The 144,179-nt window shown below is 42.4% G+C and overlaps 1 protein-coding gene across 1 annotated transcript; it reads left to right on the forward strand.

Annotated features, from left to right (window-relative positions):
- Positions 1-23,041: 23,041 nt before the first annotated feature.
- On the forward strand, positions 23,042-77,123 carry TMEM47 (transmembrane protein 47). Its single transcript, XM_006139198.4, has 3 exons — positions 23,042-23,848; positions 53,159-53,299; positions 73,182-77,123. The coding sequence occupies exons 1-3, from the start codon at positions 23,623-23,625 to the stop codon at positions 73,358-73,360; spliced, it is 546 nt and encodes a 181-aa protein (XP_006139260.1). The 5' UTR covers positions 23,042-23,622; the 3' UTR covers positions 73,361-77,123.
- Positions 77,124-144,179: the final 67,056 nt, after the last annotated feature.

Below are 144,179 nucleotides of genomic sequence, written 5' to 3' on the forward strand. Positions count from 1 at the left end.
TGTAGACCTAGCTTCAGTGTGTCCTGTTGAAGCTGTTCCACTTTGAATAAATAATGAAATATTCACTGGTGCAGGGACTGGGACACAGCTGCCCTCCCTTTTCCATGAGTGGCCTAGACATCAGGTCACAGTGATTTTTCACACAATCACTCTCTCTCTGGCCCAGTGAATAATTAATACTTCATACAAAATAGAATAGCTTTAACAGGAGCACTTGAGAGACCCTGTCTATACAGCCTGGGAACTGGGGCACCTACCCAGCATATAAAAGAGCAAGGATCAAATCCTAACTTCAAATGGGGAATCAGAACCCAGTTGTCTTATATCATAGGTGAGTGCCAATGGACAGTAACTACATTCCAACCAAAATTGAGATGAAATGTTTTTGGTCAAGCAAAACTTTTCCTTTGACCCAAAAGGAAATTTCCCCCAATTCTCTGATTTGCCAAAAATTCCAAAAAGATTCAGTTCTGGGCTGATCTGAAATGAGATTTCCTCTCTCCTCTCCCACAATTGCCAGCATACAAAAAAAAAAAAAAAAAAAAAAAAAAAAACAGTTATTCACATGCACATCTTAAACAGGGACAATGAGATTCCAATAAAGTTCACTCATTTTCCATTATTCTCACATTTCAGTCTGCCTGAGCTATTTAGTTTACTTGCCTTTACATGTTCCAAATTAACATACCAAGTAGTATTTGTATTCAAACAAACAATGTTGCACAATATACTGTGATGGGGCGTCTGCCCTGCACTGGCCCTTTAAGGGTTAAAATTAGAAAGCCTAATTCGAACTACCTACTCCGTGCCACGTGTAGCTGCGGGCACGGAGTCCGAACTACCGGGGATTTAAAAATGGTGGCGCCTGGCAAGATGCAAATGAAGCCTGGGATATTTAAATCTTGAGCTTCATTTGCAACTTTGATTGACTACATTAACCACCCTAGTTCGAACTATGGTGGTAGTGTAGACATACCCTAAGAGTGGGTGTGACACTAGCCAAAAGGGGGTACTCCTGAGTTGAAAAGCTAGTCTTCAGAGTGTCCAGCAGGAGGTGCCCATAGCACCACTCACCACTATGTTACATGTATACATCTTATAATTTATTGATCCTGAACTGTATCAAGGCCAACAGAGCTATGGTAAATCCTGTTACCTGTGGCTATAATTATGAAAAAAAAATAACTCCCGACATGCACTGTTTAACAGGAGCCTACAGAAGATACCTGTTCTCATAAGAGAGCTGTCCCACTCAGGTATAACTGTTAATCTTTATCAGATGGAAAAAGAAACATACACTTGATGCTGAAACACAGCAGAGCTAATAGAAGGGGAAATGGTGGAAATAATTTTAATATAATCATATTGATAGTGTGTTATGGAAATAATATTAAGCTCCATAGCACTACGTGTGTGCTTAGCTTTACAAAAAAAATACAAATGAAGTGAGCATACATTCTAAATTAAGACAAGACCAAGAAGGAGAGAAACTCCTTCCATATGCACTGCACTCCATGACAAGTAGGCAAGTGATGGAGTGTGTCACAGGGCAGACTCACTACCACAGTGCCTCCTGCCAGTAACCCTGGGATTAGCTCGTTAGCCCACAGGGCACCTCCTTTTAGCTGGTGTCTCCCCGTGGCCTCACGCTACACTCTCCATTCTGGACCCATGTCACTTCCATACCACAGCATCCCCTTCAGGACACTGTCCTCCAGCAGTGTCACTCCAGGGTGTCTCAGTCCCCTTCATAGGAGGGGGGGTGTTTATCAGTCTCTGGAGTCCTCCCCTTCCAGGGAACCCCCAATTCCTCTGTACCTACCTTGCCTCAGTGATCCCCTGCCAATTTTCATCTAGCCCCTGCCACAGAGGTAAACTACAGTGCGCCATGGCCACTCTTCAAGGGGGTGTGGACTTGCTGCCTTTTACTATCCTGGCTGCCCCCCTACAGCCCTGGTACCCTCAGGCCTTGCAGCCCAGGCATGAGGTCAGGCCAGAGCTCCCCAGCTCTGCCTGCCTTTCCCCAGAACTACTTTCTCAGGAAGCCCCCAGCTTCCCTGGTAGGTAGGTCCCCCCTTCTTCTCCACCCCAGCAAGAATATCTTTCTCCCTCCTGGAACCCTTATTTATACAGCCCACAGCTGGGCAATATCAGCCTCAGCTGTTACCTCTCCCAGGGCTGGGTTTTAGCCTTAAAGGGCCACTGTGGGGTGGATGTCCCTATCACAGAGTGCTTTAAAAACATAGATCAACATAGCTCAAAAGACTACTGCTTTGTAATATCTGTCTTCCTGAGAGAATAGATTCCCTTTTTTTAAAGGATGAAGATCTTAGCCTTATGACCCAGCTAATCATATCCTAACATTGAAAAAAGGCATATCAGGAACTGATTTATTGAGTGTAATTATTCAATACACCTACAGATAATGAACATGAGCCTCCTAAAGAGTGCAGTTAAGAAGAAATGCTTGATTTACTGTGAGTTTTTAGACATTTCCTGTAGAGACCCAGAATCTACTGCTAGCACTCAGGAGCAGTGAAAATTTGTGGCCATCTGTGGAGAAAACTTTGGGTACAAAAACCAACAGAGTACGTATCCTTTTACTTGTGTAACAGTAGTAAGATGGACAACGGAACATCAGTGCCATACTTTTAGGGTGTAAACCTCTTAATTTGGTTCCTCTCTGTTACTTCTGACTTTAAAGATGTTTTGTGCATATAAAATTGGACCAGTGTATATAAAACTGGACCAGTGTAGAATTATATTGGATCGTTGCACATTTCCAGCCTTCGAATATTTTTTAATAATAATGGCAGTTGTTTCAAATGCCAGTTTAATCCATGTAGATTAATTTATGTGTACCTGCCCCTCTTTTTTCCTGTTTTTATGAGGATATCTGCCCTAGAAATATGGAACTCTCCTGACAACTCTTCTGGCGAGGGTTCATAGGGTATGTCTACACTGCACACTTATTTTGAAATAAGCTATTGTTGAATAGTTATTCCAAAATAGCTTGTTCTAAAATAGCACGTCTACACTGCAGAGAAGCCTCAAAATTAGTCCGAGGCAGGCTTCCCTAATGGAGACATGCTATCTTGATTTAGAGCTCCAGGAGGCACTGGGGAGGAATAACTTTGGCCCCGGTGAGGGGATCTTTCAAAACAGCAGCACTGGAGCATCTACACAAGCCTTATTTTGAAATAGCTATTTCGGAATAGGTGTTATTCCTCATAGAATAAGGTTTACAGATTGTGGAATAAGCTGTCCATTATTTCAAAATTATTTCCAAATAATGAAATGGCTGTGTAGACACTCATGTTGTTATTTCAGAATAATGCTAGTTATCTTGAAATAATGGTTCATTGTAGACAAACTCATTGTGATCTGTAGGCTATTGCAACATGAAGTTTTTTGTGTGGCATAGTCTACATCTTACCCCTTTTCCATCACATCCAGGTGAAGTTGGGTGTCTTGCTACATCTTCCACAGTGGTTGCTTGGTTGTTTGTCCTCCCATTTTTTAGTTCTGGATGATTTCTATGTTATGAGCTAATTCTTATGGCTCTTTTCATTTCTTGTTCTCATCTTTCCTGCATCAATGTTATCTGATATGCTGCTTCCTGCTGCTAGCATATAAATTGTAGTACTCTTCCTCTACGGTTTCTTGTGCTCTGACTTGTGTTATAGCTTTGACTAGTATCAGATCTGGGTTTATTGAAGATGCTCTGACAACTTATTATTATCCCTTCTGTGTACAACTATCCTATCTCTTATTAGTGCTTATTTTAAGGCCCCCTATTTGCAATGTTCAGCAAGTCTATGAACTGCTGTTATGAAAACTTCACTGTTTCCTCTCATTCCTGCCACCTCATATTAAGTTTGCCCCTTTTCTATAATGATGTTATGTCCACTTATAAATCAGATATCAAATACCTCATTCACTAGGGTACAATCTATCTTTTTCATGTCAGTGAGAAGTAACAAATATAGAATATCATTTGCAGCATTTATCTGTCTTTCTTCTGACATGTCTATTATGCCATATAGAATTTTTTCAAGTCTTTGAATCCAGTTAACCCAGCCATATGAGTTTTTACAATTGAATATTCTGGTGCAGTCTTTTGGAATATGAGGTCCATTGTTGCAATTTGTTTTGAAGGCAGTTTCTCTGTCCTTATGTTTGCTATGGAAATATGTCTTATCCTTATTTTTTTTACTTTGAAGACAGTTCTGGGGTTTCCTTTATTTCTCTATACAGCTTCTGTTCAGACTCCTTCTTCATTCTTTAGAACTGATATGTGGCTTTCCTTTCCTTTCAGTTCCCACAGTTAATCCTAGAACTGGAAGGGACCTCAAGAGATCATCAAGTTCAGTCCCCCACCCTCACAGCAGGACCAAGCACTGTCTAGATCATCCCTGATAGATGTCTAGCCAATCCTAGGCAATTTATTCCAGTGCTTAACCACCCTACAGGAAGTGTTTCCTAATGTCCAACCTAAACCTGCCCATTGCTTCTTGTCCTATCATCAGAGGCCAAGAAAAACAATTTTTCTTCCTCCTCTTTGTAACACCCTTTTAGATAGCATCTCTCTCTTCTCTTTCTGCTTGAGTTCTCCGTTTTACCTTCCCTGGCTTTCAAACTTTCCCAACTGGCATACTCACCTGACAGATAGGATAGTTCTTTTCTTCTCCATACTCTCTTTTTTGAGAGAGGGATTCAATCAGTCCTGGCACCATATAGCTGAAGAACCCTCACATAGGTACAGTGCATCTAGGAGAGAAACATTCTCTTGCTTCAGAAGATCCCCAAGTCTTTATAGAAAGTTCCCCTTTTTCCTAGTCTTTTCTTATGATTTGCACACCAAGAACTTTATAGTTTCAGGATTGGGTCAGTATCCATTTATCATAATGGCTACTCTGATGCATTCCTTATTTTATTTATATAGCAAACAGAGCCAGTACTGACTGAGCAATTATTTGGGGCCCAGAGCAGCTCAAGGGAGCAGGGATGTCCTGTTCATTGTTTATTATAAGAATGTACCTCTTTTAGTCTGGGGAAAATATTCTTGCTTAAGGCCCCAAATGGGCTAGTGCCATAAACTCAAATATCAAATGCAAATACAATATAATCTCAACCAAACACAAATGAATACAGCCAGTTAAAACACACAAATGAAGATGTTTATAGTGAAAACCACAGACATCTGGGACAGACGGGAGGATTATTTTGCTGTTTCTTAGCTATCTGTATGCAATCACCTCTGAACCTCATTGCCACTTCCAGTCCTTACAAGAATCCCATCCTACACTGGAAAGCATTGTTCTAGTCCTTTCTTTCTCAAAAGGTCTGAGTGAGTTTCTCTATCAACTATAAAAGGATAGGAATTAAATGAGGGTTTTTTTAATATCAGTGCAAAGTACTGTCACTAGCCTAGTTCCTTCTGTTTTCAGTAAAATTAATAATTACAGTTACAAAATTAAAAGCTTTTTTTCTAAATTAGAAATGATGTTGAAACAAACTAAGTACATTTTGAAACACATCAGCTTTTTCTTCAGCCAGAGTGTACATAGCAAATAAATTTAATATAACAAAGTTTAATTTTCATAGTTTTGGAGCTATGGACTTAGAGTGATTTCAGGTTAATACGAAGATGTTAATTTCTTATATCCATTTACCTTTGTTCAAATACAGCACCATGTGACGTTCATGTGCTAAACAGAAATATTGGCACTAAGCTAAAGTTTTCTTACAGCTCAATGCGGTTTTAAGATAATTATGGCACACCCAAGGATTTGATCCCAAGCCTCATAACATATAAAAGGGTTATTCATTTTTCATAAAGTGAAACTTTTTAAAAAGTTTACAAGGCTTCATAAATTAAAAACTTGGAATTGCTTTAGATATGAATATTAGATACCATGTCATTCTTAAGCATGTTAATTAAGAATTATGGAAAACTACTTTGAAATTTAGGTTTATTTTCATTAGTGATGATAAGGCTATATTCTGAAGTTCTATATTTGTGTACTCTATTGTTTGGTTCCCATAATGTTCTCTTGCAAATTGATATTTGCTCAACCAAAGTAACCTGCATTTATCTGATTCCTTAGTTCACCAACACTGTCAAACTTCAAGCATGTGACTAGTCCCACTAATTTTCCTGTGATTACTTTTGCTTAATTTAGGCATGTTCTTATAGATGTAAGCAGGATCTGAAGGAATGATTTTCTTACAGGTAACTGGAATAGAGGAGAGACCCTGGGTGTGTCTATGTAAATACAGTTTATTCCTGCTTTGTTTAGAATTGTTAGATATTCAGTAGATGGAGTAGTATTTTGCTCATTGTAATCAACTTAATTTGTGAACCAACACCAGCTGGCTGTGTCTACACTGGGCCACTTATTCCGGAAAATCAGCCGCTTTTCCGGAATAAGCTGCGAGCTGTCTACACTGGCCCTTGAATTTCCGGAAAAGCAATGATGCTCTACTGTACAAAATCAGCCGCTATTCCGGAAAAACTATTCTGCTCCCGCTCGGGCATAAGTCCTTATTCTGGAACACTGTTCCGGAAAAGGGCCAGTGTAGACAGCCCAGTAGTCTTTTCCGGAAAAGAGCCCCTATCGTCATTTTCGCGTCTACATTGGCCACAGATGCTTTTCCGGAAAAAAGGGCTTTTCTGGAAAAGCAGCCTGCCAATGTAGACGCTCCTTTTCCGGAAATACTTATAACGAAAACTATTCTGTTTTAAGCATTTCCGGAAATTCATGCCAGTGTAGACACAGCCGCTATGTTTGTATTAGATGCAGGAATAGCTCAAATATGGTTACCAATGTTTGTAATTTTGTGGAAATACAGAAAAGAAGGAAAGTGCAAATTGTTTCAAAGGGAAGGGCTCAGCATTAGAAGAATGAACCTTGCTAAGCAGGGGCTCAACTTTCAGAACTCAATGAGTGTATATCTACACTGCAACCCTACTGCGGGATACCGGAGTATCTCGAAATAGCTATCCCGCATCTTCACAGCAAGTTCATTATTTTAGGCTCGCTATTCCGATGTCCCTGTAAACCTCATTCTACAAAGAGTAAGGGGTGTTTTGGAATAGTGCTTTATTTTGAAATTTGATGCTGTGTAGACAGCGCCAAATGATGAAGTAAGCTATTTCAAAATAGCTTCAAAAGAAGAGACGCAATTTGCGTAGCTCAAATTACATATCTTATTTTGAGTTACAGTGCTGTGTAGACGCACCCTGAGAGAGAAGGAAGGTTATTCTGGTCAGGAGGCTTTATGTTCTCCATGGTTTGGATTGGACTGGTTTGTTTCTCTTCCCATTGTTCAAAGAACAGAGCTAAATAGGTATCAAGAGCTTCTTTCTTATACTACTTGAGTTGGAGTTTGTGTGTCTTCTGTCCCTCTTGCTAAGAGATTAAATTACTGGGAGCTGAAATCACTTAGGACAACCAACAGGTGGATGGCAGCAGATGTTGACTGACAACCAGTAGGGTTTCCATTAAGATGCAGAAGAGCAGTGGCAGCCCAATTAGTGGCCAGCAGGGTGGCAGCAGAGAGCAGTGAGTAGGCAGATGGTAAGTGACCAGCAGACTGAGTAAGATGCCTCTTTACCTCCCCTTCCACTCTGAATGGGAGATGAACTCAGCAGATGCACCTCTGAACTCTGGGTCTGCACTGACCAAAGGCAGCAACTGTGAGTGAAGTTCAGAGAAGGTTGGGCATGTGAAGGGGACATTCACATTGATGTATTTAAGAACCTGAGAGGAAAAGGACATTGTCCAACCTACTTGGAGTGGGACTTTTACTCATGCTTTATGTTTATGTACCCTATTTGTGGTGTTTTCCCAAATTAATACCAAGTTACTCCCCTCCCTTTTATTAAAAGTTTCTTTTCTATGCTCAGTCTCTATGCTTGTGAATGGGGAAGTATTGCCTCTTAGAGGTGCTTGGGGTGGAGTATGAATTTTCCACGTTACTGGGTGGAGGCTCGAGCTGGTTTTGTGTGTGATGGTTGAAGAGGAACTCCTACTGAACCTGGCCCTAGTTGCTACTGGAGCCACCTCGCAGAATGGTTATATAAATATCTTGCTGAACTGAAACAAAAAACAGGACTGTGTAGCATTTTAAACACTAACAAGATGGTTTAATAGGTGATGAGCTTTCGTGGGCCAGACCCACTTCCTCAGATCAAATAGTGGAAGAAAATTGTCACAACCATATATACCAAAGGATACAATTAAAAAAATGAACACATATGAAAAGGACAAATCAAATTTCAGAACAGAAGGGGGATGGAGGAGGTGGGGAAAGGGAGGGAGGTAAATGTCTGTGAGCTAATGATATTAGAAGTGATAATTGGGGAAGCTATCTTTGTAGTGGGTAAGATAATTAGCATCTTTATTCAAATTTGCATGTAAAGTGTCGAATTTAAGCATGAATGACAGTTCAGAGGATTCTCTTTGAAGTGCAGTCTTAAAAGGTCTTTGAAGCAGGATGCAGGTAATCAAGTCGTTGAGACAATGTCCTTTCTACCACTTGCTGAACTGAGGCATACATGTTCAACCGTTTTCTACTAGCTGTGGTAACTATACAAATGTTATCCCCAAACCCCAAAGGGTAGGGTTGCCATTCACAGGAGACACTGGACTTGATTCCCATTTCTATTAAGGCTTTATTGATAGCAGGTAGGGTATATATAGTTTCAAGCCACAGTTAAAGCAGGCTGTGTCCACACTGCAGTGTGTAGCTACCTAAGGCAGCAGAAAGCTCAGGTGGGAGAAGGCAGTGGGGAAAGGATCCGGTTACATGGAGACAGTAGGATGCTATACTGCTATAGTTGGGGGAAGTACTAGGGAATGCAGATTACCATGTTGGGTACATACCTAAAGTTCTGGCATGGCTGATCTCAGCTCACCTAAGCAGTGCCTCATCATCTACACTGATATTTATGCCCATGCTGAAGGGTGGGGTGTAGTGCCTGGACTCTAAATGCTTCTGTAAGTGTAGACACCTTAATGCCACTGTATGCTGTCACAGTGCTGTAAAGTCACCTGGGTGTAAATAAGAATGCAACCCTATGTTCTTTAAGAGTTTTTTATATCTGTGCAGAAATAAAACTTAACGATCTATTACTTTTTTAATTCTGAAGGGCCCCATATAAAATGGCTTCTACTTTCCCCACCACACGCTTGTACAGCAGACAGCTTTTAAACCAAGTAGTGTGGTTGTACTGAAGCAAAGAACAGGAGATCAATAACCAAGGTTAATTTCAAAAAGAACGTATTACCTTAGGCATCTGTTCTTAGCATGCCTCTGCATTCACTGCCTCTGGCCAAGACGTGAGAGGTAGTGCAAAACCAGCAATGCCGATGCCAACAGCTGGCCATGGTCCCAGTGCAATCCCATAAGAATATACAATTTTAAGGATTAAAAATACATTATTTCTGTAAGTGATAAAGGAAAGGCAGCAAACTCAATGCTTCCACGGCAGACCGGAAATTAAAAGAGAATATCCGATTATATTAAAAAACTACATTTGGAGTCAAAAGTAAAAAAATGCAATAATACTGCAGAAATCTTTTCACAGTCTCTTCAGTCTATGCTATAGGCCTGATCCTGTATTCCATGCATTCTCAGAGCTGTTTAAATCGGTAAGAAAGGAATACAGAATTGGTCTCTGTAGAGGGCGCGTCTATACAGCAAAGCTTAACTCAAAATAAGCTATGCAAATTGAACTACCGTATATACTCGAGTATAAGCCGAGTTTTTCAGCACAGAAAAATGCCCCCCTCGGCTTATACTCGAGTCAGCATCTTGAGAACTGAGTCGGGCGGGCTCAGCGCGTCTCTGCCTCTGGCCGGGTCTAGCCGGGTCTAGCCCCGGAAGTCGGGGCGAAAGCTGCTCCGGTGCCCCTGGTCTGCTGGAGACCGTCTCCAGCAGACCAGGGGCACCGGGCGGGTTCCCGCGCTTCTGAGGCTTTGCCAGAGCAAAGCCTCAGAGGCGCGGGACCCCCACGGCTGCGGCTTCAGTCCGGGAGCCTGTGGTCTGCTGGGGACGGTCCCCAGCAGACCACAGGCTCCCGGACTGAAGCCACAGCCGCGGGGGGGTCCCGCGCCTCTGAGGCTTTGCCAGAGCAAAGCCTCAGAGGCGCGGGGAACCGCCGCTGCTGCCGCTTCAATCTGGGTGCCTGTGGTCTGCTGGGGACCGTCCCCAGCAGACCACAGGCTCCCGGACTGAAGCCGCAGCCGCGGGGGGTCCCGCGCCTCTGAGGCTTTGCTCTGGCAAAGCCTCAGAAGTGCGGGAACCCGCCCGGTGCCCCTGGTCTGCTGGAGACGGTCTCCAGCAGACCAGGGGCACCGGAGCAGCTTTCGCCCCGACTTCCGGGGCTAGACCCGGTATCTATCTTCATTTTTTACATTTACCAGTAGCTGCCTCATTTCCTACCCTAGGCTTATACTCGAGTCAATACTTTTTCCCAGTTTTTTGGGGTAAAATTAGGTGCCTCGGCTTATATTCGGGTCGACTTATACTCGAGTATTTACGGTATGTCAATTGCGTAGCTTATTTTGAAATCACTTATTTTTAATTTAGGAGCTTCTACACAGCACTTATTTCAAAATAGAGCACTCTTCCTCCAACTTCCCTTATTCCTCGTTACAATGAGGGTTACAGGAGTCAGAGTAAGAAGTCCTCCAGCTTGACAGTATTTTGACATTATTTCGAAATAACTGCCTGCTGTGTAGACACGGACTAAGTTATTTCTAAATAACGTTAGTTATTTCGAAATAATGTGACTGTGTGGGCACACCCTCTCTGTGAACTTTAATTTCCATGCTTCTCATAGTGATTTCTCTTCAATCTATCATATATTCTATGTGACTCATAACTTTTCTTTCAGCCAATGACTGCCATAAACCATCTTTATCTAGTGTCACCTTTGAAAGTAGATTAGTTACACTGCCTTTGTCTTGTGATACATATGTGCACTGGAGCATAGCAATTTCCCTTTTTAAGTTGGTTTGTACTAAAATTAGTCATTTCATTTCAGATTCATTGCTAATTGTGTGGACTAGCTCTGTAAAAATCAGCTAATTGTTCACTTCAACAAATGTACAATGATGTAAAACAGGGGTTTCAAACTCCCAGCCTGGGACTCTCAGCAGGCCAGAGGGGAGGGCCCACAAGCCCTACCCCTTCCCACCATTGCCCCGCTCTTTGCACAGCACAGTGTCCCATCGCCGAGCACGAGGCTTTGGGGATCACTGGGGAGACGTGGTGCCATGCAGCAGCAGTTATCCCTCCCTTTCATTTCCCACAGCAGATCAAGTGTGTCCACCCAGTGTACTCTGCTTCTCCCACAGCTCCTGCCACCATTGGGAGTGCAAGGGTGAGGGTAGCTAGCTAGAGTTGCAAGATGTCTGGTTTTGAACCGAACGGTCCAGTATTTGAGTTTTCTGTTCAGGAAACAAATTGAGAAACTATAAATGAGAAACTATAAATGTCCGGTATTTTCTAAATAAGATATAATCTAGATTGTGATGTAATGTCAAGTGTGTCCGGTATTTTTGTTGAACCCTGGCAACCCTGTTGCTATCCCAGAGATTGGTAAGATGTGAGGTGAGGCATGGGCACTATCAGTTTCTACTGCTTTTCAGTACCTCCTGTTTGCCATTACTTGGACTGCATTCCATGCAGATTTGGGATGGCAATAACTAGCCCCCCCTCCCAAACAAATTAAGTGTGTTCCTGCAGCCTACCCGCAAAACTCAGTCTTTTTCAGATCTGGCTGGCTTCCCGAGAACCAGCAACAATCTTTCATGAAAAACACCCACACTCTAGAAGATGTTTCCTCAGTGAACAGCTAAGAGTGCCTATTGCCATGCTATATTACACTGAAACAGTCTTTTATCTGTATTCATAGACAGGGCAATCCCCTATCTCTTGTAATTTCTGGGGGTATTTTTCACATCCAAATGATTTGATGTTTTGCAGTTATCTCTGATGGTTTTCCACTGATAGTCTGGGATTGAACAAAGCTAGGCAACTGAGCCTTGCAGTATATCACTGGTGAACCAGAGCAAAATAACAAATCCCTCCTGCATGAAAGGGCTGTCACTGAGACATAGGCCCTGTGACTAACTTTTGCATCCAAGGCCATAAAACATAGCCATGGTGTTCCTTAAATATCTTGCAATGACTGAGTCTTGACAAATTACAAGCTTTCTGTAGATACCTCCCTTGTTACCTTTTACGGTAACTACAGTGAAAGATATGTTTTGTGTAGTGATTTTGCTTGGTCTCAGATGGAGAGTTGCTTGATCTCCGCCCTGGACCAGGAAGGCGCCCGCCTTCTCCAGCCCCTATCAGGCTCCTGGGAGCTGGCAGACTGCTCCTGGGGAAAGATAGAGGGCTGGCTGCCAGTGGCTTGCGGGCTCATGTTTTGGGGCCACTAGGTCAGGGGCCCCGGTGGCCACTGCTGGCTCTGGGCTGGCAGGCTTAGAGCTGGCACAAGCACTGTGGCCAGGGTCTAACCCTTTAATGGCTCTGGGGCTGGGGGAGACGAGAGTAAGTTTTCCTGGTTGTGCCCAGAGTGGCCACCAGGGCTCCCTGGGAAGGGCTGGAGGCCCCCTATTTCGAATTAAGTGTCTACACAGCACTTAATTCAAAATAGCTATTTCGAATTTGGCGTTACTCCTCGTAGAATGAAGTTTACCAAATTCAAATTAAGCGTTCCGCTATTTTGAATTAATTTCAAAATAGCGGCTTGCATGTATAGACGCTATTAAAGTTAATTCAAAATAATGGCTGTTATTTCAAATTAACTTTGCAGTGTAGACATACCCTAAGATTGGGTGCATGTCATTTAATCCCATTTTACAGATGAGAAGGCTAAGATACAGATGTGTGAGGGACTTGCCCAAAGCTATACAACGAGTTAGCTGGCAGAGCCAGTAAAAACACTCTCCGTCTACACTACAAGGCTTTTGCGCAAAAACGGCCCTTTTTGAGCAAAAACAGGCAGAGCGTCCACACCTCAACCGCGTTTTTGCACCAAAAAATCCACAGAACAGAGGGCTTTTGCTGGTAATGTTATTCCTCTCCCCACAAGAAATAACTCCTTTTTGCACTACAGCTCTTGTGCAAAAAGGCAGGTGTGGACGCTCCAAAGGGGGTTTTGTGCAAGGAAACCCTATGGGAAAAAGCACAGGTGCTCTGATGGCCATTCACAGAAAGGGATCACAGAATGGCCATGAGAGTTTTCTTGCGCAAGAGTGTCCATGCAGTGTGGACGCTCTCTTGAGCTTTTGCGATGCGTTTTGAGGTCTGGACATGTTTTTGTGCAAGGCTTCTGCGCAAAAACCTTGCAGTGTAGACTAAGCCATATTGGTTGTTCTCTCCCTTTCTGGTGTTGACCAACAATTCAATGTTACCTTAAAAAATCATGACCATCTCTACTTCTGAGTCCTCATATAGTACTTTCTTTAAGTTGTTATTTTTTTCTCATTTACTTTTATTAGATCAGTCCTAAGCTTGCAGACTTGAAGGCATGATTTTATATAAACAAAACAATAAACAACCATGCTGTTTTTAAAGATTGTGCCATCTCTAGTAGCAGGCGAACACCAGAAAATAACTGTATTATAGGCAAAAAAAAGAGCAACATCAATTCAGCCAATGAAAAATAATTTTTGTTTCTGCTTACGGGCACATGAGAAGTGCTGATATATGAGTGAAGAAATGTGCTCAGTCAGAAATACAAATGACAACAATTTAGGGGAGATTTAAGACATTGTGAAAAGAAATTCTAACAGGGATCAAAAAGCAGAACAAATGCTCTTTTTAAAATGTGCTGACTAGAAGGATACATGGTAATATACTTGAAGATAAGGGGTGTCTGGAGAAAACTGACTCTTCATAAGCACAGCCTCTGCAGAACAAAGACATCGTAATGTATAGCAGTGCTGCCTATCATCCCCATTATGGATTAACAATGGATATTTGCTTTGCAGTATGTGTCCTATGACATTCTAGGGTTCAATCCATACCAGTGAAGGGCTGGATAACCCCTACTCTGCAATTTTGTGTACCTCATATCATAACTCTTTGTTGCTGTAGCTCTCTGCTGGGCCACTCACAGTCTTCCAGCATGCAAGTCACTCTGAGGCTGTGTCTAGACTGGCAAGTTTTTCCGCAAAATCATCTGCTTTTGCGGAAAAGCTTGCCAGCTGTCTACACTGGCCACTTGAATTTCTTCAAAAACACTGACGATCTCATGTAAGATTGCCAGTGCTTTTGCGGAAATACTATGCTGCTCCTGTTCGGGCAAAAGTCTTTTTCCAAAAAACTTTTGCGCAAAAGGGCCAGTGTAGACAGCAGAGATTTGTTTTCCGCAAGAAAGCCCCGATCGCGAAAATGGCGATCGGGGCTTTTTTGCGGAAAAGCGCATCTAGATTGGCCACGGACGCTTTTCCTCAAAAAGTACTTTTGCGGAAAAGCGTCCTGCCAATCTAGACGCTCTTTTCCGAAAATGCTTTTAACGGAAAACTTTTCCGTTAAAAGCATTTCCAGAAAATCATGCCAGTGTAGACGTAGCCTAAGTATCTGGAACCTCCCAGCCACTCTTTAGTCACATTCTGGCTTCAATCAGCCTTAGTTACCACAGGTAGGGTGACACCAACACACACACAGTCCTGGATTCCTGGTCCCCTCCAAATGAGTATTCTGTGCTACTCTGTATATTACTCCCTTGGACTGATAACGATGGTTCATTGTTCTTGTAAGGGAACAATATACAACTTGCTGCATCTTTTCTATCAGCCTCATGTAGCATGAACACTCTAATTGACTTTTTTTCCCCTTCTCCCTCCTCCCCCCATTTATTTTGGAACTGGACCTTTAATAAATCCATTCATCTGAAGAATTGGGCTGATGATACCATGATACCATCTACATGTTTGCTAGTCTTTAAAGTGCTGCTAGATTGTTGGTTTTTAAAAGTTTTTCCATCTTATATGGAGTAATCCCCATAGCTCACAACACTGGATTAATTTTGATTGAAGAACAACAAAAAATGTATTTGATGACAAAAAATTTGATTTTGGGTATAGGCAAGGAGGCTTTGAAATGAGAAGTGGTTACAAGAAAATATACAGCTAAAACTCGAACTTAACTTTAAACTAAGTCTAATTTAAATCCCCTTACAATCTGGTTTTAGTACATTGCTGAATAAACTCTTAGGCAAGAAAAGAGAAAGAGATGGGTGCAGAGAGAAAGAAAATGAACTTGGGATGTTTTCATACCTCCTTTTTATAGTTCAGTTATTCTCTGAAATGCATTTCCCTGAGAGAGACTATAGATAAAGTTCTTTCCAGCTAAGAGCAAAGAAACATGGAGAATCCTGTAAGGGAGAGGTTTCAAGCTATTCCTTTTCTTCCCTCTAGCCGCTGAGATGCAGATTTTCTTTGTCTTCATCCCTCTTCCCCCTATTGTTTGAGGACTCTCTTTACCACTTAAATGCAAACTGAAGTAAACACACATTCCTTTGTTCAAGAGCCACTTGACCCAACTTGATACCAAGTTGCAGTGGGGGAGGCCTAGGTTGGATATTAGGAAAAACTATTTCACTAGGAGGGTGATGAATCACTGGAAGGGGTTACCTAGGGAGGTGGTGGAATCTCCATTCCTAGAGTTTTTTAAGTCCAGGCTTGACAAAGCCCTAGCTAGGATGATTTATTTGGGGTTGGTCCTGCTTTGGGCATGGGACTGGACTCAATGACCTCCTGAGGTCTCTTCCAGCCCTAGGATTTTAACTAATCTGGGCTATGTGAGTTTGAACTCATGCCTTTTAACATCATACAGGGGAGATACCATAACTTTACATACAGTGTTGCTACTTACATTTCAACATATCATTAACCAGTGAATTATTAGCTTTCAAATGAAACCTTACAAGGCATATTTTGTGCAAAGATTTAACAATAGTATGTACAGTGTGCATAGAAGGGTGCATTCTATCACAGACACCAATTTAACCATTTCCTTTCCTTGCTACAACTTCTACCTACTGCATTCATAGGATAGTTCAAACTCCATCTCTTCTTTTCACAAGATAGCCATACTTTGGCCTCATTGTAGTCTTCAAGTTACAGTTCATCTAATGCAGTGATAGATTTACCGTGGGTAAAAAAAAAATGTGCCACTCCTCTATTTCATAGCACACTTCCTGTTTGGATGCGTCTTGGCTTTAGGGTTACCAGATGATTTTAAAAAAATATTGGACACACTTGATCACAGATGGGGGAACGGGGCTGGCTGTGAGGAGGTTGGGGGAGCGGGGCTGGCCAGGGGAGATGGGTGGTGGGGGAGAGGGAGGAACGGCCAGCAGGAAGCAGGGCTGTCTGGGAGGGTATTGGAGGGAACAGGGCTGGCCAGGGTGGAACTGGCCAGCGGGAAGCAGGGCTGGCCAGGAGGGGGTCAAGGGAAGTGGGGCTGGCTGGGGAAGATCAGGGGAAGGAACTGGCCGGCAACAAGCAGGGCTGGCCGGGAGAGGATTGGGGGGAGTGGGGCTGGCCGGGGGGGCAGCAGGGGGAGAGCGGGTATGGGGGGAAACCAGCTGGCGGGGAGCGGGGCTGTCCGGGAGGGAATGGAGGGGGGGACCGGCCGATGGGGAACGGGGCTAGCCTGGGCGCATGCAGATCCCTGGGTTCTGCCCATCTTGCGCATGGTCTGGGCTGGGCGCACGGGCAAGTCCGGCCCCGAAGATTCCATCTTGTCCCAGCCCCGCCCCCACCCCCTTCCTCTCTATGCAGTGTGAGCATGTCTACCAGCCAGGAAGTACGCAACTACGTACTGATACTCATGATAATAATAAAACTTAATTAGAAAATACTGGACATTTATATGTCCGGTATTTCTCAATTTGTTTCCCGGACAGAAAGCTCAAATACCGGACTGTCTGGTTCAAAACCGGACACCTGGCAACCCTACTTGGCTTAAAAATCTAATGTGGTATAAAAAGGACTAACAAGCAACATCTATCACAAATAGTGCGTAATTGAAACAAAAAGGCTCTTCACACATGGCACCAGGTGCAGAGGAAAACTGAACATAACTATTACTTTCACTATTGCTGTCATCTTAGGATCCAATCCTGCAATCCTTGTGAATTTGTGCCGTTCTTATGCTAATAGCTTTTCTGGAGTTAACAGATCTATTTGCATGAGCAATACTTGTGGAAAAGTTGCAAGTCTGGACCCTTAGCAGGACTTCTCCTTACTCACAGTCATTATCTTACACACTGTTGATCAGAGGGAGTGGAGGGCACTTAGCACCTTACTGGAGTGCACCCTATGGTGGCAAGTGCTGCTCTCCTGAAGTAAAGATAAGTTTTGCTTATGACTTTGGTGGGAAAAGAATACATCTGTTTCATTAGTTTCTCTCTGCAATGTACGTACAGTTAAATCACATCAGCTCTTTGCTGACAGTGGAGGAATATAGACTCAGGATTCCTGGGCTCAATTACAGGTTCTGGTGGGAGTTTGATACAGTCTTCCTTCCTTTCTTCCACTCCCCTTCCCAACTCTACTTACTAGGTATGTAAGCAACTAGTCTACTATCTGATAAGCAAAAGCTCTTACTACATTTAAAAGGCAGAGCCGCAGCAGGGTTTGCTCCCGGGGCCAGGAGCACTTCTCTTGGGGACTTCAGGTGAATCACACAAGGGGTACAGGAAAGACAGTTTTCCAACTCTCCATTTCAGTGCACAAGAAGAGCAACTGCAGGAAAAGGAGAACTCCTGCAGCCCTGGGATGGAGCATGTTCAGTTGTTCATGCACAACAATACAATTCAGTCACAGAGAGGAGTTGTGAGGATATGGAGCAGTCACTGCATATGGAATCTTCAGAGAATTTAGCTATCCAACACCATCAAATTTCTATGTAACATGTACAAACAGACTTTTCAAAATCTTCCTGCTTAGCCATATTTTCATGGGGATAATAAAAAGCACATTCTTGGGAGACCCCCTCTTCAAAATTTCAAGTCCTGCACACACATGGAGGTGGAAGTGCTTTTCAAAGAACAGGTATAAGAATTGTTTTTTAACATGGATAAAACAAATCCCCCCCCCCCTCCAAACTCAGTCATTGAAAAGGCTGAATCAATTTAACATAAACTTTTCCTTTAAAAAAATAAGTCTGAGACAGACATCTAACATGGAAAACTAAGTAAAACTAAAGTTTGGTAAAGTTATAAGCTACTCAAAATGATAAGCACCAGGCAACCTTAACTAAAGAAAGTGCTCCCATCTCCACCCGTAATAGCAGCACAGAGTAATTGTGTATAAAAGTCTGATGACATGTACCCTTATTCTCATGAAATTGGGGGGGGGGGAGGGAGGAGAGAGGGACACTGTGCTGTGATTCTTCATCTCATCTTGGTTTGGAACAATTTGTCTAGCTTGGCCTCAAGTACACTCTCTATCAATTTTTAATCCTGTTCTCATTTTCTAATTATATTTCTCATATTCTCCTAATTAATAATTATTATAAGATGAATGTAATGCTGAGGTTCAAGGAATCTAATTGGCTAATGTATAAATGACTTTTACCTACTAATTGAAACTGTCCCAGTCATTAGAAAAATCCATACACCTATTTCACACTCCCTTTCAACTCCATCTTAAAATAGCAAAATGATTCACAACAGGGTATTTCCTTTCGATTAATGACTAGCTGAGAATAATGGATTTCAGATGTACTTTACAAGGACACAAATTTTATACTACATCAAACATTTAGAAATAAAAATTTTCACAATCTGCTAAAACCCCTTTTTAATTCTACTGTCATGATTTAGTTTTCATCTTTAGCATTTTGAAATTTTCCCCTGTGACATAAAAGAAATTCTAGAGATGCAGTCCATGGATGTCCTTGAAAATTAGAAATGTTTGCAAAATATAACAAGTATATGTATTGCAATGGCAGCTACAGATCCTCAGTCGAGGGCAAGACTCCAATGTGCTAAGCCTTGTTTACAACCACACCTAAAATGGAAAGACTGTTTATGCCCCCCAAAGTTTACAATCTAAGTAATATGTTTCTCCCTCTCTCATTCCCTCGCTCTCAGAACACCTATAGGAACACCTAATTCATAGCACATCGGGGCGTAAATCTAATTGGGTATGTCTACACTACCCATGTAATGTAATGAAGGCATACCGCACTTGCAAATGAAGCCCGGGATTTGAATTTCCCGGCCTTCATTTGCATATGCGGGGAGCCGCCATTTTTAAAACCCCGCTGGTTCGAACCCCGTGCAGCGCGGCTACACGGGGCTCGAACTAGGTAGTTCGGACTAGGATTCCTATTCCGAACTACCGGTACACCTCGTTCCGGTACACCTCATTCCGAACTACCTAGTTCGAGCCCCGTGTAGCCGCGCTGCACGGGGTTCGAACCAGCTGGGTTTTAAAAATGGCGGCTCCCCGCTTATGCAAATGAAGCCCGGGAAATTCAAATCCCGGGCTTCATTTGCAAGTGCGGTATGCCTACATTACCCCACTAGTTCGAACTAGCGGGGTAGTGTAGACATACCCATTCATACTAGTCTGCCATGAACTACGTGCAATGTGGACCCTACTGCTATGTCCACACTACAAGGTTTTGCAGCAGAGATTATGCTAATGACTGACTCATTAGCATGAGTTGCAGTGTCACTAGTATAATTTGTGCCGATGCTTTTTGCACTTCCGTTTTGCACAAAACCCCCCTTTTGCACAAGATCCTTATGCCTCTCCCGGAGGAATAAGGGTTTTTTTTGAACAAAATGGAAATGGCTACACTACTTCTTTTTACGCAAAAACCCCTTGTGCAAAAAGCATTGGCACAAAATATGCTAATGACATCATGACTCATGCTAATGAGTCTGTCATTAGCATACTCTCTGACGCAAAAACTTGTAGTGTAGACTAAAAGTTTAGTAATGGACTTTGATCTCGTCTGTTTCTGAGACATCTGAAGAGGCTCTTTACTGAAAAAAATAGGAATATGGAGAATTTTTAGGTTGTCATTTAGGATCTGATCTTTTATTAAGCCAATAGCAAAATTCCTACAGAGTACAAAAGAAGCAGGAGTCTTTAGGGAAAAAAAAACTATGAAGAAAGATGGATAACATACATGGAAAAAAATTATTATGGCTTAGGGAACAGTTACTTGTATTTAGAGAGCATGATTCCCTGAGATGCTTTCTCCCACTTACTCATTTCATAGTCTCAGCTCAAATATAAGAATACAGATAATCATTAGACATAAGAACAACCATACTGGGTCTGACCAAAAGTCCATCTAGCCCAGTATCCTGTCTGCTGACAGTTGCCAATGCCAGATGCCCCAAAGGGAATAAACAGTGATCCATCCCTTTATCAGGAGTGGCTCGAGGCCGGCTGCAGCAGCTGGCGCCCCATGCAGAACGTATGATCGGCACCCCTGCCTGCAGGGCCGTCAATAGTCTGACGTCATCATCGGGCACCCCGGGCGGCAGCGTCCAAGGTGGCGGCCAAGTCCGCCTATAGCCACAGGCCGCCCATGCCCTTATCATTCATTCCCAGATTCTGACTAACAGAGGCTAAGGACCCCATTCCTGCCCACTAATCACAATAGAATGTTTTAAAATATCTGGGACTTTGGTTGGTTTATTAGAAAATATGCTTTGCTGGACAGCAGAAATGTTTCCAGTCTGTTTCCATCTTTCTTCTGTGTGAGTTGCTTTGGAAAGTGAAGTGAATAGGACCAGTATCGATGTTTAGCAATGACCCTAAAACATATGTCCTCGGCATTCAGAGCAATGCAGTGCTGATTAAACAAAAAGGGAAACAAAAGCCCGGCACAGCACCTATCATTTAAAACTAAATTAGATTCAGTTAAGGAAAGGGAAATAGAAAACCCAAGCCTACATTTGCAAGGAAAGATTTAGTTTCTGTTTTTTGAAAGCCACACACACTCATCCTTTGGGGTTTAGAAGTGGCAGAGGGTTTCATCCTTAAAAGAATGAATTATAGTTGACACACTTCGCTGCTAATCCTGAACCAGAAGTGTTCTTTCATTTCTTTGTTAATGTAGTTTGCAAAATAATTGTTTGAAGTAGGCCTACCAGTTGGGACTGTTAGCCTTTCTTGCAAACATAGATTCAAAGGCATTCCTTCTTTGCATTTTGTTTTCCTTTCTGCTGGATTCCGAATCCTTTTCCTACCCATCCAAAAGTGATTCAAACTAGGATCCAAGAGTCATAAAATCTGAACCGGCCTGTGACAAACCCCAGCATTCTTTTACAAAAACAACAACAAAACCACCTACATGGTATCTTTTCAAGTGTGGTTTTGGTGGATTAGTTCTCACGGTAACTAATTTGTGATTAAACCAATGTAGAAGACAACCAACAGCATAATCCACTTTCACGCATCCCAGATGCTTGAGGTCATAGGTGTAAAATTGGAGTAGGGAACCTCAGTCCTCCGGGGCCGAATGTGGCTCCTGGCTTGCCTGGATCCAGCCCCCAGCTTGCCTGGATCCAGCCTCCGAGTGTCAGCCCAACCCCCTGCATTGGGGAGCCTGTGCTGGCATTCCAGCCCCCTGCTGCCCCACAGGGCTGGAGCACACAAAATCTACTATGCTGGGCCCTGCTGGACTCTGGTGTGAGAAGGAAATTGGGGTATGGATGTGAACGACTAGTCTACTATCCGATAAGCAAATGCGTATCAGATAGTCGAGACAACTAGTCACTCCCCTGTCCTTGGTGCCTCTATCAGAAAGAGGCAGTAGCAGGGGGAGGAAAGGAGAGGGTACTTCAAAGCAGCAGCACTGCAGCTTTGAAACACTGTGTGCAGCCTGGGGCCAGCTGGAATGTCCCCAGGCTGCATGCAGCGTTTCAAAGTGGTAGCACCATGTGGAGCCCGGGATCAGCTGAGGACTCCCCAGCTAACTCTGGGCTCTGTATGGCATTGCCACTTTGAAATGCCGTGAGGAGTCTGACGTGGGTTCCCCACGGTGTTTCAAAGTGGCCGCGCCACATGGAGCCTGGGGTCAGCAGGCGAGCCCCCCACTGATCCTGGGCTATGCGCAGCGCTGCTGCTTTGAAATGCCGTGAAAAACATGAGGCCAGCAGGGGATTGCCCCGCTGACCCCATGCTCCCAGCAGCACTTTCAGATTTGAAGTGTAGCAACAGTAAATTGCATCGACTATTCGATTACAGCCTGTCTCCGACTTACGAACTGGTTACGGACCAAGCAATTGGTCGTAACTCGGTTTGTTCATAAGTTGGACCCCATTGAGTTACACACGACCGCACTGTTCGTAAGCGCGGATTGCGTTCGTAACTCAGGGTCCGCTATTTACGGCATTTTGGTCGTAACTGTGAACGGTCGTAAGTCAACGGTTCGCAACTCAGGGACCGGCTGTAGTCAGTTACTCAAAATTGAACATCCCTAATGTGGGAGCGTTTTTCTCGTTCTTAGGTGCCAAGTCAGGGAGGATTTTTGCCTGCAGCCCCTATGGATTTTTTCTGTAGGTCTGTGTCCCGTGACCCAAAAAAGGTTCCTCACCCCTGTGGTAAAGCAAGGTCATCTTCCCTCCCATCCAAACTATAGTCCTGACAGTTCCCTGTAAAGGATGCCGCCTCCTGGATGGTGCTGTACTTCCTTACATGCTCAGCGTGGCTGCAATCCTTCCCCTGAGAAACCTACTGTATAATGATCCCTTAAGGCTTTTGTTTTGTGTCTGAACAGATTGCTAGAGAAATGAATCCGGCCAAATTAAAACGAGAGAAAGAAAACCCCTAGGTGGCGTAAATTGGAAAACAGGATTGATTTGGAAACTGCGCGAACTGATTTCCAAACTGCTCAAGAGGTTCAAACAGTCCCCGGGAGCAGAGATCTGCAGGGGCTGCCAGGCGCAAGGGGGAAGAAAGGCGGGGGGGGGGGGGGGGAGGGACTCAAAGGGGACGCAGAGCAGGAGCGAGGGCTGAGCGGGGAGGCCGCCCGGGTTGGAGAAGAGCTAAAAGTTCCTAAAAACTTTGTCCCGGGGGGAGGGAAGGAGACGACCGCTGCGAGCCCAGGGCAGGCAGGGGGGGCGTAGGCTGCGATCACAGCCTTGCTCAGCCGCCCCCTTCCCCAGCGCGGCTGTCTCAGGAGCCAGGCAAGAGGCTGGGGCCGCGCTCCCCACCACGGACCAGGGCGCGGCAGCGGCCGAGCAGCTGTTCCCTGCCTTTCCTTCCCCCGCTCCCCGGAGGAAGCCCTGGGCGTGACGTGCGTGGCTCGGAGGGGGGCCCCCGATGCAAGCTCCCCCCCCGCCCCCAGTCAGGGGGAGGGGAGAGGGGAGGAGTGAGCTGGGCAGAGCCGGAGCTGGGCTGTGCGCGCTGCCTCAGAGCCCGGGGACAGGCGGGAGCGGCGGCTGCACCTGGTGCGCTGCCTGCCACGAGGGAGGGCTCGGAGCCGCTGCCTCAGCCTCCAGCCCGGCGCCGCGCTCCGCCGCGGGGCTGAGGGGCAGCTGCAGTTCCCCGGCGCGCCCCCCTTCCTGCGCTTGCCGGGGTCGTCGGCGGCGGCGGCTCTTCCCCGGCCCCCATGGCTTCAGCCGGCAGCGGGATGGAGGAGGTGCGCGTGTCGGTGCTGACCCCGCTCAAGCTGGTGGGGCTGGTGTGCATCTTCCTGGCGCTGTGCCTGGACCTGGGAGCCGTGCTGAGCCCGGCCTGGGTCACGGCCGACCACCAGTATTACCTGTCCCTCTGGGAGTCCTGCCGCAAGCCCGGCAACTTGGACAGCTGGCTCTGCGAGTCCACCCTGCACAGCGGTGAGCTACATCCCCGCCCCCCGGCCTATCGCTTCTCCTGCCCTACCACCTCTCCGGTCCCCGTCCCTATTGGCTCTCCTCCCCCCAGCACCTCTCCTGCCCCCAGACCCTATTGTCTCCCCTGCTCCCATCACCTCTCCTGCCCTCTACCCCTATCACCCCCCCACCTGTGTCCTGCCGCTGCCCACAGCCATCCCTCCTCAGCAGCTCCCCCAGCCAGACCACCCCTAATCCGCCCATGTCCACCCTGACCCAGCGGTTCTCCCCCACGACACTCCGACCTAATCGCCCTATTATTCGGCTACCCATATCCACCCCTCCCCTATCTAGCACCCTGCACTTCAGCTGACCATAACATCCACCCATTGCCAGCTCTCCTACCCATTAGCTTCCAGCCATTCCACTCCCTTACTCCTGACTAGCCCTACATTCCACTCCTAGTCCTTCCACCCATCACACAGCCCTGTCCTCTAACCTTCTATCCTGCACTTTCTAGCCTGATCTGCCAGCATTGCCTCCAGATCCCATCCCCCTCCATCCCCAGACTGTATCCCAGTCTCCTTATCTGCTGCCTCTCCTCCTCAGGTCTGCATCCCAATCCCTGTCCTCTCCTCTATCTAGTAAAGCAGTCCAGTCTCCTTTGCCTCCTCCTTTAGTACTGCATTCCAGGTTCCACTCTGCTGTACCGCATCCCAGTCCTGCACCTCTGCTTCTATTTCTCTATCTCGCTAACTCCAAATGGATAGATAAGTGATATGGATAACATTCATCTGTGCAGAGCGTTCCACAATTCTGTGTACCAAAATGCCCTTTCTCTGTTTTGTGGTCAGGAAGGCAGGAGAGATTTAAGAATGTTTCTGAAAGTCAGCTAGGTGGCTGTGTTAGTCTTTTATTATGCCAAAAGGCCCTGAGTTTTGGTTGGCTATGTTTTCTGAGTAGTGGTTCACCAAGAATGAGCATTTCTTGGTGAATAAGGGTTATATCACTTCTCCTCTCCAAAATGATCAACCTGTAAAGTTGTGGGTTCTCAGGCCCAGTGATCTGCAGGTCATCCTACTCAATAAATAGTATTTCTTTTTTTTTCTTTGTCCTGAGCAGATACACTCTGAATTCTGCCATCCTTTTGCTCCTTTCTGCCTCCCCCTGCTTATGTATTTCCTTTCTTTCAAGTGCATGTCCTTTCTTCTCCTTTCAAGCTCATTTTGCCCTACTGTCCCTTCCCTCGTTTTGGTTTATTGTGTTTCTAAAGCTTTTTTGTCTCTTTTGTTCGTGAACTGGGGAAGAGGGGACACCTTTCCTATTTAAAAATGGCTTGGGATACTCAGCAACTGTCAATGAATGAAACAAATAAGCTGTTTGAAAAAATCTAATTTTGTAGGGGTTTTTTCTAGGCTTCATTGCAAAAACTTCTGGTGTCCCAATGGAAACATTAACAAATTAAAATAAAAACCCACACAGAAAAAAACGTGCTAATGCACCCATTTCGGTCAGTCTTTGCCCTCAGAATGTTGGTAACCCTGCAGGGAAAATATCATTAGCTATTTGCCTGGTTTTATATTGTATGTGTTTAGTACATTGTTTTATTATTTTCCTGGCTTCTGTGAAATCATTTTATACTTCTCAGACTCCATCTAAGCTCTGCTTGAAAACACTATTATAGGATTCCCCATGTTGATTGTTTTAAATTATCGTATTAATTGTCAGTGTGTAGGGGTAACATTTGATGGGCTTTAGTGTGATTTATTTTAGGCTTAATAATGCATAAATTACTCTTAAAATTGTCATCTTGGTTCAGTTTCCAGGGAATTTAAACAAACTTTGGAGAACAGCTTTCTTTTCCTTCTTCAGTATAAATGTAAATTTATGTAGGAATGTCAGCTTCAAAGTGTCTCCTTAGCAACGTGAATCCTTTGCCCCTTTTCTGTCTCCTGAAATAATATCCCCTTGATTGCATAAAGACTTTTCAGATGGTTTCACCTCCCCCTTTTCTTTCACTGTGTATTTGCCCCTTCCCCCCAAAAGAATGTGGAGAATTAAAAGAAGCTGGACAGTGCAGATTTGAGGATTGTTAATCTGTCCCTAATTGCGTTGTCAGTCATCTACCTTTTCTATTTTGATGGGAGGCAGGTGGGTGGAGAAAGGGGAATGGGCTAGGTAGGATTTCAAATGCAGTCTTGCTGGATGGTGTGTGTTAAAAATCAGAGCAGATCTGCTATCCTCCTCTGAGCCTTTCTCCACCCCTTACAGAAATTCTTGATTATTCAATTCTGTTCCAGTTCTTTGAAACAGATTTTCTTATTTTCCTTTAAGGAGAGCCAGGTTTCACAAGCTACTGGGGAAGAAGTGCATGATTGTTTTACTTGAGGTGACTAGAACAAGACCTTTACTTTCCTCATGTTTGGCACATGATCCAGCTCTCAAAGGGAACCTGAAATATGAGAAACTGTGCTGTTCTTTCTGCCACTCTTCTCTTTAGAGCCAGAAATAACTCATTAAAGTCCATGGAAAGGCTCCTGCTGAATTCAGTCATGTGTTCCTGCTTAATATTTGAAGTGCAATTTCTTACTCCATGAAGAATATAGTAAGCAGTATATTTTGGAAGCCTTTCTCATAACTAGTCTTATGGTTCCCAGTTGCTATCAAAAGAGAAACTTGGTTGTGTTTGTAGCAAGGAATTTACTGAGGGTGATTGCATGGGCTATAGCCAAAAATAATTCCTTTTGGCTGTTTTAATTTCTGCCAGTACTTCCAGTGCTTGGCATTTAGTATACCTTTTTTCTCAAAGATTCTTTTTTAAATTTTAACCAAGCACCTTGTGTCTTTCTTAGCATTATTATACTTAGAAGTATAGTGTGAGCACTTGTGAGTATTGTCATCTCAAAAATCATGAGATTAGTTTAAAAAGCATGAGATTTTTAAAATGTAAGTACATTTTGGGGTTTTTTTGTGTTTTTTTGTCTTATTTGCTCCTAGCTTTTGAGTTTTTAGGGTTCACTTGGATCACATTTTCAAACTTTGCTCTGCAAGTCTGAGGGCTAGAACCTTTAATTTAGTTTTCAAATGAAAGCTGAGATTCTTACATAATCACACATTTACAAAAGCTTGGTCTTTAAGGAAAAGTTACAAAGATCACAAGACTTGCAATAAAATTGCAAGAGTTGATTATACCAATTTAGTATTTAGGGAGCTGTGCTGCAATACACATTTTGTCTGGGGCAAAAACTTAACATGCCTGTGTGCAGATCTGACACAAATTTTAAAAAAAAGTCAAGCTGCTGATTTTTATATCTGTGGGACTGAAACTGAGGATTTACAGGATTTAGGTGATTGCTTTGACTTGGTTTTTAAACAAAATCCTGCAGATTATTATTATGATGTGTGTTAGGTCCTTCCTAAATGTTAATATATTCAAACAAAACAAATTCATGTTTAAAATAAAATGCAGGACAATATAGCACTTTAAAGACTAACAAGATGGTTTATTAGATGATGAGCTTTCGTGGGCCAGACCCACTTCCCACGAAAGCTCATCATCTAATAAACCATCTTGTTAGTCTTTAAAGTGCTATATTGTCCTGCATTTTGCTTCAACTACCCCAGACTAACACGGCTACATTTCTATCACTATGTTTAAAATAGGGATTACTGAACATACACACTTAATTTCTCATGAAATTTCTATATAATTAAATGAATTTAATATACCAAGGTATGGCATGTCTATAGCTTGTTCTGAGGGCCCATGCTCCAGGACCATATACTTGTTTGTTTATTTTTTTACAATATACCATAGACAATATAGTCTATCAAATTAAAAAATACATAAATATGAACTGGCAAACATCAGTTCTGAAGGAACCATTTATGTCAGGTAAACATTTTGTGTTGTGTGTATTAAATATAATACTATGTATTTCATAGACCAAAATGGCTCCTCGGGGAGCATGACAGCTTATTGTATCAATAATGCCGATACATTTTTTATTATATGAATGAATGTAGTTAACAAGCATGAAGCCTTTCTGGTTTATAAGAAAAATATATATTCTTTTTAGTAAACCTCTTAATACATGCATTTGCAATTTTTAATTCCCTGAAATGGTACGGCTAGACAACAAGTTTTTGTCGGAAAAAGGTACGCAAAAAATTTTTTGAATCTTTTGTCAGAAGAGGCTTTTCCGACATTTGGCCCATCTAAATTGGGCCAAATGTTGGAAAAAACCCTCTTTCGAAAGCCCCCTTTCTTCCTCGTAGAACAAGGAATACTGGGGTTTCCGAAAGAGCGCGTGTGCTCTTCCGCAAAAAAACGTGGAAGAGCAAACGCATTCCCTGGACGTGGCAGAGTTTTATCCCCAATCCCCCTCCCCCCACAGTTTAGCCGTACCCTAAGAGAATTATACTCTTTACACCCTTCCATGAAGGTTTAAAAGAAAAAACAAACCCACCAAGGGAATAAATACAAGAAGGTCTTTATAGATCTTTAAGAACATGTTGAACCTCTCAAGGTCAGCACTCTCTCGTCTGGCAACATCTGGTATGATTTTAATTGCTGAATGTCCACTTATCATGGGAGTGGCCAAGTTTCCTGTGGTCCCATAATGTGGGGTTTACAGCCACCAGTCCTGGCTCTTTCAGTGTTCCGTGCTGTTGTATAGCTCTAATTTACCCCAAGGCTGTGTCTAGACTGGCATGATTTTTTCCGTTAAAAGTATTTCCGCAAAAGCGTGTCTAGATTGGCAAGGATGCTTTTGCGCAAAAGCATCCGTGGCCAGTCTAGACGTGATTTTTCGCAAGAAAGCCCCAATCGCCATTTTAGCCATCGGGGCTTTTTTGCGCAAAACAATTCTTCCCTGTCTATACTGGCCCTCTTGAGCAAGTATTCTTGTGCAAGAGGGCTTTTTCCCGAGTGGGAGTGTGAAAGTATTTGCGCAAGAAGCACTGATTTTGTACATGACAAAGTCAGTGCTCTTGCGCAAATTCAAGCAGCCGGTGTAGACAGCTGGCAAGTTTTTGCACAAAATCTTGCCAGTCTAGACACACCCCAAATGTCTTCTAAGAGCCTAGTAAGCAGTGGAAGTGTTGGTAATCCTGCTAGACAATATTGACCTCCCGTGGTCCAGCAAATTCTCTGGTTTGATACTGGCAAGATCCTGAGGGTGCTGGACTAGAGAGGTTCAGCCTGTAGTCAAAAGACATTGAAGGTAAGACGATAATCTATCCTTAATTGGAACATAGCACATATTTAAAAAAAAAATAACTGTAGTTTTATGCTTCAAATCCTATCCTAGTGTAATAAACTGTTCATAAACAATAAAGTAGCACTGACTGTCCTTGTTTGGTGTCATGTTACTTTATGAGTTTAACCTAAATTATAAACTAGGACTAGGTCTACACTGCAGGCTTTTTGTGCAAGAACGGCCATTCTTGTGCAAAAACTTGTGGAGCATCTACCCTGCATGTAGGCATATTTCTGGCACAAGTAAATTTATAGTAAAGTGTCTGAAAAGAGGGCTTCTTGCGCAAGAGTTATTCCTCTCCCCACGAGGAATAAGCCCTCTTGCGCAAGAGCTCTTGCACAAGAAGGCAGTGTGGACACACTAAAATGGCCATCAGAGCTTTCTTGCGCAAGAGAGCATCCACACTGCCATGGACGTTCTTGTGCAAAAGCACATGTCATGCACAAAAGCACATGGCAGTGTGGTCACACTCTTGCGCAAGAATTTTTGTGCAAGAACTCTTGCGCAAAACAGTTCTTCATAGAATCATAGAATAATAGGACTGGAAGGGACCTCAAGAGGTCATCGAGTCCAGCCCCCCGCCCTCAAGGCAGGACCAAGCTCCACCTACACCATCCCTGACAGATGTCTATCTAACCTGTTCTTAAATATCTCCAGAGAGGGAGATGCCACCACCTCCCTTGGCAATTTATTCCAATATTTGACCACCCTGACAGTTAGGAATTTTTTCCTAATGTCCAATCTAAACCTCCCCTGCTGCACTTTAAGCCCATTACTCCTTGTCCTGTCCTCAGAAACCAAGAGGAACAAATTTCCTCCTTCCTCCTTGTGACACCCTTTTAGATATTTGAAAACCGCTATCATGTCCCCCCTTAATCTTCTTTTTTCCAAACTAAACAAGCCCAGTTCATGAAGCCTGGCTTCATAGGTCATGTTCTCTAGACCTTTAATCATTCTTGTCGCTCTTCTCTGTACCCTTTCCAATTTCTCCACATCTTTCTTGAAATGTGGCGCCCAGAACTGGACACAGTACTCCAACTGAGGCCTAACTAGTGCAGAGTAGAGCGGCAGAGTTTTGCTTACAACACACCTGTTGATACAACCTAGAATCATATTTGCTTTTTTTGCAACAGCATCACACTGTTGACTCATATTCAACTTGTGGTCCACTATGACCCCTAGATCCCTTTCTGCCATGCTCCTTCCTAGACAGTCGCTTCCCATCTTGTATGTATGGAACTGATTGTTCCTTCCTAAGTGGAGCACTTTGCATTTCTCTTTATTAAACCTCATCCTGTTTACCTCTGACCATTTCTCTAACTTGCTAAGGTCATTTTGAATTATGTCCCTATCCTCCAAAGAAGTCGCAACCCCACCCAGTTTGGTATCATCTGCAAACTTAATAAACGTACTCTCTATCCCAATATCTACATCATTGATGAAGATATTGAACAGTACGGGTCCCAAAACAGACCCTTGAGGAACTCCACTTGTTATCCCTTTCCAGCAGGATTTAGAACCGTTAACAACAACTCTCTGACTACAGTTATCCAGCCAATTATGCACCCACCTTATCGTGGCCCTATCTAAGTTATATTTGCCTAGTTTATCAATAAGAATATCATGCGAGACCGTATCAAATGCCTTACTAAAGTCTAGGTATATGACATCCACCGCTTCTCCCTTATCCACAAGGCTCGTTATCTTATCAAAGAAAGCTATCAGATTAGTTTGGCATGACTTGTTCTTCACAAACCCATGCTGGCTATTCCCTATCACTTTATTACCTTCCAAGTGTTTGCATAGGATTTCCTTAATTACCTGCTCCATTATCTTCCCTGGGACAGACGTTAAACTGACCGGTCTATAGTTTCCTGGGTTGTTCTTATTCCCCTTTTTATAGATGGGCACAATATTTGCCCTTTTCCAGTCTTCTGGAATCTCCCCTGTCTGCCATGATTTTTCAAAGATCATAGCTAAAGGCTCAGATACCTCCTCTATCAGCTCCTTGAGTATCCTGGGATGCATTTCATCAGGACCTGGTGACTTGCTGACATCTGACTTTCCTAAGTGACTTTTAACTTGTTCTTTGTGTATCTTATCTTCTAAACTTACCCTCTCTCTGCTTGTATTCACTACGTTAGGCACACCTCCAGACTTCTCGGTGAAGACCGAAACAAAGAAGTCATTGAGCATCTCCGCCATTTCCAAGTTTCCTGTTACTGCTTCTCCCTCCTCACTAAGCAGTGGGCCTACCCTGTCCTTGGTCTTCCTCTTGCTTTTAATGTATTTATAAATTAAAATTCTTGTGCAAGAAGCCTGCAGTGTACACATAGTCTAAATGAAAAATTCTCAATTATCGTGGTCAATAGTCTTGGATGACGTACTTGCTTATTTTGAATCTGAGCAGTTGTTCCAAAGCAAAGTTGCTAGCTCAAAAGTGACTTTGTTCTGGGAAGATCTGGATCTTTACTCTAAATGAGTATTTCATATTTATGGAAAGCTCAGCAAAATATGTAGGCATTGCACTACAGGCAGTCCCCGGGTTACGTACAAGATAGGGACTGTAGGTTTGTTCTTAAGTTGAATCTGTATGTAAGTCGGAACTGGCGTCCAGATTCAGCCGCTGCTGAAACTGACCAGCGGCTGACTACAGGAAGCTGGAGGCAGAGTTGCTCTGCCCCGGGCTTCCTGGAATCAGCCTCTGATCAGTTTCAACAGGCTGAATCTGGCCGTCAGTTCCGACTTACATACAGATTCAACTTAAGAACCCCAGGCGTCCCCAAGTCAGCTGCTGCTGAAACTGATCAGCGGCTGATTCCAGGAAGCCCGGGGCAGAGTAACTCTGCCTCGGGTTTCCTGAAGTCAGCGCTGGTCAGTTTCAGCAGCGGCTGACTTGGGGACGCCTGGGGCAGAGGAGCTGGGGTGCTGCCGGGTTGGTCCAGTAGCGCCCAGAGTGGCGCTGCGGGACCAACCTACAGCGCCCCAGCTGCTGTACCACAGGCGTCCGGAGAAAAGCCTGGACTGCTGGGGGGTGGGGGGGGTGCATACTAGCTGCGCCCCCCCCCCCCCCCAGCAGACCAGGGAGACGCAGGCGGGGGACCGAGACGCACCGTGGTCCCGCTGCCCGGGTCCTCCACGGCTTTGCTCTGCGTCTCCCTGGTTTGCTAGAAGCAAAGCCTCTGAGGACGCTGGCAGTGGGACAGCCGTGGCACATCTGGGCTGTTCGCTGCCTGCGTGCTCCCCGGCTTTGCTCCCCATCTCCCTGGTCTGGGGAGACGTGGAGCAAAGCCGCGGAGCACGCAGGCAGCGGACAGCCCAGACGTGCCGCGGCTGTCCCACTGCCGGCGTCCTCAGAGGCTTTGCTTCCTGTCTCCCTGGTCTGCTGGTCTCCAGCAGACCAGGGAGACGGGCAGCAAACCCCGTTCGTAACTGCGGATCCGACATAAGTCGAATCCGCGTAACTCGGGGACTGCCTGTACCCTTTTCTGACTTGCTGTAAAGTACCATAAGAAGAACTAATGTAATGTTATTAAGTCTGAGAAAAAGGTAGTTACACAGGAGTAGAAAATTAATACTCAGTCCTATGGATAACATGAAAAAGCTTGTACTTTACTGATGTATCCAAAACAAAGTTATATGTCAAACTAAAAAAAGTGTAAGTGCAGCATATTTCTCTTCTGCCTTGACAGAAAATGTATTTTTAGTTATTTTTCTTTGCAGATTCCCATAATTCTAGAGTAATGCTGACTCATATGGATACAAACATTTTCAGAATTCTTATCTGTCAGTAGTAGAGAACCATTGATCTTCCTACAGTAATTTGAGATACCAGGTAGGAACTAAGGGCCCGTTGTGTTATTTAATCGTCATCCCTCCTCTGCTTCAACAAACTCACCTATTTTAAATTGACAGTTTATGTGAACTCAGTAGAAAAGTAAAAAGCTTACATCAAACATGCCACCTATGAAATTCTATTAATAATAATTATCAGGGCTCAACAAATTATACAATCTACTCGCCTGTGGCGAGTAGATTGTAACCTGGAAGAGTCGGGTTCCGGCGATCTGTGCATGCGCAGATCGCTGGACACTGGCGAGCCCTGATAATTATCATTTATATAACATATGAAACATATTCAGAGAGTCACTAACTAATTAATCATTCCAATAGCCTCAAGGTGTAAATGTGTTCCTCGTTTTATTGGTAGGAAAACTGAGACAAAGTGACCTGTCCATGACCATGCTAATAGAACCAATATTAGAGTTCAAGTCCAGGATCTTTTCATGCCAAATTCTGTGCTCATTCTGCCAGGCATGCTCCCAGCATACTATGAAACATGCTGCTTCTGGCCTTTCAAAGTGACTAAGGCAAACAAGTTCAGAAGTAATTTAAGTGCTAAATGTACATGGAACCCAGCAATACACACAAGGTGTGTGTGTACATATGTGCAAATAATTAAGACACCCAACAGTTTTTTAAGAGAAGAAAGATATTTTCAATATTTCCTAACCATCTTCAAATTACTGTAGTTGCTTTTGTGTATTATCACTTTTAAAATTTAAGATGCTCTTAATGTCAGTGATAATAGATGAGTTAAATATTTGATGAGACTTATATTTAGAACCAAGTGGACTATAACCTTGGCCAAAGATGATCAAACAGGATTCAATCTAACAAACAGAAGGGGGGTAGGTGTAGACTGTATTGCTTCATATATATTTTTTCTTGCTCCAGATTAGTAATATAAAGGCCATCATTTTGATGGAAAATTCTCTTTGAGCAATTTTGAACTGCTAATAGATTTTTGCAAGGTACATTGGAATGAGTTTTGCAACTGTTAGGAAAAAAAATGTTCCTTAGCTTTAAGCACTCTGGTAATTCTGGTAAATAATGATAATTCTGTCAAATAATGACATTCATATTGCAGTGTGAATTCTATTCTCTCTCCCCTACCCCATTTCTAGTTGTTGAAATATTACAAGCCAAATTCAGTGGTGTATATGTAGGAGCTCAGAAAAGGATAGATTAGATTCTTTTAACCTTGAAAAGTATGCCTTGCGTCTTTGTCTCCTTCCATTTCTTGCCACTAGCTACATATAATTCTAACTTTCTAAGGTTTTTAGGTTTCTGTAATTATTGAAATGAATGCCCAGCAATTAGTTTTAACACAGTAAACATTCTATATGAGTCTCAGAACAAGGTCATGTATCCAGTGCAGAAAATTCTTAGGCATACATTACAGGGTGAATAAATTATAGATTACACAATTTCCTGTACTACCATGCTTGTCTTGTGGTAGATTTAAGAGTAGCGAGCTGAAGTGATGTCTAATTTGTAGCATCTTTTAAAAAAAGCTAAAAAATGGTGACTGGTCCTGTAGCACCTCAGAGACTAACAAAAAAATGTAGACGGTATCATGAGCTTTAGTGGGCACAACCCACTTCTTCAGATTAATGGAGTTAAGGGGTCCAGGATACAAATAAATAGCAGAAAAAGAGAGGAGCTGGGGAGGGAAAAGAGAAGGGTGAAAAATGGGGAAAAAATTGTCAATTAGCGCATCCATTCTAAATGAGGCTAATAAAGTGCGCTCTAAGTATTCTATGTACCTGGTGCTTAGCTTTTTATGTCATTAGGATGTGGAATGCAGTGGCCTGTCTACATCCATACCGTCTCACTCTTCAGTTCCCCTCCCCCTACACCAGCCCAGGTTCCTTCTCCCTCCCTCCCTCCCTCCCAGACAGGTCAGTGTGGCGGCTTCCCCGGGCGGCTTGGGGGTGGTCTGGCAACTGCGGTAAGTGCAGCCGCTGGGGAGGGGGTGAATCTCCACAGGGGCAGCTGGTCTCTGGGTGGTTGGGCTTTGCACTCCAGCTCCTCAAGAGCTTGGCGGTGTGGGAGCCCCCAAGAGCCTGCTACTGGCACACAACCCTGGTTGGGAGCCCCACTCCTAACGCCTGTCCCATGACTGCTGTCCCGAGCACCACACCCTTTACTCCCCTCCCCCGGGCTGTCCTGGTTGTGATGTGGGGGCTGTTGGCTACTATGCCATGTTTCTTGGCATTGAAAGCCCTGTGGGGTGGGTGTGAAGGAAGGGAAGCAGGGGCTTGGATTAAAATAGCAATCCAAGTGACGAAGGGAAGCAGCAAGGTCGGTCTCATGCTGGAAGAGGGGAGAGCAAGAAGAGAGGGAAGAGGCAGGCAGGACGCAGAGTGACTGCGATGTAGTGGGCAGGCAGTACACTCTGTTTGGGCATTCACTGGTTGCTGTGTTTGGGCTGTGGGTGAACCCTACTGGCCTGTATCTGTAAGCACAGCCCAGCATGCGGGGCCACCTGAGGAGCCTGAGGGCATGTAGACAGTGACCCAACCGGATTCTACCTGTTGAGGGAAGGGACTGAAGGAAGGAAGGAAGTGTTTGGGGGAAGGTTCAGTTTTTTCAGGTGAGGAAACCATGAAGGGAAGAGACTAAGCAGAGGGTTGGAAGTTTAGGGGCCTACGCACCCCATCCCAAGGGGTCTGAGACATCCTGGCCCTGACTCCTGTAGCCACATCACGTCTATGCTGTTCTGTATCCTGGAGAAGCAATAAACCCTCTCTATTCCACTGGCTGGCAGAGTTTGTTCTTGCTGCTACGGGGGTACAGGATCAGGGGGAACCCCAGCGCGCTGTCGCAGTGACATCATGACATCACTCTGTCATCCCGCAGGAAAGCATTTTTTTAATATATAGAGAGAAAAGTTTTACTTTCCTTGGGAGCAATACCTTGATGGCCAAATGATCAAGGGCATGATACAGCTCAAGTTGTTCATGCATCTGTAAACATATGCATCCTGTCGCCATTGTTTTTTCATGCAAATCTGTATTATTTACAGAGTACTAAATGTTAATATCTCTTGGATAGATAGGTTAAATGATCAGAGCTAGTTTGGATATATCCACACAGGCAGGAATCACACTCCATGATTTCATTGTAGACCAGCGCCGGGCAGTAATTAGCCTGCAGGCCGGATGCAGTTCACCACGGTTAGCCTCCGGCAGGCCTCCACTGCTGTATTTACCACAGGTACAGGTGCTCTCACCTCTCGTTGGCCGTGGATTGCTCTTCCCAGCCAAAGGGAGTTGTGGGAAGCAACATGGACCAGGACACCAATTCCTGCAGCTCCCATTAGCTGGGAACAGTGAACTGCAGCCACTAGAAGCTGTGAGTGGCTGTACCTGTGGACACACAGGTAAAGAAAGTGTCGGGCAGTCTGTCAGGGGCTAACTGTGGTAAACAGCATCTGGTTGGTCTAATCACATAAACAAAACAGCCTTGCCCAGCCCCTGCCCTGCTTGTTCTTCAAGGTCCCACCCACACTCACTTTATTCCCCTCTCCCTCCATCATTTGCTCTCCCCCATGATCTCTCACTTTCACTGGTTCCTGGACAATGGGAGCTGAAGGGGAGGGCAGAGCCTGTCCGTGAGAGCAGCATGCAGAGCCTCTAGACCCTTCCTCCTCTCTGCCTATGTGCTGGACCTGCTGGCTCCCTTCCAGGGAGCAGCATGGAGCCACAACAGGCAGGAAGCCTGCCTTTGTCTCATTGCACCACTAACTAGGAGCTGCCCAAGGTAAGCCTGCGCCGCAGCTCTAGCCCCTCTGGAACTCCCTGCTGCAACTTAAACCCTGGCCCCACACCAGAGGTCTCATTGTCTCATGCACCCCTGTCACGTTATTGGATTGTGAGGGGAGCAGCCGGGTCACTGCTGCACCCATGGGGGGTGTTCGCCCCAAAAGTGGGACAAAGGGGGCCATGTGAGGGGTCAAACAAAAGCTTACTTTCTTCTGATTCTGTATCTGCTCTTCATATATCTGTATAATGTCTGTGTGTGGAGTTAGGAATCTGCACTCTGTATGGAGACTGGAAGTCTCTGAATGTGCTTGAGTAATGGGCTAGGAATGTTTGCCTATGGACATGCTAATGAGCGAAGCTCCAGGGAACAATGGGCCTCTGAAGGCCAAAGATACACCTGGCCACTGGCCATGTGACTCCATCCAGCTTGGAAGAAGCCAAGAGGGGGCATAAGTAGCCATGTGGCTGACTCCATGTGGTCTTCAGATCTGCTTCTAACCCCAGATGCGGCCTCGCAGGGAATCATGAGCCGGGAAGAACTGTGGACCCATCCTGCTATAGGATGTGCAACAAGGACTTTTAAGCCAGCAGCTATAACATCTCTGCTAGAGCCTGCATCGAGAACTGAGAGATTTGATGCATGTAATGTATGATAATTTAACAACCTTACTCCCATGCTTTTCTTTCTTGTAGTAATAAACCTTTAGATTGTAGATTCTAAAGGATTGGCTCAGCATGATTTGTGGGTAAGGTCCAGAGTGTACATTGACCTGGGAACTGTGGCTGGTTTCTTGGAACTGGACAGAACTTGTTCGGGGAAGGTGAGATTGGGTTCTAAAACCCCTCACCTGTGTATGAGGCCCAGGGCCATCTGGGGCACGGAAATGGCTGGGGTATCGGAGGGGTTTTGCTCGTGAGGCTTCAGGCAGGCAGCTGAAGTGCTTTGTGGGACTGATTTGTGGCCTGTTTGGAAAGGTCTCCAGTCTGGGGGCTGTGAGGAGCCCCGAATTTGAGCAATTCGCCCTGAGCGGACACCCTCAGCTGTGCCCAGACCGGCCCGGTCCGTCACAACCCCAATCTCCTGTCTTAATTCACAGCCCTCTCCTGCATTCCATAACCTTCAGCCCTACCCCCTAACTCACTCCTGCACCCCAAACCCTTCATCCCTGGCTCCATGCCAGAGCCTGTAGCCCCAGGCCAGAGCTCTCACCCCCTCCCATCCCTGTGCCTCAGCTCACAGACTCCTCTTGCATTACAAATCCCTCAGTCCCATCCAGAGCCACCTCCTTGACCCTCTACCCCTGATTTCTGGCCCCACCCCAGAACCTATATTTTCAGTTAAAACCCTCATTCATCCCTTCCTTTACCCCAACCCGTTATCCCAGTCCAGTAAAAGTGAGAGAATTTAGAGGAAAGCAAGCTACCAAGGGAGGTGAAATTTAGTGAACGGGGGACAAGGCTTCATTGTGTCCTATTTCGTGTGATTAGAAATTTGGCAATCCTAGCAGGGAGTTCAGGGCTGGGGCAGGAGGTTGTACTGCAAGAAGGGTGAGGCGTGCAGGCTCTGGGACGGAGTTTGGGTCGGGGGGGAGAGGGGAGCTTAGGGGTGATGTAGGGTGATGCAGGAGAAGTTCAGGGTATGGGAGGGGTATGGCATACTGATTCTGGGAGGGGGTTATGTGTGGTCCTTGACCTGGTAGTACTTACCTTGGGCTTTGAGTTCTGGTTGGTAGTACAACAGGGCTGAAGCAGACCCCATGCTGCTCCCAGAAGTGCCATCACCATGTCTATATAGACCCTAGATGCGGGGGGCAGAGGGGAGAGCAGGTGGCTTAGTATACTGCCCCAGCCTGCAGTCACTGTCCCCTCAGCTTCAACTGACTGTAGCTCCTGGCCAATGGGAGCTGCAGAGTCCTTGCTCAGGGCAGGAGCAGTACGTGAAAATCCCATTTCCTCCCCCCCCCCCATAGGTATGTTCTGGCTGTTTCTGGGAGCAGTGTGGGGGCCTGGCAGGCAGTGATCTTGCCTTAACCCCCTTCCACTGTGAGACTTTTAGTAGCTGATCTCCCAGTTTGGTTTTAGGAATTTCAAGGAGATGGGGTTCAATTCTGGGAGACCCTTGAAGGACTGGGAGGGTTAGCAGATGTAGCTGTAGTCCATATGAGGTCCTCAGGGCCATACCTGTAATATATCTATTGTGTGAGTGCAGCCCAGATAACACATAAAGAGATGCATACACAGTCCACAATGGTAAATAGGTTAAGAACCACTATGAAAGAAGAAATCAGTTAAAATGGGCTGAAGCTGATGTAATTCCTACAGTCCAATCCCATGTCATTCCAGGTGGTGTTTAGGATTAAGCTGGAGCCAGTAGAGGTGCAATATCATCTGGGTTCCACTTTCTGGCCCAGCCTGTTTGGGACATCTCTCAGAATTAGGATGAAGAACATCGGGAATCACAGGAAATGATGAGATGACAGTAAGATCACTCCAGGAGCCTCCATCTGTTATTCCATATTTCTCCCGTAAAGTCAATTTGTTTAAGAAACTATCAAAGGAATGATGGATGGACTAGCCTATCTGCTCATTATTTTGTCCATCAATTAAATTTAGTCTCTGATATAACCATTTTGGTTCACTGATTTTTGAGTTTTCACTTTTTTCTCATTAAGATTTTAGTTCTTGCTTTCTCATTTACCATGATTTTAACAGAGTCTTGAATTATATCAATAGATCTTTTTGTTTGGATTAATTCAGTTTTTTTGTCTCCCTTCCACAACTGTTCCCATCAAAATTTATTATAGGTTAGTGTTGCATTTTATAAACTTTTACAGTTGAGCTCACAATGAACATAAAGTTGTAGGTCCAACTATCACAACAGCAGTTTAAAACAAGGGCCTCACCTGGCATTTTATGTGAGTAAAACAAGTAATATTTGGACCTTTGTGTATAAGATGGTAACTCTCCACCCCTTAGTTGTGAGTCCTAGGTATAAAAACATATTCTGGGATATAGTGTTCAATTAATTAATAATTACATTTTTTCTTTTCATATACCTTATTTGGTATTTGATATTTGATCAAATAGTTATTGCCTCCAAGTTTTCTTGTTGTAAAACAGCAGCAGAATTGTTTTGTTTTATAAAAATATTTCTTTATATTCCCATGAATGGCTGCTTTCAGTGCATTTGTTGACTTAGATAACTGTACTGAGTGCCAAAATTCAGTTTCATGTCACAAACAGAATGTTGATTTGACAAAATATTTGTATTGAACTCTAAGATAACTGTTTTTACAGCCACAATAGTGCTGGTTCGCAGATAGTGGCTTTAGGTAAAATATTCCCAAGTGAGTAAGAACCCGCTACAACATGCAAAGATCACGGGGGGGCAGCACCAGTTATTCATGATGATGGGAACAGTACGAGCACCTAAATAGCACAGAACAATATGGAGTGCAAGGGGCAACTATGGAGGTCTGTTGATACTGATTTCACAGAGGTATCTGCACACCTCTGCATTGTGTGCAAAGAATCTCTGGGACAATAGCCATAAGGCGAGAGGCTGCAGATCCATCATTATTTTGATCTTGGTGGCCCCAGTACTTTGCACTCATATCTGGGGCAAGTGACTGTATAGCACACAATGGCCTGGCTCTGGCTTGGTGGGATGATGGCAAGAGAATTTCACATCCTTAACAGCTCTGCACTCTGCCTGCAAAGAGTCCAAATAACTTTTCCTAAAAGTTCTTTGTACGTGCTGTGCTCCACCCATATAGAGCTCAAATATTTGATCTATATAGGGGCGGAATAATTTCACCACAAGAGCTTTGTGGTGATCGTGATATTTGTTTTATACCACTTAACTCCACTGACCTCAGTGGAGTTACTCCTAATTTACATGGGTATAAAATGAATGGAGATGCCTATTTCATAGAGCTGGAAGGGACCTTGAGAGGTCATTGAGTCCAGTCCCCTGCCTTCACAGCAGGACCAAGTACCATCCCTGACAGATTTTGCCCCAGATCCCTAAATGGCCTCCTCAAGGATTGAATTCACAACCCTGGGTTTAGCAGGCCAATGCGCAAACCACTGAGCTATCCCTCCCCCCAAAGGGATACTCACTTGGGCATGAGAAGAGAATCAAACCTAGCATCTTTGGGTGTGTCTAGACAATACCATAATGTCAGAATAAGCTATGCAATTTGCACTATGCAAATTGCATAGCTTATTCTGAGTCTAAATCAAAAGAGCTTAATATGAAATTTGGCTCTGTCTACACAGCACCAAATTTCAAACTAAAGTACTATTCTGAAAAATCCCTTAACCCTCTTGGAATGAGGGTTACCGGGATGCCGGGATAGTGCTCCCGCTATTTCCTGAAATATATTTCAGGAAATAGCGGTGCTTTTAAAGACGCAACGTTGCTATTTCGGGATACTTCCGGTATCTCAAAAGAGCAAAACAGTCTAGATGTACCTCCAAGTCTTTGAATATGCAAAAGAGGTGATGAGTTTTCTGGTCAGGTAACTTTTTACAATGTATACTCTACCTTACGCTTTAATGATGATTTATGTTTTTTATGGTTAATTAGTTTTTGAAGATTTATGAATGTATCAAAAGAAGAAGTGTAAAGCTATTTATAACTGCACAAATCACTTTTTGAAATTTTAAAGTAATTAGAAATGTTTCATCTTATTTGCTTTATTAGTTAATTACTATAATACGTAGTGGCCTATACTTAATTTCTTTTGAATCTTCAGTAGGTATGTCAATAATTTTTCTATATTTCACATGACATATTCTTCAGGTTCATCATTCTTTGACCTAAATTTTGTATTCTAAGTTCTGTATTAGAAACACTGAGAGTACATCCTGTTGTTTTAAACCTATAGTAGGGTGCTAAACAGAAAGAGGCTGGTATGTGTCCTACGTAGAAGCTCTACAAAGAAGCTGAAAAAACAGCGTTAGGGAAAATACTGTTTTCCTTATTCTAATAAAATTTCTTGTTCAGCATTAGAAGAAAGGAATTCTTCCTATGTTTCCTTACCACTGTCACACACATAATTTCTCTCATTTCATTCTTTAAAAGGAGAAGGCTCAATGGAGAACTTTTGTACAAATCAAAGGAACCATTCTTGTCTTTATCTTGTTTTCCAAAAGAATTAACTAAGTTTACTTACAGTATATGAAAGAGCTATCATATATTGATATTCAATATATTATGTATTTTCACAACCACTTTTACTTCCTAATCCTGTGGCGAGGAAAATATTTTTTCTTTTTCAGGAATGCATCAAAACATTAAAGCACTGATAGCATAAAGCATTTTCATGGCTTTTTCACATATGGAAAATTAATGGCCTATTTAATTAAAAGGAAATGCTTTTTTATTTTTGGAACTTTGAGACATTTTATTATTCTTTTATGATTTGTACTGATATTACTCTAATAATGAAGTATTATTTTGGCAAAGAAATAGAGAAGATAAAGCTATTTTTAATTACGAATGAAGATATAGCTGAGTGCTTATTCATTCCTCTTTATGGACTAACAGGGAGGAGAGTGATACTTTTCAAGGTTGAATTAACACTATGTTTATAAATAGCTAAGAAACTGACAGAATTTCTAAAGAGATATGAAACCGAAGCTATACTCAGATAGCAAAAGGCAAAGATTTATGAGTTGCAAATAAGTGACTAACTTAAAAGGGGCCAAGACTCTTTATTTTTATTTTATTTAACTAAGAAGAACATTTGTACACTAAAAACTCATTTTGTGTTTTATATGGCACATTCTGGATGCTGAAAATATTTATGAAATTCTTCTGATTAAAAAACACATAGACTTTGCAAATTTTATGATAACCCTAAAATAATAAAATTATTTATTATATTTGGTTTAAAAAACAAAACAAAACATCGGGATCGGCATAGTGCTGATTTTTTTTTAATGGCATATATAGTATGTCCCCTTTAAGGGCATGAATCAGCCTTTAGATTTTCATATACTTTAGTAACTGTGCACTGAAAAGATGTAATTATTGGGACTGCTCAGTATACCAAAGTAAATGACTGCACCACCACATGGAGGTAAGCAGTTCATAGAATCATAGAACTGGAAGAAACCTCAGGAGGTCATCAAGTCCAGCCCCCTGCCCAAGGCAGGACCAATCCCAACTAAATCAACCCAGCCAGGGCTTTGTCAAGCAGAGACTTAAAAACCTCTAGGGATGGAAATTCCACCACCTCCCTAGATAGCCCATTCTAGTGCTTCACCACCCTCCTAGTGAAATAGTTTTTCTTAATATCCAACCTAGACCTCTCCCACTGTAACTTGAGACCATTGTTCCTCGTTCTGACATCTATCACTACTGTGAACAGCCTCTCTCCATCCTCTTTGGAACCTCCCTTCAGGAAGTTGAAGGCTGCTATCAAATCCCCCTTCACTCTTCTCTTCTGCAGACTGAACAAACCTAAATCCCTCAGTCTTTCCTCATAGGTGATGCACTCCAGCCCCCTAATCATTTTGGTCACCCTCTGCTGGACCCTCTCCAATGTGTCCACATCCTTCCTATAGTGGGGGCCCCTGAACTGGACACAATACTACAGATGTGGCCTCACCAGAGCCTAATAAAAGGGAATTATCACTTCTCTAGATGTGCTGGCAATGCTCCTCCTAATGCGACCTAATATGCCATTGGCCTTCTTGGCTACAAAGGCACACTGTTGACTCATGTCCAGCTTCTCATCCATTGTAATCCCCGGGTCCTTTTCTGCAGTACTGCCACTTAGCCAATCGGTCCCCAGCCTGTAACAATGCTTGGGATTCTTCCATCCCAAGTGCAAGACTCTACACTTGTCCTTGTTGAATCTCATCAGATTTCTTTTGGCCCAATCCTCTAATCTATCTAGGTCACTCTGGACCCTATCCCTGCCCTCCAGCGTATCTACCTCTCCCCCTAGATTAGTGTCATCTGCAAACTTGCTGAGGGTGCAATCCATCCCCTCATCCAGATCATTAATAAAGATGTTGAACAAAACCAGTCCTAGAACAGATCCTTGGGGCACTCCTCTAGTAACCGACCATAAACCTGACATCAAGGCGTTGATCACTACCTGTTGGGCCAAACAGTCTTACCAGCTTTCTATCCATCTTACAGTCCATTTATCCAATCCATATTCCCTTACCTTGCTGGAAAGAATATTGTGGGAGACTGTATCAAAAGCTTTGCTAAAGTCAAGGTATATCACATCCACTGACTTTCCCATATCCACAGAGTCAGTTACCTCATCATAGAAGCTAATCAGTTGGTGCTTCAGTAGATAGCCTTATAGGTGCTGGCCGTGGCAGATTCCAATAAGTACTAGGATGTGCAGGAAAGGAAAAGCTTGCAGATATCTGAGGCACACAGCCTAGGGGCTAATCTACATTATTGTGCAAAATTCTTTCAAAATCTTAGTATCTAAGTTTATGTTCAAATTTAAGGTGACCATACTTTTAAATCCCAAATTATGTAATATGTCTACCCTTTAGTCATATTGAAAAGAGTTGAACAATTTTTTGTAGTCACCAAAAGAGTTGAACAATTTTTTGTAGTCACCAAAGTCTTGCTCTATAGCTATGTAGTATAGCATAACTTTCTATGTTGTGCTATACTATAACAATATAAGTGGATCATGTTTCAGAACCAATAAAATTAATATTGGTCAATAAGGCCCCAATTTTCAAAATTTCAGTGACATACTTCACTTTATACATGTGAGTAATAATACTGAATTTAAGAAACAACTCATACATATAAAGTAACTCCTGTGAATGTTTGCATGATTGGATCTTAAGTCTTTGAGGAAGCATATTTTTCACATCTCTAAAATAGATTTTGTAATACAATATAGGGTCACCACTCTTTATCATTTCAAATATATATCATTTCAAATATATAATGAAGTCTTAAAAGAAGCAATTTTATTCCGTTTTATTTTCTAGTGACAATGCATTCATATGACATCAACTCTTTATGTACCAGATATAGATAGAGGAAACAGAGAATAAATCTTACTTTTAACTACCATTCTTGCTTTGCTGCCATTTATTATACATTTCACTGCAATTCCATAGCTACAATTAATGTAAAAAAGTTTAAACTCTCCTTTTCCACGGCATCCATGCCACCATTGTTTTTCTGCATAAAAGAGGTTCAACAGTCTGCATGTTCCTTTTAAAAGTCATTATTGTTATGAATTTAGGATGAAATTTCTTTCTGTACAGAGAACTCTGAGGTCTGGTCTACACTGGAGCAGAAGGTCAACCTAAGATATGCAACACCAGCTATGTTAATTGCATAGCTGGAGTCGACTTATCTTAAAACGCCATACTCACGCAGCAGGAGGCCAACGGGAGCACAAGTTCCTGTTGGCTTCATTTACTCCTCGCAGAATGAGGAGTACCAGATGCTGATGGGGACTGCCCTCAGCATTCGATTTAGGGGGTCTACATTAGACCCACAGAATCGAATGCTAGAAGATCAATCTCCAGAGGGTTGGTATTCTCGCTAGTGTATACATGCCCTGAATGCCCATGCTCACTGAAGTCCCATTTCAGGCCCATACTCGGGAATTTCTGCGGTGGGATGCTTTTTTTTGTAAATGTGGACCACAATTTTTTTTAAATATAAAGGAGCTCAAAATTGTCATGCAGTGGGTGTGCACAGGAGAGATTAATGGAAAATTTGAGTGGAAGCAGTGATTAGTAAATTGATTATGTTATAACATTCTAACAATTTATACAGTAATAAAGATTTTATAGAAATTACCTTCTGGGATCATGGTGGGTAGCACAACCACCATGGTCCCCCACTCACTTGGCAGCCTCTGTCTGCTGCTGCTCTACCTGCTCGGTGAGGCCAGTGCCGCGTGAGTGCATGTGGGGCTTCCTGCCAATGGGGTTGGGATTGGGCCATTCCTTGTCGGTGGGGGGCACTATTGCACTGGCCCTGCTGCACTGCCACCAGCCCCGCCCTCCCATCTTCCCCCAAAACAGCACTTTCCCATCCCCTAACAGAGCCCCCTCACACTTACTTGGAGGACCATTGGGGGATGGGTTCACACCCTTCGCACCTCCCCTTGCATACTGGCCTGTAGAGCCCACTTCATCAGATGCATGATGCAGTGGTCTCCTGCCCATGAAAGCTTATGCCCTAATAAATGTATTTGTCTTTATGGTACAATAGGACTCCTCATTCTTGCAGATACAGATACAGACTAACAGGGCCACCCCTTTGAAATATATTCAGAGGAGCTCAGGTACATTGTTGTACCACTAAAAAAATTGTATTCCCTCTTTCTGCCTCACTGAGTTTTGCACCTTGGATTTCAGATGTTGTATACCAATGACCTTACACACTAGGTCTGATACTTCAGACCAGGGATGAGGAACCTCAGTCCTGGGGGCCAGATGCAGCCCATGGCTTGCCTGAATCTGCCCCCTGAAGCTCAGGACTCACCCCCAGCATTGAGTAGCCTGTGCTGACTCTCCGGTCCTCCCAACCCTCCTGCAGGGCTGGAGCACATAAAATCCGTCCACCCTAGGCTCTAGTGTATGAAGGTAATGCGAGAAGTGTCTTTCTCCTTCTCAGTTAAGGGCTTCTCACTTTGCTTCTCACTTGTATATGGCCCCCAACTGATTTTTCCGTGGGTCTGTGGCCCCCAGCTCCAAAAAGTTTCCCTACCCCCTGCTTCAGACAAAGCGGGGAATTTACTGCCTTACACCTAGCAGCTGATCTGAAGAACATCTCTGTGTGGCTCCAATGCTTGTCTTTCACACACAGAACTTGACCCAAGGAAAGATAATGCCTCACACCCACCTAGTCTCTCTAAACATAGAGCCCTATTTCTACCTGGGACAGCAACCTCTGCTACAAACTTTGCTCCTCGCTAGAGGTGAAAGTAAGTGGGTTCACCCTGGTGCACAGCTTCCTCAAGAGCTGGCTAAGCTGCACCAGAAGCCAGCAGGGAGCTATTTAAAGAGCTGGCAGGGACTCATTGCAATTGGACAATACCCGTAAGAAATTTTAAGCTACTTTCACTGCTGCTCCTCACCCACTGTTCTTACAAACTCATGCAACTGATGCAAAGATTTCAGTGGAGAGCGCTGAGAGGATGGAAAGACATCCCTGCCGCAGCAGTGGCACTGCTGTCCTCACACATTGCAGCAGCCCCACGCTGCACTCAGGGTTTCCAGGCACAGCTGCAGATTGGCAGCACACTTTACTCAAATTGGCTGGCCACGATGGGCCTGAGCCTGGGAGCTCTCACGCCGTTCTCACTTTGGGGCAAACTCCTGTGGAAGTCACCCAGGGCTGCAGGATTGGTTGTCCAGGGGGTGCCTGCAGAATAACGCAGCACTCCCGTGCAGAACAAGCTCTGGGATGACCGGGCGGGAGGGAGTGAGAAGCGGCCATATTGAACTGTCTGTGTGGTGGCAGGAGCCAGTCCGCATGCTCTAGCATTGAGCAACAATGCTGCATGCCCTTTCTGCACTCTCAGCTCTCCCCATCCACCCCTGGGTGCCACGCTCCACACCCAGCTGCAGTCCCCATGCATGGCCCATCTATGCCCAACTGCCCACCAGGCACAACTTGCTCCCTCGCCGCAGCGCTCACTCCCCTTATCTCGCTCCTAGAGGAGAGAGGGGGAAATCAGCCCCAGCCTTCCCCCAGCTGGCCAGGGGAGGGAGGCTGGGGCAATGGGCTGCAACTGCCTTCTCCCCATTGGCCACAGCACAGGCAAGAGAGACTGGAGCAACGCGCCACCCCAACCTTCCTCAGCCTGGCCAGAATCAGGACCATAGAGGACCGTGGTGGTGGTGCAGGGGGGAAGGGGAAGGTGGGGGTGCCTTCACACCCTTCGCAACCCCATGCATACGGGTCTGCATTTAAATTCTCCTTTGTCTCTAATTTCAATAAGCCTTCAAAACTTGAGGACTGAGATTTTTCTAAGGAGACTCTGATGCCGTCTCTCGTGTTTAGTCATCTATGCAAATCTCAATCTAAGATTATTTTGTGCACTGCATATAGTGTGACCATGTTTCATATTGTGTCATCAAGGTTTTTGGTTTTTTAAACGCCCTATTGAGTCCAATGAGGAGTTTTGTTTCAAAACTATGAGCATATGAACCAAAAAAAGGTAGCCCCTTTGGAAATTCCCAGTTTAGCCCAGTACATTTAAGTCTGGTATACTGCTTGTAGATAAAATAACTGTCCATCAACTAATATTTGGGAACAAATAAACAAAACTCAAGTTTTGTTGTTCTGAGCTGATTGTTAACAACATGTTCTGAGTCCCCATGTCCTGGAAGTCAATTTACTTGACTAATCCAGATATTTAAGTAGGAAAATGAGTGTGTATCAATATTGAATTGTCTGTTTACCATCCCAACAGAAATTAAACTTGGTAGTATCACTGTTTTTAACCTTTCAAAAATCCATAAAGTGGCTTAGATCCATAAAGTTAGCCCAAATTCACGTCTTTTGCTTGGACTGTTGTTACAACTTGATCATCCTTCCTGTAACTATTTACAATTCCTTTGCAGTAGCATTCTTAACTTTCTCATCACCTTGTAGCTTCAGTGTCATACTAATTTATATAAGGAAACATAGTGGCTTCTCTTCAACCTGAAAATCACATGGAATCTCTTATTATTTGTAAGCATGTAAAATTTACATTCCTTAGCTTCTCCATGCATTTCTAATTCAGTTTATACTTGCACTCTTGGGAAGGCTTTCCCTTCTGGATTAGATGAATTGTTTTTGTCTGTGTACCTGTGCAATTTCTAAGCGTAGTGTTTTCTCTGATATGAATCTATGCTGGTGTGTTGCCCCTCCATTGGATATTTGTGGGTGTTGCAATATTTATATATTCATTTTCCATGGTACTCTATTAGTGGGAAAGTGTCTTATGAATCTGCAATATAATAATCTAACCGAAATTATACTTATTTGAAATAGGGACATAAAGGGGTAACCAGTTAACCAGTTACCCAATAAGCATTGCCTTACTGGCATGCTTACTGGGTAACTGGTTAACTGGTACCTGGCTGGGTCTAGCCGGAGCAGCCCCCATCCTCGGCATAACGTGGTGGACCAGTTAATTAAAAATATAGTTTAACCAGTTAACATTTTACATGGTATTTTATATCCCTAATTTAAAATTTTCATCGTCATATCAGCATTAGCCAGTTAGTCCTTGTAACACTCCTGTGGGTAGATAAGAGAGTATTTCCATTTCATTAACAGTAACACAGAGAGAGTTAGAATAAGTGACTTCTTTAACTGTATATTGAGTCAGGGCAGGAGACTTGAAGAGTTCCTGGTTCCCAGGCCAATAGACAGTCCAATATCTTGAACCTCAGTCACTGAGGACCTGTCTATATTGTTGCACATTTCTGTAATGTAACTCCATCCTACCAAATTCATGGTCCATTTTAGTCAATTTCATGGTCATAGGATTAAAAAAAATATATTTTAGCTATTTCAATAAAAATTTCAATGTAATTGTAGAGGTCCTGTCCCTAAAAGGAGTTGTGTGCGTGTGCGCATTTGTGTGTGTATAGGAGGGAATTGTAGTACTGCCATCCTTACTTCTGCACAGCTGCTGTCTTTAGAGCTGGGCAGCTGGAGAGCAGTGGCTGCTGGCTGGGATCCCAGCTTGGAAGGCAGAGTTGCCACTGGCAGCAGCTCAGAAGCAAAAATAGCATGGGTATGTCGTTGTCACCCTTACTTTTGCACTTCCTCTGGCAGATGCTGCCTTCAGAGCTAAGTGCCTACCTGGCCGGCAGCGCTGTTCTCCAGTTGTCCATCTCTGAAGGCAGTGGAAAAATAAGGGTGGCAATACTGCAACGCCCCCTTCAACTCCCTTTTGAGTCAAGACCCCCAGTTTGAGAAATGCTGATCTCCTTCATGAAATCTATATACTATCAGGTAAAGCACATAAAAGATCAGATTTCACTGTCTTCAATGCATTTTTCATACACTTGAATTTGCTAGATTCCTATTTATATAATTACACTGGCACAAACCCATTAGTATAAAGATGGTCAACGCATACACAGATTACTGGTAATTTACTGGGTTGAATCATGCGGTGGTAGCTCATCTTTAGGATATTGCAGAATGTTTACTTTATGGAGTTTGAACTAGCTGTATACTATGTATATATTGCATTTAGAGGATATGTATTTACATGGGCATAGTGCATCAGTGTAGTTACAGTAGTGCAGTGGTCCCCAACCTTTTCAGGTTGTCGGGCGCCAGGGGGCGTGGCCGTTCGCCCGCCGGGCGCCAGGGGGCGGGGACACTTGCCCGCCCGGGGGCGGCCCCTCCCAGCGGCATGCCCGGGGCCCCCCCCATAGCCACGCGCCCGGGGCCGGCGCCCCCCCCGTAAGCGCCGCGGGGCTAAGGCCGGCGCCGGGGCCGGGGCCAGGGCACGCGCGGCGCCCCCGGGGGCGGGGCCAAGGCCGGGGCCGGCGTCGGGGCCAGGGCATGCGCGGCGCACCCGGGGGCGTGTGTCAGGGTCGGCACCGGCACGCGCGGCGCACCCGGGGCCGGGACCAGCCATGCGCCCGGGGCTGGCACCTGCCAGCCCAGATTGCTCCGCGGGCGCATGTAAAGAGCCCGGCGGGTGCCATGGCGCCTGCGGGCACCGGGTTGGAGACCACGGCAGTAGTGTATGTAGCTGGGATCTAAGGTGCAGATCCTTTTTGCTGATTTTATGTGCAGGGAAATCAAATTCACAGTATCACCTGAGCATATGTCTTCCTAATGATTGCTTTTCTAAGAAAACAAAGAATAAATAAAGATTAAAACATTTTTGGATATTTTTCAGTAATTAAAATGACAACATATATTCATAAACATTTAAGTAGCATAAAAATAAAACACATACACACACAAATATGCCTTTCAGAAGACAATATCACTTTCATTTAGAAATGAATTCACAGACTTCTTTCTCCATAGTTTCTTCTTCCTCTCTTTCATCCATCATCCATACTGCAAGCATCCATCTAATTAACTAATTGTTGGAACCCAAGTGTGCTTAATTTCTAACATACTTTGCTTGCCTTTTTAAAACAAGTTAAGAATTCTGAGAAATTTATTCCTGTTGACTTGCGCTTATTCTGGTAAAGTTTGATCTCTAAATCCATGTTGAGAATGGGATCCTACAGCAGTTCTCTATTAACACTGAACGAGTCATACACTTTGCTGTTCCATCCCAAGTGAATTATCAGTATTAGACATGCCAAGCAGTGAGAGATCCAAAGAATTCATAGCTCTTTCTGTCCCCAATAATCGAAGGTGGGGATTTCTGTTAGTGAATATTTCTCCTTCAGTTCTGAATGACTGAAGTTGTTTCTATGATCTTCTTGCTTGATCCAGTGTTGAAATGGAACTAGGGTTGAAATCTGCTTCTTTGCAGACGATCAGCACAAGGCTCCTCAAATCCAGATTAAACCATCAAATTAAGATTGGCTGGCCCTCTGCCGAAGGGTTGATTTTACAGTTACAGAAGTGCTTGATTCCAGAAAGCCAAGATGTTTGTGAATTGTCACTGGGCCAATTCCTGAACTTGTATCTAAGCAAAACTGCCATTAACTTCATTAGGAGTTTTGCCAAAGTAAGGACTTGAGTAAGGACTTCAGGATTTGGTCCATCCAGTTTATTATGCTAATTACTGTGGCCCATGGAAGTTTCTGGATTTTTATTTGTTTTTAGTTCAAAATTAATTCTTGCTTGTAATGTGTCCTGCCACTTTTCCTTGTAAGATGTGTGCTTTTGCAGCCATTCAGGAGAAATTCAAATGCTGTCCAGCAGATTTGCAGAAATCCAAATGCTGCCACAGATAGGCTTTGTGTTCTGTTGGTGGTGCACATTCACATACACATTGATGCGCATAAACATTTATTTTGCATGTGAACAGAAAAAATCCAGAGATGAATAGAAAAGATTAAAGGGAATATTGTATCCCTCCCTTACTCTGAGTTTTCTGATTCAGGTTATTGAATGTGTATTTTTTCTCCAAGAGAAAAAGTTGGGGCTATGGGACTTCCCATTTCATAGTCAGAAACTAGGTGATCATATCCCAGGGGTGGGCAATAATTTTTGAAGAGGAGGCACACCAAGATTTTGGAACATGGTCATGGGCTGCACTCTTCCATGATATTAATGGAGGAGGGGGGGGGGGGTCTGAGATGGAGGCTGAGTGCAGAAGGAAACTTGGGGTAAGGGGTTGGGGTGAAAGAGGGTGTGTGGGATCTGGGAGTTTGGGTGAAGGAGGCAGTTATGACATGGGGCACAGAACTGGGGTGCATGAGGAAGTGCAGAAGTTTGGGTTGTGACCTAGGGCAGGAGGGGGTTGTGACCTGGAGCAAGGGATTGGGGTGCAGGGGTTTGGGTTGTGACCTAGGACAGGAAGGGGTTGTAATCTAGTGCAGGGGTTTGGGTTGTGACCTAGGGAAGAGGATTGGGATATAGGACCTGGGAGAGGGTGTGGGTTCAGGAGTGGGGCAAAGGGTTTGGTTTATGTGTGGTGGCAGTTCGTTGTGGAAAGGGCAGAAGGGAATGGGATGCCAGAGGCAGGCTCTGACCAGGAGACTTACTGGGGTAACTCCCAGCCAGCAGCTCATCAGGTTTTTCAGGCAGAGTCCCTGCCTGCCCTGCCCATGCACAGGCTGCAGGGGCCATTTGCATCTGTGAATAAGAGCCTGAGGAGAGAGGTGCTTTGTGCACTGCTTGTTCTTGAAACAGGACGCTCCCATTGGCAAGAAACCAGCCAATGGGATTGTGCTTGGGCGGGGACAGTGCATGAAGCCTTTCCTCCGTCCTCCCCCACAGGTGAGAAATTCAAATGACTGGGCAGCCATTTTTCTCAGCAGTGTGTGTGGGGGGGGGGTGCCGGGGCGGGGCTTTCCGCTGTGTTTGCAGGCTGGATCTGGTGGCTTGGCGGGCCGGATGTGGTCCGCTGGCCCTGTTTTGCCCAGGCCTGCTCATGAGGGTCAGCCTTGGCCTGCTCAAGCAAGTTAAGGTATTAACCTTTATTCTATAGTAGGAGAAAGTTGTGATTTAGATTGGGTTAAGCTAACACATGTTAACAAACCCGGACATAAACTTGTCCTTTCTTCCTAAACTGGGCAAAAACAAGACTCAGCTCCTACAGTTGTTACTCAGACAAAACTCATAGTGAGATCAATTGAACTTCGAGGGATGATTGCACGATTTGGCTTTTAAATTGAATCTATCATGTGAATCATTTAAAAATCCCTGAAGGATTTGCACTCATGAAAAAAAAAAAGGTTGTTTATTTCTTCCGGTTTTGATATGCTTTGTCTTCTTCATAGTTCTCCTTTTCTTCTGTAGAGCAAGTGGTTATTGTTTTGCCGCAATTGTTTTTATTTCTTTTTCATTCTAGACTGGCAGATAGCGACTCTTGCTTTGCTTTTGGGTGGTGCTGCCATCATTCTGATAGCTTTCCTGGTTGGTTTGATCTCTATCTGTGTGGGATCTCGGAGACGATTCTACAGACCAGTTGCAGTCATGCTCTTTGCAGCAGGTAAATAAATTAAACACTTCCAGAACTCTGTTTAAAATTTTATGAGTACAGCTTTACTTTCATGCAGAAGTTATCATTGTAGTCATAATAGTTCAGAGACATTTGGTTTGTCTTATGCTAAGTAGTATTAAGCATTGTTGGAATATCAATTTTGTAATATGTTAATCATTTGTACACTTGCACTGTTGCAGCTTCTAAATCCAAGGCAAAGAAATAATTATTGTCTGAAGTACGTGCTGCATCAGGGACTGCAGGGGATAACTCTCCAAGTGCCAGCTTTTTGAGTAGGTTATTTTGTGTTGCTTCATGTTCCCCTTTATTCTTCTTGAAGCCATTTCTGATAAGTTTTAATGTTCTTTTTTACAATTTGAGATTGAAAAAATTCACAAGGGTAAACCCTTGAAGCCTAAGTATGAAAATAAATAGGAACAAATTATAAAAGTGTTTATTTCTGCTGCTGCTGCACCACCAGAGGAGGTAACTCTTAGGCTATGTCTACACTACAGAGCTTTTTTCAGAAAAACATCCATTTTTCTGAAAAACTTCACTTACATCCACACTGCAATCGTGTTCTTAAAAAAAAAATCTAAAGAACAGAGGGGGTTTCCTGACATTGATAAAACTCTTTCTATGAGGAAGAAGCGTTTTTCCAAAAGATCTCTTTCAGAAAAAGACGTGTGTGGACAGGGAAGAGGGAGTTCTTTTGATAGAAGAGGAAAGAGGAAAAAGCACAGGTACCCTGGCGGCCACTCCATCCTTAGTAATCACAACTTAAATTTGAGTTACCATCCATTCAGTGTGGACACTAACTTTCGAAAAAGCAGATCACTTTTTCGATGTGCTTTGGCAGTGTGGACGTTCTCTCTCAGAAGAAGTTTTTTCGGAAGATCTCTTCTGAAAGAAACCTGCAGTCTAGAGGTAGCATCAGTTATTAATTTTAACAGTTGTCATATACTGTAAATCTCTTCTTTGATTTTCAGAGTGTCATAGTGGAACATCTTATGCACAAATACAGAAAGACCTTTGAAAACAAGTAGACCACAAGAATTCTGTAATACAGTATACAATTGCCCTACCAAATTGTGTCCTATTATACATTCTGGTGTTTTTCGACTTAGCCAGTAAACACTATATTTTCCCCTCCTGAGATCCACCAAGCATGGATTCCCTTCATCCTGTAAGTCATATCTGTGCTGGAGCCAACAGATTAAGCCTCTCTGCTAGCCCATAATGAAGAGACTGACAGAAACATCTCATCTGCTAGATGGATTTTTTAAAAAGCCATATGAAAAGATAGGCCTTCAGAATTTGGAGGGTAGTTAGAGCTGAAACAAAGCTCTGGGGAAGGATCCTGCTGCCCCCTGCTGTATGTATTAATACAAATGACCCGCTTCAGTTCAACAGGGATATAATGATAAATTTTTATGCATGCATGTCATATTACTGTTTTCTGTCTCATTTGTTTTTACTAAGAAAATGCAAAATAGATTCAGAATTCTGGAGTCGAAATAGATCTTTTTTGATCTCTGTGTGAATTAACTGATGTATGCCTACTAAATGAGTGCACTTCTCTCTTCCTTTTTTTTTAACTCACCTTCAACTGTAACATAACAATATACTCCAGGTAGTTAATTTCTAGAGAAATGGGATTATTGTACGTCTCTGGTGGTTTCTCATTTGGCCTTTGACCCCCTGTTTCATAACACTGTGTGGTAATTGCCCAGAAATATACTGCCTATCATAAGTTATAGCTTAATTAATATATTAAATGTGTAGCTTTTTCTTTAAAAGACACTGCTTTCTCTTTTCAGAGAGAGAGAAAGAGAGAGGGAGAGAGAGGAAGATAGTGTTCCAATGTTATTAAAATAAGATTGCTTTTTTATTAGAACGATTTTGTTCTTCACACTTACCTACACCAGTATGACTATATTAATGGTCTAAATGATCTTGTGAAAAATCATTTACCTATTTTCTTTAACGTAGGTTGTTTGTATTTAAGAATCCTGGCCCAAAATGTGTTAAAGGGTGGGTTATGGTAAGGCTGAGAAGAACTGCCCTGTGCAGCAGCTTTACATGGCAAATCTGTGGGGAATGGCTTTGGGATTTAATGGTGACATTGTTGTCATTTGTTCCTAAGGATCACAGCTCTGCTTTCAACTATCTTTGGAGTTGGATGGGGGCCAGCCATCACCTGAGAGATCTGTGATGCTATTAGAGGCATCTAGGCTGCAGCACAGAGGAGTTTGCCCTCTATGCAGATGTCTTTAGATTCAGATTATCTTTGTAGATTTCAGAATATTTTAGAAGTTACAGAATCCCAGTTCCAGGAACCTATGTGACTGTGCTTAAGAATTTATTCCTTCCCTCCCACTTTAGATGGAGATATTGACTCCAGGTGGAAAAGTAATTTTCCCTCTTTTGGTATTTACATCTTCTCATCAACTGTTGCGAATGGGCCACATCCACCCTGAGTGAATTGACCTCATTAGCACTGGTTCGCCGCATTGTAATATAACACATACATGTGATGAAATGGATTCCGGCATAGGAAAGCCTATGCCCAAATAAATTTAGTAGCCTTTAAGGTGCCACAGGAGTCCTCGTTTTTTGCTGAAACAGTCTAACATGGCTACCCCTATGATACATGTCTGAACATGGGCTTCCAGATTCCTTTTTAGTAAACCATAATCTGATAACTTTATAAAACTGCATATTGGTTGTGAAATTGAAAAAATAATAACATTCAAATGTTATTTTAGTTCTTATCTAAGACATTTATTGTAATCGTGTTGAATGTAAGGATTTAACATTGGATAGAAATATCATTAAATGTTGTGTTACTGTTCTTTTAGTGAGAGTGATTATCAGCTCATGTATGTAGTTGGTATATTCTAAAGTCATCAGTTGCAGAGCATACTCACAAACCTTGTGTTGTACCACTTGAAAGGCTTTTTTTTTTTTAGCAATATTTCCAATTTGTTGTATAGGAACTGTCTTTCATTACTGGTAAAATCTTTCCATTTGGTAGAAACTATCAGGGTCAGGTTGTAGGCAGCTATACCTAGTGGTCAGAACCAAAGTCCTCAATTGGGAATAAGTTGAACTGGATGTCAGAAGCAGGGGACATACTGGGGATCACTACCACAAGGTGGTAATCACAAAGGGTGTGTGTACACAGCACCCTAAACTCAAAATGAGTTATGCAACTTGTGCTATGCAGATTGCATATCTTACTTTGATTGTATTTTGAAATAGCTTATTTCGAAATTCAGCGCATCTGTACAGTCAGATTTTGAAATAACGCGCTATTTCAAGACATCCCTTAACTCTTGTGGAAAGAGGGTTACAGGGATGCTGGAATAGTGTGCTTGTTATCTCAAAAAATATTTTGAAATAATGGGAACGTTTCAAAGATGCAAGGTAGCTATTAAGGGAGACCTCTGGTATCCCAAAATAGCCCCACTGTCTAGACATACCCAAAGTGATTACCAAGGAGATTAGAAGTAAGAGACAAGCCAGAGAGCAGAACTGCAAGTCAGAGGGCTGGAGTCCAACTAGGTCACAATGTCAGGAGATCAGACCTGGGGAACAAGAGCAGGAGCAGGGTAGATCTCAGGTGTTTGGAAGGCTGATTGTACCTGGCTTACATAAGGCTGTGGGAAGGGGAGTGACCAGTCAGCCATTCTGGGACTTTGTGTCTCAAATTGGGGCTGGGCTTTGTGGGTCCTGGGTCAGAAGTTGTCTGAAGGCAACTAGGTGGAGGGCAAAAGTGTGACTGCTCTTGGTCTTCCTGTGGACCTGGGTTTGAGACTTGTGAGCCATGACTGAAACTTTACTAAGTGTCCTAGTTGTAAGCTTAGGGAAACAACCCAAATTCATACACCAAGACAATCTTTAAATCAAGAGAGCCGCAACACCCCTCTGGAAACACAGGAGCCAAAGTCAGAGGGAGCTGCTGGACACTCAGCACTTCTCCAAATTAGTCCACTTTTGTCATGGTCTGAAGATGGTTTAATAAACCTACCTTTAAACTGCTATTTTTAGAGTTGTAGCCATGGGGCCTGATGTTTAACTCCCAGAAGAACTCATCAAGGCAACTTAATAAGTGGGTGAAGTTACACCAATTTAAAACAAGAGAGAGATTAGAATTAGACCCAAGAATAGCAAACCGGAGAAGAGTGAGAACACAAAAATTAAAGCTAAGACCATGATTATGATAATCCTGCTCATGCTGTGTAGTACCCTACTTCACTCATGCTCTTATTGAGTTCATTGTAATCTAGGTCATAATAACTCAGTGTGAGTAGCAGCATCACAATCAAGTCCTAAATGTTGAGAGACCAGTTGTTTCAAGAAATAGTGTAGATCTTTCATTTCTTTCAGTGTTTTCAATTAAGAACCAGATCCAGCAACTCTATCTACATGCATGGACTATTCTGTCTATACAGCATTCCAGTGGTTTGGGAACAGAAGTAGGGGGGGACTACCTGTCCTGAATTGGGTGTGACTCTCCTGAAATGCAGAATTCAAGTCCCACTCCCAGTCCCACGCTGAATGCAACAGCATTTGTCCTAGATTCCTTGTGGTGTTGCTCTGTGCTCAGGGGCAATACTAGCCTCTTTCTAGTAGAGGGGAAGAGAGGGAGTAGAGGTGAGCCTGTGGTCCTTCTTGCTAGGGAAAAAGCCAGCAGAGTTGAAAACAGCTAAGATACGGGAACAGGAAAGAATCCACTGATTGTCCTTTGTAGGAACATATGACACAACTGAATTCTCACTAGAATGCATCTAGGGAAACAAGGTGAAGCTGAGGAAGATGCTTGAAAAAATGGAGACTCAGAGGATAGTCAGTGAGATTCTTATAGGATGAGAATGAAGTCAAGAAAAATCATGCTAATCAACATATTACTCACACAGTGGTGCTATAAGGAGGACTTTGGGATGTTCAGCCACTGAGGGGCATTCATGGACAAAGGACAGTTCTCAAGGGTTGGACTCCACCTGAATAAGGAGGGAAATAGATTCCTGAGATGGAAGTGGGTACAGCTCTAAATGAGGAATTCAGGGGAGATGGCTGGGAGATGTTCTTGCAGTCTCCCTGCCTGATTCTAATATTGAGTGGGAGAAAATCAAATAAGTGGAAATAGCAGTGGAAAAAGGAACAATACAGGGTAGGAGAAAGATGACAAGAAAAAAGAAAGTGCCAGTACCAATGACACGAACAGGTAGGAGATTCTGGGATTAGATTTAACTGTATCTTAACAGGTGAGGAATCTGGATGAAGCCAAGTAGATATACCTAAGACATCTGTAAGCCAATGCAAAGATCCTCTGTAACAAAAGTGATGCAGAAGACAAACCAGATACTGTAGGGATAACAGAAACTTGGTAAAACACTAATTATGACTGGAATACAGGTATTGAAGGATATGCACTGTTCAGAAAAGACAAAAAATAAAGGTATAAAGTAGTGGCATAGCATTGAATATTAATGACAAGGTAGACTGTTAAGAAATTAATAGAACAGATAAAATAGAATATATTTCAGTCAAAATTAGGGATGTTAATGTGTAACGGTTTAACCGATTACCCAGTAAGCATCATCCTTAGCGGAATCCTAATTAAACATTTAAATAGGATGCTTAACATTCTGTTTAACCAGTTAGCATTTTAACTGGGATATTACATCCCTAGTCAAAATCACTTTGAGAAAAGAAGGTTACAGAGGTTCCACTGAAAGCACTTGGGGTTTTCTACCAATCCAGTATCTGTTTTGGATAATATTTTTAATTAAATAAATACAGTTGGGAATTGCAAGATTATAGGAAGTTTTAATTTTCCAGCTATAGATTGGAGGACAAGTGCTGCTAATAATGGTAGGGACAAATATTCCTGGAATGTGATAACTGACAGATTTCTTCACCAAATAATCATTGAACCAAGAAGAAGTGATGCTATTTTAGATTTAACATGGTTAAGTAGCAAAGACTTCAGAGGAATGGATGTAGAGGACAGCCTTGGTTTGAGTGATCAGGAGATAATTCAGTTTAAATTAAATGGAAGGATAAACAAAAATAGATCTACAACAAGGACTCTTGATTCAAAAGAACCATCTTTTTAAAAAAATAATGGAATTAGTTAGGAAGTGGAGTGGATCCAAGAAGTCAAGTATCTGAATGTGGAGTGGGCTTTAAGTCAAAGTTGCTGAAACTATCTGAAAACTGCATCCAGAGCAAAGAGGGAAAGTTCATAGGGAAGGATGGCAGACCAAGCTAGATGAGAAGCATCTAAAACAGGTAATTGAAAGAAAGCAGAAAGACTACCTTGGAATGGAAGATGGGAAGGATCAGCAAGGAAAGCTATCTCATAGGGGTCAGAAGATGAAGGAAAAAAAATGAGAACTGCCAAAAGCTAAGCAGATTTGGACTTTGCTAAGGAAATTAAAACCATTGTGAAGGATTCTGTAGCCATGTAAATAACAAGAAACATGTCCTCACCCACAACTACTTCCAATTAAGAGACAATTTCTATCTCCAAGTCAGCGGCACAGCCATGCGCACCCACATGGCACCACAATATGCCAACATCTTTATGGCTGACCTAGTTGGTGGTTTCACTTTCGAAATACCTATTTTTGAAAGAACGTGTGTCCGCCATTATGCAAATGAAGCACAGGAAATTCAAATCCCGGCTTCATTTGCAATTTTGATCTGTCTAATTTACATCCCTCTTTCGAAAGAGGAATGTAGTCAAGACATAGCCTGAGTGTCTCTCAAGTGTCAACATCAATGTGGCACTTCTTTAAGTTATCCTGTAGCACATCCTTATAAATCGTCCATTGCCCTCCCACGTTACGGTATCCTTCTTTCATCTGAGAAAACAGAACCTGTTTTGGGAGGCAATGGTTTGGCATCTGAACAACGTAACCAATCCATCGAAGTTGCTGATGGATGATCACTTTCTCAATGCTGGTGGTCTTTGCCTCTTCCAGAGCACTGATGTTATTGTGCCTGACTTCCCGTTTGATCTTCAGTATCTTGCGGCAGCAGCACTGGTGATACCTCTCAAGTACTTTCAAGTGATGTATGTAGGTTTCCCAGTTTTAAGACCCATACAATGGTGTTGGGAGAATGACGGCTTGATAGACAAGAAGTTTGGTGTCTGTTCAAATGTCATAATCTTCAAAAACCCTGTGCCATAAATGAGCAAATGCTGCACTGGCATAGCTCAGAGTGTTGGATTTCTACATCAATATCTGCCTTGGATGAAATGTAACTTCCAAAGTAGAGAAAATGATAGACATTCTCCAGTGCCTCTCCACTGGTTTTAATAGATGGGACACATGGTGCCTCATTTGGAGAGGGCTGATGGAGCACTTTGGTTTTTCTATGTCAATATCTAAATCGTTGATTAAGTTATTGAACAGAACCAGTCCCAAAACAGACCCCTGTGGAATCCCACTTGTTATACCTTTCCAGCAGGATTGTGAACTGTTAATAACTATTCTCTGAATATGGTTATCCAGCCAGTTATGCACCCACTTTATAGTAGCCCCATCTAAGTGGTATTTGCCTAGTTTATTGATAATATCATGCGAGACCATATCAAATGCCTTACTAAAATCTAGGTATACCACATCCACCGCTTCTCCCTTATCCACAAGACTCGTTATCCTATCAAAGAAAGCTATCCGATTTGTCTGACATGATTTATTCTTTACAAATCCATGCTGGCTGTTCCCTATCACCTTGCCACCTTCCAAGTATTTATAGATGATTTCCTTAATTACTTGCTCCATTATCTTCCCTGGCACAGAAGTTAAACTAACTGGTCTGTAGTTTCCTAGATTGTTCTTATTTCTCTTTTTATAAATTGGCGCTATATTTGCCCTTTTCCAGTCTTCTGGAATCTCTCCTGTCTCCCATGATTTTCCAAAGATGATAGCTAGAGGCTCAGATACCTCCTCTATCAGCTCTTTGAATATTCTAGGATGCATTTCATCAGGCCCTGGTGACTTGCAGGCATCTAACTTTTCTAGGTGATTTTTAGCTTGTTCTTTTTTTATTTTATCTTCTAAACCTACCCCCTTCCCACTAGCATTCACTATGTTAGGCATTCCTTCAGACTTCTCGGTGAAGACCAAAACAAAGAAGTCATTAAGCATCTCTGCCATTTCCAAGTTTCCTGTTACTGTTTCTCCCTCCTCACTGACCAGTGGGCCTACCTTGTCCTTGGTCTTCCTCTTGCTTCTAATATATTTATAAAAAGTCTTCTTGTTTCCCTTTATTCCCGTAGTTAATCTGAGCTCATTTTCTGCCTTTGCCTTTCTAATCTTGCCCCTGCATTCCTGTGTTGTTTGCCTATATTCATCCTTTGTAATTTGTTCTACTTTCCATTTTTATATGACTCCTTTTCAATGATGCAATAAAGACGGCAAACGTGGTGGGGCAATGATACAGCTTTTTTGACTCCTGTTTGTACTTTGAAAGGTTCAGACTTGGAGCCAGTGCTGCTCAGAACAGTCGCTTTCATGTTGTCATGAAGCAGCTTTAGGTCACTGATGTATTTATCAGGACATCCAATCTTTCAAAGTTCAATCCAAAGGGCACAGCAATTCACTGAGTCAGAGGCTTTAGTTAAATCAATAAAAGCCATTTATAGTGGTCGGTTTTGCTCCCTACACTTCCTTTGCAGCTGCTGTGCAATGAAGATAATATCCACAGTTCTGAGAAATGGGTCGGAAGTTACTCTGTGACTCTGGTAAAATTTCTTCTGACAGGGAGGAAACTGGTTGCAAGGACCCATGCCAGAATGCCTGCAACAGCAAGGAGGGAGATACCATGATAGTTTCCACAGTCTACTTTATCCCCTTTATAAAGAGGATAATAATCAAGGCTTCCCTCATTTCACTGGCAATCTCCTCCTTCATCCGGATTTTAAGAATAAGCAGGCTACGCTGCTGAATTAATTCTGGTCCACCATCTTTAAAGATTTCAGCGGGGATTCCATCTGGACCTGCTGCCTTATTCTTCTTCCTCAGCTTAATGGCATTGGATACCTCATGCAAATTGGGAGGGTCTCCAATCTCATCCCTATATAGTTGTTGGGGGATTTGCTCAAGAACTTCATCTGCAATCATGAAATTACAATTAAGAAGGTCTTCAAAATGTTCTTTCCAGTGAAAATTAATGGCTTCCTTGTCCTTCAAAAGTGTGGTTACATCCTTTGAGCAAAGGGGGATCATGACATGACATGACAAGCTGCCCACAAACAGCCTTAATAGCACTAAAGAAACCACGTGTATTATGGGTATCCACAAAATGTTGGCGTTCTTGTCCTTTCTCAGTCCACCATTTGTTCTTGAGTTCTCTGGTTTTATGTTGGACTTCTGTCTTTGCCTTAGCTTGGGCTTCTCTCATTGTCTTGCAGTTTATATCGTTCTGCCAAACATGAAATGGCATTCTTATTGATGAGCTGCTTGATTTCAACATCATTCTTATCAAACCAGTCCTGATGCTGTCTGGTGTCACAGCCAATGGTTTCCTCAATGGCATTAATGATTACTGCTTCCAGCTGGCTCCAGTGTTCCTCAATTTCTTCCGGAAACTCTGATGGAAACTTTTCTTCTAAAACTGCTAGGAAGTGGTCACACTTAATGAGGTGCTTCAGATCCTGAACCTTCAGCTTGTGCCAGGTCTGTTTCTTTTGCAGCCTCCATTTGGGGGTGATCTTAATTTTCATTGTTGATCGAGTGAGGTGATGATCAAGCCAGCAGTCATCAGCATTTGTCATTGCTCTTGTGAGAAATACTTCACTATGATTTTGAGCACGAACTATGACATAGTCAAGGAGATGCCAGTGCTTTGAACTTGGGTGTCTCCAAGATGTTTTGAACTTGTCCTTTTGTTGAAAAATGGTGTTCATGATGATAAGTTCATATTCAGCACACTTAGTCAGGAGTATAATTCCATTGGAGTTGCTTTTGCCAACTCCTTCTTTCCTGATTGTTCCTTTCCACAGGTCTGAGTCTTGTCCAGTACATGCATTGAAATCCCCCAGAAGAATTCTCTTATCTTTTTTAGGGGTCTCTGATAAAATGGTTTCAGCTCAGAGTAGAAATCTTCCTTTATATCCTCATTGGTGCCCATTGTTGGTGCATAGGTGATCACAATAGTTACCTGTTGGTTTTTAGTGAGCCTCAATCGGAGTGTCATAAGCTGCTCATTGATGCCTACTGGCAGCTCAGAGAGGCACTTTATGAGCTTGTTCTTAATAGCAAAGCCTACTCCATACAATTGAGTTTCATCTAAAGATTTTCTCTTCCAGAAGTATGTGTATCCTCCTTTATCCTCCCCTCCCATCCCCCCCATCCTTCATCAGCTGTTCTAGTTTTGGAGAAGGCAGCAATATTATTGTTAAACAGATTCAATTCATGAGCAATGATAGCTGTATGTTGCTCTGGTTGGTCACTGTCTGAGTTGTCCATCAGGGTATGTACATTCCAAGTCCAAAGTTGAAAAGTTTCTCACATTTTCGACTGCTTGGTTGCCAGACGGTTTCAACAAAAATACCGGACACGACTGACATTACATCACAATCTACATTCCATCTTATTCAGAAAATACGGACATTTATATTTTCTCAATTTGTTTCCCGAGCAGAAAGCTCAAATACTGGACTGTCCGGTTCAAAGCCGGACACCTGCCAGCCCTACTGCTGGGGTGGTGATCCTGCTGGATGCGGCTATCCAGCAAGGAGGAAAAGAGGTATTTTAGGGTACTTTTTCTAGCCCCCTCCCCATGTGGGGTGAGCAGAGTGGGTCCCAAAGAGGATTGTTCAGTCATGGGTGCAGCAGCCAAGATGGTCGACCTGCCTCAGTCCTCAAGCAAGATGACTGAATCACACACCCACTGCCTGTGTGTCAGTCTGTGACGAGGAACTTCTGGATTTCACTGTCCTGTTCCTATCGCCATTCGGCAATCGTCACTGGACTTTTGACTTGTTTGGTGTTGTTTTCTCAAAAACTGGAAGATGCTGTTGCATAAAAGCCTCTCCCAAGCTATTACTCTTTTTTTTTTTTAACACATGGATTTTCTGGAAATACACTAAACAGTAAGGTCCTGCCAACACATGACTTTCAGACTGATAAAAACCTCCTGCTGACTGCATTGCTTTGTGTTTGTGTGTGGGGGAGGAGCAGTTGTCTTCTAAGTCACTTTGTTACTGATGATTTGTAAATGATTCTCTGAAGCTTTGTAATTGTTTCAGCTGCTTTGCCTTTTAAATGCAACTCATTGTAATCTTTGTAAAACCTTAGAACTTTGTAGGTCTCAGCAACTTTGCTTTATAAGTTCAGAAATTTACTGTAAGCTTGGAAATTGTTGAGCCTTGCAACTTTGTAATCTTTGTAACTCTCAGCCACTTTGCTTGTGATTTGCTCTAAACTGCAGTCTCCCCTGAGATATGAATGTGCATGTGTGAGTGGAGACTATTGTGTGTTTGGGATTAGAAATTGCAAGGCTGAGCACATGGATCCAGGTGATGAGTCATCAGACCAATTAGGGAGACTGTTGCTCTGCTGGATCAAGGGAATGATCTGAGCATGCTCCCTGGTGACCAATGTGGATGAGTCACAGGGATTGTACAAAGGCAATAAAAGAGCCAGTTGGCAGAAACCCTCTCTCTGAGAAGATCCTCTTTCTGCAGCCAGTTTCTTTCCTAACCAACTCCCCAGCCACAATCAGCAGACAGACCCTCCAGAATCTACATGCCTTGGCTCCTTCTGCAACCTTTATATATGCCTGTGTAAGTGCCTGAGGGCAGGAATGAATGTGTGTGGATGAGTGAATGAATGTGTGTGTGTTTGTTTTTGTGTGAGAGAGAGATAGCTGGTTCCCCTTTTGTTTAAACCTTTAGTGGCAGCTCTACCCTCTTTAGTTTAACCATATAGTGCATCTAGTGGAGTGTTAATTCCTCAATCAATAAACCCATTGGGTGGTCTGGGTAACCCTGGGTGGTCTCAAGTGGGAATTTTTTGAATAACAGATGCCCTGTGCAGAACTTCTTTAAAATGGGGGTACTGGTGCCACCAGTCCTTGTCAGATAGAGGGCTTGAAACCAATGGCATGGACACCATGATGATTGGAGATCCTCTGACTGCTGCAGCCTTCATCCACCTTCACAGTTGCAGTAACATTACACAACAGTTTTACCTCCATTGGGCAAGTTATCCTCTGTCTAATCTGCAGTTCAGGACTTCTTGGATCACACTTTGTCTGGAACCTCACCCTTGACTGTTTTGCCATGGGTGACCCGAAAGGAATATATGACTCCAGGCAAGACAATCGTCCTCCTGTCCTAGGTCATATTACAAAATCCTGCACTCCATTTTGTAGGGCACAAACCAAATCCCTGTGTCTCAGTCCCCTACCTGAGGTCACAACTGCCTCCTTCACCCAAACTCCCTCCCAGACCTCACTCTCCCTCCTGCACCCCAATCCCAAGCTCCCTTCTGCAGCCAACCTCCATCGCAGACCCGTCACCTCCTTCATTAATATAATGGAAGAGCGCTGCTCTCGACCACCTTCCAAAATCTTGGATTGCCTCCCTGCCAAAAATTATTGCTCTCCCCCCCCCATTACAGATGGATAATTGCTAATATAGTTCCTGTTTTTAAGAAAGAGAAAAGTGATCCAGGAAACTATAGGCCTGTTAGCTAGACCTCAGTTGTATGCAAGAGCTCAAAAGAAATTTTGAAAGACACATTATTTAAGACGTAGAGGTGAAGGGTAACTGGGATAAAATACAACATGATTTTACAAAAGGTAGATCATCCCAGATCGTTCTTTGAGAAAACAGCTAATTTTTTTAGGCCAAGATGCGGCTGATCGAATCTACCTGATTTCAGTAAGAAATTTGGTATGATTTTACATGGGAAGTTATTAGTTAAATTAGAGAAGGGATCATTCTGAAAATCAAGAGGTGGACAAGGAATTGGTTAAAGGAGAGACTATAATGTGTCACACTGAAAGGTGAACTGTCATGCTGAAGGGAAGTTACAGCTTAGTGCCTCAGGGATGGGTCTTAACATCAGTCTTAAAATTTTCATATCTGACTTTGGACAAAAAGTGGGAGAGTGCTAATAAAATTTGCAGATGACACAAAGTTGGGAAGTATTGTCAATACAGGGGAGGACCAGAATATCGAACAAGATGATCTGGATCAGTGATTCTCAACCTTTTTTATAAAGTACCCCTTTTTTTAAAACAAAATATAAGTACCCCCAGTAACTACAGTTTTCAGACACACAATTTTTTTCTAGTCTCTACTGTAATCAAACGGGGATGATATAAAGAGCAAAATTAAAACTTATATTTGTGCTACAAATGTTTATCCACCAGGGTAATACAATTAAGATTTATTTCATTTTACTATACTATCTTAATTTAATTTCAGAGAGAAGTCTGTAATTCAGAATAGTTGAATTTTAGTGTAATTTTAATATGGCACTGGGCTCATAGAGAATTATCTCTAAATAGCTTTTATTTTTACTACATTTAATAACATTTTTAAAGTAGTGACCTACTCTTTGTTTTTTTTAAAATGTTATAACAAATATCATATCAGATTGCACTGTGCTTTCAATAGTATATGCTCCAATTCTGCAATTACTTAAACATGTGCTTATCATTGTAGATGTGAGCAGTCCCACTGAAATCAGGAGGTTGCTCCTGTGTGCATAGTTAATCATCTGTTTAAATGTTCACAAGATCAGGGACACACTGCATATTTGGAATGAGAAAAGGCTGGAAATCACATTGTAGTCATGTGATTGCATGACTTTTCTTTTGCGCACATGCAGTTCATTGAGTTTAAGGCCACAAGGGACCATTAGATCATCTGGCATCACCTCCTGCAAAATACAGGCCATTAAATCCCACCCATTTATTCTTGTATTGAACCCAACAACTGTTTATCCCAATTAAGTTAATGGTAGTTTGTACCTTCATTAGGGAAGAATGGACCCTTATAAAACTGAGCTCTCTAAATAGAAAATTAGGTTCTCCATCCATGCATGCACACATAAATGCACTTTCTGTCAGCGTGTTACATCTGGTCAGGATAGAACACAGGTTTATGGAATTTTATTGCAAAAGTGTTTGGAGCATGTACCACTTGCTACTTGAAACCTGACTTTCTCAGGGATGGTATTGCAGAAAGTAATGATTTTTAAGTAACATGCTGCCTGAATTTGCTATGTTTCATCAGTATTCAGCCAGAGACAGACTTACTATCCCTCTCTGCATTTACTGTATGCAGAAAATATTTTTCCATGTAGAATCATGGGACCAATCCCAACTAAATTATCTCAGCCAGGGCTTTGTCAAGCCAGAACATAAAAACATCTTGGGATGGAGGTTCCACCACCTCCCTAGGTAACCCATTCCAGTGCTTCACCGCTCTTCTAGTCAAATAGTTGTTCATAATATCCAACCTAGACCTCCCCCACTATAACTTGAGACCACTGGTCCTTGTTCTGTCATCTGTCACTACTGAGAACAGCCTCTCTGCATTGTCTTTGGAACCCCCTTTCAGGTAGTTGAAGGCTGCTATCCACAGATGTAGTCACCTCATCTCAAAAAATATATATATTGGCATTGGAAAAGGTTACGAAAAGGGCGACAAAAATGATTAGGGGTTTGGAACTGGTCCCATATGAAAAGAGATTAAAAAGACTTGGACTTTTCAGCTTAGAAAAGAAGCAACTAAGGGGGGATATGATAGAGGTCTATAAAATCATGACTGGTGTAGAAAAAGTGAATAAGGAAAAGTTTTTTTACTTATTCCCACAATATAAGAACTAGAGGTCACTAAATGAAATTAATAGCGAGCAGGTTAAAAACAAGCAAAGGGAAGTTTTTCTTCACTCAGTGCACAGTTAACCTGTGGAACTCCTTGCCAGAGGATATGGTAAAGGCTAGGACTTTAACAGGGTTCAAAAAAGATCGATAGATTAATGGAAGTTAGGTCCATCAATGGCTATTAGCCAGGATGGATAGGAATAGTGTCCCTAGCCTGTTTCTCTGGAGGTGGGTGACAGCAGAGGGATCACGTGAGGATTACCTGTTGTGTTCCCTCCCTCTGGAGCATCTCGTATTGGCCACTGTTGGCGGATGGGATACTGGGCTAGATGGACCCTTGGTCTGACCCAATATGTTCTTATTTTTTATCACATCCTCCCCCCCTTCTTTTCTATAGACAAAATAAGCCCAAATCACTCAGCCTCTCCTTAGAGAAGTAGGGGTATGTCTACACTACAAAGTTAATTCAACCTAACAGCCATTAGTTCGAATTAACTTTAATAGGGGCTACACATACAAACTGCTAGTTTGAATTTAAATCGAACTAGTGGAGCGCTTAATTTAAACTAGGTAAACCTCTTTCTACGAGGAGTAATGCCTAGTTCAAATTAAGTAGTTTGAATTAAGGGCTGTGTAGCCACTTAATTCGAACTAGTGGGAGTCTAGCCCTTCTCAGATTGCCTTGGTGGCCACTCTGGGCCAAACCAGGGAAACTCTTCTGCCCCGCTCCTGGCCCCGGAGCCCTTAAAGGGGCACGGTCTGGCTACAGTGCTTGTGCCAGTTGCAAGCCTGCCAGCACCCAGCCAGCAGACCCTGCACCTGGCACGGCCTGAGCCAGCCACCCGCTGTCACCCAGCCCTCTGCCTCTTCCCAGGACCAGGCTGGCAGCTCCCAGGAGCCTGCCCGGGGCCGCAAGAGGTGGGCACCCGCCTGGTCTAGTGCGGAGATCGTGGACCTCATCCAGGTTTGGGGGGAGACCTCCAACGTCCACGACCTCCGCACTAGGCACAGGAATGCGGCCGTCTAGGGCAGGATAGCTGCCAGCCTGGCCACCAAAGGCCACATGCAAACCCAGGAGCAGGTTTGCGTGAAAATCAAGTTGGTCCAGTGAAACCCCCGACCCTGAGCCCTGAGCTTAGAATGGCCGTACTGGGTCAGACCAAAGGTCCATCTAGCCCAGTAGCTTGTCTGCTGACAGCGGCCAACACCACGTACCCCGGAAGGGATGGACCAAAGACAGTGACCAAGCAATTTGTCTCATGCCATCCCTCTCCAGCCTTCCACAAACAGAGGCCAGGGACACCACTCCTACCCCCTGGCTAATAGCACTCCATGGACCCAACCTCCTTTAATTTATATAACTTCTCTTTAAACTCTGTTATAGTTCTAGCCTTCACAGCCTCCTGTGGCAAGGAGTTCCACTGGTTGACTATGCGCTGTGTGAAGAACTTTCTTGTATTAGTTTTAAGCCTGCTACCCATTCATTTAATTTGGTGTCCTCTAGTCCTTCTATTATGGGAACTAATGAAGAACAGTTCTTTATTCACCCCCTCCACACCACTCATGATTTTATAGACCTCTATCATATCCCTCCTCAATCTCCTCTTTTCTAAGCTTTAGCCTCTCTTCATATGGGACCTGTTCCAAACCCCTAATCATTTTAGTTGCCTTTTTCTGAACTCTTTCCAAGGCCAAAATACCTTTTTTGAGGTGAGGAGACCACATCTGTACACAGTACTGAAGATATGGCGTACCATAGTTTTATACTTCCCCTCCTCCTTCTTCCCGTGGCTTCCCCTTTCTAGCTCCCTCCTCCCAGGTTTCCCCCTCCCCTCTTCCACCTCCTCTCTTCCCCTCTCCCACCTCCTTTTCCCAGTCTCCCCATAGGTTAATCCCCCCCCCCCCCAGTTTTGTTAAATAAAGAGAGTTTCTGTTTTTGAACACACGTGTCCTTTATTTTTTACATCAGGAAGGGGGGCTATGGAGGTGTAAGTGAAAGGAGGTGAGGGAGGAATGGGGCACGAGCCCCCAATGGGGAGGACTGGGGTGGCTCTGCGGGCTCCTTGGGGCGGAAACTCTCCTGCAGGGCCTCCTGGATCCTGACAGCTTCCCGATTGACCCCCCCCGGATGGCAGCCTGCGGCAAGTGCAGCCGGGCTGATGGCCGAGCGCTGCGATGTGCCGAGTGCAGGCACTCAGGGAACTCCAAGACAGGACTGCTTTGCTGTCCCTCATCGAGGTAGACAAGCAAGCGGGGAACCCTGAGAACTGTCTGTCCGGGATGGGGGTTGGGTCCCTTTAAGCGCAGTCCTCGGCTAGCCTGAGGCAGCAACTCCACACTCTAAGTCCTAACCTGATGCCCTGCTGGCACTGGTTCCGGCCAGCCTTAATTTTGGTTCAGGGTCCATTCAATGTGGACATGCTAGTTCGAATTAGCAAAATGCTAATTCGATTTAGTTTTTAGGTCTAGATGCAGTAGTTCGAATTAGCTTATTTTGAATTAACTAATTCGAATTAAGTTAGTTTGAATTAGTGCTGGAGTGTAGACGTACCTTAAGCGAGTATTTGACTACTTGACTACCTGATATGCATAAGCTTATTGGGTAGTTGAGTGGAGTACTCAGCTACTCACTTCAACCCTCCTCCCCCTCGCTCCCTCTGTTCACAGTGGCCTGGGCTGGCTACGGGCAGGAGCTGCTCAGGCAGTAGTCCCGGCCACTGTGTACAGGGGCTGCTACCAGAGCAACCTCTGTTTGTGGCAGTTAAGGGTGGTTGCAGACAGGGGCTGCTACTGGAGCAGCCTCTGCCCATGGCCAACTCAGGCCACTGCAAATAGGGGCTGCTGGACCTGACGTGAGCCAGGAACAAGCAGTCTCAGCTCTTGCCAGTCTGGGACCACTGCAGCTCTGCATTTTAAATGTACTAAGAGCTGCCTTTATCAACTACATAATTAGCCAAATAACTGCTCTTTAACATCCTTACCTTTCATAAGTCATGTGCTCCAGCTCCTTCATCGTTTTTGTTGCCCTTCACTGGACTTTCTCCAGTGCATCCAGATCCTCTCTGTAATAGGATGCCCAGAATTGGATGCAATATGCTAGATGTTGCCTCACCAGTGCTGAAAAAAGGAGATTAATCTTTTCCCTACATCTTCTGGCAATGCTCTTACTAATGCATCCCAATATGCCATTGGCCTTCTTGGCTACAAGGGCTAACTGTTGATGCATATCCAGCTTCTCATCCACTGTAATCTCCGAGTCCTTTTCTGCAGAACTGCTGTTTAGCCAGTCACTCCCCAGCCTGTAGCAGTGCTTGGGATTCTTCCATCCCAAGTTCAGGTCTCCACACTAGTCTTTGATGAACCTCATCAGATTCCTTTGGCCCTAATCCTCTAATTTTTCTAGGTCACTCTGGACCGTGTCTCTACCCTCCATGTATCTACCTCCTACCCTAGCTTAATGTTATTCATGAACTTGCTGAGGGTGCAATCCATCCCCTCATCCAGGACATTAATAAAGATGTTGAAGAAAACAGCTCCAAGAACTGACCCTTGGGGCACTCCGTTTGATACTGACTGCCAGCCTGACATTGAGCCGTTGATCACTACCCATTGAGCCTGACAGTCTAGTCAGCTTTCTATACATCTTACGGTGCATTTATCCAATCCATACTTCTTTAACTTGCTGGTAAGAATACTGTGGGAGACTGTATCAAAAGCTTTGCTAAAGTCAAGGTATAGCACATCCACTGACTTCTCCATATCCACAGAGCCTGTTACTTCATATTAAAAGGGAATCAAGTTGATTCAGGCATGACTTGCCCTTGGTGAATCTATGTTGCTTATTCCTGATCATTTTCCTCTCTTCCAAGTGCTTCAAAATGGATCTCCCCCACTACCCCTGATTTTCTGTGGCATGAGGTGAGCCTTCCCAGTGTATAGTTCTCTGGAGTCTTCTTTTTCCCATTTTTAAGGATGAATACTATGTTTGCCTTTTTCCAGTCATTTGAGACCTCCCCCAATTGCCATGAGTTTTAAATATAATGGCCAATGGCTCTGTAGTCACATCAGCCAACTCCCTCAGCATCCTCCGATGCTTTGGAACCGGTCCCATGGATTTGTGCATGTCCAGCTTTTCTTACTGTGTAACAGCTAAGAGTTGTTGGGGGTTACATGATTATTAAAATAAATTCTAACATCCCTACTTTATTAATCCTTATCTTCATGGCAGTCTAGTTATGATAGCTATTAAGTAAGTCATTTTAGTGTTATTAAAGAGAGAATCCAAACTAAAAACAAGTTGAGAAAAAGAAATGGTGAAGAGATTGCTGTTACTGTTTGTTCCTCAAAGATTTAAAGTGTCATATTATTATACAGTAGCAATAACATTTGTTCATCTCCTGGGGAATATATAGGAATTGCTATGTCCTCTAGTGATTAAATAAAATTTGTATTAGTTTGTTTTTATATACAAATAGAGCAATACAGACAAATGAAAACTAAACCAAAGGCATTTTATATGTTTTTTTAAATATAAAAAGGTAAATGACTTATTGCTTGTATATATTACCAAATATCTCACATTTCACAGGATAGCCAATTAAAATATGCGATTATTCAACTTCACAACTTGTTAAAGCTTCAAGACCAGGCAATATTACACAGAAATAAGATGTTGGGCTGTGTGTATACGTGGGGAAGGGAGGAATAACATTGTTTTTTAAAAAAGGAGAGAGGGCAGAAAGAGGGATGGGAAAGTAGAGAGGACAGGTGGAATGAAAGTCTGACATTCCTTGAGCTATCTTAACATCCTTTACACAAATGTATCAAAAAGTGGGATCCAAATTTGTTACAGCTCATGTAATTGCTCTCTACATCTGCAAGCTGCTATTTCTTTAGATGCTAACTGGGGCAGTTTCATGTAACCAAAGGCATTTTTAATGTGAGTTTTGGTAATGTAATATTTGTTGTGTTTTTATGTAAAATATGTAAAAGCCCTCTTTTGACATTTGGCTAATTTATTTTTCAGTTGTTCTCCAGGTGTGCAGCCTAGTCCTTTATCCAATCAAGTTCATCGAGACAGTCAGCTTGAAAATATACCATGAGTTCAACTGGGGCTATGGCTTGGCTTGGGGTGCAACTATATTTTCATTTGGGGGTGCCCTCCTTTATTGCCTGAACCCTAAGAACTATGAAGACTACTACTAGAACTACTTTCATTGGAGAAAAAGAATAAAAAATAACAACAGGATTACTCCATCTTTTCTAACTCACTGTTTTTTAGAATTCTTGTGGAGCACTAAGCAATCTGCTCTTGATTTAATAGCCTTTGCCTTTTGGCTGCAAACACACTAGCTTTTACATCCATTTAAGATAACTGCGAAAATTAAGATTGCTGATCTTACACAGGCAAATGTTGCAAGCTACTGATACATAATGTCATTTTGCTTGACAACAAGCAAAGGATCTACATGACAGCGATCATTGTGAGGAAAGTTGTTGGAATGAAAATGTAATGCCTGCATCTACCGTCGCCTGCAGGGGAGCAGCTGACATAAGCTCTATTTACAAGTTTCCTTGTATCATGGAGGATACAGATGTCATGAGGAGCAGGCGGTGCCATCTTATATCAATAAGTGGTGTAGGATCCTGTTTACTTGCTAGAAAAAGCTCGTGGAATTAGTTGCAAATGACCATGAGTTGGGAGCAGTGAATGTAAATGATCAATGACTTTCCTGATGTCTGCATTGGACAGTCTGCTGAAAAAATATGGGAGTTTATGTATTGGCAATCCACATCTTCCTGTCAACTGTGAAAGATCCTGCAAGGGAAGTCAAAATCTGGAGACACATGCTTTTAATTATATAGCTGGAAGTTTTCTCAGCTCTGAGTATTGTGGGGTTGGGTGAAGATTAAGAGGGGGCCTTGAATTGCCCTGAGCCAAATAAAATGCATGCATGAGCTGCATTTGTCACCATGCCCTTTTAATTTCTAAACTGTATGGTAAAAATACATAAATAACAAGTCCAGCTATTTTTATAGAAGGCATTGGTTAGTATAAATGAATATATATAAAATATAAACATCTGCACAGAGGAAGAAACACATTATTATATCTCAGAATAATAATATTTGCTGTGGTGCAGCGGTTAAAGCACTAACTTTATATGCCTCCTTAAGAGTCTTGGACTGCTATCTCCATTTGGGTCAATAATACAAAATAAACATGAAATTGGTTGCTCTCTCTATATGCCCTTATACATGCTCTATTTTAATGGGAAATGTCTAAAAGTTCATATAAAGTTGAAGTGGAATTGGATTAAATCTTAAATAAGTAGTTATGTGGTACTTATTAAAAGTATTTATTTTTTAAAAAGCTGTTTAATGGTGAGAGACTGCCACTTTCTAAAAATCCAGTTAGTTTGTCTCTAATTGAAAGAATGTAGCTGAGATCTAGTTATGTACAGTATAAAAATGTTATCAGCATAGTCTGTAAACTCAATTATTTGTTTATCTCTGAGTGTAAAGGGTTGGTTGACATGTGTCTAATTACTACTTGCTGAATGTTTCCTACTTAAGTTGTTTCCAGACGCTATACAAATGAAATGAGACCCAAGTTTGGAATTTTTAAATTGACTTACATAGCAGCATAACTTTTATTTTTGTTTAATATTTGCTTATTTGGGTACTTTGAATTAATTGTGAACCTATTTTTATACCGTTCTAATACACAACTTTAGAAGTTATTTTTGTTAATGGAGAAATTTAAAATATATCCTAGTTGGGCCTCTGTAAGAACAGGGATTTTGAAGCTGTAAAAATGCTTTCATAGTTTTGATGTATTGCTGGGTCCATAAAAGGACTGCAGAATTATTTTACATTAGGACCTCATCCTATAGTATTAAATGTACTCGCCACATTTGCAGAAAGAAGCTTTTCAGCAATGGGTATAGAAGAAGTATAAACCTGCTTGTAGTTTGTTCCTTTTACATTTTCTCTGTCAGAAAAGACCCAGTTCTTAACAAACCTTGGCCTCTCTGGGATACAGTGTTCAATATCACAAGAGAACAGTCAGCATCAGCACTCTTCCGTGGATCAGTGATGTTTAGCTAGACTAGGATGACAAAGCAAAATGATAGCTTCACTTAAGTGTTTTTGTGCAGCCTGCTGGAGGACGAGAATAAAAGGGCATGAGGGGAAGGAAGGAGGAGTTTCACTTTATCTCTCAGGCATTTGAGAATATTTGGAACGCTGCATTTTTTCCTCAGAGTGACTTAATGCTGAGGTCTGGAATGTGGTTAAATCTTTCTGGACTACAGCATGACACTGCTCTTATTTAGCAGAATGAGAAACATTGTGTGATAGAATAAGAATTAGGCCAATTTTTAAGAAGTCTACTGTGAGTGGATCTCTATTCCTTTCTAGTGCTTTGGAGCTGACTGTTACACAACACTTTGATTAGTACAAGGAGAAAAAGTCATAAAATGATAGACCTATGTCATATCTACTAATCTTAATAAATTCCCTCTTTCTCTTTCTGTGAGAGAACGTATTCAGTGGACTAAAGTATATACACATAAGTTGTATATACGCTGGAAAACACAGAAATCATAACATAAAAGACCTCCAGGCAAAAATTGTCGAACTTGATTGCCTAAAGTTAGGATCCTATATCCATATTTAGGCATCAAAAGTCAGGGCCTGATTTTCAGAGGTTCGGAATACCTGTGACTTCCATTGAAGATAATGGAATATATAGGTGATCACCACATAATCACCTAGTCAGTTCACTGCCATTGCAGAGGTATTGGGCACTGGTGACACACAAAAGTTTTAAGTTTCCTGAGGACTGAAATATTTTGATCTAGCTCGGGAGCATCTGAGTGGAATTTCTTAGCCTATGTTATATTGGTCAGTCAGATGATCTAATGGTTCCTTCTGACCTTAAATTCTGTAAAACTAGAAGGATTTGTATGTGGGAAACATCTCAGAATCAGGCCCTTTATATTTAAGTGCCTGAATGTGGAACTAGGCACCTAATTTTAACTTATGCTGCTGTTTTATTTTTTTCTAACATGGCCAAGATTGCCAAATATTGTATGTTTTGGCACTAAACTAAAAGTAAATACAATGTAAAGCTGAAATATTTTTTCTACCCATAGAATAAAACACTCCTGTGTTGGAGTGTATATACAACAAACTTATCATTTTTATATATTATTCTTGTATCATGCCTTTATCACGTCAATTGTATTTGGCTCTCTCTCACTAGCAAGATAATTTTTCACACCACAAACCCATAGTTTCTCTTCCAAATATATATATAGAGAATTTGCAAGCAGGACTGATTATTTTTATTTTTTAAGCTTAAAGTATACTATCTGACAAATACCAACCCAGTTTTTCAATTTCGTAACACAACCACGTTTAGCTTTTGTAAGTTCAACATGTAAATTTTAAAGACATAAATATAGAGACCTATGTGTGTGAAATATAAATGATATATGGATTAGCATGTAATTGTATATTAAACATGCAATGATCTAACTGGTAAGTGAAGTCTAATCCTATGGCTAGCAATGTAATTTATTCAGACTGTATTTTTGTACAGAACAGTGCACACTAACCTATTGCCTCTGTGTCCTCTATAATGCCTAAAACTGTGCCTAGAGATATCATTTGTCTTTATGAATCAATCAACTAAACACTTCATGCTGTTGATGGTATTAGTTTCTCTAATGTTGTTCTCTATTTATTTTTGAAAAGTGTATGGTATGTTTATTAAATGAATCCATCAAAATGTGGTTCATTTTTAATGGTCATGGTTAGGGGGAAAAGACACATTTTTTATCTAAACTGTTTTAAGTTTGCAGTTTTATTATAATTTCTGCATCTCACATCTTTTGTAGCTTACATGAAGTTATATGTGAAAAAGTAACTAAAATAAAAAAGATTACACTAACAAAATGCATTTGTTTTGCCCTGTGTACAATTTTTAAACATTGAAAAGTTCTGCTGCTGTGGTTTTTTTTAAGGGAGCATAAGAAACAACTTTGTGTTTACTTCAATGACTTTATCTGGCACTTGGATACCACAATAAGGACATGTTATTAAAAATATAATCACGTTCTGCCCTAGATAGTGTACTGTGGGATTGGCTGTGGTATATCTTCCAGCATTATAATGTCTTTATGTAATATATTGTAGTATTTGAATGACAGAGCCCTTTAACTTGTAAAATTATGAAATAGTGTTTTGGCATTCAGGATGTACCACTCCCAACTACTTCAATGGTAAACTAATCTGATATAGTCAATATTTTTTACGTATTTACGATTATACAGTGTTCTTTCGTTTGAGCTTGAAGTATGGGTTACTGCTTATCAATCCCTTCCTCATATTTGTGAGCTGAGATCTACTTGAATCTACTCCACGTGGAAATGTTCTTATTTCAAGTTGCAAATACAATGTAGCATGCTACAGTAAACTTCCGATAATCCGGCACCTTTAGGACCCAGGGGGTGCTGGATTATCAGCTATGCCGGACTATCGGAAGGGGGGGCTATGAGGGATCTGGGGTGGGGTTGGGGGGATGCCACCCCAGACCCCTCATAGCCTCCCCTTCCGATAGTCTGGCTCTGCCCCAGGCATCCCTGATTCAGCCCCTGCTGGTCAGTTTCAGCAGCGGCTGAATCGGGGACGCCTGCAGCAGAGCAGCTGGAGTGCTGCCTGGTTGGTCCAGTAGCGCCGACCCGTGGCGCAGCGATACCAACCCAGCAGCACCCCAGGTGCTCTTGGGGACGCCCAGGGCAGAGCAGCTGGGGTGCTGCTGGGTTGGTCCCGCAGCGCCGCTCCTCGGTGCTACTGGACCAACCCGGCAGCACCCCAGCTTCTCTGCCCCAGGTGTCCCCAAGTCAGCCACTGCTAATACTGATCAGCGGCTGACTCCAGGAAGAGTGAGTACCGAGACCCCATTAATAAACATGTTATTTGGAAGAAATAAGGTTCTTGTCCAAATAGGTAAACACCGGGTGTTAGCACTGTGTTATCACACATCTTGCCACTACAGTTTGCATGGGTGTCCACAAACTTGCCTCTTTATTTGGCCACAGTCTGCATAGCAATGGAATAGTATTCTTTGTATCCTTACTCCATTGCTATGCAGGCCTTGGCTGACCAAAGTGTTGATATATTTGCTTGCTCCTTGTGGAGGACACACTGTGAGTACATGTGCCGTTTGGGAAGCCTATTCTCACAAAGCAAGCAGTTATTTTGGATACCTTGGTTATGCTCCACATCCTATGGGCAAAGAACAGTCCTAATGACATTCAGCAGGCTTCACTGCAGCAATGGTTCCCTTGGGTTCTGTAAAAGTCTGGGGTAGCCAGCTTCTGCATGTCCACAACAGCCTATTTCTGGAGTGGCATGGTCTCCCTGAAGTGTGTCCTGGCATGGATGGCGGTGGTGGTGGGTTTATGCAAGCTCTTTATATAGCTACACAAAGATGTGTTTTTCCTAATGCCAAAGTTCTGGGTCCACTTCAGATAAATTCAGACCCTCGTGACAACCACATCCCACTGGTCTGTACTTGTGGCCCTGCTTCAGAAGCTCCAGTCTAGAAGGAGAATCCACAGATATGTCAGCACATATTAGGGGCACCAATTGTTCCAGGGTTGCACCTCTGCACCGAGGCCCGCTGCTTCAAAGGACAGAAACTGCTGCTGAAATGTTGACCAATGTCTCTCTGATGCTCTTTCTGCCCTGCCATAACAATGATGCTGTGAGCAACAAAGCTATTGTACCTTTGCTAGATCAATAGCTGTCCTCTAGCAGACCAGACAAAGCAGGGACAGAACTGGAAATGCCTCAGCTGGGTTTGTTTGTGGAGTAGGAACACTTCTGTACAGGATCCCAGGGCAAGCAGACAAATCATCCCACAAAACAACACAATACTATGACCCATATCCCATAGTAGCTCCGACTAGCAAGGGGTTAAGAACCTTAGAAATCTCAGTGATAGCTGTGTTAACACAATGCCCATGAGAAAGTTACATCACAGATATAATAGTGATAGAGATGTAGCTGTGTTAGTCTGGTGTAGCTGAAACAAAAAACAGGACTGTAGCACTTTTAAGACTAACAAAATCAAATCAAATTTGATTTGTCCTTTTCATATGTGTTCATTTTTTTTATTGTATCCTTTGGTATATATGGTTGTGCCAATTTTCTTCCACTATTTGATTTGAGGAAGTGGGTCTGGCCCACGAAAGCTCATCACCTAATAAACCATCTTGTTAGTCTATAAAGTGCTACATAGTCCTGTTTTTTGTTTCAATCACAGCTATAAGACATTCATACTGCTGCAGCATGAACTTAGCTTGGCAATTGTAGGTCAAAGGCATAGATACTTGGAGCAAGGTACACTATGCAGTAGTGGCATAGCCTGAGTAACTGTTCTCCCAGGCAAGAAAGTGGTGGAGAAACTGGCCTTCAATAATTTGCTTTTATGGAGTATGACTGGATAGATGAGCTTGTGAGCACATGAAAGTGTGTCAATGAAGTGGTCAGAAAATAATTCAGAAAAGAAAATGGCCAATAAAGAAGGAGACTTTGGAGACCTTGAATTTTAGGAGAGAGATACTGAGGGGTATTAGGAAGGTAATAGTAGTACAAAAATAACATATGTGCCACTAGAGTGCACAATGTCAACAAGGAAACAGAAGGTGTGCACAGGTTTCATCCTGTAAGGTGCAAAACACTGGCCATAGTGCGGCCTTGCTACTCCAGAGGAGTGATGAAAAATGCCCTTCAGAGTTATTTTAAATAAAATTATTTGTCACTTCCAAAAACTTATTTCCGTATGTTTCGTGAGTACTTCCCCACCATATGTTTCCATGATGTGGAAATGATTACATTCTGACCAAGTAGTATATATGAAAGTGTTGTTTTGTGGCTCTTATTTCATTTTTCCCATTGTCCTCCATATTTGCTGAAAGACAACAGAGACTTTTTTCAAACACAAATCAGCTTCAAAGTGGCTGCTGGAAATTAAAAGGGGGCTGAGGTTTAACAGGATCCTGCATTATCTCCCATGGGAGTACTACATATTCATCTAGTAGCTGTAACCAATGTTTGGACCTGGTAAGGGGGGCATTCTGATACAGATGTGCCAGTATGTTTGACAAATTGTATAGTGTCAGGAGGATGAGGTAATTCATTGGGGTGGGGAAGGGAGGCAACATGGGATAGATTCAGGGATTTGTTAGGACAAACATTTGAATATTTATTGAACAAAATCTATAATGAGTGAATAAGTTCTCAAATGTCAGTGTAAGCATCCAAAAGAACTTTCCCTTCCTACAAACTATTATAATTATGCCCCCCATCCTTCTCTCCTATTTTATATTGTGCCTTCTTTTATCACTCATTTTCCTCTCCCCCAGTAGGGCCAATGCAGAGTGTATACTGCTTTGGTAGTGAAAAGGGCCAGAAGGGCCACAGTGTCACCATCAGGGAAAAATCCCCATCCCTCAAAGGCAGAGAGGTAGCACAACTGACTCTACACCATCCATTATCCTTCCAGCCTCCAACAAATGGCATGTGCTCAGGACGAGGGGTATAGCATGCTCCTGATCTTGGCTACTGTAATGTATTCCAGGGCAGGTGCAGGGATTGTGTGTTGAAAGAAGTGTATTGGGACTGGCACTCAGGATATCTAGGTTCACCTTTTGGCTCTACAACAGACTGCTGGGTTGATCTTGGGAGAATCACTTAATCGCTCCATGCCTTAGGTTCCCCAGCTGCAGAGTGAAAGAATAATGGCATTTTCCAACACCCTGAGTGTGTTGTGAGGATGAATACATTAATCTGTTTGAAACACTTAAGTCTTGTCTAAATCAATACATTTACACCTGTACTACCCCCTCCGTGAGATTCAAATCTATTCTCTTTTGGTTCTAATGCCATGACTGACACTGTATTATCTGAGCATCTTTCAATAGTGCAGCAAACAATGAGACTAACAGCTGTTATATGTTTGTTCTCTTCCTCTCCCAGAGGGAGAATAGTGTGCAGTGGAGTGCCTTGTTATAGGAGTTTTTATTTCCATGTTGCTGTATATTTATGGTAGAGAAAACAAAGTTTTTTTAAAAAGCACCTTGCACTTAGAGTGGCAAGTGGTGATTTTTTTTATACACCTTAGTTTCTGTTGACATTCATGCTACAGTTTTGGGCTGATGCCCAAAAATTTTCCATCTCTGCATCATCAGTGTTAAACTATTTGAAACTGGGACAAGCCATAAAATGAAAATTAATTTTACATTAGTGCAGTGCATCTACATTTTGCTTGCACTGGTGTAGCTACATTGGCTACAAAAATCCATGCAATGGATAAGGCCTCAGATATCATGATGACTTGTGTGTGTAACACTGGGTGACTGTACAGGCCACACTGAAGATGCTACACTTTGGACAGACTGCATGAGAGCAGGCAATTCCCAAACTGGTGGCTTATTTGCTAATAAGCTTCACCAAGCCAGTAACAAAACATCTTATGTAATACCACCAGTTTCCTTTAAATATTCCGTCCTTTGATACCCATCTTGACCACCAGGTCTAATATAGTGAGTGGATATTGAAAACAGATTCATCATATGTTAGGCCCAGCTGTCCCAAAGGACTGGACACTAATCCCAGGTCAGTATGAGTCAAAAATGTTACCCACCAATGAGTCGGATGCCAGCCCTTTAGTAACTACTACTGAAGATTTTATCAATAAAAGGAAAAAGAAGGAACAGAGTTGCAGTATTTATTTTTTATTTGAAATATTTTTACCCCACCTCTCTATTTAAAATATTGGAAGTGTCTTACTAAATTTTTAAAACACTCTCTCTCTCTCTCTCTCTATATATATATATATACACACACTAAAATACAAGACCCCAGTAAAAGCATGGGTAAAAAGGGTGGCTTTAGCCTGGCTCTGAACAGTGCCAATGTTGGCTCCAGGCAAATGTCCCAGGGAAGAGAATTTCATAGCTTGGGGGCAAAAGCTGACAAGGCCCTGCTCTGTGTAGATGTAAACCATATCTCCATAAGTGATGGGACATGAGGTCAGCTGTGGCGCATCTGCTACAATTCCCAGGCAGGTTCATATGGGAGGAGACGGTCCTTCAAATACCCCCGTCCTAACCCATTTAAGGCTTTATAGGTCATAACCAAGACCTTGAATTGAGTCTGGAAACATACTGAAAGCCAGGGCAGCTGCCGGAGCACCTACATGATGTGCTCCGTATAACAAGTGCTGGTTAAAACTCGAGCAGCTACATTCTGGACCAGTTGAAGCTTGTGAAGATTCTTCAAAGGCAGCCCCACGTACAGTGCATTACAATAATCCAATCGGGATGCGACAAGAGCATGAATCACCGTAGCCAGGTCATTCTTATTCAGGAAGGGTTGCAGCTGGTGGATCAGCCAAAGCTGCCTGAAAGCACTCCTGGCCACTGAGTAAATCTGGTTCTCAAATATTAAAAAAGGGTCCAGGAGGATTTCCAAGCTGTGTACCTGTTCTTTCAGGGGAAGTATGACCCCATCCAGAACAGGTAACACACCACATTCCCAGACAGATGGCTTCCTGATCCACAGGATCACAGTGGTGAAGATACCAATATACACACAATTGTATGAAAAGTCCCTGGTCAGTTTCATAGTTGGGAGGGTGAGGCTGCTCATTTGTAAAAGCCTTTTTTTAATCAATATAAAAGGTTCTAGTACTATAGGCTATCCAAGATTAGAGTTTGTTCAAATTCTTCCATGAGAATTCCATGATAAATCTAAGTAAACCTGGAGATCTTAGTCTTATTTCAGAGACCTTCCCTGTCAAAGTTTAAGCACACCTTATATCAAAAGGATCAGGCTCAGGGCTTTTTTTATTTAGTCTTCTAACAAGCTGATAAACATCTTGACAGCAGTTGTCATAATAGGACCTTTCCCTGATAAAGAACAGAATGTGCAGAATACGGCATTGAAGCTAATCTTCTGTTTCCTATACAGGTAAACTAGTTGTATTCATTAACACATGGCACTTAGCCATTCAAACTGCCAAGTCAGTTCTTTAATGCACAGATAATTAAGCTGAAGACAATGTAAATAATATTATTAGTTACTGTAGTCTCTTACATATTTGAGTCAATAGAATACAGTAATGTAGAATTATAAGACAGGAACAGGATTTTAGCATCTACAAGCTAATTTAGATCATGTTGTTAAACATTTAACAAGATACAGGTTAACACAGACAAATACACTTAGCATCCATTCTTGACTTATATTAATACAAACAAATGGATTAATGATGCTGATCAAGGGCATCCCTTTGAAATTCACATAAGCTCATTGTCTTGATTACATTTCAGTGCCTCTTGTTATGTCACCCACAAGTTGGCCAGTCTGTCACAGTGTATGTCCCATGTAAATACATAACTTGATTGTAAAGAAATGAAAGTAGCGCCGAGACTTCTCTAATTTACCCTGGGATGAAAAAGCCACCGTCCTCCAATACCCTGAACTCCAATCCTGAGTACCACTATGGCAAGAGGGAGAATCCCAGACATTGCCTTCATCTCTGTTAGTTGAGTCCAATTTCTGTTTTATCTCATAGTATTTTGTTAAATAGGAAAATATCAGGTTAAAGAACATTCAATAAGTTAAGTAGGCAGAGCAGATGGAATTCACTCTTAAGGAGCTAGATGAAACAATCTTGGAACCATTAGTAATAATCTTGAGAACTCAGGAATGAGGGGGTGAAATCCCACATAACTGGAGCAGGACAAATGTAGTGCATATCTCTTTAATAAGGGGGAATAACAAGGACTTGGGGGACTACAGACCAGTCAGCCTAATTTCAATACCTGGAAAGGTAGTGGAGCAAATTATTAAAGAAACAATTTGTAAGTGCCTAGTGGTAATAACCAACACGAATTTTCAGAGGGGTAGCCGAGTTAGTCTGTAACAGGAAAAATCATGTCAAAACAAACTAATTTCCTTCTTTAATAGAGTTACTGGCCTACTGCATAGGGAGAAGCTCTGGACATGACAGATTTTGGTTTTAGTAAGGCTTTTGACAAAATCCCACATGATATTCTCATAGGCAAACTAGGGAAATGCTGTCTAGATTAAAATTTCTTTAAGATGGGTGACACAACTGGTTGACAGACTACACTCAAATAGTAAATATGAATGGTTCATTGTCAAACTGGGGGAACCTACTGAGTGAGGTCCTGTAAGGGTCTTTTCTGGGTCTGGTACTAAATATTTAGATTAACGAGTTATCTAAGGGAGTAGAAAGGGCACTTATAACATTTGTATATGGATGACTGAATTTGTCAGGGGACAAGATTAGGATTCAAAATTACGTTGAAAAATTGGAGACTTAGTCTGAATTCAAGAAGATGAAATTCAATAAAAACAAGTGCAAAGTACTTCACTTATGAAAGAAAAATCAAATGCAAAATGGGGAATGGCTAGATGGTAGTGCAGCTGAAAATGATTTTGGGTTATAATGGCTCACAAATCAAGTCTGGGTCAATACTGTGATGTGGTTGCTAAAAAAGACTAGTGTTCAGAAGTGTATTAAAAGGAGTATCGTAGGTAAGACACAGACTGGCTATGTCTACGCTGCCCCCTCTTGCACAAAAAAATATGCAAACGAGTTGAAGTGTGGAATATTGCAGTGCTTCATTTGCATAATTAATGAGGCTCCGTTTTTGTGAAAGAGGCTTTTGTGCAAGAGCTGTTCTTCCTGAAAAAAGAGGAAAAACGGCTCTTGCACAAAAGCCTCTTGAGCAAAAACCGAACCTCGTTAATTATGCAAATGAGGAGTGATATTCCACACGTTGCCTCATTTGCATATTTTTTGCACAAGAGGGGGCAGTGTAGACATAGCCAGAGAGGAAATTATCCTGCTGTACTTGGCAAAGGTGAGGCCTCAGCTGGCGTGCTGTGTCCAGATCTGGGCACCACACTAAGGGTGTGTCTAGACTGCAGGTGTTTTTTTTTTAAAAAGTGGCCATTTTTTAAAAAAAAACTTCCCCTGCGTCTAGACTGCTGCTGCATTCTTTTGAAAGTAAATCGAAAGAACACGTCAGTTTTTTCAACCACGGAAAACCTCATTTTACGAGGAATAATGCTTTTTTTCCAAAAGTGCCCTTTCGAAAAAAGGCGCTATATAATGCAAACTGTGCTTTTTTGAAAGAGAGCATCCAGACTGCCTGGGTGCTCTCTTTCAAAAAAGTGGCTTGCTTTTTTGAATGTACTGGTTGTAGTCTCGACGCTATTTGGAAAGATGCTTGCAGTCTAGACATAGCCTAAGAAATTTGTGGACAAATTGGAGAGAGCGCAGAGAAGAGAAACAAACAATGACAACAGATTTAGAAAACCTGATTTAGGAGGAAAGTAAATATCTGGGCATGTTTGGTCTTTAGACAACTGTTGGTAGACTTGATAACTGACTTCAAATATAGCCAGGGCTGTTACAAAAGAGGATGGTGGTCTATTGTTCTCCAGTGAAAGTAGGACAAGATGGGCTTCATCTACAGCAAGGGAAATTTAGGTTAGGTGTTAGGAAAAGCTATCCAAAAAGCTTGTGTGCACAAAATGCCTCAGATGGCACATGACCAGGATTCATTACTGAATGGGTCTGCTGGTTGGATCCTTAGCTTCCCCAGCCTGAGCTTGGTACTGACACTGAGTGCAACAAGACCACTGATCCATGAGTTTTGGTTAAGTACTGGATTAAGTTTTCAAGAGAGATTCAGGATTAACACTGGGCACCTGTCAGGGATGATCTAGGTTTACTTGGTCCTGCCTCAAAACCAGCACTGCCATCAGGAGACCTGGGGGCAATACCCTGGGGCCTGGAGATTCAAAAGGGCTCAGGGCTCCTGGCCGCCACTACTCCTGCTGTAGCAGTGGCATCTGCTGGAGCCCTGAACCCTTTAAGTGGCTGTCGGAACCCCATGAGGTACACTGAGGGCTGCCTCTGGGAGGTGCAGCACGCTCTGGGTAGCATTGAGTGTGCCCGGGGAAAGCTAGCCTACACCCTGCCCTTTCTGCCTGAGGGTTCTTCCTAGACAGAGCAAGCTCCCCACTACCTTCTACAGGGCCTGGCAAGTTTGTTGGCCCCACTGGTCAGCACAGGGGGCTGGACTTGATTACCTCTTCCAGCCCTGCATTTCTATGCTTCTATTATAGTAAATGCTTACCTACATGATTCTTTTCAGAGGTTCTCATTTAAATAACCTTTTAAAAATTAATACTGTTACACTGCTTGTTTTTGATATGTTTATTTTTTGTCTGCCTCAGCAACAGAAAAGAGAAAAACAGCATGAGCAGCTTGGGAATCAACAGAAAGAGAAAACTGAAATGAGAAAAGGAAATGATGACTTCATCTCCTTATAAAAGGGTATGATGAGAAATTTCAGCTCTGTTCACTAGATAGCTGAGGGCTTACCTAATTACAAAAAAATACACTTCAGTAGTGTTCCCTATAAAATGAGGGCTTGGGCAGCCACCTAGGTAAGATTCAGATGCCACCCACAGAGGCCTACTGTCAATAGCATGTGTTTCTATTGGTGGTACACATCTATGCTTGCCTTGGTGCACATCACACAATTTATTCCACACATTGATGGAAAAAATTAGAGGGAGCACTGACCCTCACACTTTTTTTTTTCTATTTATATGTGGCTATCCATAAGACAAGGAATATTTGTTGTGGGATTTCTGTTTAAAGTATAAGCAGGGGCCTATAAAAAGATATAACAAGGCATGTGTAAAACTGAGTTGGAGTATTTTTAAAGGAAACCTTTGTCATGTGTAATTTCTGAAGCCTACTTGGAAGCAGCTTAAATTATTGTTTCAATAAAGATTGCTTGAGGAAAAGCGAGTAGGGCTTCCCAAAGGCTGTAAATCTAGCTGCATATACAGAGCATGAAGTCCTGCACAGAGAAACTTGTTTCAAGTATGTAACATTTGAATAGTTTGTGGCTGTTGAATTCAGTATTTTTTTTAAATCGCACATTGAATAGTCATTTTCAATGTGTAAAGTAGAAGCATACAGTGTTTTCTAACAATTGGGTCATGCAGAGTGGATTATAACAACTTGCAAAAAAGGGAAAGACCTTTCAATATGTATATGTAGGAACAGATTGCACTCCAGTTGCTTGCAGACAGCCTTTACCCAATTTAAGTGCAACTGAAATATATTCTGCAACAAATGTCTTATAATTCTAACTAGGGCTATTGATTAACCGCAGTTAACTCACACAATTAACTGAAAAAAAAAATCACCTGATTAAACACGTTGTTAAACAATAGACTACCAATAGGCATTTATTAAATACGTTGGATGTTTGCCTACATTTTAAAATGTATTTTTTTCTATTACAGCACATCATTTTGTTGTGTTTGATTACAATTATTTTCACAGCAAACATGATAAACAAAAGAAATACAGGTTGGACCTCCCTGGTCTGGGACCTTTGGGACCTGAGTAGTCCCAAACCAGAGAGTTTGACTGACCAGAGGAGGTCAAGGTTCCTCTCTGTGTGGGTCCCCAGAGCCTGGGTTCCCAGTACTTGCCTGCTGATGGCCCCATGACAGGGCTCCTGGGATTAGCCTCCTCGGGCTGGGACTCTCTGGGGTTCACAGCCAGGGTTGGGGATTTCCCCCTGCCACTGCTGGCCCAGCTGTTGCTGGGGTTCCCTGGGCATGGACTCCCCACCCATCACATGCCCAACCCCTGCCAGCCCAGCTGGCAGTCTCCAGCAGCTGCAGGACTCCTGGATGGCTAGTGTTCCTTGCCTCTGGGGCTCTCTGGTCCAGCAACAGCCGTGGTACAGAAGGGATGGTTCCAAACCACGGATGTTGCTGGACCAGTGAGTCCTGGATTTGGGAGGTTCAACCTATAGTATTTTTAAATTCACCTCATACAAGTATTGTAGTGCAATCTTTTTATCACAAAAGCATAACTTACAGCTATAGATTTTTCTTTGCTACATAGCGGAACTCAAAAACAAAACAATGTCAAACTTTAGAGCCCGCAAGTCCTCTGAGTCCTACATTTTGTTCAGCCAATTGCTAAGACAATCAAGCTTGGTTACAATTTGCAGCAGATAATGTTGCCTGCTTCTTTTTCAGAAAGTGAGAACAGACATTCGTATGAAACTTTTGTAGCTGGCTTTGCAAGGTATTTGTCCCATATATGCTAAACATTCCTATGTCTCCTTCATGCTTTGGCTACCATTATAGAGGATGTGATTCCATGCTGATGATGCTTGTTTAAAAAAAAAAAAAAGCATTAATCAAATTTGTGACTGAACTCCTTGGGGGAGAATTTTCTCTCATATTCTGTTTTATGCACTTTCGGTCATACATTTTATGTTATAGCAGTCTCGGATGATGGTCCAGCCCATGCTTGTTTTAAGACCAGTTTCATTGCAGATTTGACAAAATGCAAAGAGGATACCAAAGTGAGAGATTTCTAAAAATAGCTGCGACACTCAACCTTAGGTTTAAGTATCTGAATGCCTTCTAAAATCTGACATGGACAAGGTGTGGAGCACGCTTTCAGAAGTCTTAAAAGAGCAACACTCAGACACTGAAAACATAGTACCCAGATCACCAAAACAAAAAGAAAATAAAATCAACCTTCTACTGGTGGCATCTGACTCAGATGATGAAAATAAACATTCACTGGGTCCATTCTGCTTTGGGCTATTATTAAGCAGACTCCAACATCAACATGGACGTCTGTCATCTAGAATGGTGGCTGAAGCATGAACAAACACATGAATCTTCAGAGCATCTGGTACATAAGTATATTACAATACAGGCTACAGCAATGCCTGTACTCACTTTCAGATGACATTGTCAACAAGAACAAGGCAGCATTATCTCCTGCAAATTGTAACTAAACTTGTTTGTCTGAGCAACTGGCTGAACAAAAAGCAGGATTGAGTGGACTTTAGTCTCTAACATTTCACATTATTTTATTTTTGAATGCAGTTATTTTTGTACATAGTTCTACATTTATAAGCGGAACTTTTATGATAAAGAGATTGCACTAAATCTCTTGTATTAGGAGAACCAAAAAAACCTATTTCTTTTTCTACAGTGCAAATATTTATAATCAAAATAAATATACAGTCAACACCATATACGCTGTATTTTGTATTGTAATAGAAATGAGTATATTTGAAAATGTAGAAAAGTCTAAAAATATTTAAATGAACAGTAGGCTATTATTGTTTAACAGTGCAATTTATCATGCAATTAACTGATTATTTTTTTAAATCACTTGACAGCACTAATTCTAGCACACACTTATGCCTTTTTAGTTGTCTGGAAGTTTTAAAAGCAAGCCAAGGGGGACAGCATAGTGATTTAAGACTCAAGTTTTTAAATACCCAAGGCTCTTTGAAACCACAGTTTCTGTTATATTTCATGTAAGTTTTTATAGCATGTGCCAAATTGCAACACAGTCAGCTCATTCTTTCATCCTTGCAAGGAAGAGTGAGTCCCAGTTTACTGTGTGTTAATCTCTTAGGGCACATCTACACTGCAGGGCAAAAGTTGAATTAAGCTACACAACTTCAGCTGCATCAACTGCCAAAGTCAAAATAGCTTATTTCACTGTCTACGCAGCAGGAAGTTGAAGGAAGAACACTTTTCCTTCGATATCCCTTACTCTTACTGGAGTTGGAGTGAGAAGTCCTCCAGCTCACCGTTACATCAAAAAAATGGCTTGTTGTGTAGATGCACTCTTTGTTATTTTGGAATAACGTCAGTTTTTCTAAAAATAACACTGCTGTATGGACATTGCCATAGAGGGTCGTTTAAGATTTGAGGTCTTGTCTGTTCAGTATGGGCATAAAGATTGTATGGCACCTTTGGGGAAAAAGTGTAGTTTTTCCTCCCAGTTGTGTTATGAACTATCTCTCTCTCCTCCCCTCCCCCCCACTATTTTATGTTGTAGTGTGTGTGGTTACTGCAGACTTTTTCTACCATACAATGGGCACCGTTTTGTGTTATATATTAGTAGATTTACCAGGCATTGCTCAGGTCCTTAACTGAAATAAGTTTTGTTTTTCTTCATTTAAATCATTATTCTGGGGTAGGGCTATGGATGAGTGGTTCAATATTCAGGCTGCCCCAGGGGGAGAAGACTATCCCAATTCTCTCTCACTGCTGCAGCTTGGAACCAGATGAGATGCACCAGTCCATGCCCACTGCAGAATACACAATTTGGGGAGGGGTTCATGTCCCCCACCTGGGGGACAGATAGACAAACAAACACACAAACAGACAAACTCTCTCAGAAATATCTGCCCTTTCTCCATCTCTGTCTTCTGCTGGCCCAATAGGGCTACGTCTACACTGGCATGATTTTCCGGAAATGCTTTTAACGGAAAAGTTTTCCGTTAAAAGCATTTTCGGAAAAGCGCATCTAGATTGGCAGGACGCTTTTCCGGAAAAGCACTTTTCCCGGAAAAGCGTCCGTGGCCAATCTAGACGCTCTTTTCCGCAAAAAAGCCCTGATCGTCATTTTCGCGATCGGGGCTTTTTTGCAGAAAACGCTACTGTGCTGTCTACACTGGCCCTTTTCCGGAACAGTTTTCCGGAAAAAGACTTTTGCCCGAACGGGAGCAGCATAGTTTTTCCGGAAAAGCACTGATGATTTTACATTAGATCGTCAGTGCTTTTCTGGAAATTCAAGCGGCCAGTGTAGACAGCTGGCAAGTTTTTCCAGAAAAGCGGCTGATTTTCCGGAATAACTTGCCAGTGTAGACACAGCCTAGATGTATTGCTATTCTAGTCCTCATCTTTGGTGTCTTTCTGCCCCCTATGATCATTCTACAGTGTGATTTCCCAAACTTTTTCAGCTATGGAGACTCTAAGGGGTCTTGAAAATTTTGCAGAGCCCTTAAAATATCATGATTTATAATTTGATAGGCACCCAAATAGACAAAGTTCAGAAATTCTCTTTTTATTTCTTTTATATTTCTTATAAACTAGCCAATAGCCCGTCATAAGACAGGATTTTCAGGTCTCTCCTCCACGTCCATCACTCTCTCTCTCTCTCCTCCTCCTCCTCCTCCTCTCCTGCCTCTCCCCCCACCTCTCTCAGCTCCCTTCCACCTCCCGCCTCTGTCTCCATCTCTCTCTTTCTCTTCTCCTCCTCCTCCTGCCTCTCACTCGGGGGACCACAGAGCTCAAACAGCTGTTTGGGCTCCGCGCTCCCTGTGCTGCATGGAGAGTGCAGAGCCCAAATGGTCACTTGCGCCACTTGCTCCCATGTGGCAGCCCAAATGAGCAGTGCAGAAGTCAGCCAAGTGCACTGAGGGAGGCGAAGGGAGGCGGGGCAAGATTAGGATTCAAAATTACGTTGAAAAATTGGAGACTTAGTCTGAATTCAAGAAGATGAAATTCAATAAAAACAAGTGCAAAGTACTTCACTTATGAAAGAAAAATCAAATGCAAAATGGGGAATGGCTAGATGGTAGTGCAGCTGAAAATGATTTTGGGTTATAATGGCTCACAAATCAAGTCTGGGTCAATACTGTGATGTGGTTGCTAAAAAAGACTAGTGTTCAGAAGTGTATTAAAAGGAGTATCGTAGGTAAGACACAGACTGGCTATGTCTACGCTGCCCCCTCTTGCACAAAAAAATATGCAAACGAGTTGAAGTGTGGAATATTGCAGTGCTTCATTTGCATAATTAATGAGGCTCCGTTTTTGTGAAAGAGGCTTTTGTGCAAGAGCTGTTCTTCCTGAAAAAAGAGGAAAAACGGCTCTTGCACAAAAGCCTCTTGAGCAAAAACCGAACCTCGTTAATTATGCAAATGAGGAGTGATATTCCACACGTTGCCTCATTTGCATATTTTTTGCACAAGAGGGGGCAGTGTAGACATAGCCAGAGAGGAAATTATCCTGCTGTACTTGGCAAAGGTGAGGCCTCAGCTGGCGTGCTGTGTCCAGATCTGGGCACCACACTAAGGGTGTGTCTAGACTGCAGGTGTTTTTTTTTTAAAAAGTGGCCATTTTTTAAAAAAAAACTTCCCCTGCGTCTAGACTGCTGCTGCATTCTTTTGAAAGTAAATCGAAAGAACACGTCAGTTTTTTCAACCACGGAAAACCTCATTTTACGAGGAATAATGCTTTTTTCCAAAAGTGCCCTTTCGAAAAAAGGCGCTATATAATGCAAACTGTGCTTTTTTGAAAGAGAGCATCCAGACTGCCTGGGTGCTCTCTTTCAAAAAAGTGGCTTGCTTTTTTGAATGTACTGGTTGTAGTCTCGACGCTATTTGGAAAGATGCTTGCAGTCTAGACATAGCCTAAGAAATTTGTGGACAAATTGGAGAGAGCGCAGAGAAGAGAAACAAACAATGACAACAGATTTAGAAAACCTGATTTAGGAGGAAAGTAAATATCTGGGCATGTTTGGTCTTTAGACAACTGTTGGTAGACTTGATAACTGACTTCAAATATAGCCAGGGCTGTTACAAAAGAGGATGGTGGTCTATTGTTCTCCAGTGAAAGTAGGACAAGATGGGCTTCATCTACAGCAAGGGAAATTTAGGTTAGGTGTTAGGAAAAGCTATCCAAAAAGCTTGTGTGCACAAAATGCCTCAGATGGCACATGACCAGGATTCATTACTGAATGGGTCTGCTGGTTGGATCCTTAGCTTCCCCAGCCTGAGCTTGGTACTGACACTGAGTGCAACAAGACCACTGATCCATGAGTTTTGGTTAAGTACTGGATTAAGTTTTCAAGAGAGATTCAGGATTAACACTGGGCACCTGTCAGGGATGATCTAGGTTTACTTGGTCCTGCCTCAAAACCAGCACTGCCATCAGGAGACCTGGGGGCAATACCCTGGGGCCTGGAGATTCAAAAGGGCTCAGGGCTCCTGGCCGCCACTACTCCTGCTGTAGCAGTGGCATCTGCTGGAGCCCTGAACCCTTTAAGTGGCTGTCGGAACCCCATGAGGTACACTGAGGGCTGCCTCTGGGAGGTGCAGCACGCTCTGGGTAGCATTGAGTGTGCCCGGGGAAAGCTAGCCTACACCCTGCCCTTTCTGCCTGAGGGTTCTTCCTAGACAGAGCAAGCTCCCCACTACCTTCTACAGGGCCTGGCAAGTTTGTTGGCCCCACTGGTCAGCACAGGGGGCTGGACTTGATTACCTCTTCCAGCCCTGCATTTCTATGCTTCTATTATAGTAAATGCTTACCTACATGATTCTTTTCAGAGGTTCTCATTTAAATAACCTTTTAAAAATTAATACTGTTACACTGCTTGTTTTTGATATGTTTATTTTTTGTCTGCCTCAGCAACAGAAAAGAGAAAAACAGCATGAGCAGCTTGGGAATCAACAGAAAGAGAAAACTGAAATGAGAAAAGGAAATGATGACTTCATCTCCTTATAAAAGGGTATGATGAGAAATTTCAGCTCTGTTCACTAGATAGCTGAGGGCTTACCTAATTACAAAAAAATACACTTCAGTAGTGTTCCCTATAAAATGAGGGCTTGGGCAGCCACCTAGGTAAGATTCAGATGCCACCCACAGAGGCCTACTGTCAATAGCATGTGTTTCTATTGGTGGTACACATCTATGCTTGCCTTGGTGCACATCACACAATTTATTCCACACATTGATGGAAAAAATTAGAGGGAGCACTGACCCTCACACTTTTTTTTTCTATTTATATGTGGCTATCCATAAGACAAGGAATATTTGTTGTGGGATTTCTGTTTAAAGTATAAGCAGGGGCCTATAAAAAGATATAACAAGGCATGTGTAAAACTGAGTTGGAGTATTTTTAAAGGAAACCTTTGTCATGTGTAATTTCTGAAGCCTACTTGGAAGCAGCTTAAATTATTGTTTCAATAAAGATTGCTTGAGGAAAAGCGAGTAGGGCTTCCCAAAGGCTGTAAATCTAGCTGCATATACAGAGCATGAAGTCCTGCACAGAGAAACTTGTTTCAAGTATGTAACATTTGAATAGTTTGTGGCTGTTGAATTCAGTATTTTTTTTAAATCGCACATTGAATAGTCATTTTCAATGTGTAAAGTAGAAGCATACAGTGTTTTCTAACAATTGGGTCATGCAGAGTGGATTATAACAACTTGCAAAAAAGGGAAAGACCTTTCAATATGTATATGTAGGAACAGATTGCACTCCAGTTGCTTGCAGACAGCCTTTACCCAATTTAAGTGCAACTGAAATATATTCTGCAACAAATGTCTTATAATTCTAACTAGGGCTATTGATTAACCGCAGTTAACTCACACAATTAACTGAAAAAAAAATCACCTGATTAAACACGTTGTTAAACAATAGACTACCAATAGGCATTTATTAAATACGTTGGATGTTTGCCTACATTTTAAAATGTATTTTTTTCTATTACAGCACATCATTTTGTTGTGTTTGATTACAATTATTTTCACAGCAAACATGATAAACAAAAGAAATACAGGTTGGACCTCCCTGGTCTGGGACCTTTGGGACCTGAGTAGTCCCAAACCAGAGAGTTTGACTGACCAGAGGAGGTCAAGGTTCCTCTCTGTGTGGGTCCCCAGAGCCTGGGTTCCCAGTACTTGCCTGCTGATGGCCCCATGACAGGGCTCCTGGGATTAGCCTCCTCGGGCTGGGACTCTCTGGGGTTCACAGCCAGGGTTGGGGATTTCCCCCTGCCACTGCTGGCCCAGCTGTTGCTGGGGTTCCCTGGGCATGGACTCCCCACCCATCACATGCCCAACCCCTGCCAGCCCAGCTGGCAGTCTCCAGCAGCTGCAGGACTCCTGGATGGCTAGTGTTCCTTGCCTCTGGGGCTCTCTGGTCCAGCAACAGCCGTGGTACAGAAGGGATGGTTCCAAACCACGGATGTTGCTGGACCAGTGAGTCCTGGATTTGGGAGGTTCAACCTATAGTATTTTTAAATTCACCTCATACAAGTATTGTAGTGCAATCTTTTTATCACAAAAGCATAACTTACAGCTATAGATTTTTCTTTGCTACATAGCGGAACTCAAAAACAAAACAATGTCAAACTTTAGAGCCCGCAAGTCCTCTGAGTCCTACATTTTGTTCAGCCAATTGCTAAGACAATCAAGCTTGGTTACAATTTGCAGCAGATAATGTTGCCTGCTTCTTTTTCAGAAAGTGAGAACAGACATTCGTATGAAACTTTTGTAGCTGGCTTTGCAAGGTATTTGTCCCATATATGCTAAACATTCCTATGTCTCCTTCATGCTTTGGCTACCATTATAGAGGATGTGATTCCATGCTGATGATGCTTGTTTAAAAAAAAAAAAAAGCATTAATCAAATTTGTGACTGAACTCCTTGGGGGAGAATTTTCTCTCATATTCTGTTTTATGCACTTTCGGTCATACATTTTATGTTATAGCAGTCTCGGATGATGGTCCAGCCCATGCTTGTTTTAAGACCAGTTTCATTGCAGATTTGACAAAATGCAAAGAGGATACCAAAGTGAGAGATTTCTAAAAATAGCTGCGACACTCAACCTTAGGTTTAAGTATCTGAATGCCTTCTAAAATCTGACATGGACAAGGTGTGGAGCACGCTTTCAGAAGTCTTAAAAGAGCAACACTCAGACACTGAAAACATAGTACCCAGATCACCAAAACAAAAAGAAAATAAAATCAACCTTCTACTGGTGGCATCTGACTCAGATGATGAAAATAAACATTCACTGGGTCCATTCTGCTTTGGGCTATTATTAAGCAGACTCCAACATCAACATGGACGTCTGTCATCTAGAATGGTGGCTGAAGCATGAACAAACACATGAATCTTCAGAGCATCTGGTACATAAGTATATTACAATACAGGCTACAGCAATGCCTGTACTCACTTTCAGATGACATTGTCAACAAGAACAAGGCAGCATTATCTCCTGCAAATTGTAACTAAACTTGTTTGTCTGAGCAACTGGCTGAACAAAAAGCAGGATTGAGTGGACTTTAGTCTCTAACATTTCACATTATTTTATTTTTGAATGCAGTTATTTTTGTACATAGTTCTACATTTATAAGCGGAACTTTTATGATAAAGAGATTGCACTAAATCTCTTGTATTAGGAGAACCAAAAAAACCTATTTCTTTTTCTACAGTGCAAATATTTATAATCAAAATAAATATACAGTCAACACCATATACGCTGTATTTTGTATTGTAATAGAAATGAGTATATTTGAAAATGTAGAAAAGTCTAAAAATATTTAAATGAACAGTAGGCTATTATTGTTTAACAGTGCAATTTATCATGCAATTAACTGATTATTTTTTTAAATCACTTGACAGCACTAATTCTAGCACACACTTATGCCTTTTTAGTTGTCTGGAAGTTTTAAAAGCAAGCCAAGGGGGACAGCATAGTGATTTAAGACTCAAGTTTTTAAATACCCAAGGCTCTTTGAAACCACAGTTTCTGTTATATTTCATGTAAGTTTTTATAGCATGTGCCAAATTGCAACACAGTCAGCTCATTCTTTCATCCTTGCAAGGAAGAGTGAGTCCCAGTTTACTGTGTGTTAATCTCTTAGGGCACATCTACACTGCAGGGCAAAAGTTGAATTAAGCTACACAACTTCAGCTGCATCAACTGCCAAAGTCAAAATAGCTTATTTCACTGTCTACGCAGCAGGAAGTTGAAGGAAGAACACTTTTCCTTCGATATCCCTTACTCTTACTGGAGTTGGAGTGAGAAGTCCTCCAGCTCACCGTTACATCAAAAAAATGGCTTGTTGTGTAGATGCACTCTTTGTTATTTTGGAATAACGTCAGTTTTTCTAAAAATAACACTGCTGTATGGACATTGCCATAGAGGGTCGTTTAAGATTTGAGGTCTTGTCTGTTCAGTATGGGCATAAAGATTGTATGGCACCTTTGGGGAAAAAGTGTAGTTTTTCCTCCCAGTTGTGTTATGAACTATCTCTCTCTCCTCCCCTCCCCCCCACTATTTTATGTTGTAGTGTGTGTGGTTACTGCAGACTTTTTCTACCATACAATGGGCACCGTTTTGTGTTATATATTAGTAGATTTACCAGGCATTGCTCAGGTCCTTAACTGAAATAAGTTTTGTTTTTCTTCATTTAAATCATTATTCTGGGGTAGGGCTATGGATGAGTGGTTCAATATTCAGGCTGCCCCAGGGGGAGAAGACTATCCCAATTCTCTCTCACTGCTGCAGCTTGGAACCAGATGAGATGCACCAGTCCATGCCCACTGCAGAATACACAATTTGGGGAGGGGTTCATGTCCCCCACCTGGGGGACAGATAGACAAACAAACACACAAACAGACAAACTCTCTCAGAAATATCTGCCCTTTCTCCATCTCTGTCTTCTGCTGGCCCAATAGGGCTACGTCTACACTGGCATGATTTTCCGGAAATGCTTTTAACGGAAAAGTTTTCCGTTAAAAGCATTTTCGGAAAAGCGCATCTAGATTGGCAGGACGCTTTTCCGGAAAAGCACTTTTCCCGGAAAAGCGTCCGTGGCCAATCTAGACGCTCTTTTCCGCAAAAAAGCCCTGATCGTCATTTTCGCGATCGGGGCTTTTTTGCAGAAAACGCTACTGTGCTGTCTACACTGGCCCTTTTCCGGAACAGTTTTCCGGAAAAAGACTTTTGCCCGAACGGGAGCAGCATAGTTTTTCCGGAAAAGCACTGATGATTTTACATTAGATCGTCAGTGCTTTTCTGGAAATTCAAGCGGCCAGTGTAGACAGCTGGCAAGTTTTTCCAGAAAAGCGGCTGATTTTCCGGAATAACTTGCCAGTGTAGACACAGCCTAGATGTATTGCTATTCTAGTCCTCATCTTTGGTGTCTTTCTGCCCCCTATGATCATTCTACAGTGTGATTTCCCAAACTTTTTCAGCTATGGAGACTCTAAGGGGTCTTGAAAATTTTGCAGAGCCCTTAAAATATCATGATTTATAATTTGATAGGCACCCAAATAGACAAAGTTCAGAAATTCTCTTTTTATTTCTTTTATATTTCTTATAAACTAGCCAATAGCCCGTCATAAGACAGGATTTTCAGGTCTCTCCTCCACGTCCATCACTCTCTCTCTCTCTCCTCCTCCTCCTCCTCCTCTCCTGCCTCTCCCCCCACCTCTCTCAGCTCCCTTCCACCTCCCGCCTCTGTCTCCATCTCTCTCTTTCTCTTCTCCTCCTCCTCCTGCCTCTCACTCGGGGGACCACAGAGCTCAAACAGCTGTTTGGGCTCCGCGCTCCCTGTGCTGCATGGAGAGTGCAGAGCCCAAATGGTCACTTGCGCCACTTGCTCCCATGTGGCAGCCCAAATGAGCAGTGCAGAAGTCAGCCAAGTGCACTGAGGGAGGCGAAGGGAGGCGGGGCAGTGACATACAAGACCAGGGGGTGGGGTCTGGAGCCGCTGCACGTCACCGCCCTGCCCCCCTTCACCACCCCGTCCTGCCTGGGCTGCTGTGGGGGAGGAAGCGGCGCAAGCGGCCGTTTGGGTGCTGCGCTCCCCATGCAGCACGGGGGAGCACAGCATACAAACGGCCGCTTGCGCTGCTTGCTCCCTCACAGCGGCCTGGCTGAGTGGCGCAGAAGTCAGCCAAGTGCCACCGTGGGAGGCGAAGGACTTGACTTAGGCAACAGCGCTGCCAGAGGCAACAGCCAGCATTTCAGCATTACACAGACATTGGGCTACTATATATATGATTCTTTTTTCCCCCAAGAAAACTATCAGAAAATTAATAACAAAATAACAGGGTCATACAACTGTCATCAATATTTTTTCATGGAGTCCCTGGCCCATTGCATGGAGCTTCAGGGCTCCACAGATCACACTTTGGAAAACACTGTTTTAACAGTATAACTCCCTCTTTCCAGACCTCTCCCTTTACATTTAATGGGACACAATTGGATTCCAGTCACACTCCATTTTTCTGGTACAACCAAAGCCTTACTTTGCCTTAAATTATGATAAGAGCACCAAATGTGATGGTCCTGCTCTGACCATTTAGAAGCTGTTCTTGAACAAACAGACTCACAGATGGACAGACAGATGCACATTAAAATATAATATAAGATTTATTAAAATATATCAAATATATAGTAAAATGTGTTTTATATTCAGACTTTGCCTATACACACAAAATCACACTGTTGGACAGAAATCAAAATGGAAAATCTTATTCGTGAAGGTGAATACCTCAGTAATAATTCTCAAAACTGCTAGAATTATTACTGAGGCATTCACCTTTGGTTATAAGATTTTCCATACTGATCTCTGCCCAACTGTGTGATTTTGTGTGGGGGGGGGGGGAGCGAGGCTCAAAATCTGAATATAAAAAACATTCAGTTACTTTTGATCTATGGAACAGTGGGACTTAAAAAACTTTCCACATTGTATGGTAAAAAAAGTTCTGAATCACTCTCTTTTTTTCTTGAATAGTTACTAAAAGGCCTAAAGTTTGGAACTTGGCAGGTGACTTTGTGCTGATGGGGAGAGCTAAAAATACTTTATGAATGACTGCAAAAAAACTTTGGCGCAGGCTCAGGAGGTTTCTAAGATGTTTGCAGTTTAATGAAAACTCTCAAAGTTCATGGGATCTCTGCAATTTCTGTGTGCCTAGCCTGACAGATATACAGGGCTGCTGTTTATTGAGTACTTCTTAGGACAACTTGAATGAAGATGATTGTAAAGGGTTCATCAAAATGCACACAAAATACAGTCCTAAGGACAAGCTAATATTCAGGATCGGCCAGAGCTGGCCTGAGCCATTCTTGTGACCCGGGCCCCGGACGTGCGGCCCTACCCCCGCCCAGTCTGGCAGCACCGTGTGGCTCCCCTTACAATCGGGCATCCCGGGCTATCGCCCGGTCAGCCTGTTGCTTGGGCTGGCTCTGGGACAGGCAAAAATTCTGCACAAAAACCCCTACACCAAACCCCCAAAGTTTTATGGTCTGTAATATTCTACGCATGTTAAGCTATTCATTTTTAAAAGTTTCATTTTTTTCCTGTGGAAAAGATGTGTTTGAAACAGGCATCACAATGTAAACAGATGTTTGCTATTCAGTTAACATTGAAAGAAACAGTCTGCGCTATGTACCTAAAAAGATGGTACTAACAAAGGTAGGAACTCATCTCTCTTGCTTCCTGTTTACATCAAGATATGCAAACTGCAACTGATGATACTATTACTTCGTAAGTTCCAAGAGCATTTCTAATTAGAGATGTGCTGCCAATGGTTTATTAAGGAGTTTCTCAAGACTGTTATGCCTTGGTTAGTGATACAGTGATACTGGAGGATTCCATTTTCTTTTGCACCATTTCTGGCCCCTAAATACAGTAGACTTCCGATAATCCAGCACCTTTTGGACCTAGGTGGTGCTGGATTATCAGATTTGCTGGAGAATCAGGAGGTCCAGTACAGCTGCATGGCTTAACAGCTGGCCAGGACACAATCTTCCTCCCTCTCCTCTCCCCTTTCCTCTTCGCATCTCCTCTGTGCTGTAACCTGATCCCCCTCCTCCTCACTTCCACTTTCACTCTTCTCCATACTGTAACACGATCCCACTCCCTCCCCCCCCCCCAACTTTATGCTCCCTCTGGTTACAGCCAGCACGTGTGCTGAGTGGCTGTAGCCAGACAGGAACCCCCCTTGTAACATCCATTTTTGCTTGCCTGGAGCATACAGGGCACACAGAGCAGAAGGCCCAGGCTGCTGTGACCGTGAATGGCTGTAAACAGAGATACGCCAATTGCTGACCAAGAGGCTGCCAAGGAGTGCCCTTGACTCAAACCCATATTGATACGAACACACATCCATCCGCGGGGGGAGGAATCTCTCGCCCAGTAAAAAAATGTCTAGTATTCACAATTTAGTTATCTCTCTTGCAAGTGTAAATTAACTTGAAACTTGCTTGTAAGAACTGGCGCCACAAAACGGACCAGTACAATTCGGCATCTTAAATAAGAAAGAGGATACGGGCCCCCAGGGGTATATAGATGGGTCCAGCAGCGCATTTTCTCTGAGTGTCAATCTACCATCTATCTGCTGGTCGGGTTAGGTGTTTGATCTCCCGAGGTTCCAGAGGGGACGCCCACCTCGTATTCGTCTTTCCTAGGAATTGAGAGACCGGCCCTGGCCTGACACGCTGGAGTCGAGAGGCACAGAAAGGGGTAAAAATTGTACCTAAATGTGGTCCTTTGCTTAAGTATATATATACATAGTGTTAGAGCTCTTTAAAAATTAAGCTGTCACTTGGTACCATTATTTCTATTTTCTATCTTTACCTTTTTCCTGTAATCATTTTTAAAACCTATATATATATATATATTTGCTAGTATTTAAAAAATAAAGCAATAGCCATTGTAACCATATGCTTTTATAAGTCTTTTAATAAACCTGTAACTGTTTAAGCTTTAACCTAACTCCTTCAGTTGCTGTAATAAAACCAAGCACAATTTAAAAGAACTTCAGCCAGTCATAAAGGGACAAACATAGGGAGAGCTTGGGCATTTGGATCTGTGTCACTCCCAGGTGACAGATCCATTGGGGCACTTTTCAGCCTTCCCCAGGCTGCCCGCTGCGAAGAAACTTTGTGTTCTAGCAGCTAAAATCTAAAGTGTAATAAGCTCTTCCTATATAACAAGGCGTCTGTTGGCCTGCTGGCTACCCTCTGCGATGGGATCCCGGTCCTAGCAGTAAAAACACGGACGTTAAACCTTTTCTCAGAAGCATACACACACACACTGCCCTAACCGTCGGCTGACAGTGGCAGGCTTTTTAATCAGCTGGTCAGGAGCGCTTGGCATTTTGATGCTGGAGTATTGGGAGTACCGAACAGTTGGATGCCGGACTATCAGAGTTTTACTGTACATCCTTTTTCTTCCCATTCTCTCCACCCAAAAGTCAATCCTATGCTCTTCTTCCCTCCATGCTAGGCTATGTCTACACTGCAGAGCTTTTCCAGGATACCGGCGGTAACCCAGAAAATCTCTGCCACGTCCAAGGAACGTATCTGGTTTTCTGAAAAAAATTTCAGAAAAGCAGACATGGTTTTTTGGCATCCCTGTACACCTTGTTCTATGAGGAATAAAAGGGATGATCCGAAAGAGGGTTTTTTCCCCAACATTGGGTCCTGTGTAGAAGGGCCAAATGTCACAAAAGCCTCTTTCAGAAGAAAAGCAGAAAAAGATACGCAAATTATGCATTGTTACAGGCAGGGGACCAACCAGCTATGTAGTAGTTCTGCAGAAAAGGACCTGGGGGTTACAGTGGATGAGAAGCTGGATATGAGTCAACAGTGTGCCCTTGTAGCCAAAAAGACTAATGGCATATTAGGTTGCATTAAGAGGAGCATTGCCAGCAGATCCAGAGATGTCATTATTCCCCTTTATTCAGCTCTGGTGAGACCACATCTGGAGTATTGTGTCCAGTTCTGGGCCCCCCACTACAAAAAGGATGTGGGATTAGAGAAGGTCCAGTGGAGGGCAACCAAAATTATTAGGGGGCTGGCGCATATGACTTATGAGGAGAGGCTGAGGGAGTTGGGTCTATTTAGTCTGCAGAAGCGAAGAGTGAGGGGAGATTTGATAGCAGCCTTCAACTTCCTGAAGGGAGGTTCCAAAGAGGATGGAGAGAGGCCGTTCTCGGTAGTGACAGATGGCAGAACAAGGAGCAATGGTCTCAAGTTGTGGTGGGAGAGGTCCAGTTTGGATATTAGGAAAAACTATTTCACTAGGAGGGTAGTGAAGCACAGGAATGGGTTACCTAAGGAAGTAGTGGAGTCTCCATCCCTAGAGGTGTTTAAGTCTAGGCTTGGCAAAGCTCTGGCCAGATTGATTTAGTTGGGATTGGTCCTGCCTAGAGCAGGGGGCTGGACTTGATGACCTTCTGAGGTCTCTTCCAGCTCTATGGTTCTATGATTCTATGAAATTGCTTTTTGTGATTTGTGTATCTTTTTCTGACTTTTCTTTGTAGTGTAGACACAGCCTCGGTGATCTTTGACCCACTGTGCTTTCCATAAACTTTACAGGGGTATTTCTAATTGACTTTGTTCAAACTCAGGGTTGGACCTAGGGAAATAGACACTGGTTTCTGGTCTCCCACTGAGAGCTTTCCTTTCTTTCTTTCTCTCTACATGCTGTTGGGAGTATAACAGTTATGTCATCCATCCCATCCTACAACTTGAGGCATGGAGAAGGAGTGCCTATTAGTCAAAGCCACATTTTGAGTTGGAAAAAGTAAGGTGGCCATGTCAGTTTTGGAGAGGCTCAGAAACAATTATCCCACTGAAGCCAATATAGGTTGCACAGGTTTGAGGGCAGAATCTGCCAGGGAGAAGTTAAAACTCAGTTTGGCCAGCAGATTGTGTTTGCAGGGACAGAAGTTAAATACCAACAGGAATAACCTTTTTTATAAAATGAGCAAAATTGGATGCAAAAGCCATATACAGACAGCCCACATAGAACTGTACAAGACACATTTCAGACCTCGTTTCCATGAGATCTGAAAGGCTATTGATTAGTTAATTATTTGTTTAGGGAAAAAGCCCACCTAAACAAAGCTCTGCGTTACATGGACTCACATCAGAGGCACAACAGAAGCTGAAATCATTGAGGACAATCGCGTTGCTTCTTGTAGAGACACTGCTCTTAGTAACTGAACAAAAGTATAGAAAAAAAAGTCAGAGTAGCAGCCATTGTGTCCAGTCCCAAACACATCTATAGAATTCAAAGCCTTGATTCTCTAGGAGCTGCTAATTATCTGTCAATCATCTGGCATAGTAGAGGTTCACACATTTTTGCTATCAAGCCTAGCAGATTAATAGTAGAAGGTACAAAGGCTAAACTGTTCAACTGGGAAGGGTACTGTGTGGTCTTTTCTGACCAAGATTAACAGAACAAGCAGAAAAAATGGTGTTCTTTGTAAAACTAAGGCAGTAGTGACCTTAACTTTGGCAAATACAGAAGTGAGTTCACAGCTATTTGCCAGTTAAAATGAAGACAGATCAAGGCTTCTGCCCCCACCCCCACACACACAAAGGAGTGTTGAAAATCTTCACAATGAGACTGGGGAACTTTAATTGGTTTCAGTTTTAGGAGGCAATAGAATAGCTAAAACCATCAAAGTGAACAGGAGTAGCAAAGAGGAGTTCTGCAAGCGAAGAAAGAAAGACTATGCAATCCTTGAGGGCAAGGTGGATTTGTTAGTTTATTTGTTGCGTACTTGCCTGAAGATTATAGCTGTGTCTATTTGGGAGCTGGTATGTGGCAGACTGGTGAGATTTACAAGGGAGGAAGTGTGAGAGGCAAATACCTCTAACCAACATCCCCTAAACCTGGGCTACTCAACACGCCGCCCATGGGCCGCATGCGTCCCACAGTGTGGTTTGAGTTTATGCAGGGCTCAACACACAGCCTTCTGTTGATATGTGTTTTAGTAGTTACATTCCTGGACTGCCTTTGCTTATTATAAGTATTGTCATATGGGTGGAAATTGGGTAAATATTGCCTTTTATTAATATCAGCAGAACTGATTTAAATGGGGCCTGTGTGTTGTGTAGTCTTGTCTTTAAATTCGTATTCATACCCATCAATGTGAAAGAAGCTATTTGCATATATTTGCATATATATTTGCATATATATGCAATCACACTTAAGTTGCATCCCTCAGCATGTGCTGTGAGTATCATTGTGGCTCCCTGGGCTTCCAAAGTTGAGTAGCCCTGCCATAAACTTAGTTCAATAAAGGCCCGCAAGAGTTAAAAAATACCCAAAACCTGCAACAATAAAAATAAAGCTGGCATATGTCCAGAAGTTGAGTGGGGCTATCTAGTTTACTGTTCTGACCATTGCATGTAAGATTATTTGCCTTATTGGCATGTGACACATGTATGAATATGATGCAAATAATTAATGGTTCTGAGAGACACATTACAGGCTCTTGAGGCTAAAGTGTCTGACCAGGAGTAGCTAAGGAAGATGGAAGGTACCTGAAAGAGACTTTCAAGGACACAGTGGAGTGGTCCTAGACCCAATATGACAGCATCTGTGTCTCAACTAAGTTGCAGGGGAGGGGGGCATCAGAGCAGGAGTCAGGCTGAATCATGTACCGGAGGGTTAGAGTCTGAGACAGGCCAGATGGCAAAACAGGGTCAGAAGCTGGAATCTGGTATCTCTCACTCAATGGGTCTGAAGCAAGACAATCGAACAGTCTGTATTTTGGTCAGCCAATGCTTTGTCATGGCTTCCTGGATTAAGTATCAGTGACAGCCAATCAGTGAGCTAAGAGAAGCTGCCACTGAGGTTCTGCTGAGTGGTACTTCCTGCTGAGCTCAGGTTAATAGGGTCCTCTGTAGGAGTCCAGCCTATGCTTCCAGTGGAGATATAGAAGGATCAACAGGCTAGAATCTTAATGGTCTTAGATCCAGATGGTCTTTCAGTCCGTGCTGTTGAGGAGTTAATGTCTATGAATATCTCAAGAAAGGAAGCATCAGACTGCAGTGGAGGGAAAACAATCTCATAGTTGGGAATGGGATCCTCCTTCTAGAGGATGTCATGATATTCTCTTGCATTTAAGATACTCCTCCTCAGGAGAGAACCCCAGTTACTAGGAACAGCAAGATCATAGTAATAAGGAATGTGACTATTAGAAATATGGACAACTGGGTTTGTGATGATTGGGAGAACTGCATGATAAATTGCCTGCCACATATGTAGCTCTCATGAGCTGTCGAGGCAGACTTATGTGCAGTGCTAGGGAGGAGCCAGTGGTGATGGTATATGTAGGTACCAATGACATAAGGAAAAGTAAGAAAGACATCCTGGAAGCCAATTTTAGGTTGTTAGGTAGGCAATTAAAGACAGGCAGAATTGTAGAGTCTCCATGCATAGATGAGACAGTGCTGTAGGGAGGAGGGATTTAGTATTATTAGAAACTGGGGAACTTTTGGGGAAAGCAAGTGCCTTTACTGCAGGGCAAGGCAAAATATGGCCCATTGGCTGCTGAATTTGATATGCTGATAAATGCAAAGGCACTATGGAAAAATAATCCCAGGTATACTTAGAAAATTAATTATTACCCCAACTGTGATCCCATTGTGCCAGGCACTGTATAAACACAGGGGCTGCGTCTAGATTGGCATGATTTTCCGGAAATGCTTTTAACGGAAAAGTTTTCCGTTAAAAGTATTTTCAGAACAGAACGTCTAGATTGGCACGGATGCTTTTCCGCAAAAGCACTTTTTGCGGAAAAGCATCCGTGCCAATCTAGATGCACTTTTCCGCAAAAAAAGCCCCGATCGCCATTTTCACGATCGGAGCTTTTTTGCGGAAAACAAATCTCAGCTGTCTACACTGGCCCTTTTGTGCAAAAGTTTTGTGCAAAAGGGACTTTTGCCTGAATGGGAGCAGAATAGTATTTCCGCAAGAAGCACTGATTTCTTACAGTAGGAAGTCAGTGCTTTTGCGGAAATTCAAGCGGCCAGTGTAGACCTGGCAAGTTTTTCTGGAAAAGCGGATGATTTTCCGGAAAAAGTGGCCAGTCTAGACACAGCCAGGGTAAGAGACAATCTCTACCCTGCACAGTTCACAATTTATATATATAGTTTCCCAGCTGCAGTTCTATAGTCAAGGCTGAGGTACATTTTTCCTTTAAAAGAGATAAATATTAAGCATCAGTGAAAAAGAAGAGAAAGTTGTGTATGCATTTTCTCCTCCTCCACCTCCCTCATCCCTGATGTCAAAGAGAATTTAACTATTCTTATTGGAAATTTGATATTTAATTAGTACGCATTTCAGGTGATAGATTGTTGGCAGGCTAAAAAGAATATGTAATATTCAGTAGAAACTCTTCATTTTAGTTGACAGATACAGTTTCTCAGTCTTCCTATTGTGACCTCTTACTTAAAATAAGAGAGATTCTTTTGATACATCTCTCTGTTCAAAATTATACCTTCTCTGTAACTTCAATGTTTGGTTACATGAAGAAGGAGTGTTAGGAAAATGTTAAAATGACAAGATTAATAGATTTTAATGACAGAAGGAACCATTAGGATAATGTAGTGTGATGTTCTGTCTATCACAGGCCAAAGAACCACACCCCAAAATGTCTGTATCATGTCTGGGGCATTGTTTAGATTGCAGGCTTCTTTTGGAAGAAGCTTTTCCTGAAGAGATCTTCTGGAAAAACTTTTTTTGAAAGAGAGCGTCCCCAGAGCAAAAGCTCATCAAAAAAGCGATCTGCTTTTTTGAAAGGTAGCGTCCACACTGAATGGACACTATCTCACATTTAAACTGTGATTACTATGGACAGAGTGGCCACCAGGGCACATGTGCTTTTTTCTCTTCTTCTGAAAGAACTCCCTCTTCCCTGTCCACACATGCTTTTTTCTAAAAGAGCTCTTTCGGAAAATGGCTTCTTCCTCGTAGAGAGAGGATTACCAATGCCGGAAAAACTCCTCTGTTCTTTCGATTTCCTTTTGAAAGAATGCGATTACAAGTGTGGATGTTATTTTTCTGAAAAAACTCTGTAGTGTAGATATACCCTCAACAGCAACAGCAATCTCTCCAGTTTCCATTGCACCGTTCTTCAGTCTTTTTAACAGGTTTTCTACCATGTTTTCTTTTGCTGTTGTCTACAAATTAGAGATTGGTTATAACTACACCAAAGAATGTCATGAAACAGGCATTTACAGTTCTGATAAGAGTCTGGATGTTTTGAGAATGACTGATTTAAAAGACAGACTCTGGAAAACCCAGCAGAGTCATTGGCAGGGGGATAGCTATCAGCAACAAAGACCACCTGGAGATTATGAGGTGAGCATGACACTTCGCCATTGTAGAAGAAGTGGTTGGATGAAGCACACTTTGAAAGTGCACTGCTCCAAAACAGTATCTAGGACACATCATGCTCTCCTCATAAAATCACACAGTTTATATGGAAAATGTTGGTTCAGTTACTGCTGTGCCATGCATCTGTTCCTTGTATAGTCTGTGACTCTTCTAGAGGACAGGAACATGGATACTGCCCCATCTTTCAAAATGATTCACAAAATAATTTCTACAAATAATTTTTGGCTTATAGACTGTGTGTAGACAATTCACTATGAATATTGGCTATTCAGAATTCAAGTGGTGCTGGTTTATTTTTGATTAGAGACATAGTCACATGGCATTAATGTTTTGGTTCTTTTATTAGATGAGCATAACCCGAATATTGAAAGGCACAATTGCTTAAGATACTTATATTAGTAAACTCATCCACTGGCCCTTGTGTCTAATTCATATTAATAATAAATAATTTGAGAAAAATTATCCTCTAAAAGAAAAAATAAACTTTTAGAAGATAATCTGAGCACTAAACAGATGTGATTAAAAGCAGATCTCGCTTTTTCTGGAAGATTTACAAAATTAAGGTAGCTATTACATTTACTGTTTGTCTGCTTTTCTCTTCACTACTAAGATCCTGATTTTGCAAACACATACTGAAAGGAGTAGAGCTTTCTGAATTGCCATCAGTGGGACTGCTCATAGTCAGGACTTTCAACTGGACCCAACCCAGACCCCTATGGTATACCACTGCACATTTCTCCTCAGACTCATTTCATCTACTATTTTGCATTACTTCTAGTTTACAGCCAGTAAACCTCCGTTCAGTCTATAGGCTGTGTTCCTATCCAAAAAGAAAGTGTGATTAATTATGAAAATAAGATTTCATGAGACAATCCATCCAATGCTATATTATAACCTAATTGGGCTACTAACTGTGTGGAGCACTGGGCTCAGTAGAAAGTGTTTTCAGGATTGTGGGCTTCCTCAATAAATTACAGTAGAAAAAAGAAGTAAGATATGCTGTATTAATTTAGATGATACTGAATTGAGAAGAGTTTCAGTGTCCAGCATGGGGCCTATAGAGAGAATAGAAATAATGGTAAAAAATGAGATTCACCTTGGAAACATGCAATCCAGTATATCTTAGGAAAACAGTAATATTAAGAGACCCACTGGAGTGATAAGGATAGCAGATTAGTCAGGTGTTTGCCATGCAATATGACATTAAAAAGATCAGTGCAATTTTGTGTTGTAGATGTACAGTCATCGCAAGAGGGAGAAAGAAAGTAGTAAGTTCTTCATCATACAGTTCTGGTGCAACTGCAACTGGAATACTTTATTCATTTCTAAACACCACATACCTAGTGACATATATGGAAATGTATTGACAGCTAGAGGGAGTCCAGAAAACAGCAAAAGAATGTTTAGAGGATTGTAGGGAATGAGCTGGAGAAAGAATTCTATAAAGAAATTGATTAAAACATTATTAATGGACAGAACATAGTAAAATACTACAAATATTTGAAGAAAGGAAGGAAATGGCCAGGATTTTCAAATGTGGCTGATGATTACAGCTAATAACATTTTTGTGGAGGAAACTCTTACCTACTGAAAAAATAAGGTTTCATCAAAATGTTTTTCATAGAAAAGTGTCATTTTCAATTATATTTCTTCCAGGAAAAAGACATGAATTCAAACATAAGGTTTATTTTCTTTCCTAATGGTCTAATTCCAAACTTCTTCTAGGAGTAGTATGTGGCAGTGTGTATCTATCACAGGCCAGATTCTGATCTTGGTGACACAGGGACAAAACAGAATAACTCCACTGACTGGTTACCCTAGATTACCCAGTGTAACTGAAGTTAGTTCCATTCCTATAGATTTGGACAGAGACAAGATAGGTGAAGCAATATCTTTTATTGAACCAATATATTCCAGAAGCTTGTATCTTCCACAAACAGCAGCAGGTCCAATAAAATATATTACTTCACTTACCTTGTCTCTTTCATATCCTGGGACTAACACCTATTCATTTTATCTGTCTCTGGCTTATAAAACAGCACTCCTTCTTTTATTTTACCCACCCTTCTTTAATACAAGTTGCAATTAGTACTATTTCATATGGCAATCATCAGAAAGCAAGATGTTTTCTGTCTAGCTTTTGAGCTGGGAGATATTTGGTTGTAGTCTGAGAAACTAAAATAGGGGCATATGTTAAAGGCAGGTGGTAGGATGTTTCAGACTGTAGAAAATCATCTAATCAGTAATGACCATTGATGAACGTATAAAAATTACAGAAAGCCTCATTTGTTCAATGCAAGACTTCAGTAACGGGAATCCCATTTTCATAGTAGACCTAGGGAGCAGTAAGGGTTTGTATAATGAATATTTTGTTTTACAATGTATTGACTTGCAAGTAAAATATACTTTTCACTGTAAAGTAAGGGCCTGACAAACCCCACAAATGGCAATGCCACTTCCACTGATTTGAATGGACTTTGGATCAAACAAAATCTGTAACAGACATAGGTTGGACCTCCCTGGTGCGGCACTCTCCGGATCTGACCAGTCCTAAATTGAGGGAGTTTGTCACAACAGAGGAGATCAATTCTGTCCGCCTCCCGCTCCCCCAGCCTGTCTTTGTTCTGACCCAGCTGCTGTCCCTCCAGCCACCTCCCTCTCCCTGCTGTCATCCAGCTTGTGCTCCTGGCTACCAGATCCCCTACTGCCGGCCAGGTCAGGTTCCTATCCCTGGCAGGGCTGCCAGTCATCAGCCCTGCTGCTGCCAACCCTCTGCCACTGGTCTGGTTGGGCTTCTGTCTCCAGCAGTGTTCTTTGTCACTAGATCTCCACCAGGGCTGTCTGGTCCATGAACATTCATTGACCTCCCAGACTATGGATGTTGGCAAACCAGAGAGTCCCAATTTAGAAAGGTTCAACCTGTAATAATAATGAAGCTTGGATGACCATGTAGCCAACATATTGTACTGTGCAAACTAGAAATGATCAGTGCAATACATTTACACAATCTATAGCAAAAAAAGGACTTCTCCACAGGTACTATAGTTATAACCACAGCCTTCAACTTATTGTACCATCCCTGAAAGAAAACACATTAACTAAGGGCAGGTGTACACCAATGTTCCCTGTAAACTGTGTGCTTGTCTAGCCACTCAGAAGAGATTCAAATGCCACCTAGTTGATTAGAAGAGCACTCACAGCTAGATTTTTATTTCTACTGGTGGTGCCCATTCACACATGCCTTGGTACATGAATGGAGAACATTCACACATGGATGGAAAAGATTAGAGAGAAGATGGGTGTACATTTAAAATGCTGCAGCTGCACCACTGCAGGACTTCAGTGAAGATAATTTCTTCCATTTGTGTAGTTAATCCACCTCCCCATGAAATCGCAGCTACAGAAATGGGAGAGGCCCTCCCATTGACATAGCAGTTTAGACCCCTGGGCTTCTAGAATAGTTCAAAGATATATGCATTGCTCAAGGGATCTAACATTCATTGGAACAGAAAGCTTTGGTTTGTTTCAAGGATAAAAATATATCTCCCTCTTCCCACCTCTTTCCCCTCCCTACCTTGGAAGAATCCAAAGGGAATTCTAGGACTTAAGTCATAGTGCTTCCCTTTCACTGCAGAAGTTGTTCCTACTTAAGGGAGGATGGAGCCTTAGTGGAGAACAATGTTCTTTACTTAGTATCAAAACTCTATACTTTCTTTCTCCCTGTTGCAACACAACATAGAACTTTTAAAGGGAAAATATATGCAATACAACATCATTAATGTTTGGGAGACCTGCTGAATAGTCATTACAGGGCAAATTCCTCTCCCAGATACATCTACACCGCTCCATGATTTCAATGGATTGTATGAGAATAACATGAGGCCAGAATTCAGCCCAGTATCAGCACACATACATAAAAGGCTAGACTGTGCTTTGTCCTGCTGTGGGGAAAGGGACAAGAGGCCAAGTCTGTCTTCCGCAACCTTATGTCACACTGTTCAGAACTGTCAAACACAGTCCCAAGCCCTGCTCTTGGGGCTGTACAGGGACTGCTTTGCCCAAGCACCAAAAGGGCATCCTATAGACAGTGGGGAAGAGTAGAGGGTCTACGACCAGAGTCCTACCTTAGCCTCCATCTTTTTATCCATAAGCCTACCTGGATGGGCTAATGGAGGAGAATAGTATGTACCTTTTTATACTCTGCCCCAGAAAACTGCAACAGACTTCACAAAGGCTAGTGTCTTGCCAATGCAGACTGCCCCTAGATTGCAAGACTAAGGCCAGGTCTGCACTAGGGGACAGTGTCAAACCAAGATATGCAACTCCAGCTACATGAATAGCATATTTGGAGTCAAGGTACCTTAGTTTGTATTTCTGTGGCATCCCCACTGTGGGGAGTTGTGGGGTGAAACTCATAACCCTGTTGAATATTGGAGTTGATGAAAGTGTGAGCAGCAGTCAATTTAGTGGGTGCTTACTAGATATGCTAAATCGACCCCCAGCAGATCCATCTCAGCAGTGCTGATCTCCCTGTAAGTGAAAACAAAACCTAATACATTATGATATGTACTTTGTTCTCATTCTGAGAGCCGTAGTTTGGGATTAATTATTCATAATCAAGCATTATAATGTCCTAGTTAATGTACCAGGGTATATCTTAAAAAAAATAACACAAGCAAATATCAGAAGTATAAATCTTCACTGCAGCACTGAGCAATTTACTTTTAGCTGAGACATGCGGTGTCCCTGCTGGAAGGTTGGCTTTGGTTTTAGTGTTGGTCAGCCCCATTCTGCTGCATCACTTCATTGATGTAGTTTAATAAATGTGTTATTTTTAGAGTACGGGCACGCTCAGAAGCACCTCAGTGATGTGTAATGGGCATGTGGTTACTTGTACTTCTTTTGAATGCCAGATGTTTCTACATTTACTTCCTGAGATCTATGCTTCTGGGAATGGCCTTGAAGTGTTGAGTGGGTTGAGGTTGATTATCGCTGGGAAGAGGGTAGGTTTTAGCAACTTTAGGGGCTCGTGGTAAGGGTGCCATTCACTGGCTGAACAAGAGGGTTTAGAAACTGGGGGTGAGGAAGAGTGCAGAAAGAACGTCGGCAGCTTTTAGAAAGGAACTAGGGAATTATTCTCTATTCAGATTCCTGTGCTGCACTTATCTACATGCTGTTTGGACATGTGGAAAGGTGGCCAGATTAGCTTTGCTCAGGAAGGCGAAGGACAGTTTTGAGTGCTGGCACATGTCAGAGGCCATGCCTCCTGCCATGCTGTTTATTAATAAATATTTATACAGTCCTATAAAGGCAAGATTTGACACTGGGTTAAGTTTTACCACTCAATTCCCCTGCATTTGTACCACCATGACTCTGATCACTAGTATCTGTCTGTCAGAGGCTGGAGAGGGATGGCGGGAGACAAATCGCTTGATCATTGTCTTCGGTCCACCCTCTCTGGAGCACCTGGTGCTGGCCACTGTCGGCAGACAGGATACTGGGCTAGATGGACCTTTGGTCTGACCCAGTACGGCCGTTCTTATGTTCTTATGTTCTTATGTTATCTTCTTACTCAGGCACTGCCACCAGTGATCTAGATGAAAAAGAGAACACCATGACCTGGTCTATACTAGACCAGGAAGGTCGTCTTAAGGTATGCAGCTCCAGCTACATAAGATATGTAGCTTGAGTTGGCTTACTTAAGCCAAGCCATGGCAGTGTCCACATAGGAGGAAGCCACTGGGAGCAAACGCTGCCCTTGGCTTCCCTTACTCCTCACAGAAGGAGGCGCACCAGACACCGGCAGGATGCTGGTACGATTTAGCATTCGATTTACAGGTCTATCCTAGACCCACTTAACTGAATGCTAGAAGATTGACCTCCAGAGCATCAATCTTCTCGTAAGTATAGACATGCCCTAACTGTGTAAGCTGGTCGGCGGTGTCAGCAGCCCAGGAAAGAAGCAGTACCAAGCCCAAATCCACTTTCAGGGCCTTGCTCCAGAATCCAATGTATTGTTCAAGTGCAAAAACTCATGATTAAAAACCCCAGACTGATTATTCTGATGAACCTGAGCTGCAGAGGACTTTCTGCTGCCTTTTTGCAGCCCTTAAAGGAGGACATACCTTTCTGTTGAATCTCCAGCTGGGTCACATGACAGGTGAGTAGCCTTTAATCCTTCCTTGGCTGTTTTACCTTTTCACAGGCTGTATCTTTGCTAAGGCCCTGTGTAATGCTTATACCTTTTGAATTGTTGAGCACCATAGTGCACAATGGGTTGTTGGCACTTCAAAGTCACAATCCACATCTCAACGGTTGTATTTGTGGCTATCCCAGGCAACAATACACATTAGAACATTCTCCAGTTAAATGGTAAGGAACCATGTTCCAGGCACTGATTGGCCAAAATTGTTACTAAAGCTGAGAGTGGGTGGGGATGAATCAAAGTTGCCTGTAGGATCCTGAGCTGCCCAAATGGCTTTCGGTAGTGGAAATTGTCTCTGTTTGCATTTTATGGTGATAAGCAAGTGTTTCTTTTGTAGATTTTTGTGGCACTACAATGTTTCAGACTGCTTTCTCTCAAAATACTACATCTACTCTTCCCTGTGGTGTTTCTGTTTATCACAGAAGTACAGTGATCAACAAATTCCTAGCCTGCAGCAGAGAAGGGTGAGGAATGGCTATTATTTATTATTATTTTGATCACCAGGTTTGTTTCCTGGTTTGTGCTGTGATTTTTTTCTATAACATTCTCATACGAAGGCCAAAAATCATTAGGTCTGCATTTTCTCATTGCCTTTCAGACAACAAAAATGCTTTACTTCATCTTATCCACCCCATCCTGAAAATGAGATTAAGAAGACTAAGTGAAACATTAATTTCCATGATATCGCTACTTAATTCTCATTTGAAACTGCTGCAAAATCATCAAGCATGAGTGAGAAGGAAAAGGTTGCTCTTTGTGGTTTACATTCAGCAGCTGTAACATTGCATTTATCTACAGTAAAAATGCTGTGCATCTGCTTCCTTCTCAAGGATTCAGTGCATACTAATTATTATCTTATGTATATTAACCGGGGCTTTGTAGCTTTTCCTGTTTTGTGCACTCCATTTCAAATCTTTACCCCACAGTTTCCCTACTATCATACATGCTAACAGCTGAATATAAATCTTCATAAAACTTACACATTTGTATGTGGCCACATTCTTATAGGTTTATTAGTATTAGTTAGCCCAGAGATCATACTCTTCAGGGGAGTTCTGTTTCCTGGGGAAGGTGAACAACTGAAATATAGTGTTGTAAATTGCTTTGGTTTATAATGTTTCATTTGCCTCCAGTCACAAGCAGCACAAGTCAAATGCCTTTATAAATGCAAAGGGGACTGATTACAAGCCCTCACACAGTCTATTTGATTTGGCATCATACATTCTCCATACATTTGGCATACAGATGCTTCAGGTATCACACAAATGAGAACACAGCCCTAAAGTTTGTTCAGTTTGGTCTACTTCCCTTTCCCCCTCTTGTTAATCTTGTTTTTTTACTTAACAGTAAGAAATCCTCTTCTTACATGAAACATTTACTTTTCTTCAAGTGTGCCTCTTTGTTCTTTACTAAGAAAAATGTCTGCTTCTTCATATCAGTCTGCTGAGAAGAACAATTTATATCTTTGGCTGATTAGTAAAAGGGAAGAAGCAAATGTCCCTAGACCCAGCAGCTTGGCTTAAGGAGGTACATAACCCTAGCTACGTAGATTATGTAGTTGAAGTTGACTTACCATAAACCATATTTGGTGGGGTCCCCACAGCGGGAGGCCGACGGGAGTAAATGCTCCTGTTGGCTTCCCTTACTCCTCACAAATGCAGGAGTGCTGGACACTGGTAGGAGCACCCTCTGAGTTCAATTTAGTGAGTCTTAACTAGACTCACTAAATTGCATTCCAGAAGATAGATCATGTCAGCATCAAACTTGCACGGAATGAAGACAAGGCCTTAGTCATACGGAGTTGTCAACAAATGAACAGTCCCCCATTTACTTAACAGTAGAAATATCCTTTTCTTTTCCTGCTAGGCATTAATGACAAGTTATTCAAAATTGGCAATTAATGCTGTTCTTGGCCAATACACCTTGCTATGCCTCAGCAACTCTCTCCAGGGTCCACAGGCTTCTTTTATTAACAGGTATGTTTGAGAATTGAGTCTATTGAAGAAGTATACCAGATAGGATTCCCAATCCCCTCCTAACCACTTTGGCACATTATCTAATTTGAGCAAGCCCATACATTTTTAAGACGAGCACTACCTACATACTTTTTTTAAGATGCAGTCACGCTTTGCTGATTTTGATCTTCTCCCACAAGCGAACATTTGAAATAGATCCAATTTTTAATTTATTGTGGGAATCAGATGGTTGAGAGAATTTATTCTAAGCAAAGCATTCAAAACATTTATCATTACCTGTCAACAGCTAGGGATTTTTTTTCATTACATAGTAAAGTGTTTTTCTCATATTTTACAGCAGAAGGGATATAGCTTTATACATTTGTCTGTAGATGTGCCTCTCTGCTGGCCAACTCATCCCACTGAAATACAGTTTTAAGAAACCTTGTTGTTTTGAAACACGGAAATTCAATCAGCAAGGACCCTTGACTCCTTGATTGTTCTTGTGACTTGAAAGCAATGCTTAAAGTGTGGCTGTGCTCTGAAAGATGACTATGTAAACATAGCCTTCTGAGGTTTCAAGCTTGCTGTATCTTAATGATTTCAGATGAAATTTATTTAGTTTACAAGTAAAAATGGTACTTTTTTCCCTAACATCCAGACTGGCAAACTCACCCTAGGATAAAAGAATGAAGAGAAAACAATGAGGAGTCCTGTGGCACCTTGAAGACTAACACATTTATTTGAGCATAAGCTTTCATACACCGGAACCCACTTCGTCAGATGGATCTCTTACCTTTGTCAGAGTTAAGAGAGGCTCTTTCCTTCTCACACAGTATAAAGATTCTGAAGGATAAATTACACATGCCAGTCAATCGCCATCAGGTGGGATTTTGAAAAGACCCTAATGGCTTTACATTCCCAGCTGCCATTGTAAGATGTGTAACTCCTTTAGGTATTTTGAACATTTCACCAGCTGCTTTCAAAAGATAATGAGTCTAAAGTTAAGAGACATACATGAAAATCATGTCCCTTCCAGAAACTTCCCATGTGTCTGTGAGCAAGTTGCTTAACCTTTCTGTATTTTAGTTTCTCCATACGTACATCACGGATGATAAGAACTATACTTTTCTATCTCCATGGTGAAAATGTGGGCTTTGTGAGGCTACACATATTGTTTGCTAGGTGATCCAATACTGTACTAATGGGGCCCTATAGACAGAATGGATCTCCAACAGTATATTTGACTTGAATTGAGAAAATAATTCTATTGAAGATGCATAAGGAAGAAAAGAAACTAATTTTCTCTATCTGCTATGGTAGCTCTGTAGGGTTAACCCAGTACAAGCTTATTTTAGTCCTTAAAATGAGTGGATCACACTCTGAAGAAGGAGTAATTACTTTACTTGGAACAATTGCCCAAGCTTACTCGGCAGGTATAGAAAGTAAAGTCCATATGCTGACCAGGTTGTTTATCCTGGATCCAGTCCTGCAACTGTTGAAGTAGATTAAGGCGTTTGGCATCAACTGCAGTGGAAATAAGATTGGGTTACACATGGTCATATTTTTGCTGCTCCAATTGCAATCATAAAAGCAAAGTGTAATGAAGCTGTGTGCAAGGAACAGTGTGGGTGTCACTTGCTAGCAATGGGCTCAGTAGTGAGCTGCACAGGTAGGTGAGGAGCAGTTATCCTTAAAATAGCTATGAGACGTCAACAAAAAGCAATGTGCACTGCATGTTAAGGATATAAGGGCACTAAGTCCAGGTAACAGGAGGGCATGGTGCATGAAGACAGGATACCACACACGGGGCATGTCTCCCAGATGGTCACTGAACCCTCACTTTCATTTTGGTCTGCTTTGTGGGTTTTATTAGGACAGAAGACTTTTAACTAATGAGACCAAATCATAAGAAGCCATGTGAAAATGCTCCATATTCTAGTGGTTTGAGCATCTCCCCCAGTTTTTAATTTCACTCTACTGCTTCCCACCAACAGACAAACAGATACTCAGACTATTTTGGGATTTTTTTTTCCATCCATGATGTGGATTAGGTTTAGAGATCACTGTCAAGAAGCAGGGTTTTCCTTGCTGAAAATACTCATCTATATAGCATTGTACAAAGAGCAAAGTTGGCCTTCTCACAAAAATGTTCCCTGTACTTCAACTCTTAGTCTGTTTGACAGTTTATATAACAAGAAATCCACGGGAAACTCAGTAAAATTGTAAGAGGCCATTAAAAGAAAATATTAAGGAAACTGTTGACTAGCCAGTGAGAATCATCTAGTTGAATATCCCTTTTTTTTTGTAGCATCCATAAGGAATAAAAGAGCAAAGAATGTGACTTGCATATGTTTATAAAGGGCTGTTTTTAATTTGCAGCACTGTGTAAATAGTTTTTAATAATGGTGCTAATCCAGGGCTGGGGCTGTGGAAGGATTTTAGAATTGAAGATTCTAAACACAGACAGATTGTCACTATAACAGCCATTAAGGGAACTGAAGAAACCCAAAACAAGCTGGAAATTGGAATGACATGGGTTATGCTTTGTCCTCATTTGGCTTTAGGGAATCAAGCTCTCTTAAAACTGGAATCTTCTTGTGTGTCTAGAATTGCCAGGCAAACTCATCAGCTGATGTAAATCAGTATGAGCTGAAGTCAATGAAGCAACAACAGTTTACCCTAGCAGAGGATCTAGTACCTTGAATTTAAAAGATTTTATTGTACCCACACTGCTCTTGAAGCATTCCAAAATAAAAGGATTACACATAATTTCATTTAGAACTGTGTGACTAAACTGCAATCAAGTCTTCTTACTCTTAGCCATTTTTCTAATTGTTTTATTGAACTCATCTATAAGGATTTACATTCCTTGAATGAACATTTACTTTTAATTAACAAAGAATATGTGTTTGCTGGAAGGAGTAAAACCCTGAACCTAATAGTTTAAAATGTTATCTCCGGCAAGTGTCTTCAGAGAGATTCCTATTTGCATTGCCTTATTAAAAGTGTCTTGCATATAACAGGAAACAATATTAAAGACACAACTGTAAATTAATCTGATGTCAAGGAAAGGTAGGAAGAATAGTAATAGCCAGTCTGGCTCCATCAGGAGCTCTTTAATGACCTGAAAATCAAAAAGGAATCCTCATAAAGTGGAAATATGGACAAACTGCTAAGGAGGAGTACGAAAGATTGGCCAAGTATTTATGAACAAAATCAGAAAGGATAAGGCACAAAATGAATTACATCTGGCAAGGGTCATAAAATGCAATAAGAAGATCTTCTCCAAATAAATTAGGGCTATGTCTACATTATGTGTTTTGTCGAAAGAGCCAATGCAAATGAAGCGCTGATTAGCATTCTGTCATGCTTCATTTGCATAATCTAATCTAGTCCGATTTGTTTTTGCACAAGAGATTTTGGGAACACGTTCAGTGTTTTGTTGTTGTTGTTTTTTAAATAGCACCTTATAAACAATCCAGTTACCTGCAATTGGGCCTTCCATCTTATTTGTAATTTACTATGTATATTTGAAGTCAGTGTTATAAAGTTAATTAGTCTCTTGTTTTTCAGCCAGTGTACTTGAAGGGGATTAAGCTGTGAAAGAAAAATCCATCCTCCTATTCCTGTAAATGGCTTGGACCCTGCAATCTAATGCATACAGCACTTCATATAATATTTAGAATACCTTATAAATCCCCCCCAGTTTTCCTCCTGCATGATTTATGATATGGATTATGTTTATATTTAATCTATTTTAATGATACTTGCCAAGAATTCTGTGGGCTTTTTTTCTATTTATATAATTGTTGCCTAGTGAATAGCAGTGGTCTAGCTTCCTGCTGCTCCAGAAGGAAAGCATGGCAGTTACAGAAGCAATCATTTTCTTCTCTGCTTTCAGACTGATTTATTTAACTCTTTGGTTTTCTCTCTTTAAACTTCTGGGTTCTTTTTTCCTAATAAATTTTTGAATTTCTCTCAAGAGAAAAAAAAAAATCTCTGTTCCCATCCCCTTGAACATCTTCTGACTGAAAAACTTTAATCTTCTGTGACACATCAGTTATCATAAATAAGTCCCACTGTAAATGCAAATGTTCACAGTGAAGAATTATTACATAGCGAATGGAAATGCAGGTGTAAGGTAACTGGATATTTCAGAAGCTTGTTAATTTAATATAGAGCCTTTCATCTCTAGGTCAACCATTCATAGCTGACTGAAGTCAGAAATGATAAGAAATCATTACCTTCAAATAGCTGTTCAGTGTCCTTTGTGGAAGGAGTTAGGAGTCTGCAGGCTTCTTTCCAGTCGACAGGTGTTAATGTTACTAAATCACTGCCACAACTTGTACTAATAGTGCCCCCAGCTGGCAATGTCAGCAGAGAAATCAAATCCATGAAAAAATGAGCTTCTCTGTCAACTGTAGAATTTTTCCTTCCAAGTTATCATTAAGATGATGGCCACATTTGCTCTTCCACTGACTATGCTATGCTTATGAGAAAACTGAATTCTTTGGTCTGGAAGTCAACAGGAGTTACTCTGTGTGCAGCACTTTTGAAATCTGGGTCACTTAAGTGTCTACATATGAATTTGAAAGCCTAAATTTTGGCACCCATTTTTGAAAAATCTCAAACCATGATTTTCAAAAGTGACTGATGTTTCTGGATTTCTCAAATTTTGGACATCCAGCTTGAAACACTGTAATTCTCAGCATCTGCTGAGCACCCTTCCATGAAACCTTTCAAACTTTCTCCAGTTTGACTAATTACTTTTTAAAATCTTGGTGTTGGTCCAAGGTAGATTAATGGAAGCTAGATACATGAACAGGAAGCTGTTGATTTAATAGCCAGAAAGCAATGGTTATACAGTACTTGACAATTCATAGAAGGAACTTCAGGCAAAATTCCAACATAGAAAGCTCAATTTCCTTTAATCTACTGAATTCAGATATATTTGGTCAGTAATTATATACCGTATATACTCGAGTATAAGCCGAGTTTTTCAGCACAGTTTTTGTGCTGAAAAATGCCCCCCTCGGCTTATACTCGAGTCAGCATCTCGAGAACTGAGGCGGGCGGGCTCAGCGCGTCTCTGCCGCTGGCCGGGTCTAGCCGGGTCTAGCCCCGGAAGTCGGGGCGAAAGCTGCTCCGGTGCCCCTGGTCTGCTGGAGACCGTCTCCAGCAGACCAGGGGCACCGGAGCAGCTTTCGCCCCGACTTCCGGGGCTAGACCCGGTATCTATCTTCATTTTTTACATTTACCAGTAGCTGCCTCATTTCCTACCCTAGGCTTATACTCGAGTCAATACTTTTTCCCAGTTTTTTGGGGTAAAATTAGGTGCCTCGGCTTATATTCGGGTCGACTTATACTCGAGTATATACGGTAGATCATTTCTGCATCATGTAAAGTTTGAACTGCTGATTATCAAGAAAGTTTTACATTTAAGTGCTTTGTGGTTCTCTGCCTGTTTAATAAGGCCATTTGACAATGTTTTCCACTGTGAATTTTGGGCTTTTTAAAAAGGGTCAGGTTCTTATGGAACAGTGGACAACATCATACGTTCAAATAAATGGACTTAGGTAGTCTGGACTGTCTGAAAAAAAAGATAAAACAAAATTGCATGTAAATGGTGAGAGAATTTGACGAAGTATTCCATGTAAATTTGTTTAAAATTGGTAGATTTGTAGCATACAGTTTTTTTTAAAGAGGTAGAGATATAGATGAGGTAAAGATATAGTGTGATTTTTTGCTAGCTGCTGTAAATTGGCCCTGTGAAGGTCTTTACCTGGCACCTTTGAGTACTCTTTCATATGTCTCCAGTACCCTCCTTTCCCAATATAATAACCAGTGTTTATTTTTTGTGTCTTTTTGCCAGTTTGCAGCTGATATTTGGGCTTCAGACTGAGTAATATACTGAGCACTTATTGGGATGCATGTAGTACTCTCAGCTCCCTTTGGAGGACTGGTCTGCCCCTGCTTCCATTGAAGCAATGATATATCTCTAGGATAATCATATGTCCCTGTGTTGTATATGGGTCACCTAATAAAATTACTCATGTTCAAGTGAGTTCAATGGTAATTATTCATACAAATGTTCAAATTAACATAAAGTTGACTGAGCCCCTGTTAAGAAGAAATACTGTGTATTTGGATTATTTTTATGTACCTTCCTGCCCAGTGCTCTAGAGCACAGGCCTCTGGGCTTTCCCAGGGTGCTGGCCCAACCAGAGCTGGAAAGGGAAGGAAGGAGCCTGTAAGCTTGGCTGGTGGTTAGCTCAGCAGTCTGCTGAGGGGCCAGTTATTTGCATAGGTCACAGAGCAGGACACGCCCCACTTGGGGGAATATGGAGGAGTGGGGGAGGGGGAGAAGAGTAGAAGAAAGGGGCAAAGCAGATGAAAGCAATGGGGTAAACATGTAGAGGGCCAGTGGATGGGCAGCACAGGTGACATGAAGCCAGCTGCCATCTGGCATCTGCTTGCACTCACCAACCACAGCAGCTCTCAGCCAATGCCTGCAGGAAACTGGAAGGAAGGCGAGGAGAGAAGGTCCTTGCTAGCTTAGCACTGGCATGCAGTGAGTGCTGCACTGATGGATGGTTCTACACTTGATAAGTAACTTCTTTCGCTGTTCTTATACATACCCCTGCCTCTGTAATTTCCACTCCAACTCATTGATGAAGTGGGTTTTACCCACGAAAGTGAATGCCCTAGTAAATCTGTTCATCTCTAAGGTGCCACAGGACTCCTTGTTGTTTAATCTTTAAAAGAGAGCCTTCCATAGTCTCCATTTCTGAAATTTACTAATATTTTACAGGCTTTAATCAGCTATAGCTTGAATTTAGAGACCTTCCAGCCATTCTGCAAAATCCATATATTTAAATTTTTGTGTGTGGGGAGTTTGAGGATACTTTCCCAGAACGATGAGGCATGAGAATAAGATTTTTTTTGTTATATTTATAGCTGGCCCACTGAATTGAGTTATTTGTTTCTGTTGTATGTTTGTTTCATAATGCTGTTGGGGTTATGACCTTGTTCCATTAAATTATGATGGGGTGCCTAAGAATCTTGTATAGGCAATCTTTTTGTTATTTAAACCTAAATAAAAATATGAAATTCAAATTGTCTTTTTTAAAAAATCCCACTGCATTTGTTAGCAGACATTACAAACAAATACATACATGAGATGAATGATTTGTGATGCCTTTCTTGAAGGCTGATATACAATAGAATCCACTTAATTTGGATACTTATAAAAGGCACATCAGGGGATATATTTAATGTAATGCATTTCAGTGACCCTAAACAATGATTAACTGGCACACCAGCTTGTGAAAAATCAATTTAAACAGCACACCTGGTGTTGTCTACATGCCTTGTTAAAATAGTTCACAGGTGCAAATTGGTATTTGAGAGGATATGTTTCTTGCTGTGTGGCCCCTTGTCTGCTGAGTGCTTTATTCTTCTTCTCAGCCACTAACACTAAAGTAATCAATCATAAATTAATATAGTTTCTAAGGTGCAGAGCTTATTTTTGAAGCACTGTATGAAACAAAAGAGGATATACACTGTCCCAGCACCATGTAGTCCTCTGAGCCATTGATAATCATGATGATTGCTTAATTGGCATGTTTCTTTTTCTACTAAGGTGCCCCAATTCTCCTGTATAAAAAATACATTATATATAGATTTCCCTTCTGGCTACTTTTGCCTGTATTGATTTATTTTATTTTATTGTATCCTGCAAATTTTGCAAAACTCACCACGTTAAAAGTTCTCAGTTTCATATTTACAGTAGCAAGGCTCACTGTGGTCTTAATAAAGAAGTTAGCCTAATTATGGATACCTGCTTCTTCAGCTCCAATTGGGTTCCCATTTATAATCTGAAAGTAAATAATATAATTTCTCCCTTTCTTATCCTATGTTCTATACATTGGATTTAGGTGTGTCGGGCTGGGCCTGTCCCTCCTCCGGGGAGCAGAAGCGCCAGAGGCTCTTGGCCTGGGATCTGACTGGTGCGCCCCCTCCCCCCCCCGCCCCACCTGGAGCTGTTGCACATGCGCCCTGAGCTGTGCGCTGCATTCAAAGATGGCGCCGGCTCAGCTGAGCAGGTAGAGGGTCGCTGGATGTGCCGGGGCAGCTGGGGAGAGAACGGCCGGACGCGCCGGGGCAGCCGAGGAGGCGGAAACTGCCAGAGATGCCAGAGCCAGTCAGCCCGCGGAGAGGAACGAAGATGCCAGGAAGCTGACACCTAAATGGGGGCTTCCTCCACCGGGACGGGAGTGGCAGCCTCTCGCCTCCAGGAGGGTAGCCTAGAATAAACTCAGGATCGGATCCGTTGTGTGGCTAACAAGGGCACCCCAATCCCACATTCCCCGGGGGGGGGGGGGAGAGGGCGGAGTGGATACATGACATTAAGGATAGCCGCAATGTCCGTGATTCATTAATTTGACCCTTGCATTTTTTTGTAGTGTCCCCTAGTTTCTGTCTGGGGAGTTCAAATGTCTCATTGTTACAAGTCTATTTTTTTAACACAGCACTCTTTGGTTTCTTACATTGATTTTGGATGTTTCTCTTCTAACTCTGTGCTTAGGGTTCTAAAGATGAATGTATACCTTGCTGTTTAGGCCCAATCCAGGAGGAATGCTCTGAGAACATCTGAGCGCACACAAAATAGCAGCAGGAGGTGCTTGTGTCCCTCCATAGTTCAATTGTTAGAGCATTCACCTAGGCTGTGGAAGACCTGGGGTCAATTTCCACTTCTACCTGATATGGAAGGTGTGGAGATTCAAGTTCAAATCCCTTCTCCTCAAGAGTTGCCTAATCATTGGGCAACAGGGTGTTTATAAGTACTGTAAGTTGTTGTCAATGTCCTGTGTTGAAGCAGGCATTGGACTAGAGAGAGAGAGAGTTGGAATTACCCTTTAGCCCTGTGACTAGGGAACTTACCTGTAAGGTGTGTGACTCTGTTACAGTCCCCTTTTTCCTATGAATATTTATTGATACAGAGTGGTGAAACAGCTTCAACAGGAGATGAAGAGAGACCTGCCTCGGTTTTTATATGTTGCTCATAAAGGTGGATATAGGACATGGGACTGGGAGCCAGGACAGGTGGGGTTTGTTCTGGCTCTTCCACTAATCAGCTGAGTGGTCTTGGGTTAGTCACTTTCCCTCCCTGTGCCTCTACATCCTCTCTCATCATTTATCTGTCTTGCATCTTCACACAGGAAGGCCTTCAATGCAAAGACTGTCTCTTACTGGGTACGTCTAAAACTACGTGGCTCCGTCGATGGAGCCATGTAGATTTGTTTGTTTGGCAAAGGGAAATGAAGCCGCGATTTAAATAATCGCCGCTTCATTTAAATGTACATGGCTGCCACGCTGAGCCGACAAACAGCTGATCAGCTGTTTGTCGGCTCAGTGCGCTAGTCTAGACGCTCCCCTGCCGACATGAAAGCCCTTTATCGACCTCCCCGGTAAACCTCATCCTATGAGGCATAACGGGGAGGTCGATAAAGGGCTTTCAGGTTGGCGCGGGAGTGTCCAGACTAGCGCGCTGAGCAGCTGTTTGTCGGCTCAGCGCGGCAGCCATGTAAATTTAAATGAAGCCACGATTATTTAAATCGTGGCTTCATTTCCCTTTGCCTACAAACCTCATCTACGTGGCTCCATTGATGGAGCCATGTAGTTTAGACACAGCCACTCTGTGTACAGTGCCTAGCACAATGGGTCCCTGATCTTGGTCAAGTCCTTTAGTACTATGGAATCTGAGCATACTTCAAAATTCTAGACTGGTTGTGTTTGTGTTAGCATATTGCTTTCTCTCTCTAGCTTTCTTCCTTTCATTGGTAATTAGTCTTTCATTTATTTTTCCTTTATTTTGTGTATTTGCTGTTATTGATAGTACCTGCTGTGGGTGGTAAATAATGTCTTAATGTGGGGAATGATAATGCCATGTACAGTTAAGCATGTGGCAATTTCTTTGTTAATGCACTCGTCATTTAAAAAAAAAAAGTATATATACAAACAGCACTTCAAGATCTACCCGACAGTATGTAGTACACTGACCTTTGTGAATATATGTAAAATATGGCCTAACTCTCCTCTCATTTACCCTGGTGGAACTCCATTGACTTTATCTGAGCATCTTGTATGAGTAAGAATGGAGAATCAGGCTTATATTATGAGAAACTCTGAGTGTTTCATGATCAGTGGAACTGGTTTCAGAGGGCTAATATTTCCTGGAGGGAACAGCAGAACAGGGAATGCAGAAAGTTGGTCTGTAAGCAACTCAGCCATATAGACAGAGAAATGTGCATGGTTTAATAAAATTCCACTTCTTCAGCATAAACTACATCCAGCTTGACACTCTGAATGAAACACAGAGCACCTACAACTATTGCCAGTAGTCACCTGTAGCTTCTAACTAATGCTGGGGTCCTGGTTTAGCAAGCTACTACTTTTTGCTTCCTCTGGTCCTACAGTGAATATAACACCTCGTCTGTCACCTGCATTTGGTACTTTGTGGAACCTTGTTGTTCCCTTCCTCAGCATAATCTCAATTCAGACCCAATTAAATATCCTGTGATTATTTGTGTTAACCCATTCTTACAAGGTATGGACTAGTTGCAGACTCTGGACTGGTGTCAGGGTGGTAGTGGTGGGACACTTCTCCTCAGGGCTCCCCTCTTGTTAATTGCAATAATACCACTCCAGAGAATGCAATAGCAGCATCTCAGTAGAAGGAGGCCTGTTCTCTAGAGGAGAAAGAGCACTGGCTGTCTTCTACAACATACTCTCATCCAGCCCCTTTGCCCAGAGGAAAGCTTACGATACAACCAAGTAGTTATGAATCTGAGAAAATTCCTCTTGGTTGTTGTATAATATAAGAAGTTGTTGGTGATTTCATTTGATAATTCATTACCAGGGGAAGAGGATTTTAAAATTTGCAAGCAGTACCATGAATTTTCTTGTTCTGCTGTTGAGCCAAATGAAATGTGGAATTTTCCCCAGGTCACTATAAACACCATATACATCCTGCAGGTTCATTAGATCTCAAAATGCCAATTACCGCATCTGAGTGGCATACAGAAGAACAATTTCTCATAGTTGCAGAAGATAAAGGTTATCTTGGTTACATTTAAGGGCATTAAAAAATCATTTTTAATCTGGGAAGGAATATACTCAGGCTGGAATATCTGATTTCTTTTTTAAAACTACCCTGAGCTAAAACCGAGACTAAAAATAAAAATAAAAATAAGTGCCATTCTGGATTATCCATAATATTGCTACAATGTACCCAATAATGAAAAAGAATGTTCCTGTCCTGGCCTTTCCTAAGGGATATAGATAGTATATCAGGAAATTTAAGGGAAGCTAATACAGTTAACTGTATTGTATTGTTAACTGCAGAATAATGCATTTTAGATTAAATGTGAAAAGATGGGAACATTTAAAAATATCTTCAAGGCAGAGAGCCAGTAGATGTTCATTACAGACATTATTTATAGCTTTTAAAAAAAGTACTCTACTTTTCCTGTTTATCTAAATCAGATTTGTTTCTTCTATGCAAAAATAAGAACCCTTTTTAATTTGTGCAGTAGTCTTGCAAAGAGAAGCGATGTGCTGAGTCATCGATAAATAATTCACTTAGGCTTGAAACCTAAATGCTGCAGACATTTCACGGCTTTGCTCACCGTGTCCTATTCAGATCAGAGGGTCAGAGAAATATATCACCAGTGGCACTCCAATCAGAAATTATTTTTCTCTTTAAATTACAGCCATGTCATGACACTAAATTATTCATAGCATGCCAAGTCATGTTATGTTATGTCAAGAGACAGCTCATTTCTATTTCCTCAAAACGTTGTCATTGCTTGCAAACTTAGTTTTCCTGCTGTTTGGGAAGTGCTTGGGAATCTTGTCGCCCTTGAGTTGAGAGTTTACAATACAAAATGTTGACAAAGACACATATTAGCAGAACAGTGAGAGTTTCTTCCTGGCCTACCAGGGTCAAAGAGTTAACAGTCAGTGTGTCATTCAACCTGTGTCCATATTAGGCTTCTTTTCCCCTAAAATTATCTGCAATTCAAAAACCAAGGCCTTCTAACACAGCTACCTCCCCAAGACTTCTTGAAGTGTGTGTGTTCTGAAGTTTTATTCACCTATGCCATGCAGATACTGACCCAGTTAATACCCTCTAAAGTATGTTACTTTGGCCCAGATCCTCTGAACTATTTAAATGCCAAAAACCCTTTGGGACTCTGGGCCTTTCATCTCTGTTTCCCTCTTAAAAGGAAAGCACATTGACTTCTCAGAGAGTTCTAGGAGAAACTAAGACTTGGGAGAGCTTCTCTTATGTCAAATAAATTGGGAAAGGACACCTGGAATCCTCTAAACTTGATTAACAAAGATGATTATGTTTTATTGCTAATGCAGGAAAGTATAAAGAAAAGGCTGCCTCTGCCACAAACATCTGCCAGTGAAATCTCCATTGTAGCAAAGGGAAACTAGTGGGTTATGGGAGGCTATGGTGATCAAATCCATATGCTATAGGTTGTTTTCCTGGTTTATACTGTAAGCCAATTATGTGAATGAGTCATCCCCCTGCTATCTACAGGTGAATTAGTGGCAAAATCTCACACACAGACTATATTTGCATAAACATGCTTTCTTTCCAAAGCAATCAGCAGATAGACCTGCTTTGCCAGTGTGATTTGTTTTGGTTGTTGTGAGTTAAAATTCCCCTAAGTCTTGGATGTAGGAGTAATGAAATGTTGATATCCTTATTTTATGACTAAAAGGCCTCAGAACTGTAACTCAATATGCCCTAATTGACAGAGGGTCACCCTAATTTAAACCTCACTCAGTAAGGAGGGGTAGATGGGAGAGTGCTGCCACATTAAAGAAAAAGTGGGTGGGGAAAATATTTCTAAGTAGATAGTATGGTTGCTAGTTAAAACTCCTAGGCTGTATTTAGTTTTCCCCATCCAACAGTTAAATACAGAGCTGTTCATACTCATGTGAGAGTCCTTGTTTTGTTTTTTCCTCAATGATCACTATAGGGGAATGTCTACACAGCAGTGCTAAAGTCGAAATAAGCTACGCAACTTCAGCTATGTCAATTGTGCCATTTAACTCGAAATAGCTTATTTCGGCTTTTGGCGCAGTTTACGCAGCAGGAAGTCGAAGGAAGAACACTCTTCCTTTGACTTCCCTTACTCCTTGTGAAATGAGAATTACAGAAGTCAGAGTAAGAAGTCCTCCAGCTTGATAGTATTTCAAAATAAAGGCTGGCAATGTAGACACATACTCTTTGTTACTTCAGAATAACGTCAGTTATTCCAAAATAATGCTGCTGTGTAGGCGTACCCTAACTGAAAGCAGGGATGGATGGGTCTAGAAGGCTGAAGCTTAGACCTGGTATGAGGAAAATGTTGGGGTGAAAGGCAACATAAAGGATGCAGTAGCAGTGAGGTTCCTGCTGAAATCGTTAAAAACTGGGATAAATGATAAAACCTCAGAACGTAGCACTGGAGCAAAAAGCAGAGGTGGCACTGTGATACCAAGGGTGGCTTTACTTAGCCTGCCATTTTCTGCATGTACCCTTGCATGCTGGGATTTGATGATCTTACATAGCCAACCATGAATGGGGTATTAGAGACACATTCATGTGTTGGACTTTCACAGCACAAGGTGGGAAACTGAGGCAACACACTGGGGGGCGGAGTGAGAGTTTACTTAATGTTTGCATATTTTCCCTTATTTAATGTTGAATTCCTTCTCCCCTCTAATGAAAGTTTTCTTTTGCCCTGTATATATTCAGTGCTTGACAGTGGGGAAGCTGTGGCTCCTAGAGCCACCCTTGGAGGGAATATAGTTTTTCCAAATTTCTGTCAGCCAGTTCTGTTTTGTAATATACAAAGGAAACCTTAGACATTGAACTTGGCCCTTGCTGCTGCTAACACCTGCAGAAGGCTTACAGTATACTGATTTATTTTAGTAGCCAGCTTGGAGGCACAAAAGGGGAAGGAGGGCTCTGTGTCAGAATTAATTTGTTTTATTGACAAACTGTTTAATGACTTATGTCCAGCTAGGACTTTTTTTCCTTTCTATTTTGCTTCAATGGCACCCTTGGTGATTTAAGATGACTGAGACTAGGAGAGGAAGACTAGATGTAGGATTCGGACCTAACTATACCATAGCTATGTCTACACTGCAGGCTTCTTGTGCAAGAATGTCTGTTCTTGTGCAAAAACTTGTGGAGCATCTACCCTGCACGCATGTTCTTGGTGCAAGTAAATTTACAATAAAGTGTCAGAACAGAGGACTTATTGCACAAGAGTTATTTCTCTCCCCACGAGGAATAAGCCCTCTTGTGCAAGAAGGCAGTGCTTTCTTGCGCAAGAGAGCGTCCACACTGCTATGGATGCTCTTGCGCAAAAGCATATCTCTTGCACAAAAGCACATGGCAGTGTGGACGTGCTCTTGCACAAGTACTTTTGTGCAAGAACTCTTGCGCAAAACAGTTCTTGCGGAAGAAGCCTGCAGTGTAGACGTAGTCCATATGTCTAATAAAACTGATTCTTATCATTGGGTAAACTCACTTAAGTCTTTCTGTACAGACTACAGATGCTCCCCCTGAACATCGGAGGATTGTCCTGTCTTTTGTGGATCAGTCTCAGGCCCCAAAAGCCAATCTCCCACCATACTTACAAATTCAATTTGGAGACAATGTAATCTCATGACAATGAGCATCGTGTATTGTTATGCTATATTGGACATGATCATACTGCAACATATCCTGAGCTTGGGTAAATTAGCACAGCTCCATTGCTTGCTGGGGATCTATGCAGATTTGCCCCAGGTGAGGATCAGGCCAAATGGCTGTTGTAATGAGTTTGACCTTCAAAGTAATTTTAAAAAAATCCTATTGTAGTTGTACTTTGTCCAAATATGCTGCTGATCAGAAATTTCCACTAGAGGTTGCCTCAAAAGGTTGTCTCAAAAGTGTACAAACCTTCCTACCTTTAAGCATAGGAGTAGCCTTTCAAAATCAATAGGGCTAGTAATGCGCTTAAAGCAAAACTGGGGTACAAGGGTCTGCCGGGTTGACACCATAGTCCTCCATCCGTGAAAGTGAATGCCAGTATAATACTACAGAATTACAGTCCTTTTAGTAACATTGTGGAAAATGTACTGAAACTATGAAATCATTGCAGCATGTCACAAATGATCAATGAAATGAAAAATCCCAATGTACAGAGCAAATACAGAATGTACTCTATTATTGCTATCCTCTTCATTATTTTCGAAACCAGACAGGAAAGCAATTCACCAATTACAGAATTTGAACACCCCAAAAGCCAATAAAAAAGTCACAAACACAGCCAAGAAATCAAAGCAGACTGCTAAACTCAGTGAGGGTACGTCTACACTACAGCGCTAGTTCGAACTAACTTAGTTCGAATTAGTTAATTCGAACTAAGCTAATTCGAACTAACGCATCTAGAACTAAAAACTAGTTCGAACTAGCGTTTTGCTAGTTCGAACTAGCAAGTCCACATTGAGTGGACTCTGAACAGGGCTTAAGGATGGCCGGAAGCAGTGCCGGCAGGGCATCAGAGGAGGACTTAGAGCGTGGAGATGCTGTCTCAGGCTAGCCGAGGGCTGCGCTTAAAGGGTCCCGACCCCCACCCCAGACACACAGTTCTAAGGGGTGCCCCGCTTGCAAAGAAGTTCTGGCTTGGAGTGCCCTGAGTGCTCACACTGGGCACATCACACCACTCGGCCATCAGCCCGGCTGCACTTGCCACAGGCTGCCATCTGGGGAGAGGGAGTAATTGGGGGGCTGCAGGAGAGCTTCCACCCCCAGAAGCCCGCAGAGCCAGCCCAGTCCTCCCCATCGGGGGCTCGTACCCCATTCCTCCCTCACCTCCTTCCACTTACCCTTCCCTAGCCCCCCTTCTTATTGATGTACAAAATAAAGATAACGTTTCTTCCAACATTGACTCTGTCTTTATTGAACAAAACTGGGGGAGACTGGGAAAAGGAGGTGGGAGAGGGGAAGAGAAAGGCTGGGAGAGGGGAGGGCAACTAACATGATCAGGGGTTGGGAACAGGTCCCAGATGAAGAAAGGCTACAGAGACTGGGACTGTTCAGCTTAGAAAAGAGGAGACGGAGGGGGGACAGGATAGAGGTCTCTAAAAGCAGGGGTTGGGTGGAGAGGGTGCATTCAGAAAAGTTCTTCCTGAGTTCCCATAAAGAAGGACTAGAGGACACCAAAGGAAAGGAATGGGTAGCAGGCTTCAAACTAGTAACAGAAAGTTGTTGTTCACAAAGCAAATAGTTAACCTGTGGAACTCCTTGCTGCAGGAGGCTGTGAAGGCTACAACTAGAACAGAGTTTAAAGGGAAGTGAGATAAAGTGATGGAGGTTGGGTCCATGGAGTCCTATTAGCCAGAGGGTAGGAGTGGTGTCCCTGCCCAAAGTTTGTGGAAGGCTGGAGAGGGATGGCACGAGACAAATGGCTTGGTCACTGTCTTCGGTCCATCCCCTCCAGGGTCCCTAGGGTTGGCCGCTGTCGGCAGACAGGCTACTGGGCTAGATGGACCTTTGGTCTGACCCAGGACAGCCATTGTAAGCTCAGGGCTCAGTGTCGGGGGTCTCAGTGGACCCCCTTGATTTTCATGCACACCTGGTCCTGGGTGGCCAGGCTGGCAGCTCTCCTGCCCTAGACAGCCACTTTCCTGTGCCTAGTGCGGAGATCGTGGACGAGGTCCACGATGTCCGCACTAGCCCAGGAAGGTGCCCGCCTCTTGCGGTCCAGGGCAAGCTCCCGGGAGCCGCCAGCCTGGTCCCGGCAAGAGGGGGAGGGCTGGGGGGCATCGGGTGGGTGGCTCTGTGCCGTGCCAGGTGCAGGGTCTGCTAGCTGGGTGCTGGCAGGCTTGCACCTGGCACGGGCACCGTAGCCAGCCCGTGCCCCTTTAAGGGGTCCGGGGCCGGGAGGGGGGCATAGAGTTTCCCTGGTGTTGGCCAGAGTGGCCACCAGGGAAACCTGGGGAGGGCTAGCCTCCCACTAGTTCGAACTAAAGGGCTACACAGCCCTTAGTTCGAACTAGCTAGTTCGAACTAGGCGTTAGTCCTCGTAAAATGAGGTTTACCTAGTTCGAACTAAGCGCTCCGCTAGTTCGATTCAAATTCGAACTAGCGGAGCGCTAGTGTAGCACCTATTAAAGTTAGTTCGAACTAACGTCCGTTAGTTCGAACTAACTTTGTAGTGTAGACATACCCTTAGAGATGAGTGTCCAAGAACCAACCTGACCAGAGCTAACCAGGAAGGGCCAGTCAACCTCTGAAGCAGGGACCCTTAAAAGACAATACCAGGAATCAGTGACAAATCCAGATTTCCCTCTCCTACATGTTATACAGAAGCCAACTTTTGTCTATTCATAAACAGGACAATACCTTGTCTGTTATACTATTCCTTTTAATGCCTATGTGGGTTTGATTGTTTGCAGTTTTCTCTGATGGTTTCCCATTCATAGTCTTAGGGTGGAGCAAGGCTTCACAACCTGGGCAGGGTGACAATTCCTTCCTTCTTGAATGGGCCATCAGGGACACATCCCCTGGTGACTAACTTTGACATGCAAGACCATACAGCATGCTTTAAATATATATACGTTAGTCCTTAAATATTACCTGTACAGACATTTCACACTATGAATTTTGACCAATTACAAGCTTTTCGTAGGTACTTTACAAGCGACTCATGCAGTAAGACGTGTGTAGTGCAGTGAACAACAGGTGTGAGATGAGAGATGTTTGCAAAGAAGAGGGGACCTGTCAGCAAGGACCTTCTCTATTACATAGCCCTAGAATAGCTAGAATCTCAAATGTTTTAAGCACTCTACTGGCTAGGCTTGCTAAGAACAGGTGTGCATACAACAGTGCTCAAAATACTGGCAGTTGTTAATGCTAAGAGCTGATGTAAACAGCTGCACAGACAGACTTTTGCACTGCATACACAAGTTTTACTGGCCCAACAAAACCCAGGAACTATACTACATATTTCTCAGCACTATCTACTGGCACTTTCTCTGTTAACTGTTTACACATATGCAGATATAGTAAACTCCTGTAACAGCATATACATATGTTTTTATACCAGTGGTAGTGGAATGGTAGGAGATTTTAAGAAAAATGCCACAGTAAAAAGACCTCATATATGTCTAAATAATCATATAGATAACCAGGCTGTCTGTGGTTGACATTTTCTTGTCAGTTACATTTTGATTTCCAAACCACATAGAACAGCAGGGACAATTACTCGTTACCTCATCCCAGTGTAACTTCATTCCATGTTTCATCATCAACATGTGATCTCAGTTCTATCTAAGCTGTGATATAATTTTTTTTTAAGTCAAAACATGTCTGGTCTTGACTTAGTGGCATTTCTATGAACTGCATTCTCATAAATGATAATTTAAGTACATGTAACAACTTGAAAGTTGAAGACAATAATTATTTTTATAGTCTATAGTTGACTGAAACCAGAGACCTTTCCCCAGTGTTACTTGCTGTTTCAGGCAGCAGTCTGTTCAGAAAAAGCTATTTTGACTTGTTTTCTCAGTCCATGTCTTTACTCTGCGGATGATCAACGCTACTGTGATCAATCTTTTGAAGTTCGATTTAGCGGGTCTAGTAAAGATAGAGAAGGAAACATTTGCAAAGGATTATGGGGTGAACCTAAGAAACTTGATTGCTAGGTGCAGCAGCAGGAATTGGCATTGTGTATTTCATGTTACATCTTGATTGGGGTCTGGCCACTAACTTCTCCTTTCCAGACCCAGACCATCCTGGGTTTGGGGCAGTGGCCAAGCCTGGTAGCCTTTCCAAATCAACATCCCCCCTACCTTCCATCATGATGGAGGTGAGCTGTAAAAGATCCCTAACCTCCAAGGCAACACTACTAGGTAAGGTGTATGAGGCTACGTCTAGACTACAAGCCTCTTTTGAAAGAGGCTTTTTCGAAAGAATCTTTCGAAAAAGCCTCCTCAAAAGAGAGCATCTAGACTACAAGCAGATTTTTGAAAAAAGCAAACCACTTTTTCGAAAGAGAGTCTAGATGCTCTCTTTCAAAAAAGCACAGTTTGCATTCAATATCGCCTTTTTTCAAAAGAGTACTTTCAAAAAAAGGCGTTATTCCTCATAAAATGAGGTTTACCATGATCGAAAAAACTGCCGCGTTCTTTCAATTTACTTTCAAAAGAATGCGGCTGCAGTCTAGATGCAGGTGAAGTTTTTTTGAAAAAAGGCTACTTTTTTTCGCAAAAACCCTGTAGTCTAGATGCACCTTGAGTGTGGAGGCAGGGGTGTGTTTCTATTGCTGTGCCTACTGTATAGGAGGAATTATGTGGAAGAAAAAGGGTTCTGAAAAGATCCTCCACAGGTTTGACTATTAGAACCAAACACACATAATGATTAGGTTATCTCTTCATTAAGGGTATGTCTACACTGCAACACTATTCCAAAATAACGTAGTCCGTGTCTAAACAGCAGCCAGTTATTTTGAAATAGTGTCAAAATACTGTCAAGCTAGAGAGCTTCTTACTCCAACTCCTGTAACTCTCATTGTACAAGGAATAAGGGAAGTCAGAGGAAGTGCTCTATTTCAAAATAAGTGCTGTGTAGATGCTCCCTATTTCGAAATAAGATATGCATTTGACGTAGCTTAATTTGTGTAAGTTATTTTAAGTTAAGCCTTGCAGTGTAGACACACATTTACTTTTGCTGTTGTGAGGCTGCTTCGCACCACACTGTACTTTCACATGTCACCTCTGAGTTACTGAAGACATTATTTCTTTCTTAAATGATACTGCAGTAGCAATGGGTGTAGATGCTCAAGCTAAGCCCCCTTATTTAAATGGGAGGGAGCTGGGTGCTTTCTATTAAGGATTCTGTACTCTGGACTTCATTCTCTGTCTCCATCTGGCAGCCCAGATTTGTTGACACTTCTGACAATTAAAACATCTTATAAAAGAATATAAGGTTCATTGTATTTGGCTCACAAAAATAAAGACAATTCCGGCCCTGAAAAGCTTGCATTGCAAAAACAGATACATGGGACACCAGAAACACTGTGCATCCCAGTTCTTACTTGGAGTGCATTGTTTGACCTTGGAACTATAATAAATTCCCAGATTTAAAAGCCAGAATGCACCATTGTGAGCATTTGATCTGATCTCTTGCATATCACAAGTCATAGGATTTCTCTGAATCAGTTCCTATTTGAATTAGAGCATATCTTTTAGAAAAAAATCCAATCTTGATTGAAGAGCTGGCAGTGTCAGATTGAATTCAATGAATAGAGCTCAGTCCTGTATATCTGGGACACATTGCAGTAGTGTTGGGCTCTTGCCGTCTCTAGAAACTATTTTAACACTCAGGCTTTCACATAAGACTCTTTCCATTTATCTCTCATTTTTTCTTTCCCTAGACATTTCTTCTTTAGCATCTGATAAAACTGTTTCAGAAGGAAGGCGAAGGAAACTGTTTTTCTTTTCGCAATACAGATCAGCTATCTGAATGAATGGAATAAGATAATATTTTCATTGAAAAGCTCAGGAAAGGGGTGCCACAATATTGCAAGTCACAAAATCACCTCTATAAGCTGGAAGGCCTTTCCGTTATGTTATCAAGGTGCTTTCTAATTGAAGATGACATGAAATGTGGTGACATCCTGCTACTACTTATTCTCTCAAGGATGAATTGGAATCTTCTAATTTTACTTTTGCAGATCTAGAGGGGCTTCTCCCCTTTGGGAAATGTAGAGCTATTCAGTTGCTGAGGGAAGTAAGGAGGATGTTGTTTAATATTTTGTTCTGTTTATATACTCCTAGCTGCATGTTTCAAGCCTCTAATTAAATGAAAGGAAATGACTTTACAGCTGGAGTTTCTAACAGCAATAGATTCTGGGAAGTAAGCTCTAGACGCTGATATCTGCCTTCCACAAATTTGTAAATAATTGCAACATGTCTGTGAATGCCATGGCAGTATATCAGCAGTATCTGAGAGCATTGTTCAGAGGCGGGAAACGGAAAAGACCAAGAACATTCTGAGTATACTTCTGACCCAGAGAAAACGCGACATACCTTTTTAAAATAGATTGCTTCCATTTTCTTCTATGAAAGTAAGCCATGAAATAGAAACCTATTATTGTGAAATCTGATATTTTAAAAGGGCTAGAGACAAATTTTGATGATGCATAAATCTGGGATCATTCATTTAATCTTGTTCTAATGAAAACCATATCTGAATTTTCTAAATTAAATCCCCTCACTGAAATGTGTTAGGAGCTCAGAGAGAGATACCGTGACTTTATTAAGACATTATTGAATGGTTTTCTCCATCAGATATCCTGAAGAAACACACATTAACAGTTTTAGCCCTGCAATGAGCACTTTAAAAATGTGTTAATTTAAACAGGATGTAGCTGTATTACATCTAGTTTATTGTGAATCAATGCAAAGATTAACACTGAAAATCTGTCCATGAGAGGAATCTCAGCATGTCCATCCTCCATTAACAACATAAGTGTTGTTCTGTGGGGTAAAGTAGGAAGTATCATTTACAATATGGAATAGAAGAAACTGTTGACTATCTTCCCCAACTGATTTATAACACTGTATCAATCATAACTACAGAACAGCCACCAGCAGTTCAGCAGCTAACATCCAGAATCAAAGTTGGCACTTGTGATGTTGGAGACAGTACTTCATTGCTGTTGGTTCAATGACAAGCACAGTAAGACTGTCAAACCTCTGAGTGATGTCACTAGCTGTAGCACATTTTGGCAGAATCACTTACGATTCTCGGTTGACTGGGGAGATAGATTTTTTTTTTCTAATGGCCATGCACTGCCAACCTGGACTAAGTATGGCTTCTGAGGAAGAGTTTTGTCTTCTAAATATTGCACCTCTCTGGCTTCTAGGAAGATTTAGAATAGCACAATGGAGGCAGGGAAAGTAGGGGGGAAACAATTCTTCATTAGCAGAAGAAATAAAAACTTGCTGACATGTGAGCCACCTTCTCCAAACCTTTTGGAGCTACTGAGATTTATGCAATATATGTTTCACTGATTTTAAATAAAATGGAATGCACAGATTCTTTTGGCAATTCTGATTCATCAATTGAGCAACAAAAGATTAGGTATTAGGACTAATCATAGGCAAGTATTTCTCTAGATATTAGAGTTAATCTGGAAAAAGGTAGGGCGTGACTTTAAAAGAAATTACCTATTTCTTATTAACTCTGGGTGTGGACACACTGATGCTGGAATAAGAGTGCCTTCTTGAAGATTAGCTTAATCCACTTGAAATGGAAAGTTACGAAATAAGACAAATTCAAATAAAATTGTTACAAACATTAGTAAATTATACACCCACAAACCTAATTGAAACAAGTAGGGAATATGTGTGTGTTTTTATTTTCAAACCCATATAGACTTTAAAAAAATACGTGAATAGATGTTGCTCAAACTTTCAAAATTAAGATGCCTGTGACTGAACCCAATTGCTGATAATTTTATTTTGATCAAACCAGAAACGGAAAAAGGGGAAGGGCTATATTGAAAGCTGCACATCAGTCTTAACTTTAGCTATTTCTATCACACCTTCTGTAATACACTTTTTTTTTTTTAGAATTTGTAATGGAGAAGAATTTGACTCTAAGGCTACATCTAGACTGCAGGCTTCTTTCGGAACAAGCTTTTCTGGAAGATATCTTCTGGAAAAACTTCTTTCGAAAGAGAGCGTCCACACAGCAAAAGCGCATTGAAAAAGCGATCTGCTTTTTTGAAAGATAGCGTCCACACTGAACGGGTACTATCTCGCATTTAAGTTGTGATTACTGTGGACAGAGGGGCCACTAGAGCACCTGTGCTTTTTCTGGGAGGCCTCTTCTTTAAAAAAAAAACCCTCTTCCCTGTCCACACATGTCTTTTTCTGCAAGAGCTCTTTTGAAAAAAGACTTCTTCCTCATAGAAAGAGGTTTACCGCTGTTGGAAAAAAACCTCCATTCTGTCAACTTTCTGTTGAAAAAACACATAAGAATATCCGTACCGCATCAGACCAAAGGTCCATCTAGCCCAGTATCCTGCCTGCCGACAGTGGCCAGCACCAGGTGCCCCAGAGAGGGTGGACCGAAGACAATGATCAAGCTATTTGTTTCCTGCCATCCCCCTCCAGCCTCTGACAAATAGAGGCCAGGGACACCAATTCTACCCCTGGCTAATAACCTTTTATGGACCTGACCTCCATTAAATTATCTAGCTTCTCTTTAAACTCTGTCATAGTCCTAGCCTTCACAGCCTCCTCTGGCAAGGAGTTCCACAGGTTGACTACACACTGTGTGAAGAACTTTCTTTTATTAGTTTTAAAACTGCTACCCATTAATTTCATTTATTGTCCTCTAGTTCTTCTATTATGGGAACTAATAAATAACTTTTCTTTATCCGCCCTCTCCACACCACTCATGATTTTATATACTTCTATCGTATCTCCCCCTCAGTCTCCTCTTTTCTAAACTGAAAAGTCCCATTAGCCTCTCCTCATATGGGACCCGTTCCAAACCCCTAATCATTTTAGTTGCCCTTTTCTGAACCCTTTCCAAGGCCAAAATATTTTTTTTTGAGGTGAGGAGACCACATCTGTACACAGTATTCAAGATGTGTTCGAACCATAGTTTTATACAGGGGCAGTAAGATATTCTGGGTCTTATTTTCTATCCCTTTCCTAATAATTCCTAGCATCCTATTTGCCTTTTTAACCACCGCTGCACACTGTGTGGAAGTTTTCAGAGAACTGTCCACGATAACTCCAAGATCTCTTTCCTGATTTGTCATAGCCAAATTAGCTCCCATCATACTGTACGTATAGTTGGGGTTATTTTTCCCGATGTGCATTACTTTACACTTATCCATATTAAATTTCATTTGCCATTTTGTTGCCCAATCAGTTTGGTGAGATCTTTTTGGAGTACCTCAGGGTATGTCTACACTACCACCCTAGTTCGAACTAGGGTGGTTAATGTAGTCATACGAACTTGCAAATGAAGCCCGGGATTTGAATTTCCCGGGCTTCATTTGCATGTTGCCAGGTTCCGCCATTTTTAAATGTCCGCTAGTGCGGACTCCGTGCCCGCGGCTACACGCGGCACGAACTAGGTAGTTCGGACTAGGCTTCCTATTCCGAACTATCTGTACGCCTCGTGGAACCCTCACAGTCTACTTCTGTCTTGACTATCCTAAACAGTTTTGTATCATCCGCAAACTTTACCACCTCACTGATTACCCCTTTCTCCATATCATTTATGAATAAGTTGAAAAGGATTGGTCCCAGGACTGACGCTTGGGGGACACCACTTGTTACCCCTCTCCATTCTGAAAATTTACCATTTATTCCTACCCTTTGTTTCCTGTCTTTTAACCAGTTCTCAATTGCAGTGTGGATGTAAGTGTAGTTTTTTCCAGAAAAACAGTTGTTTTTCCAGAAAAACTCTGCAGTGTAGACATACCCTAAGTGTTGATGTGAGGAAGGGATGTGCTTTATAGATTGTGTTCTTAGCTATTTATTGGATTTGATATTTGTGAAGGTATAAGGAATAGTATTTCTCTAGGACCAAAGGTCTGCAGACAGCTGGCTGGCTGGTTACTTAGCCCCACCAACTGCACATGGGAAAAAGACATGCAACTCGGTTGATTATCATAATAGGAGGAACAGGAAATGTGAGAGGGGTGTCAATACCTGCCAGAGGCTACATCTAGATTACAAACTTTTATCGGAAAAATGTATGCAAATTGTGCTCCACAATTTGCGTACCTTTTCCTGATAGTTTTGTCGGAAGAGACTTTTCCGAAAATTTGCCCATCTACACTGGGCCAAATTTTGGAAAAACCTCCTCTTTCAGAAGATCCCTTCTTCCTTCCAAAAGAGTGCATCTGCTCTTCCGACAAAAATGTCAGAAGAGCAGACATGTTCCCTGGACATGGTGGAGTTTTTTTGGGATACCTCTGGTATCCCAAAAAAACTCCGTAGTCTAGATGTAGTCAGAGACTGGAGCAATGGCAGGAAGGAACAGTTTCAAGAGACTGAGAGGGTTGAATTCTGTGAGAGAGCCTCATACCGGTTTTCCCATGAGAAGGAGCTGGGGTCTAGCCAGAAGATGGTGATAAAATGTAGACCCAGTCCTTTACAATATGCTTACTCAGAGATAAATACAGCATTAAAGATTTTATGGGGAAGAGACCAAAACTTTCTGGAAGTTAGGGTTTTTTTTTCTGGTATCTGTCAATTATTTTCAGGTGCAACATTTATTCAATAAATATTTAACTTGCTCTCCTTTCCCATTTTTTTCTAACATCAGTGTCATGTGATAACTAAATCTGTCTTAGGTTTAAACCCCTGGATTAATCTATTTTTATTAAAATTATTGTTCCCCTCGTTCTAATTCTTATTGCTCTGGGTACCCTCATGGAGAATGAGGTGACATCCTGTAATTTTACAGAAAAACTAAGATTCTAGCCATTTCTGAGCACTGTCTCACTAAAAATTCATTATTCGTCCCAGACTTTGATTTAAAACATAAATCTAGCAGGTTTCATAGCTCATAAAACACACTACATATTTTATTTTACAAAGATGAGAATTGGTTTCTCGCGTCGCTTTCCAGCCATTGCTTTCAAGTAGGAGGGTGGGATGGGGGATTTGCAAAGATTCATTTGCTCTTCAGTCATTTTATCTACACAAGGGACATCAAATTCTAGCATGTCTGTAGCCTGCTTGCAGTTCAGAGTCTGCAGAATATAACATTTTATATAGTTTAGTTAGCACCTATGGGCCTGTTTTGCCCTTGATCTTTGTGCAAAGCTACCCTGGTAGCTGCAGCCAAGAACACTGACAGGCCCTTTGAAATTGCCTGGGTAGGCCACAGGAATGGGAGTGAGGGTGGTGGGTGGAGCCCCCTTGGGGGAGGTTAGACTCTGGTTCCACTTCTTCCATCGGTGCCCTCCCACTGTGGCTGGAGCTGCGGGACCCCTCCTGCCCCCTCTTTTGGCCAGAACCACGAGCATCTTAGGAGTCCTGGGCTGGCTGCACAACTCCTGCCTGGAGAAGCCCCAAATGTCTTCTCCCCTGCCCAAGGAATCATGGAGAAGCTCTTAGTGACCTCCCCCAACACGTGGAGCCCTGAGCCAGCCACAGCGTTGCATCCTCCTCCTTCCCCAGACTTAACCTGCTCTGAAGCAAAGTGTCGATTGAAAAGACACTTTTGATATGCCCCCATGCAGGTTTCTGGAGACAAATACTACTGAGTTGGGTCTGGGGAAAGGAAGGGAGGCATGGCTGCAAGTGGTGTGTGGCTCCTTAGGACAGGTGGGGGATGGGGCTGCAGCTGGCCCAGGGGTCCACAGCACAGTTGGGGGGAGGACTCCTCCAGAAAGATGGGGAATGAGCTGCAACCTACCAGGGGGTCTGATGGTTGAGGGAGAGGACACTCAAAGTTTCTCTGGGTGGGGGAACTCCGGCCAAGGGATGGGGACATTATGGGGTCCATTGATTGCTCTGTCATGAGGCCTAAAATTCCTGTCTGTGGGTCTGGCTTTACCCACACTACTCAAATCTAGAGCAGTCTCAGTTTTCCAAATGCCAATCACACATTTTGATTCAATCACCTGGCAGGATCACTGAGTTTCCTGTCCTATAGGCCCATACGAGCCCTGTAGCCCTGAGGTCACTGGCGATGTACCAAACCTTATGCTCTGTTATATAGGGAACCTTCTCAACAATACACCCCCCAGAGTTAACGTAACCACTAACTGAAAAGACGTGCAGTAAGGAAAATGGGGCTTCTTTGGAACTACAGCTAGAGTAGTTGGGCTCATTATTAATATCCATTATATCTGCAGTGGTTGGGCAGAATGGGAAGAGGCCTATTTTTACCTAACTACACCTTTTATATATGGCAGCCCTCGCTCCATAATCCAGGATTGAGCCTTACAAAAAAAGAAGGATCTCATTGTCCAAACAGGTGGAAAACCTGCCATCCTATTATGTAGCCCACCCTCACAGACTTAGCCTGCAATCTGGCAGTGGCTGCAATAGCTAGTGCCCTTTTTAATTCAATGGAAAACACCCAGCATCTGATTTTGTTCACGTACAGTGATGTAAAACAGAAATTACTCCACTGAATTCAAAGGACGTTAATGTAAAATTGATATGAGAGGAGGATTGGGCCTGTAGGGCTAGTCTATAGTCGAACTAGAGATGCAAATGTAGGCGACCGAATGAGTAATGTTAATTTGAACCAAGGGGTTTGGTTCGAGCTAACCGACATGCACTTTCACTTTCGAAACAGCTGTTGAGCGGAGTAACAAGCTGGTGAGATCAGGCTAATGAAGCGCAGGATATTTAAATCCCCGCTTCGTTAGCAATTTCGGTCACCTACATTTGCATCCCTAGTTTGAACTAGGGAGCAAGTGTAGACATACCTTAAGATGACCTGCCTGGTCTAGTAGGGTAAGCCATCCAGCTACATAAATTCAATATCTGGATTCAGTTTGCCTTAAGTTGAGCTGCCATGGCATCCACACTGAGGGAGGGTGAAGGGAGCAAATGCTTCCACTGGCTTACTTCTTGCAGAATCTGGAGTACAGGACACCGGTGGAGGCTGCCCTCAGTGTTTGATTTAGGAGTCTACATTAGACCCATGCAGTGGAACATTAGAAGATTGACCTCCGGGGCTATGTTTACACTGGCGGGTTCTTGTGCAAGAACAGCTGTTCTTGCACAAGAACCTGAAGAGCATCCACACGGCCCTCCCGCTCTTGCTCAAGAAGATTTACTGTGAAACATGGAAAGAGAGGGCTTCTTGTGCAAGAGCTACGCTCTTT

Source organism: Pelodiscus sinensis, chromosome 1 (genome assembly GCF_052426305.1).
Source record: "Pelodiscus sinensis isolate ZL-2025 chromosome 1, ASM5242630v1, whole genome shotgun sequence".
In the NCBI taxonomy this organism is placed as follows: Eukaryota; Metazoa; Chordata; order Testudines; family Trionychidae; genus Pelodiscus; species Pelodiscus sinensis.

Bases quoted from the DNA above. Each gene is read 5' to 3' on its own strand.
- TMEM47 (XM_006139198.4), top strand. From the start codon at position 23,623: ATGGCTTCAGCCGGCAGCGGGATGGAGGAGGTGCGCGTGTCGGTGCTG. The intron at 23,849-53,158 runs GTGAGCTACATC...TTTTCATTCTAG, and splicing joins CGAGTCCACCCTGCACAGCG to ACTGGCAGATAGCGACTCTT. The intron at 53,300-73,181 runs GTAAATAAATTA...TTTATTTTTCAG, and splicing joins AGTCATGCTCTTTGCAGCAG to TTGTTCTCCAGGTGTGCAGC.